The sequence below is a fragment of the Sander vitreus genome, chromosome 9 (genome assembly GCF_031162955.1).
Source record: "Sander vitreus isolate 19-12246 chromosome 9, sanVit1, whole genome shotgun sequence".
NCBI lineage: Eukaryota > Metazoa > Chordata > Actinopteri > Perciformes > Percidae > Sander > Sander vitreus.
In genome coordinates, this window is record NC_135863.1 from 18,473,339 (window position 1) to 18,610,778 (window position 137,440).

Here is a 137,440-nt window from a genome sequence, read left to right on the forward strand (position 1 = left end):
AGCCGAGATGGGCAGGGTGAATGGGAACAACGGCAGCGGTGGTATCTGAGTGAGATGTGGGTATGTCGTTTGAGATTTACATAAACAAATCCCAAATTATCAGCAAAGGCTACCAGGGCCCGGCTTCCCACCTGTTGTCTAATCCTCTCATCTTCTCCAGCACAGGCAATATGTTTAGGAAACGGGCACACACAGTCCCAGAAGAATCGATCATTTTAAATGTCAGCCATGCAAAATTGGGTCTGCCCCAAAACTGGAGCCCATTCTCTGAGCTTATGCAGAGGATTTAAGTCAGTCATGGTGGCTTTGTCTAGGTGGAAACAAAACTAATGTTTTTATTGCCCTGGATTTTAATGTGATGGACACCAGGCTCTGTGATCAATACTTTTATGATTATTTTGTGTTTAGAGTTTCAGTGTGTGACTCGGTGACAGCTGATAGAAATGTCTGACTACATCCTGTTTTTCAATTTAATATTTCAGAAAAAACTGTTTTCTTTTCATAATCATCTGCATTACTTGTCCTGTATTGACACAGTTTGTTATGTGTGAAGTTTTGCATCTTTACACTGCAGTGATCTGAGTCTTTGCCGATAGCACGGCACGTTCTCGCAATAGTGCTGTGTATGTTTAGACATACACGTGGATAGCTCAAAATGCGTACAGATAACACGCCATTTGGCTTTAGGAAAGTGGCATGTATGTTTACACAAAGTCATGATGCCATGTTACGCATACAGACCCCACCTCTAAAGTAATTTTACTGGTTTCGACAAGTTGCTTCATTGGTAAATACAGAAATTGTCCATGTGTAAGATATCATGACATTGTGTCCTCTGCAGGGTGGGTATTCACATGGATAACTGTATTTCATTTTGACAGTATATTCAGTGTCAGAAAGAAAGAAAGTTGTCTTTTGTTTTGTTGATGCGTTTTCATGGGTAATTGACTGCAGTGATGTAAGCTGAAGGTGGACGGGGCTTCAGCAGTCACAAGGTGAGACTGAGACAGAAGGACTGCCGTGGCCCCGTCACTGTCTGGGAGGTTTACACAAACACACACACACACAGATGTACACACAGCTGCAAACATACTGTTTTGACACACACATTCTTGTACGCACAGACACAACCTTACCACACTCACTCCCACATATACACACTCACTCAAACACACACTTGAGAATGTCAAGTTGTGTGGATGACACTAACAGCCACCAGGGTCACAGGATCACACTCCCATGGTGCAGTGGTGTCACAGCCACTAACAGTCACTGTGTGTATGTTCATTTGTGTGTATCTGTCTATCTGTATAATATTTGTTATGTAAATGTGTCATGTGGCGTGTACTTCACAGTCTACTAGGACTAAATTTTGTTTGGAGAAGCAATTTGTCACTCACTAATAAGGAACTACTTTGCCTCTGTCAACAGAATGGAGGAATAAAACAGCTTAAACAACTATCATCTGGCTGTGTAAAGCCTAAACTGTCCTCAACTGTCAAATCTACATTTTTTTAGACTCTGAACATGGTGAAAGTGTTTCTCCTTAATGTGCCACCTGCGTACAGAGGAATCCTTGCAGTCTGCAACCCCAGGAACACACGCATACTAGTTAATAAATAACCCCATGTGTCAATCCAATGCAAATCCTACAGTTTTATTATGCCTCTGTGCCAATGACAGCCGTGGCCAGCATATATTTAGGAGTCTGGACAGACATGGATGTAAATGGAAACTTGACGCATACAACTGTGAGGCGGTAATTCTAGTTCAAACTGCGACTCGCAGCAAGCGTGTGATTGCAGCCTGTGAGACCATATTTATCTTGGTGACAGAGAAAACACATCACACAGACAGGCAAGGAGACTCGGTCCATATCTACCAGGGAAGACAAACAAAAGCAAGCAGAAGGGTGTGTGTTTAAAAGTTTGTTTTTAATATTAACTAGAAAAACAAATATTAGCCTATTTCCTCCACCCGAGTCTACACAAAATAATACACTGTCATCGTATGAGAGGACGTCTCCCAATGCTGAAAAAGTAGTTCACTAGACAATCACAGTTTGTGCTGCTGGTAAACAGTTTGAAAAAACACAGCAGTTAAAACTCAAAAAGTCAAAAATCAAAAGTAGTCAACTTAAAAAGTAGTCATCAGTAAATGTACAGTCAAATTGTGAAAAATACTTTATATACAGTTAACAAAAGAGCAGCCGAAACCACAGAACAGACACATCGTCAGCTAACGTTCGCCTCCCATAGGTCCTTTAATTTAATGAATTCCAATGTCATTTTCCACTCAACACTCAATGACGCACACTGGGGAGCAGAACTAACACCTCTAATCAATATTATAAAATTCCACTCTCCACACTGGTAAGAATAGAGTTTACACTGCCACCTCATATTAATATCCTTTACCCAGTGGATCGGCTGTTGGATTGTTTTTTTCACCATTATTGATTTGAACTCGCCATGTGAATCGAGCTGTTTTCTCAGACAGGTCTCATTTCCTTCACTTGTGACCTTTTAAAACCTGTCAGCCTCCAACTGTGATTAGATTTGTGCTCAAATGTATGGTATTTATTTTAATGTAGTGTATTAATTGCGGTAAACGGTATAGAATCTGCTGCTGGCTTTATTGCTGTGTGTTAAAACTGAATGTTGAAAAGCACATTTTAGAGACTATGACCAATTGCATCTTAAAATATTGATATTTTTTGGGCATTTTGGGCCCATTAAAAAACAATCTCAATAAACATTGACATCTTTTAATTTGATATGCCGAACTTGTTAGCAAACAGTCGCCTATTCACAAATCAAACAGTTACGGAGCAACATTAGCATTCTTTCACTTTCCTTTTAGCTCTGTTTTTGTTCTCCACTAACCCCTGAGGGAAATATCTGGCTCTTTAGCTGCTAAATGCTCCACTATGTTCACCAGCTTGTCGCTAACTCTGTCTTTTTGCTGTTTTATGCTGGGCAGGTGGCAGACAGTAACCTGACTCCGCCAGATGGATTGCTTCGCATTTGCTCGGCATATCCATCTGGGAACTTTCCGTTGGAGAACTTTTGGGAAGGGGCGAAAATACTGGTTAGCTGATTGGATAAACCATCTGTCTATCACCACCTATGTTGGTGATAGACGGGCCAAATCAACCAATCAGATCAACAATATATCAAACTCTTGCCGAAACCAGTCGGGAGAAGAGCAAAAACATCTTTTCCTCCGAGAAAAGCCTCCAGTGCCGTTTTTTTGCTCTTCTTTCAATGAAGGAATACTTTCTAATTCGGATAAAACTTGCACGATAGCTACGCTCATCTCATCTGTGGAAGCCGCCATGTTGTTTAGACTGAACAGTTGCTTCTCATTGCATCACACCTAAACCCGCCTCAAAACCAACGCTGATTGGTCGGTTGTTTGGCGAACGGCTCCAAATTTTCTCTGTCTCAAGGTGCCAGACTGATCTGCGTTTGGAAAACTGGAGCTCGCGAGATCAGGACGGTCTCACGAGACTAGGCATACAGGGGATTCATTAGAACTTTTGTGCTCAAAACAGCTGCCTATTGCATCTGGAAAAAATGCTAGAGAGTGAACGAAAACATTCAATTTGCAGGCTGAAAGCGCTAACGCTCCGTAGAGCCAACAGGAACTGCAGAGTTAGCTGATATTCCTTCATGGGTTCGTCACTACAAGTGACTCCATCTCATACAAGTAGTCAAGTGATCCACTGTAAATAAAAATATTGATTACAGCTTTTAAAGTAGTTTTTTTCTCCAACGTTTTAAAACCATCCAAATCTCTTTCTTCATGAAACATCTTGGAGACTGTTAACGGATCTGATGATCAGGACTTTGCACTTTACTGTGCATCCATCAATGTTTTCTTAGAACCTGTGGTAAAATGTAAAACACAAGTGGAGTGGGTCGGGATTCAGTATCTTCATTAGATAGAGGGGAAAATAAATAGTTTTTAAAATGGAAGAAATTGTGCTTTCTATCATCTAACATTTATCTGCAAAACGCTTGAATAACTGGAGGTGAATGTAAGGATGTCGTCACATACTGCTGTTATAGCAACGTGAGAAGGACTCAAAACAGGGTGGTTACACAATCTTTTTGCACACAATAATTGACGGAGACAGATAGGAATATTGCCAGTGTGAGATACCTGTAATCAATAGGGATGTTGGCTCTCTGACAGGAGTACAGTGTTTGTGAAACAAGCAAAGACTCTGTGGTGATGTTAATCACAGAAAAGAAAATCCCCAGATTCAGGATGTCTGATAATAAAAGATTGTAAATCATGTATTGCCATTATCTTAATAATAGAAACTGTGTGTAAACGGTGTGTTTACAGTTGGTGTTTGAACCTGAATGTACCTGCTGGATTCAAATAAAGTGTTTAAGATGTGAGTGACAGGGTGGTGTACCCTAACCTGACGCGCTAGATGGTTTGTTACACAGAACCATCGGAGAAGCCGTCATTGGAAAATGTTTGGAAAAGGGCAGGCACTTTCAAAAAAATACTTGGCAGACTCTTGCCGAAGCCAGTCGGGACAAGGGGAAAAGACCTTTTCCATCGAGAAAAGCCTTCAGTGCCATTCTTTGCTCATCCTTCAATGAAAAAATACTCTCCAGTCGGCCTATCTGTGACATCACACACACCTAAATAACGGCCGTAGCTGCCAGTAGCTCCTCACAGGACACTGATTGGTCCAAACCGCTGGTGGTTCGGACACAAACGCATTACGTGAAGCCTGAGAGATGGACTGGATTTTTGCGTGACGTTGTGAGAATTCAGCTGCCGTGCACTGGTAAAAGTCATTACTCCGTTAATGGCAGCACAACACTTCATAGCATCAGTTCAGTTATGGTTTAATTTAGTCACTGCATCACCCAGACACTCAAAATTGAGGGGAGGGGTGTGGGGGGTATCAGAAGTCATTTAAGTCTTGTTGTGTCTCCCAATCTCTCTAAAGGTCTTCATGCTTTCTACTTGAGAGAAAGAAGAGGAAGAGAGTGGGGTGGTGAAGGTGAGATAGGAGTACAAACTTGTCCCTTTGTTCTCCACTTTGCTTCTTCATTAAGACCTGATGAGGGAGAAGAGGAGGAGGGGTGGACAGAAGCATGGAGGATGGTCTGATTGTTGTTTAAGAAAGAACGTAGAAAAAGAAGTAACATTTTGGCCTTCATCAGTAGAAGTAAATAGTGCCAAGAGAGTCTAGAACCACTGTTTTCCTCCTGTTTTTTTACCACTGTGTAAATGTTCAGATGACTCCGTAGTCCCTGAGAGACTTGAGCAGCACCGTGTCCTTGACGTCGCTGAAGACCCTGCGTATGTTGCTGGTGTCTGTGGCGCAGGTGAAGTGCGGGTATAGAGTCTTCCACTCGTTCCTGTTGTCGCGGTTGGTGGCCTGCTGCTCGTACAACTTGCGGATGTAGTTCTTGGCGTCCTCGGGGTCACGCCTGTTACCTGGTAACAGAGGTGAGAAGCGGATGAGAGATGGACGAGGGACAACAAAGAGGTAAAAGATGAATTATCGTTGGGACCAGAGCTTGTCATTTTCCAAGAAAAAATACCAAATGATCTCTAGTTCAATTTTTCTCTCTCTCTTATGATGATAAATCAAAAACTTTGATTCTTTTTGGGCTGTTGATAGTCAAAACAAACTGTTTGAAGATGTCAACTTGTGCTTTAGGAGATTGTAAGTGGCAATTTTCTGACTAGTTTGTTGCAGCCTAAACATATTGATTAAGCCTATTAAAAGCACTGATAAAGAGAATGAAGATATAGAAAGGAAGGAACATTTTATTTTTTATTTAACTAGGCATATAGACTAGAATGGATTAGGTTGGATTGCCTACTGTATTTGTAATGCTTTCTGAAGAATGAAAGCACAATTTTATAAAACAAAAATAAATTACAACATTACACATTACGGCACAAATCTTTTTATTTAATTTGCAGCTCCTACTACGTGAGCCCTGTCTCTGTGTGTAACGTAGAGTTTTTCCTGCATGCCTCTACAATGTGTAACGTTAGACAGCCAATCAGCAGCATTATTAGATCTTGGAAGAAGCATGCTGCATGCTGATTGGCTCACTGACGCTGATGAGATTTACTCCTTAGGTATTGAAATTTACAGGCAATTTGGTCGGTGATAACCAAGTTCCTCTTCACTCTGTAAGTTCTCAACAATCTTGTCACCTGAGAAAAAGTTCTATTTTATAATTTCCCAGCTGGCGTAATTTTGTCTGATAAACAACAGTTGCAACTCACAAGTGCAAATTGATTGGAAATATGATTACAGGCAGTTTTCATCACCACAGGAATGGAAATCAATTCTTGGGGCTGATAGTCATTTTATTGAGTATTCTTTCAGAAAATATAACCTAGTCATTACTTGATAACTACCTCTCTCATGTCAACAGGATGTTGTGATGTTGTAAGAGCAAATGCTGACACTATAGCTATTACTACACTATACACTATAGCTATAGCTATAGCTACTAACTACTGACAAATAGCGTGCATGATAAAAACCTGGAGCATCACAACACCATTACACAAAGGCAACGCAAGCCAGAGCATTGGGGGGAGGGGTCCTGTTTGTAGGGCTGCAACTAATAATCATTTTACAATATTGTTTATATCCTTTCATTATTGTTTAAACTATGCAATACAGTGCAAATCAAAAGTTTACAGTGACGTCCTCTAAGTGGCTGTTGTGTTTAACCAGCAGTACACAACTCAAAGATATTTAATGTACCAAACTAGAGTTGCAACCATTAATTGATTAGTCAATCAATAAAACTGGCAACTTCTTTGATAACTGATAATTTAATAATTTGTCTTTTTTATTACAGCTTCTCAAATTTCAGGATTTGATGCCTTTCTTGGTCATATTTGATTAAACCAGACATTTTGGGGGTTTTGACTGGTGGTCGAATAAAACAAGCTATGGAAATAGATTTCCCTGGGCTGTGGGAAATTATAAAGACATTTTACACTATTTTCTGACATTTTATTGACAAAATATATATAATAATAATAATATTTGTTAGTTGCAGCCCTACATTAAACAAAAAAAATATATACTTTTTAAGAACTGGAAGCAGTGACTGTCTGGAATTTTTTGATAAATGATTCAATTAGTTTTGCATCAACAGACTAATAATTTCATTGACTAATCATTTCAGTGCAAGTCCAAGTCACCAAGTTTCTCACTGTGTTATGGTATGGTATTGGACTGCAGGGCTACTAAACAAAAGTAGCCTTCACATGTAGTTACAGCAGCAGCAAGAAGGGCCACAAAGGAACACAGCAGCATTAGAAGTAAATAACAGTAAATAGCAGCCAGAGGTGGGAACTGCTCAGAGTTGTTATTAAGGTTAAATTGACATTAAGGAGCTTGACCCTGTATGAGTTATTGTTTTACCCGGCCAACTCTGATGGTAAAACATCACACACACACACACACACACACACACACACACACACACACACACACACACACACACACTCATGCACACACATGCACACACATGCACACACACGCACAAACACACAAATAATCACCGGCAGCCACTAATTACCACCCTGCACACACACACCTTTCACACATGTACACCCAGGGTTTTGTGGGGGTGCAGGGCTTACGGGAAGCACAGTATCTCTCTGTGGTTGCCATGGGTAACAGAGGGAGGTCGGGGGGAGGTGGGGACTGTTAGGGCAACGCTGTACAGCCTTTCACACCAGCAGAGCTACAGGCTGCAGCCACATCATTAAGCACACCATGTACCTGGAAGTGACTAATTTGCAACTGTGTGTGTGTGTGTGTGTGTGTGTGTGTGTGTGTGTGTGTGTGTGTGTGTGTGTGTGTGTGTGTGTGTGTGTGTGTGTGTGTGTGTGTGTGTGTGTGTGTGTGTGAGAGAGAGAGACGCTAGCTAAAAAAAGATATAATGATTGCTGGCTTTGCTGACACCAGGGCAACAGTGATGGAGGGTTCAGAGTCAGGGACGCACTGTGCCCGAAGTCACTGCAAATTTTTCTTTTAATTTAATTTATTTTAATACATTATTTTCAGCGGGTGCAACAGGATGTGATGAGATAGCTGTGTGCCCGAGGCAAATTGGTCAGAGGAGCAAAACAACATCTCTACCATCTTTGGTCTCGGACATGATTCTGTCCACACTGTGATGAGAATACACACCTGCAGACTTGCTGCAATTGTGGTTGTTGATGGTGAAATATGTGCTGCTGATTCGGCTCTGTCCCCAGGCTTTCCCTCGAATACTTTTGTAATTTGTAGTTTCAACCCCAACTCTGAGCTTCACCAAAGCCTTGGCCAAAGCCACTAAACACGTACAAAGTACAGCTGAGGCTGATGGGAATGTCATTAGTTTTGCAGGTATTTGGTCATAGGACAAAGACAATTTGCCTGCTTTTGGTGCTAGGAGAAAATATAAATGATCACCAAAGTTATTACAACTCATCATGAGGGGGGCATGAATATCTGTACCAAATTTCATGGCAATCCATCCAACAGTTCCAATAGTTACGATATTTCAGTCTAAAAAGTGGTGGTTATTAGTATGTAATATAACCTCACTATAAGTGAGCTTATAGCTTACCTGTGAAGCTGGGGAAGTATTTCTGCAGGTCAGAGGTCAGGACTTTGTCAGCCAGGATGTCAGTCTTGTTGAGGAAGAGGATGATGGAGGTGTTTGAGAACCAAGGAGAATGGATGGTGGTGTAGAACAGAGCCAGACTCTCATGCATACGGTTCTGAAGACAGAGACAGAATCAGATATCATACTGGAGGCTGCAGCACTCTGTCCTTTGGTTTGCTGTAGATAAATAAATTACACCAGTCTCCCAGTTTTTGAGAGATGATTTTGACTTGAAGAGAGAAAAACACGATTTCTCAGGAATAGCAAGACATGTGGCTGTGGATGTGGATGTCTGGGGACGAAGCAGTCCTTTAAAGAGAGGGGGAGGGGGGGTTAATGGGGGGTCTGAGCACACGGGCCACTGTAGAGGTTAATGAATGTGTTGGCAGACTAAAAAGTGGCTAGGTGAGATAAACGGCTTAGTGACAGGATGGGAGGGAAGGACAGACGGAAGGCAACAGAGGGCTGGACAGGCTGAGAAGAGGCTGAGACGAGAGACAGGGGGGTTGGGGGGGGGGGGATTTCTTGTGCAAGAGTGAAGCCTGCTGGTAGACGTATGAAATTACTGCAGTGAGAATACGTTCGGATGAGAGACACAAGAGAAAATGGACGGATGAATCCCACAGTTTCAGTTACTGGTTAATTTAAAGAAGGCTGTTCATATGTTAATGCAGCAGTAACAATAATGCAATAATATACTGCTGCACCTAACGATTATTTTAATAATCGATTATTGCTTAGTCTATACATTATCATAAAATAGTGAAAATATCCTGACAATACTGCACTATAGAGTGTTTTCTTGTATTACTACTTTTTAAGTAAAGGGTATTTGTTCTGACATATGAGGGTGTTTCTATTATTTTCTCCACATTCTGCAGTGCTAGACCGTGTGAGGGACATAGACAAATTTCTCAGTGCTCTTACAATGGTCTCTCTCTCCTCCAGGACCTGGTCGTACTCGCTAAGGGAGGCCAAGAAGATGAGGGAGGTGACGTTTTCAAAACAGTGAATCCACTTCCGACGCTCCGACTTCTGACCGCCCACGTCCACAATCCTGCCAGGGACCGGAGCAGAGGGAGGAAGGAAAGGTTTAATAGGGCACGAAAAAAAGCAGCTTGAATCAAAACTAGCAACCAATCGGTGCTAATGCTGCTCAAATTACATGTCATTTAGCTGACGCTTTTATCCAAAGCGACTTACGACTTATGTCAGAGGCCGCACACCTCTGGAGCAACTATGGGTTAAGTTTCTTGCTGAGGGACACATTGGTTGATGTATCGCAGTGGGAATTGGACCCAGATCTCCCACACCAAAGGAATGTGTCACATCCACTGCGCCATCACCACCCATACATAAGATATGTATACAGAGCAATCACTAAGTATTTAGACTGACACGTTCGGTTGTTTTGGTTCTGTACTCGCATATGAAATTGCTGTGTTTTCTACACCGTTTACCCGATATGAAGGAAAACACACTCAAAATAAAACTGGAAGTCAGAGCTTTAACCTCCCACGTTGCTAAATGTCTCGACAAAACCCTGAGATATTCTGGTGAACAGATAATAAACAATTAGAATGGTTGTTTAATTTTGAAGTGTGAAAGTTAGCTCACTTTGTCTCAAAAGCCGGGGGAAAGAAGTCAAGATGGACTATTTAAAGGGGCTGTGGTCGACATTCAGAACACACATATATATATATATATATATATATATATATATATATATATATACATATACATATATATATATATATATATATATATATATATAATACATAACACATATAATATGTAGCAGCAGACAAATATTTGTTATGAAAAGTTATAGCGGAGTAATGGCGTCCTGAGCAGAGAATGAAGTCACACTCCCTCTGTGTTAGGGCTGAGCGATATGGAGAAAATCAAATATCACAATATTTTGACCAAATACCTCGATATCGATACCGCAACGATATTGTAGTGTTGACTATTGGTGCTTTCACAAAATATTTACACAATGAGATTTTTCTTTTTAATTTTTTATGTGGAAATAATGACTAAGTGGGGTAAAGGCAAATAAAAGAACAGCTAGAACAGTCTGGTAAGTTCATCAAATGACATCACTTGTCACGTCACTGTAATGCAGCCTTTAACACCAGGAGAAGAAAACCCTTATGCCATATTACGATATTATGATATCCAAAATCTAAGACGATATCTAGTCTCATATCACGATATCGATATAATATCGATATATTGCCCAGCTCTACTCTGTGTATGTTGTAATTTAAACTTCTCTGTTCTATGTTTTGATAGCCGGTCCGGCCGCACGTGCATGTGACCGTGAAAAAATGTGGGTATTTCATTTATTGGGGAATGGTCTGTGAGAGCCGTGTGGAGGCAATCCCAGCCCACTGTGTTTTCGGTTAAGGTTAGGGCTGTGCAAATAATTGAAATTTAATCGTGATTATGATTTCGGCTCCCAATAATCGAGAAAAACTATTATTTAGCTCATTATGTTTTGCAAGTAAACTCTTATTTTCACGTGTTCTGAATGAAAAAATTAAGTTTCAATAGGAAAAGTATTAAGGCAAGTTCACAGTTGTATGTGTTTTTTTACTTTTGATTTATTTAACTTTTTCCACTGTTTTTTAAGTTCAATAATTGCAACATCTTTCCAGAAGTCAACAAGTAATCGTGTTAAATTATCGTGATTTCAATATTGACCGAAATAATCGTGATTATATTTTTTCCCATAATTGAGAAGCCCTACTTCAAGTACAGACGTTCCATTAGTATTTACTCTGATTTCTCCGGTATTATATAGTGTATGTTTCTGTCAGTGATTTATTCATCCTGTTGAGGGGTTAGGGTTAGGGTTAGGGGTTATGAAGGTCTAAAAATGTCATTGTGACAATTATTCAAACTAGTTTCCTTTACTTTTGGACTTTTTTTGTATTGAAAATGAACGCTCAATCTGGCTTTGATGAATTTGTGATGTCTTGTACTGTAAGTGTCTGTGCAGGCTGGGCATAGCCGCATCCAATGTACTGGAGTACAGAGCCAAGACAAACCTTTGAGCTACACCTTAATGATTTAAGAGCAGCTGTCATTTAATTTGGGAACACAACGTTCCTCTAAAAGTGAACTTTGAGCTTTGTCTGCTTAGCTGTAGTCAGATCCCCCTCTGGTTTCAGAAAGAAACAATACTAACAAGTTATAAATAAACCCAGAGAGCGACATCTCACTTCCCGGCAGGGGCTTTGTACAGACTCGACAGAAATGTGATCCTGTTGCGGGCAAACAGGCGTGAGCAGACAAAGCCCCTGCATGAGTCAATAGTGTTGTTTTTTTTTTTTTTCACCACGCAGTGAATAGTGTCGGTTTTAGGTTCGTCCCTCTTGACAGGTTGGTAATCTGAAGACTGGCCACCTTAGCGTGATGGTCTTGATGATGAAGGAGTAGTCATGGATGCCCGTGGTGGGGAATCGAACTCGCAGCACGTCCTGTTCTGTGGGGATGTAGTCTGGGGCGGCGATGCGGTCCAGGTTACTCATGTAGCTGAAGGAGAGAAGAAGGAAAGAGAAAGTTTTTACAGCGGTGCTAAAGAGTCTGTGTTTGACACAACGGGAGAACTCCAGTAAAACATTTTGTCTCTGTTTACACGACATCCATCGACCATGTAAAAAAAACTGAAGTGACACGAAATATATGATTAAAAAAAAAAAAAGAAGGGAGTGGAGCGAGTCCATATCACCCTGTTGACAGACGACGGCTTTATGGCTCGTGTTGATACAAGCTGTTATTAGCTTCTGACTGCGTTTTCTCATGCACACACGGTGATGACTGAGGTGCTGGGTAAACACTGGACAGAGCAGCAACAGAAAAGAGAAAACAGGCTGACTCTTTGTTCTGGGATACATCAGATACTTTGAGCGTGAGGCTCATGCCCACTGTATGTTAAGTCGTTTCATGTTGATTTAAAGACACATTACAGAGGAGGTGGTTCTGTGCTGTGACTTTTTCAGATTTTCCTTATCAGTTTAAAAGATAATTCATGCAGCCAGTCTAGCAAGACAGTTGGCTGTTGCTTCCTCAAATACTCTTTGATCAAATGGTGGTTTCAACGTGGCTGAAAAATGGCTGGATACAGTCCAGTAAGCAAAGAACTAGCTCCCTCCAGTGGTTTCAGTATAAAATACAAAGGCCAAAACGTATTCTGAGTGCTACGATAACAGACAAGGATCATGTGGGGCTGGAAAAAATGACAACAAAACATGTAAACACAAAATGAGGCAATGTCAACAACAAAAAGTATCCCTTCTTTTAAAAAAAAAAAACCCTTCTGTTGTCCCTATCTCAATGTTTTAGTCGCTTTTTAAAAAAAGTTTATTTGCTGTTTTGGTGGGGGTTTTTCCGACGTTTTGGTCACTTTTTGCAACATTTTTATCGCTTTTTCTGACGTTTTTTGAGGCTTTTTCCCATCTTTTTTCATTGCTTTTCCCAATGTTTTTTTTACATTTTCGGCACTTATTTCGACGTCCCATACTTTCCGATATAATTATTATTATTTTTTTTAAACAGGGTCAAATTTGACCCGAAGACAACATAAGGGTTAAAAAAAATGACAACAAATAAGTACATACAGCTTCTATGGCCCTCTCCTTACTTTTTCATTTAAAAGACAACATTTTTTTGGGTGTGTGTCTACTTGTGAGTTTTGGTACAAAGGTCAGATGTGGCATAAACAAACAATACAAACAGTATGTCGCCACACGTTCTCTTGTCATACATTAGATGGTACCGATACTGTGATGTTACCGCTGCAGTTGTGTCCTTACTTTACTACAGATAACGTATTTAACTTCCGGACCTGTTTAGCCTTTTTCTTACGTTCTGATTATTTGGTTTATGCCTCTTTGACATTAGAATTATGGCACATCTTGCTGCTTATGTTCAAAGCACTTATTGCTAGTGCTATCTAGCCATGCAGATGAAGACAAATGAACAATTCAGTCATTCAGTCTTTTATATATATATATATATATATATATATATATATTTTGCTGGTTCTGAAAAGTAAGAATTTGCTACTTTTATTTGTCCTATATCATTGTAACCATGTGTTTGAACTTTTGGTCAGATAAAACAACCAATTTGAAGACGTCACCTTGGAATATTTCATAGATTGAGCAATTAATCGCTAATGAAAATGAACGTTAGATGCAGCCCTAGTCATAATAATATATGCTTTGAAACCACTAAGACTCTTTGCACTTAGAAAGTGTTTTAATCTCAGATGTCTCTAACTTTGTCTCTAAAGTGTGCAGTAAATACATATACAGGACAGATTACTTTTGTCATTTATTCCTATTTTTCTATCATGGATTCCTGTGTTGTGATGTCATCTTTGGTTACTTGCTGTGACAGTGTTTGATCATGATTGCCCTCTGATTGCCAGCCCTAACTCAGGGTGTGGTACTACAGTGTAGAGAGCTCTGACTTTAACTGCGACACAGCTACTCACTACTCAGTGGAGTCCAGGAGCTGGTACTCGCAGCGACGGCTGTAACAGACCCGGATGCCCGAATCTGCCCAGAGGCGGCGGATTGCGTCAACGTAGCCGCGCTCCAGTTGGCGGATCTGCACTGTGTTTATGTCCTGCAGCCACTTGGCGTAGATCTGAAAGACAGCGAAAGACTCGGCATATTAGATTTTGTGCCGTACCGTGTTTGTGACGTTTTACAAAACCCTGTATCTGACTGTTGCAGGTTTTCTTTATGTTTATGGGAGTACATTTCTTTTCTTCTCTTCTTTTTTATAGACTACAACATGCTCAGTGTGTGTGTTTCTGTGCAGCCAGTGTTTAATGCCTCTTGTTTAATGTGGGCACAATCGCACGACTCTGGTGAGTGCACTTGCCCTGATGCCCGCACACGTGTGTTGACGTCTATGTTTGTTTGTTTGTAAGTGTGTTTGTAAGTGCGTGCGTGTGCGTGCGTGCGTGTGCGTGCGTGCGTGTTTAGGTCTATGTTATGTGTCTACCTCGTTCTCAGGGTTGAAGTAGGGGATATTGAGTGCGGCCATGGCTCCTATCATGGCCTTCATGGCTGTGAGGATGTTCTGGAAGATGCATTTGGCAAAGGTCCTCCTCTCCTCCTCTGAGAAGCCTCGTCCGTGGATGATCCTCATCTGTCGGATGAAGGTGGTTTTTCCGCTCTCCCCAGTACCTGAGGAAATAATAATGACAAAATGTATTATATACAGTACGACTCTGTCAACAGGGCAGCTCAGAGCCTAGCACCGTCGCCTCACTGTTTGTTGGTGTGGGCCTCTGTTTATTCATGTTCTACTTTATGGGTTTCCTCCATGTTTTCCAGCTTCCTCCCACTGCTCAAAGACTTGCAGGTCAGGTGACCTGTAGGTGTGAATATGTTTGTAATTGGTTTACAAAATGGATAGATGAATGTGATTTAAAAATGGCCACTAAAACGTGCCATACATTTCTCCACAGTGGGATCTATCTGAAATGTGAAAATGTCAGAAGAGCTCTAAATATTTTTACTTCATTTTAGGTTCCAGTTTTTATGGGGTTAATGGTCTGAAATACTAACTAGATTTTGCTCATAGTGATACACCCACAGAAAATGATCCCATCAGGTGGTTGGTTAGCTCAGTGGGTAGAGCAGGCGCACATATGCAGAGGTTAAATCCTCGACGCAGAAGGTCCAGGGTTGGAATCCGACCTGTGACGGTTTTCCTGCATGTCTTCCCCCCTCTCTCTCTCTCCCCTTCATATCTCAGCTTTCCTATCTTATAAAGGCAGAAATGCCCCAAAAAAAAATTATTTATCCCATCAGCTCTACGTAGGGATTTAGCGTCGTTCAGCTCATTGTTTTGTTTTTTTTCAATGTTTTGGTTTGGTTCATTCATAAAAGCTCACACTGTATGCTACCTGCTCAGCATAAAACAGTTAAAGTGAACGACACGCTAGTGAACACAGTGGAGCATTTAGCAGCTGAAGAGCCAGATATTTCCCTCAGGAGTTGGTAGAGACAAAAACAGAGCTAAAAATAGAGTGAATTTACCCTGTCGCCTGAAACACAACTCCAAATAAATGTTATTGTTGCTCTGTGTCTGCTGGATGTGTAAAGGAGCAACTGTATTTTAACTTTATAAGGACAATGTTGTGTTTAAGTGTTGTGTCCCGCTGCACCAAGTGGCCAAAATATATATTAAAAAATGCAGCTTTGAAGTAGCCAGAAGAAAGATTCAACCTTAAATTGTTGTATGAATACAAAATATGAAATAGCTTGATAGACATTTTGAGATGTCATAACAGGAAACGCACAAGTGTTAATTCATTAATAACAATAACAAGCCGTCGTCGTTTCCAGTGTGTTTCCTGCTATGAAGAGTCAAAATGGATGCTGGAAAAACAGGGTTTTTTATTTAAGTGAATAGATGTGTGGGCTGCTATTAAATGATTCATTAAAACTCTTTAGGAAAGAACAGTAGCTGTAAAATACAAGTTGTCAGAAGCAGAATTTCAACAAGACTATACGGTGAGTGACTACAGCGTCGTTTCTCAGCTACTTCTGCAGTGAAGGGATGAAAAGATAACAGCCCTTAAAACGGGTAAACAACAATAAGGACAAGGTGACTGACTGACACTGTTGAACCGGACGTTACTCTAATAAATGCACAGTTTCTCTTCGCTGTTCATTTTCAGCCTCAGAGATTTAAAATCAAATAGTGCCTGAGATTATAAAAGAAATATTGAATTATTTTCATTTATATGTATATTGTGTTGATACTTTACAGCTTCCTTTTTATTTCATCTATATTTCTGTATTTCATAACAAGTTGTCTGTCTGTATAGTGCTCCACACACATGTATGGGGAGGTTGACAGGCTGCAGAGCAACAACACCTCCAGTCGTGATTTAGTTGCTGTTTAGAGTTCTGCCTGGTGCTCTTTAAAAATGTGTATCATTAAATCAGCCATTTCTGCAAGAGGAAACTAAAACTCCTAATATTGCACCAAACACTTGTAATTTTTCAACACTGAATAGCATATAATCCTCCCACCAATCAGATTCAGAGTCTGTTTCCGTACACAAACATTCATTTTCATGTCATTCTACGCCGTGACAAAGGAAATAAGACACAGAAAGAAAATTCAATATTATTGTTTACTGTCTCTCCATATCATTGCAGGGTTTCCCCCAGGGAATTTACCAGAGGTGGTAAGGCAAGTGTACATAAGGCAAAGACAATAGGCTTGTTCAAGATAAGCCAGGTCTGCGCAGACTCAATCACCGGCGATCGCCGCCCAATGCATGCCGGTTAGATTTGTGTCTGACTTGATCCCGACTTGCTCTGACGTCATGCACACGTGGGCAACGATAACCTCACGAGATCAAGGCGGCAGCAGTTCTGAGACCAGGGCTGCGCAGTTGCTTTTCACCGACTGCAAGACCCAGGCGGACCCAGGGCATGTTGGGAACCGCCTGGCTGTCAGCTGATCTAACAGATGATTGGTTCAGAATCGACTCAACATGGTGACGTTTTATAGAAACTTCTTATAGATTTTGAATTGGAGGGATTTTAACTGCTATTTGTCTGATTTAAAGGCTTCTTCTGTACAGAACACATGTAGTTCCGTTTAGAAGTCAGGGAGACTAAATCCATTCAGATTACAGATCATCTACAGTCTGTTGTTTATTAACATCAGCTCCAGATTGCAGGTAGAGCATTTATTTTTAAGATTATTTTTTGGGGCATTTTAGGCCTTTAAATCCCCAGGACAGATGAAGACATGAAAGGGGAATGACATGCAGCAAAGGGCCGCAGGTCGGAGTTGAACCCGCAGCCCCTGCATCAAGGGGTAAACCCTCTATACGTACATGTGCGCCTGCTCTACCAATTGAGCTAATCCTGCCACACTCAGGTAATGCATTTTGACAGCTACTCTGTCTTTATAAACCAGCTGAAGACTGTGTACAAGCTGATAAATGGGTCTTATAACATTTTATTTAAATCGGAATCGGACCTAACAGGATCTGAGTGTTTCTGTGATTTCCTGTTCAGCCTGAAGGCTGCTGGGAACGGCTGAAAACTGTCCGACTTCACAGCTGATTTTTGTCACCGCCCCCGGCTGCTGCCGCCTGCTCTCGTCCACTTTACAGGGTGGCGCAGTTCATCTCGAACAAGCCTAATCAGTTAGCAAACTAGTTGCTGATAAATTTTCTTGATTAATCAACTAATAATTCAGCCTTATGCCCCCTTTAATGCACCCATTAATTATCTGTACCTGTCAGCTGGGTATATCTGACAGCTGAAAGCATCAAAGCACCGCTGCTGCCAATTAGGTCATTAAAAAGTCATCCAACCAGCTATAATGTAGGTTTTACCACTCAAATACCAATCTGGACCATTCTTTACATACTTGCAGGGTGACACATGTATGCTTTACATAGTTTTCTTACTTGGCTGCTGCGAACTACCAAACAAACAGGCCAAGCAGTTATAATTTGCATAAAGGGCGTTCCTTTACAGTGTCCTCTTTTGATTTTATTTTTATTTTTTTAATAAATATATATTGCCATCACTGATTTTGTTGTTGTGGTTACTCTCATAGGCCTCATACTGCCATCATTAATGTAAAAGATGAACAAAGGTGCTCTGTGTGCAGTCACTGACCCAGCAGGAGAATTTTAATTTCCCTTCTCTGCTTCTTCTTCTGCTGCTTGAGGATCCTCTCGATCTCTCTGTCCACAGCGATGGTCGTCTTCTCCTCCTCGGACAGAAAGCACACACACACGCGGTGGCACCACTGCCAGCAGCCCGCCATGGCCAAAACCACTGAAATGAAACTGTTAATGAATAATCAGCTGTATGTAATGAGCCGATAAGGACTGACAATAAAATCGTTGTCAAGTTGCCCTGTGTCCGTTTGATGTCCCTTAAGTCAAATCTGACCCATTTTCAAAAGTTTCTACAATCAGAAATTTGTTTTGTTTTTCATATGAAATTATCAAAAAAAAGTAACATGGATGGTTTCCTACAATACTCTCCGCAAGTACAATTACTGATCATTACTTTCTTTTATTTTGAGTGTTTTATTTAATTTTATAGCATTTGAAAAAAAATGTAAATGGTTTAAACAGTATCCTGACTAAACTTTGACATACTGTACACCAGTCTCTGATTATCCATCAACATACATTCCTCTAATATTAGTCAAAATTATTCCTAATTTCAGCTTTTTTAACTGAAAAATGAGGTATAACTTCATATACACAAGGTTTATTGACCATGAATAAAAAAAAAAAATTAGAAACTATAGTGGTTAGAAGTTGGTGTTAGTGGTAGTGGAAGTGTAAAAATGTGTCCAACGTTGAAATAATCGACAAAAACGTGACAAAAAAAAGGGACAAAAATGTCAGAAAAAGTGTCAAAAAAGTGTTTTTGACCCAAGAGGACATGGTCGGTGGGAAGACCACACAAAGGTTAATTAATTGTTACTTTGTAGGTAACATTAGACCTGTTAGGATTTATTCTAGCACACCCCCCGGAAGTTTTCCTACTACACTGTAGCTGTATTCATATAGCCAAACAGGTCAGATGTTAACTTTAAATGGTGTTTCACACTTTTACAGTGTAGCAGGAGCTCTGCCAGATCAAGCTTTCTTTGAAATATTCACCTGGTTGAGTCATTTTCAAATCAACTTCGGCTGCTGTGACAATTCAAGTTTATTCAAGAGGAGTTTGGAAGTTACAAATAGAAAACAATGAAGCGCCTTACCTCCCAGTCAGTCCGTCACACTCCCTGAAAACGAGCAGGTAACGTTACACACTCCGAATGCTTCTCGCGGTCCATTTCCCACCGTGTCCCGGGTCCACTTCCACCTGCAGTTAACAGCTACTGTCGCTGAAGCGCACGAGCGGCGGCACTACCCTGCTGACACGGAAACTGACATGAAACTTCGGTTTTTCAGCCCACGCCAAACAACCTGCCGCTCGGTGAAGTCCGCCGTCCGCGCCTACAGAGGAATGTGCAGCTTTTGTGGTCCGCTGGAAACTCTGTAACAGGAATGCGCTCTGGCGACTCTGCGACAAGAGAGCGGCAAACAACCGCAGCAGCGCCGGAAGTTAGACGATTGTGCCTATAAAATAAGAGCATGTTGCTATTTTACATAGATAATTGTGCATGAAAGAAACATTTAGATGATGACATGGACTAAATTGCTGGGTTTTGCTAATTATGAAAACAATGGAATATATTTGAAAGCATCACATAGGCCTACAAGTAGTGGTTTAATATAGCTCATTTACACGAGTCTACTTAAATACAATTTTATGACACACAGTAGCTATGAGTTGCCATTTTATGCTACTTTATACTTTTACGTCAAATAAAAAAAGGGAAATAATGTACTTTTTACTCCAGTACAGCTTTAAAATAAAATATAAAAATATGATGCAAGTTTTTGTAATAAACTACCCAAAAGAATATGAAAATAGTTAGCCCCGCCTCAATAGGCTATAACATTAATATACTGCTTACACATTAACACATTGGTAAGAATAATCCACTAGTATAATAGGCCTACATGATAATATAACTCTTTTTTTCTGCATAATGAGTGCAATCTTTTGATACTTAAAAGTACATGTTATGTAAAACACTTACATACTTTTACATAAGTGACATTTTGAATGATTGATTTTTATTTGTGGCAGAGCTTTTTTTTCATGCAGGCAAAACACATGCTATGAAATCACTGAATTGTGACCAAACATGCAACATGCTCAAGAAGTAGAATCCATACAGGGTAGCACAGCAGTATATTTCTGCCCCTTCGTGACTCATTGTTGATACCGTGACCACTCCCCGGGTATATTGTTCCAAAGTAAATAAGCTGGTCACGAGTCTTGCATGACGTCTGCATGAGGTGAACAGATATGACAGAATACACAAAGCCAAAACCGCTGCATGTGTTGACGGCAAATTTGATATATTAGCCTGTGAATATAGCTGAAAGTCACAGGACCTAAGTTCCTAAGTTACTAAGTTGGAGTCTGTTTTGTCTAACAAGTCAAATGGCAAATTGTAACTGTTTGTGTCAATGTTGGTTGTTGTTCATTGTTCTTTTGCATGTGTTATCTGTTATTCTGTTCCTATGTGAATGTCTTTGCACAAGTATAATTAAAAAAAACAAAACAGGCATTTTCTTTTGTTAAAAATAGAGATTATCTCTGTCTAACTTGTTGGGGTTTAATTTATTTACTTTGGTGTTTTGTATGAGGCTCTACCAAAGTGTTGTGTCTGTTGAGACAACAGCATTATTATGAAAAGCTTATACCGGAAGCTCTTATTCTTTCAACTCTGGTTTGACAGCAGCATGAATCAGTGTGCAGCGCTGCGGATAAAGTTTCGGCTGCTTGTTGCTGCAGAGTCTCGCCTGTTTCATGTTTCAGCTGAGCTCGAGTTAAATCACGGACACAAATGTTTTACTGAATTCTAATTAATCAAATAGTGACAGTTTAAACTTTACATTGCCAGCTTTCAGCTCATAACATTTTAATAGGCTATTAGGCTATTTATTATTTTATTATTTTGTACATTTGAAACCTTTAGTTGATCTTATTTCTAAATATTAGTAGTTGATCTTATTTCAAAATATTAGTAGTAGGCCTATAGCCTGGCCTACTACAAACACAAAGTGCCTGTAGGAGTGTTTGTCTTTTGTAGTGCAGCACTTTGTGAATCACCCTGAAAGTGTTTTTGTGGCAGAGATAAAGTGTACAACAGGTATTTTGTCACTCCTCTCGGCTGCTATTTAGGTGTCAATCTTTTGTCTCAGGCAGCAGAACCGGTTGGTCTAAGGCTTCATGGTCTCAGATATTGAGATCACCTGAGCTCTGCATTGCCGTGAGAATAATGTGGTTAAAGACCAAGAGAGGTGTGTATGGAGGGGTCTTCTTAGTGTAATATAAAGCATATGGAATGTAATGGTGTAGTTGTTGTTCCTGTAAACAGGCCCTTTGGGATACTTGTAATGTACTTGTAATGTGTGTGTGTGTGTGTGTGTGTGTGTGTGTGTGTGTGTGTGTGTGTGTGTGTGTGTGTGCGCGCGCGCACACACTAAGGACACATTGGCCTATATAACATATCCCTAGTGTTTTTGTTGAGGATATACGTTTGTATTTGTTAGAAAGTCAGTTTATACAAATAATAAATGTACTATTTATATTAATTAATGTATGTGTGTGTGAGTTGTTTTGCTGTATTCAGAGTTTTATGAAAATAAGTCATACTCAAAAAAAAGATACACAACTGTTTTTGCAGTTTTTTTCATGAGGGAAAATGTATTATTACAATATTATATGTCAAGATGAACCTGATGTTAATAAAAAGAAATTCTGAGAGGATGGGAGAGAGAGAGAAGGAAAGTGACAAAAAGAAAGACAGAAAGTGTGCATAGCAAGTGGGTGTGGACTGACAGTAACAGGAAAGTACCTGCCTCATCCTTCTAGTATAGTTAGATATTTGTGTTTTTCTTTTGATGGCAGAGGTGATTCTGAATCTGCAAGAATGATACAACACATTGTATAATTGGGTCGGCTCTGTAGGTGTCGTATCATCTTGTAGATGAATCCTTCAAGGCAGGAAGCAGCAGGAAGAAGAGTGTGAGGAGACTTTGTTCTCTGTCACTGGCTTCTGTGGGAAACAGACGATGACCGATGATTAATCTGACAATATGACATACTGGAGATGATAGAGCAGCGCAGTCTGTTTCCTTTCATGGCCCTCATTTGGTCATTTAACTTCACTTCTAACACTTTCAAATGTTCTATTTTAATTGGAGTATGCATTGGAGAGAGCCCAGATTAAGCCCCTCTGAGGGTTTTTTTGCATCTCTCCATCACATCTTTTATTGATTATATGTATATTAAAGGTGCAGTAGGTAAGAGTTATAAAATTAACTTTCTGTCATATTTGCTGAAACTGACCCTATGTTCGAGTAGAACTACATGAAGCAGGTAATAAAAAAATAGTAGTGCAATTTGCAAAAACCCACCGCTCCCAGATGTACCAATCATGGCCGGGGGGGGGGGTGTCTAACTGCATGTCAATCACTGCTCAGGCACACGCATTCATTCTCCCTTGTGGGGGGAGGGGCTTAGGAGACTGTTTTGGGCTTTAGCGGAAAGGGTGGAGGGACTGAGAAGTTGTCGATGTTCAAATTTTTTTTGCTAAGTCCTGGATCTTCACAATCCTACCTACAGCACCTTTAAACATGTAGTATTTGTGTATGTGTAAACCAATAAACTAAACTAAACAATGAATTAATTTGTGCAAACTGTTGTTCAGCAAGAATAACCATTCAAACACAATTATTCAAACAGCATTATTGTTTAGGTAAATGCACATTTGCACAACATTAACCCTGCTCATGAGATTCCCTTTAAATGTCAACCACAAAACACAAGTAAACACTTTTACAAATGCTCTTTGATTGTTCACTATACCGGTTACCAACCTTTGACCCCTCAGCTTACATATGTCCAGTGGTGGAAAGTAACTAAGTACATTTACTTAAGGACTATACTACAGTTTTAATGTACCTGTACTTTACTTGAGTATTTCATTTGTTTTGTTTTTGCAACTTTGTCCACTATATTCCTGAGTCAAATATTGTACTTTTGAACTCCACTACGTTCAGATTAATACAAATATTTAGTTAAATACTAAATGTAATCAACAGATACATTACTACGTATGTATTAAATTGGATAAAGATATAATTTCATTGATCCATTGGTGAAATTCACAAGCTACTTGCAGTGTATATAGGTTAAGTCCCACCTTTACCAGCTGCAACATTAAAGTAATGTACATTTTAATGCATCAATAATTATAACTCAATAATTTACATTATTTTGAAATGGGCTGTTCTGCATAATGAGTACTTTACTTTTGGTACTTTATGTATATTTTGATGCTAATACTTATGTTCTTTTACTTAAAGTGGCTATATTTAACTTTCAGTTTGTGTTGATTCTAGCAGCCGCATTGGACAAAAGCGGTAGTGTTTTTACCACACCTGCTGTCGTAAAGGTCTTTTCTTTACGGTGCTTTATTGTCCACTGTAGATTACCAAGTTAGCGTTACTGGGCGGTCATACAGTTGCGATGGATGTTTTGCTCAGACAGAAAATCATTCATTTACAATAAGAGAATAAGATACAGATGCATCATTGCATACGGTAACTTGCCTACTGCATGTATTGTGAGCTAAACTGGGTATCACTGTCACTGTGTCACGAGCCAAAGCATTAAGAGAAATAACTTATATAGCACATTTCATGAAACCCATGGACACTTTACACAGGTACAGGGGGACAAGGGAAAAGAAAATAGGCCAACACAAACACGGCCACTGGCGTTCAACCACATTGCGCATTGTAAAGTTATTTTATAAATGAAATAGACATATTACATACACGAGGGCCAATTCGGGGACGTTTTTTAATCATTTACAATACCGTAATTGTATCCATCTGTCGATAGCCCGACCGAGATTGACTCGGTTTTGCCCGTCGTCTTTCACTTTCCCTTCTAGCTTTTAGTTGTTCTTCGTTTATTTCCTTTTTTTCTGTGATGGTCCTGCCCCAGTATCAGCCATAACTACAGCAGATAACTTCTAAAATAAAATTAAAATACAATTAGGCCTACAAAAAGAAATCTCCTGCTACCTTTTACCTGGCTTGATGCACTAACACAGGCTTTTCCAGGTGATACACCGAAATCTGTGACCCATCAGAATGTGTGCCGTAAATCATTCTGTGACTTTGCGGTAAAGAAAAAACTGACCCGGGCAGAGGCCTTTATAAAAACTATATAAAACCTCCTTCTTTTCATCGTTAGTCTTGTTTGCAGTTACAGGTCATTTATGATCATCAGAAGGAACATTACACGGTGTCAAAAACATGTAAAAGTTACATATAGTCACTTTAAGTAGAATTTTGAATACAGGACTTTTAATTCTAACATAGTATTTCTAGACTGTGGTATTGACACGTTTACTTAAGTATAAGCTCTGAGCACTTCTTCCTCCATTGCATATATCTACATATGATTTGTGAGCAGATACATCAAAGAGCGGCTGTCTCCTCAAGAAAAAATGAATATAAATTTGTGTAAAAATGCCATGTTTTTCTTCTTTTCTGTCCCATTTATTATCTTGCGACCCCTCAGATTTATCCTGCGACCCCTTGGTGGGCTCCCACCCCCCAGGTTGGGCACCACTGCTGTACAACCGTTTTCCTTGAAATTATTCATAGACGCTCAAATGTAGAGTGCATTTTATATAACTTTACATTTCTAAGACTTAAACATAATGTGAGGATATTTTTAATTTTAGAAAATGAAACTTGTGTGAAATGTTGAATGATATGGCAGACAGTTCAAAGTGAATGAATAAAGTCATTTCTGAAAGTATGTGGCTTCACTGAGATGTGGGAAGGTCACGCTATACGTGTTCTCATGAGTCATGACTGAGGATTCTCCTGATCATACCGAGCATACCAAGAACCAGTTTGTTGTTATCTAATGCATTCATTCTTTTAGGTTGCATCATGAATCTTCGGCATTTGAGCTTCAGGAGTTTAAACCTTCAAATTGCTAAATATCTATTTTTGATATACTTGAAATGTTAAAGGTCCCATGGCATGAAAATGTCACTTTATGAGGTTTTTTTTAACATTAATATGAGTTCCCCCAGCCTGCCTATGGTCCCCCAGTGGTTAGAAATGGCGATAGGTGTAAACCGAGCCCTGGGTATCCTGCTCTGCCTTTGAGAAAATGAAAGCTCAGATGGGCCAATCTGGAATCTTCCCCTTATGATGTTATAAGGGGAAAGGTTACCTCCCCTTTCTCTGCTTTGCCCGCCCAGAGAATTTGGCCTGCCCATGAGAAAGAGAGAGAGACATCATGGCTTGCAAACAAGCAAAGCATGGCAGTTGGTCAAGGCCACACCCCAACCCCTCACCTTGCCCCCCCTCTCTCCTCCTAAATAGCATTTAAAGCTACAGACACAGAAATGGCACATGCTAAGGAAAGCTGATTGTGGGACTGGCTCTAGTGGCTGTAATTCTGCACCAAGGCTGAATTTCGGGAAAGAGACTTCAGATATAGTATTAGGGGACCACTAAGGCCTATATAGAAGCATCCAAATAGCAGCATAGGACCTTTAAAGGGTAGTTGATCTGATTTACCTGTAGCCACATCCTATTATAATCTAATGCACTCCATCTTTTTCAATAAATGTCTGTGAATGAAGATTTTAATGTGATGTGAGCCTCGAGGCAATTATTTGGAAGCTTCTTCTCCTAAATTAGTATTCCGGATGTTAAGGTTAGACATCTTTTGCTTGGAACAATAAAAGGAAGAGGTTTTGATACAGGTCAAACATAGAGATCTTATTTTTATGTAAGGATTTTTTACCAGATTCCTAAATTATGTTTTATTGAACATCCATTTTGCAACTACATCACACGTCCACAAGATGTCACTTGGCTCAACAGTATTGTCTACCGGCTCATTCACACTGAAATATTTAGATACAGTGACATTGTGCCTTTGATTCTGTCATAATCTCCATCAAAGACGACTGAAATATCGACAGGATGAATAATAAACCATTAACTGATGTAGAAGAGGAATTTCTCTTTGGGATTGGGTGAATTCATCACTGGAAAGTACAATTGCAAACAAACATTTTCATGTCTACATTCACTTTTTACAAACATTTCAAAGTTAACGAGTCTCTCCTGCAGTGGTGGGAAGTAACTAATAACATTTACTCAAGTATCCTACTTGAGTGCATTTTTTATGTACTTGTGCTTTACTTGATTATTTCCATTTTCTGCTACTTTATACATTTTCTTCACTACATTTGAGAGGGAAATGTACTTTTTACTCCACTATCTTGACTTGACAGCTACAGTTACTGTGAAGACCAAGATTACATACACAAATATGATGCAGTGTTACAGATTAAATTCCCAATAAGGTAGTATATAATATCTTCACTTTCACCAACATTAAAATCCTGCTTCATGTTCATGCATTAATAATGACAATCCAATAATCAGTGACAGCTCCAGGATTTTTTTAATATGGTGGCCACCAGTTTGGGATAGGCACCTGGGGAGGCCAATCAAACGCCAGGTATGGCACTAGCCCCCCTGGCTACCCTTTTGGATCAGCCTATATGCTGTATGATAACCCTGATAGGTACCATGTTTCATAATAAATTGTTTTACTTTTAAAACCTTAGGTACACTTTAATCTATATACTTTGGTACTTTTACTTGTAACAGTATTTTTACATTGTGCACTTTTAAATAAGTAAAGAGTCTGAATACTTCTTTCACCACTGCTCAAACAAATTATTACTCACTGAAGCTGAACCACCTAAACAGGATATTCCACAGCCCAGTATGCAGATCAGTTGTGGAAAGTAACTCAGGACATTTACTCAAGTAATGTAAATACTGAGGAAGTTCTGTATTTACATTTTACTGTATACATCTACTCCATTATATTTCGGAGGAAAATGTTGTACTTATTATAGATTTGTAAAATATGATGCATTGTAATACATATATATTTTTTACATGTTAAGGAATCAATTTATGAAAGGGCCTGAATACTTCATCCACCACTGTGACTTATAAAGTTTCAAACTTATCATATTAATAAATAAGATGAATGTGGCATACAATGATGCACTTAGAATCCTGTTGAAGTGTCCAAGATGGACCAGTGCTAGCCATTTGTTTGTGATGAGTAATGTTCCCACCATCCATGCTGTGCTGAGGAATTTTATGTACAAATTCATGTGCCAATTAACAGAGTCAAAGAATACAATTTTAACTGCCTTAACCAACCCTGCACTTTCTGATACCAGATATACCTCCCAACGCTGGAAACACTGGAACACGCATCTGTTCCTGTTTTAATTATTGTGCATAGCTATTTGTATGTCTGTCTGTATGTATGTACGTATGTATGTATGTATGTATGTTCCCTTTATGTAATATGTGGTAGTCAGTATGTCTGTATGTATTCATGTTTGTGTGTTTGTATGTACTTGTAATATGTTATGTGTATTTTTATTTTTATCTAGACCTTGAGTCCGTAAAATAAAGTTATATATATATTGAGAATTTTTTAAGAGACAAACAAGAGACGTACAAGATTCAGCCTTTTGCAGTTACAACTACCCAGGTGTTAAATAGCTAATGATCTGAAGAAAACAACTGTGAAATTGTTCTGTAATTTTGGAATTACAAAGTAAGTATGACACTTTCTGTTTTGTAATAACTGGAAACCATGAGGCACTTTACTTATCCTGAAAAGCCACTTAAATACATACATACAGACATACAGACATACATACAGTCATGTGAAAAAATTAGGACACCCATGCTAAAGTTGACTAAAAAGAGGAATAAAAAAATCATCTTTTGGAAATTGATCTTAATGCCTTAATTAAAAAAATGAGGAAAAATACAACCTTTAAGAACACCAATTTTCTTTGTGAATGAATAATGTATCGTAAATAAATAAATGTTCTTCCTTAAAATACAGGGGGCATAAGTAAGTACACCCCTATGTTAAATTCCCATAGAGGCAGGCAGATTTTTTATTTTTAAAGGCCAGTTATTTCATGGACCCAGGATACTATGCATCCTGATAAAGTTCCCTTGGCCTTTGGAATTAAAATAGCCCCACATCATCACATACCCTTCACAATACCTAGAGATTGGCATGGGGTACTTTCCATAAAATCATCTCTCAATGCAAATCAAACCAGCTATTAGGCTAACCGACATAAAACCATCCCAAGCTCTAGGTATGGTAAACGGTATGTGATGATGTGAGGCTATTTTAATTCCAAAGGCCAAGGGAACTTTATCAGGATGCATAGTATCCTGGATCCATGAAATAACTGGCCTTTAAAAATAAAAATCTGCCTGCCTCTATGGGAATTTAACATAGGGGTGTTCTTACTTATTACTTATTTTAAGGAAGAACATTTATTTATTTACGATACATTATTCATTCACAAAGAAAATTGGTGTCCTTAAAGATTGGATTTTTCCTCATTTATTTAATTAAGGCATTAAGATCAATTTCCTAAAGATGATGTTTTTATTCCTCTTTTTAGTCAACTTTAGCATGGGTGTCCTAATTTGTTCACATGACTGTACGTATAACTATTAAACATTACACACACATTACATATAACGGAAGGAAAAAAAGAGTCTGAATGGTTAGTGCAGGTACAGCCATCTACCAAAATGTAGAGGGATGTGCAAAAAGTTCAAAAAGGAAAAAGTTCAAAAAGGATATGTAGAATTTGTAGAGGACAAGATGTAGGATTAAGGTTCAATGTCAGTGGGGGTCCAATTGCAGCCAATTACCTTCTCGGCAGAGTGGATGATACGCTGTAGTCTGCCCTTGTCCTTAGCAGTGGCAGCAGCGTACCAGACGGTGATGGAGCGGGTGAGGGTGGACTTGATGATGGCAGTGTAGAAGTGCATCATCATTGTTTTTGGCAGGTTGAACTTCTTCAGGTGCCGCAGGAAGTACATCCTCTGCTGGGCTTTTTGAAAGTCCTTTAAGGACTCGGCAGTGTTGTGACTGTGGAGTCACCCATGGTGATGGGGGTGGGTGGGGCTGCGTCCTTCCTAAAGTCCACAACCACCTCCACTGTCTTCAGAGCGTTTAGCTCCAGGTTGTCCTGACTGCACCAGGTCACCAGGTTGTCAATCTTCCGCCTGTAGGTGTACTCATCCCCACCAGAGATGAGTCCAATGAGGATTGTGTCCAGGGTTCAAAATTAATTTTTTGGTCCACCAGCCGAATGGCTAGTGAATGTTCACATTTGACCAGCCACTCTATAGATTACCATTGCTGTTTTTGGCTGGTGAGTGAAGCAAATCTACCAGCCACTTGCATACTTTACCAGCATTTGGCTGGTAGATGATGGTAATTCTGAACCCTGGTTGTGTCGTCCGCGAACTTCAGGAGCTTGACGGACTGGTGACTGGAGGAGCAGCTGTTGGTGTACAAGGAGAAGAGCAGAGGCGAAAGGACGTGGCCTTGGGGGAACTGGTTCAGATGGTCAGAGAGTCAGCGACGTGTTTCCCCAGCTTCACACTGCTTACTGTCAGACAGGAAGTCTGTGATCCACCTGTAGGTGGAGTCAGGCACATGCAGGGTCAGCTTGTCCTGTAGCAGGGCTGGGAGGATGGTGTTGAAGGCAGAGCTGAAGTCCACAAACAGGATCCTGGCGTAGGTAGGAGTCCAGGTGCCGGAGGATGAAATGAAGAGCCATGTTGACTGCGTTGTCTACAGACCTGTTGGCTCTGTAGGCGAACTGCAGGGGGTCCAGGAGTGGGTTCTGAGGTGAGCCAGAACAAAGCGCTCAAAAGTCTTTATAACCACAGAGGTCAGGGTGACGGGTCTGTAGTCATTTAGTCCTGTGATCCTTGTTTTCTCCGGAACAGGAATGAAGGTGGAGGACTTGAAGCAGGCTGGTATGTGGCATGTTTCCAGTGAGGTGTTAAAGATGTCTGTGAACACTGGAGACAGCTGATCAGGGCAGTGCTTTAAGGTGGACAGCTGCTTTGCAGGTTTTTTTTTTTTTTTATACAGTCTGTTGACTTGTCTTTCCTGAATAGAGAGGGTTGTTGTAGTGGAGGGGGGGACCCTGGGGTGGGTAGTGACCAGTAGTGATGTGGACCCCACACCTACGGGGGTGAAAGAGGTGTGGCTGGAGGGGTGGAGTCACAGGGGATGAGGACAGGGCTGCATGGTCCTTTAAAAAGAGTGAAAGGTGTTCAAATTGTTTGCACCGGTTGTTGATGGAGGGGGGTGGGGCCTTTAATTTGTAGTTGGTTATTTGTCTGAGCCCGCTCCAGACAGAAACCGAGTCATTAGCTGAAAACTGTTGTTGGAGTTTCTCAGTGTACAGTTTTTTAGACTATTTCAACCAGTCCATATCCACTCCTCAACACCTATTTCTTTTCTTTTTTTCTCATTTAAATTTTTTCTTAATTCTTAATAGCAGAGTATATAAGAGTATATAAGTACAGGGTTGGTCTCAACCCCTATTTCTAGAATCACTGTTACATCGTTACACCAGCCACTGTTAATGTAAAAGTAATGGTTTCACAGAAAAATGTAGCATTACACTGTTGTACCGTAGTTTTTTTTAATCTACTTTAGTTAGTCCAGTGGTTTCCAACCTAGGGGTCGGGTCCCCTCCAAAGCACAAGATAAATCTGAGGGGTCATAAGATGATTATTTAGGTAGAAACAAATAAAACATAATTTCTGCAACACAGATTTGTATTCATTTTTAGGACTTTTTCATAATTGTTGATATTTTGTGAAATACTGGATACCTTTAATCTCTTTGGGCTTCAAAAAGGTATAATAAATGAACTGCTGACAACTCAAAGACCTCTAAAACATGGCCCCAATGCGACTCTGCCTTTTTGTAAGGGGTCACAATCCAAAAAGGTTGGAAACCACTGGTTTAATCATCTTTTTTTTTTTATCTGAAAAGTAAATAGTAACTAGAGCTGTCAGGTAAATAGTTGCCTTTGAAGTGCAGTGGAAAAGAAATATAAAGGAGCATAAAATGGAATTAATCAAGTACCTCAAGAATAGTAGGCTACTTAGGTGTAGTACTTGAGTAAATAGGCTACTCTTTCCTGCTTGCAGACAGATGTGTTTTAACTAGATACAAAAATATACAGCCAAAATACATAAAAGCAAAAGAGAAGAAAAACATAAATGAAACAAAATAAAGTAGGCTAATAACACAAACATGCCAGGGTCAGCAAAAAATAAATAGAAAATAAATTAAGTAAAAACATTAAATAGGGAGCTCAATCTTACAGTTTCAATGTTTTTTTTGTTTTGTTGATGTAACAGTCAGGATGAGCACACACACATTAGTGTGTGGATCTGTGGGTCTTTGACAGGAGATGGGCGTTGCCCGTCCAGCCAAATGTCAGTAGCTTTCGCTGACACGCCTCCTAAAGGAAGACTTCCTCTCAAGCAAACTTGGGAATTTAACCATCCAGCAGAGGCCCGCCTTAAACGCCCACAAGTTCTTGTTTCATTCGCTCTGCGTCTGCCAATCAATTATATCCTAAGCAACGTCAGCAGCAGCAGCGCCGCACACACCGGGGCTGAGCGAGTGGGTGACGAAGAGCAATCACCACCACCAGGAAAAAATACCAGGAGCGATAAAATGCACGGACTACCAGGGTGCATTTGACTGTCAAGTTAGACGTTTGAGCATTTTGAGGGTTTGGTCCTGGCAAGGTCTTTTGGAGAACATTAGCTTAATACAATGAAGGTCCTCTTCTGTCAGGCCAAGCTTTCTGGTTTTTAGCCAGTTGGCTGTAATTCCAGGGATGGCTAGCTGAGCTAACTTAGCTAGCTAACAATTAGCCTGCCCATTTAGCTACACTGGTCAGTGGGTGCCTCCGTCTCCAAGAGGATAACTGCCCCGAACGCAATTGTTAAGCGATATTTTGAGTCTGGTTGCTACAAGGGTTATCGTTAGTCGAGTGCTAGAGACAGCGGGCTAGCCTATGTGGTTGTTCAGTAAATGGACAGTGTGACGGGCGCTCATTGTCACTGCGCGGGCGTACAGTGTTGGTTTCGGGGCGGTTAGCCTTGTACTCGGCCACCGGGCCACCAGCAGAGGGATCGTACTAATGTGGCAGCCAGTAGTGTCCCACTGTCTCTGGGACCCAAGTCGGTAGGTGATTTTTTTATGCGTTACCGAAACTAATATCAGCTAAGTGCATCAAATAAAAATGTTTATTTACACCTTAGGTAGTCATCCAAGATGTTTGCGGACATGTTGCATTGCACATTTTCTCTGATCAGCTGTCAGTTCCTGTAGCCCGAGGACTTACAAAAGACTTTGACTGAGCTGTCACACATTTGACACTTGACAGCAGTTCATCAACCATCAACAGGAAAGCCAGATTCTGCAGCAAGCATTTCAAGCTCGATTATTGGCTGGATATAACTTGTTGGAAACGGACTGTTGCTCATTTATTTGATACTTTGTGTGAGGTGTAGCCCGGCGCCCCTTGTCAGACGGGCTTTTCAGCTCATGCGGTGATGACTTTAGATTCCATGATGGCTTGTTGCCTGAGTGAAGAGGCGAAGGAGTCCAAACGAATCAACTCTGAGATCGAGAAACAACTCCGGCGAGACAAGAGGGATGCAAGAAGGGAGCTGAAGCTTCTTCTGCTGGGTAAGCCTGCATGATCACAGACAGTCTCATATTGGCATGGCTGGACACTTACACTTCGTCTCTAACCTCTTGATACTAACAAAACAGATACTAATGGCTACTGATTTTTATTGTACTGTAAAGGTTTGCACAATGCAAAACACTGCACCCACAATTGCACAAGCCATATTACCCTGGTCACCACAGGATTTGTGTGTGATGTGATATGCAAATCAAATTTCAGATGTGGTTCAGTGTGCTTCCAGTCTTACGGGAGCCAGTAGTGGAAACGCTAAGTGCAGCCATTGACCCAGGAAGCTTATTAATAAATGTATATCTTTTTTTTTTTTTTTTTTTTTTTTTACACAAAATGAAATTTACACCAACAAAGCTGCCATCTTGGGTCAGAGAAGTTTACAGGAAATGATGGGAAACAACCGTAGACAGTATATAAGAATGGCCCAACAGATCCCGTTGCTCTGGACGGAGACCAGTGAAAGATATTAGAAGCACTTTTCCGGTGAGCGCTGAGCGTTACTGCGCAGCCTCCAACTGAGAGAGACAACGTGAGCAACCTGTCTGAAAGTTGTAAGTCTTCTGGTAGCTGTGCCAAGAGAAATCTCAATCATTCCCAATCTTGCAGAGACGGAGAGCATAGGTATATGTAAGGAGATAACATGGACACAGGCTAATTATTGCTAACTAAAATGCTAGTTAACATTAGTAATTAAACGTAAACAGCTAATGTAAGTCGAAACTGCCTGTGAGCTTCTCCTGTACTATACGGTAATTCCTCTACTATGCGACAGTAAGTCGCGTGGTTATGACACAATCGTTAGCCTATTTTTACAAAAACGTCTAGTATGGAGCCATAACGTGAGATACAAGGTAATGGAGCCTTTTATACATTGTCGTGTTTCTTTAGAAATAAACAATGGACAAATAAAGTCTTTAAACGCTTCAGATGTAAAGTTATTCGCTGTCAAAGTGACGTCAAAATGAATGGCAGTCAATGGAATGCTAACGTTGAGTGATCGCTTTGTAGCATCAAAATGGCGCCATAGGAGGTTCGAGCTCTGAAGCGAAGCTTACCCCCTTGGAAACAACTCCTCAGCTTTTTGTCCCAGTCCTCTTGCTTCTCTTTTTCCACCAAAGCTAAAGTAAAAGCCACTTGACATTGACTGTCAGGTTGATGACAAACTTATAAACAAGACAAGTTAGATGACCACTCACAAGATAACAGAGGCAGGAGATTGTCTTCACTTGCTGATGACTCTTTACTAATGTGTAGCTGTGTTGGTTTGAGGGTATTTGACCTCATGTCATGTATGTGATGGTTATTCAGGCTTCATTTGTAATGGTTATGGTGTGCCTTTGCTTTGCTACAACTCACAAAACAATTAACCGACACACTACTGCATTAGAAAATAGGTTGTAACATTCTCCTGCTGTAAATCAAGTCATAAATATCTACATGGTTATCCTCTGAATTTAAAGGGGTGCTATGCAGTTTTGGCAATTTCTTTGCTTTTTGCTCGCAGGTTTCTCAATAGAGCTCCCCCTACAGCTTCAGAATAGATATTTGGCAGCTCCTATGTTTACTTGTGTCTGTCTTCAACCCCAAAAAAGTCATATAACCATTCCAATGACTCTGAAGCTGTTCAGTTAAGGTAAATTAAGCTAAACAAACCGCATAGTTCCCCTTTTAAAGGTTGTATGTGTTTGTTAGAAGTCAACTAGTCTCACTTTGCCAGACCTTCCTCCACAGCGCTGCAGAGGAAGGTCTGGCTAGTCCACACAACATTCCGGGATGGGAGAAAAATGTGCTCTGGTTTATTGGCATTTCTTTAAACCAATCACAATCGTCTTGACAATCGCTAAGCACCGGGAAAAGCCGCAGTGCCACTGCAAAATAGCCTCGGGAAGTAACTTGTTTACGTCCAAAAGTTGTTTTAGTCGTGCAACAGAAAACTCAAATTGGACAGATAGTCTAGCTAGCTGTCTGGATTTACCCTGCAGAGATCTGAGAAAAGGTTAACCACAGTCCTCATAAATCGACGGGAGTTTAAAATGCTAACACAAAGGAAGCCCAAGGCAACGGATATCCGGCCTAAATAAGTGAAATCCGGCGGAATTTCCGTCAGCAACGGAGCAATCCCGGAAGTGAAAAGTCAAGGATATAGACTAGAAGGCAACTGACTTATTCTAAATATACATAGATATATACATACATTATCAAGAATGAGTTTGACTAAGTAAAGCTTCTCAAAATCAGCTGTCAACTAGAGCTGCAAAGATTAATCGATTAGTTGTCAACTCTTGAATTAATCGCCAACTATTTTGATAATCGATCAAGACAAAAGTAAAAATTCTTTGATTCCAGCTTCTTAAATGTGAATAATTTCTAGTTTCTTCTCTCCTCTGTGACAGTAAACTGAATATCTTTGAGTTGTGGACAAAACAAGACATTTGAGGAAGGTTGGCAACGAATTTCATTATCGAGTCGTTGTGTCGCGCGACACGCCACTCAGTCGCGGAGATAAAAGCAGTTGAGTTGAGTGCCGTGCGGAGCGGCGCGGAGTGAAAGAAAAGAAAAAAGAGCAGAGCGGGGGTAGAGGAAATACGGAGAGAGACCGGTAATATTGTTCTGAAACACATGGCGGAGGCAGAGAAATCAGTTTGACCTACGTCATCCAAAATGTGGGAGCATTTCACACTACATAAATCGAAAACGTGTTAATTGCAAGATAAGCAAAAGCGACATGGCATGGCACAGGCGCACCACGGTGATGATTTAGCACCTCCTAAAAGGTAAACATGTTGGAGTCCTTGATGCGGAGGAAGGGAGTTCAACAGCAGGGTAAAGTCACTACAGAATCCTACTTTTGTTCCATTTTGAAGTGAGGAACGTAACGTCCCTCTTCTGGTGCTGGTGTGGTATTTACTCGTTATCCTGCTTGACAAGCTAGCGTTAGCTCGTTAATAACAGTAGTAAAGCAGAGGTGGTATAATTTGCAAGACTAAAGACACGTTTTTATTCACTCGCCTTTTTTGGCCCATTCATTTTTCAATCTATTGTCATGTGTATATATTCTGTGCTTTGTCCCATATCAGTTATTGTTGACAAATATGTTTGTGTGTGTTGTACTTTTTAATTTCATTTTAAAGTTCTTTTATAGCACTTGGTCATCTTAAGCTGTGTTTAAATGTGGTGTACAAATGAACTTAACTTGCACTTACTACAATGATGGTAATAATTTAATGAATAAGGTGTGTGTGTGTGTGTGTGTGTGTGTGTGTCTGTTCTTTGGGTTACTTACCTTTACACAACTATTAACTGAAACAACAATGTATTGAGTTGATGTAAATTAATGCTTTTTTTTTTTTTATCCGATTCATCGAGTAATCGAAAAAATAATCGACAGATTAATCGATTATTAAAATAATCGTTAGTTGCAGCCCTGTCAACAGTTCCCTTTTATTTCTGTAGTCGTCTTCCACATTACTGCAGTTTTATCTGCCTGTAAAACATGGCTTAAAAAAAGAACAGGTGTTGGGTTTTTAATTAAGTCTGTTACAAGGGAGACTGCATTCGCTTGGTGTCTGGTCTAGTAAAGGCCTTTTACTGAGGTGGCCCACTCTGGGAAATAACTGTTCTCCAGAGAATAGACTGTGCCATCCACAGACTAAATTTCATGAATAAAGAAGAGTAGCAGAGCCATTGTGTGGTGCTACGTGGTTGTGAAACAAATGTTTCTGCTCCTGTAGAAGCTAGAAGTCCGTATGAAATCAACCTTGTTTTAAGAAAAACATGTTTTATCTGCGATTTAATGGAGAAAAACTACACTACCCACAATCCTAAGCATAACAGCAACGTCTCTGATTGGTCCAACTCGCTGTTACCATAGAAACGTTTACTGTACCCGCGAAACCGTTGAAGTCTATGATAGTTTCTGTACACGGTCTTGTACCTTTTGCCTTTTTCAAAATGTTTTTTTTGTGCCGAATCAAATGTTTTATGCTCACTATTCATCTCGTAGCTGGTTGGCTTGGTTCAAGACTTAAAAGTCTATATATAAGCTATTTTCGAAACGTCAATGAAACAATTGAATGGGGAAAAACACTTCCGGAGACAGAGCCGAAAAAAAGTGGGCAGTCACTGTTGAGCTCTATTGTTGTTGTTATAGCTTTGTTAACATAAGGAGATGTTCAAATTGTATTATCAAGTAGAGTAGTGGATGCCTATTAAGCTTAGAATATGACCACAATAGCTTTTCAGAAAGATCCATTAAGAAACCCTCTATCCACAGCAACATTGTTAAATGGTTGTCAGTGGAACAACAGCTAGCCTGGAGGTGGGACAAGATCTGATCTCCATAACTGGCCTTTACACTTAGCCACTTTAAGTGTCTTGGGCTGACTGGAGGACTTGGGTAGTGGTTTGAGCAATCTAGCCAGATGTTTAAAAGGTGTAAATCCGTCCATCTCTCCAGGATGCATCCATAATGTTTACTCTTTTCACCTTTTTAAAGGGGTGATAGAATGATTTTATGGGGTATTTCACACTGTTCCTTAAGGTCTGTAGACTAGACAGCAGGTCTCATATTTCAGACAATGGAAAGTTATACCTTGTCTACTATTTTGTTATTAAATTCACTTATGAGATTTTTTTATGCAAGAAATCAACTCAGCTCAAATATGGGCCGTTTTACGAAAATTGATGGCTAATCGCAAATTTGGTAAGACGTGTCGGACTTCAGGAGCTCCACAGTCTGACAAGAAAGGGGCAAACTCCATACCCAGTAAAAGTCACTATTTCCCGGGTTACTGGATGACCGGGGCTCGGGGCTCCGCGGACCTCCGGAGCTGGCTGGCTGCCATAACTTTCGTATATTTACAGTTTGAATTTCGTCACATCACTTATAAAACAGCTACCCCAAGGTCTTATAAAGCTAACAATGGTGTCCGATTTCAATTTAATGCGTTTTTGTGAACATTTAGGAGTTTCGCTAGCTAGCTAGCTAGCTGCTACTGTCCCTTCAGACCTAGCTATGTGTACAGATCGCGGCTAGTTAGTTTCAATTTCGGCATAACTAGTATATTTACAGTTTGAATATCGTCACGCCACTTATAGAACACCTACCCCAAGGTCTTATAAAGCTAACGATGGTGTCCGATTTCAATTTAATGCATTTTTGTGAACATTAGGGCTTTCGTTTCAGAGGTCTAAGAGGAGGCTAGCTAGCTCTCATTGATAGAGCTCCATCCAGCCGCAGGCTTTATCAATGAGACTCGCGGACAAGAGGCGTTTATTTCCCCGATTGTTTGTTTGTTTAAATAACTCAACACACATATACATTATAAGATTAACTGGAACCTGTGGTAAGAGATTGCTGGCGTAACAAGCTTGCTGACCGCGCTCTCACTCACACACACCGGCCATTTAGCAGGAAGAGAGGAGCTGCAGGCCCTGGAGCTGTGTCAGGGCAGCGCCGTTTGGTAGTCATTAACCCAAAAAACGGTGACTTTGCACGGGTATGGAGTACCATGGGCTGCTAGCCTTGACGGAGCTCCATCTACCTCCCAGCAGGCCGGGGTCTGTGAAGGAAGGCGGGCCGGACGGCGAGGCAGCAACACAGGCAGCACTGGCCTCTGAACTCCCGACACACAGTCGGACAAAATTAACAATTAGCCATCAATTTTTGTAAAACGGCCCATATTTGACCTCTACATAGTTGATTTCTCGCATAAAAAAAATCTCAGAAGTGAATTTAGTAATTAAATAGCGTACCTCTGGAGATCTGCATGACCTAGCTAGATTCAGAAGACTAAGCTGACCTCAGGTCAGTGGTGTAGCCAATGCAAATGTTGGAGCGTGACAAAGACTAGGAGTTGGGATGCTGACTTCAACTTCCAGCTTTGTTGAGATTCGCCCGTTTTCAGCGGCAGTTGCAAAATATGAGTTTCATAGTAAAGGGATATCAATGGGATTTTGAGCTTCTATGTATGTCCTATTTACCCACGAACTGTCGTTCGTCAACTATGACAAGGTAAAATCGGTTTTGCATTCTATCACCCCTTTAACTACATCAGTAAGTGGTATGTGGAAGCTGAAATGAAACCGAAAACAACTGAAATTAGCTGTCATTCTCCCTCTCACGTTAAAGCGGCTCAGCGATTTCCAAACATATGGTCATTGAGCTGTTGTAGTGTAATGTTGTATGTAATGTATGGGCGAGAGCATGAGCTGTATATGTGAGGAAGTGGTGTGAGTAAGAAACTTTTGTCTCATTTGTACTTTATAAGTGCATTTCATCTGTATGTTTTTTCAGACTGATTAGTTGCTAGCAAAACTAGTAAAAGTGAGAATGTGAGCCCTTTTTTTTATACGTCTTATATTTTTGTGATGTGTATTTCCTAGATTTTATGTAGAAGTCTGTTCTGTGTTTAACTTGCGAGACAAATTTCCCCTTGGGTACAATACAATTAATGTTGAAAGTGCACGTTATTTTTTCTTTTGGAGGTTTTGGCCATTACCATGCAGCCTCAGGTGCATCAAACCACCGTCTGGACTGAAGTAGGAGCAAACGTGATTTGCACGTAGCCTGGGTTGGGCTCTAGATACCACTAATCATATTGGGCTGCTGAATAAGTCTGAGTGGCTTATGAATGTTGCTAACCACCAGTTACTATGTCACCAAGACCTAATTAAGCTATGTAGCTAATATAAAATAAGAGATATCAAACTGCTGGAATCTGTTGATATTTTGGTGTGATATGACCTCTCCGCTTAACTGAATGCTGCGGGATATCGAAGCACTGCTTCTCTACTTGTAAAATGGCTAAAATAATTCATTGTTGGCAACACACAAAAGCATCTGTTGATTCAGTTGGCCAACATATTGGCAAACATTGATAAGAAATATAAGTGTTGTTGGTGGAAAAAAAACAGTTATTGTCCTTCTTTTCCTGTGCACAGATGAGATGCAGTGATGGTGACTCATTGAAAGAGGTTGATTTGGATGACATCCTTTTTCCATCCGTGCAACCTATTTTTTTTTATTTATTTATTTTTAAGTACAAATTGCAGGAGTCATTTTTGTTTCAGCTTGTGGTGGGAGTCTGCTGTCACATTATTTAAGCTTGTGTGAAAAGGATCTAAGAACTATGTAGCTACAGTGTGAGTTATAGTGCACTCTGGTTGTCTCCCCTTATTTGCAACCTATTATGGACCTCTTTTGATTTTTTTTTTTTTTATAGACGTTCATGCATAGTGTAGCTTTTTATTATGTTTTTGGCTGCATATCTCGTTGAATCTTTTCTCTACAGTGGCTTGTGACTTCCTAAATCCACTGTTTTATGTCATATTTTTGTCACTAATTGAGAAAAGAAACTTTAAAGCCCATGTTGCAGGTTAACCACCACTGTTGATTAATGGGTACATAAAGCACTCAACATATGTATATCATTGTTAAAAATGTCTCCAAATAGTGTTAAAGGACAATTTACGTCGTTTAGTGGGTTTTTTAACGCAATTCGGTGATGACGTCACGTTGGGGAGACGTGCCTCAGCCTAGTACTAGAAATATGGTGACTGACTGGGATGAGGAAGAGGTGTTTTTACTGTCAGTGAATAGCACCGAGTGAAAGTCAAGGTTTTCTTTATATCTAGTGACAGTGATCATGTCGTTAGTTCAAATAAGTACCGGTAAACTTATCTAGCTAGATCTAGAAATAGAAGGCATCATGCTAGCTATGGGCTAACTTGCCAGTCCCACCTGTGAAATCCCCTGACGTTGTAAACACATTTTCGATTAGATATCTCACGTTTTGATGGTAGCCTACTAGCTCCAGTAACAACATATTTGCCTAGTGTTTATTTATTACTTGGACGGGGATGCTGTTCGGCTTTTCACAAGTTTATAGACAGCTAGCTAACGCTACGTCAACGTTTTGCTAACGTTAGCGCAACAGCATTAGCCTAGACAGCTAGCCTTCGGCGTTTATATCTGCGTCCACGTTGTCAACATAAGACATGTGGCGTTAGTGCTCCTTTTGTACCATAATTGTATTGAATGAAATGTTAAGCTTCGCTCCTACGAGATGGGTGGGTTTCACACAAATCTAACTGGCTATAGTTAGCCTGTACGTAGGCTGGCGGAATTAGCCAATGTTGCGTAGCCAGCCAGCAACTTGCTAACACATCCACGTGTGTCTCCATTTCAAACATCACTGCAGGTTGACTGCTTTTAGCAGCAGAGGTTGATTGTGGGCGACAATACTGTCGTGGTTAGCTCGCCGAAACTACTGCCGATTGCCGAAGATGCTGGCTGCCTACGCAACGTTAGCTAATTCCACTAGCATATATACAGCCAGTTAGCTTTGTGTGTAACGTAACAAAAACCCACCCATCTCGTAGGAGTGAAGCTTAACATTTTATTCAATAAAATTATCGTAAAAAAGGAGCACTAATGCCACGTCTTATGTTGACAACGTGGATGAAGATATAGGAAACTCTGAAGGCAGTCGTAATATTTACCTAGCCGTCTAGCCTAACGCTGTTGCGCTAACGTTAGCAAACGTCGGCGTAGCTAGCTATCTAAACTTGTGAAAAGCCGAACAGCATCCCCGTCCAAGCTGTGTTTCACTTTCCCTCCAATATTATTATACACATAATAAAGACACATAGACTCGGTCGAGACCAAAAGCCATATTTTGCAACACCAGTGGTACAGACTGAGACCATAGACAGTGAACCGAGACGGGGCTTTCGTCTTGTCGTCTCCCCAACGTGACGTAATGCAATGCATTGTGGGGGAAAGGAGAATCATTTCAAACCGCTGTAAAATAGTACTACTTTTTTGTATTTTATTCTGTTTTGTGATATCCATTGTATTGGATGTTGTTGGGTAACAGTTTAAATGTTTATTACCAACAAGCAAATTGCGCAAATTCGTTAGAAAATAAACCCTGCAAGATGGGCTTTAAAGTGCCCATATTATGAAAACTTTTTCTGGGATTTGGGGTGTTATTTTGTGTCTCTGGTGCTTCCACATGCATACAAACTTTTGAAAAAAAAAATCCATGCTGTTTTGAGTGAGATACGGGTTTCTGAATGTGTCCTGCCTTCAGTCTCCGGGTGAGTTGTTCAAAAGCTTCACTAGCCGAGACGAGGGGGCTAACCGCTAGCATGCTAGCTCGTTCTCAATGGCAAAACACTGCTACAACACACGCAAATTCACCCTAATCTACAAAATAAATTGTATAGAACTACTTACATGTCTCTGTTCTGCAGGTATTGCACGCAAAGTTGGAAGTACGCCCTCATTTAGAAGAAGTCTCCCGGCTAATCCTGCCTTGTACAGGCCGAAGTTGCAGAAACGGATAGCTAACTCATGTAATCCTTACCTAGCTACTGCGCATGTGCGACTGCCAACAAAGATCTTACAGAAGTTGCGAGGTCTCACTCTGTAGCTAAAACAGAGACCTGACACAGGGTGAAAAGAGGATCTGCAGCAATGTGCAGTGCAACAAAAATATGGTGTTTTTTGAAAATTAAACCATGTAAACCTATTCTGATACAATCTCAAATTACAATTATGAACCTGAAAATGAGCCTAATATGGCCACTTTAACAAAGAAAGTTTTGGGATGTGCTCAATAATTTGTTGCTGGTAGAGCAGAAACATTGCAGGTGAAACCAAATATTTCAGTTTTCAGCTGGAAATATTCAACCTTGCTATTGCTTACATTTGTTGATTACGATGTTCTAAATTGCATAGGAAGCTAGCTTTATGTAAAGGGTTACAGTTGGGTTTGATGCACTGTGAAATACTTATCTGCGACCTATAAGGAGCATTGCTGGTTTTGTATGATGTTGTAAGCGGAGGCAATTATTCCAGCTGTTTATCAGCGACAGGCTGGCTTTACTCAGTGGTGCGGTTAGCTAGCGGATGGTAGACATGCTGGCTGAGGAACAGCCAGGGTCAGAGGATTGCTCTGTAGCTAATGGAAGTCACAAGTAATTAAATGTACAGCCAGAGCCCAGGGAGCTTCATTAACAACACCAGTTTGTGAGCGGTCTTCAGGAAATTGGACCTTTTTTTTTCAAAATGTGGAAATGGCTGTTTTTGTTAGTGTCATACTGCTAATGTTGATTTTCACATTAGTATCTTCACTAACTGAAATTGGCAGATGACCCTTAAGTGTACAGGGGATTTGATGCCAAGTTAGGTTCCTGTGCAATGGCGTGTCTGTTTCGTTTCCCCCTGATCTTGAATTTGATCTTTTGTCTTTATGACAATATATTTTCATGTTCTTTTGATATAGTTTTCGCAGCATTGTCATTCCAAGTTATTCTATTACAAAAAAAAACAACGTAATTACGTCCCAAAGAGGATTGCTGTTTTAAAGACTTGAGGATGTTGTAATAACATGGAAACATATGTCATAAACATCAAAAATCTTGTCATGATGACAAATAAGATAGTGTTAGAAGAAGAAAAGTTCATGTAGTGCATTGTGGCAGTGTGCAAACAATGACTCGAGGCAGTGACTTTAACTTTTAAATGTGGATCCACTGTTGACTGAAGGTTAAGTCATTCATATGGCTGAAAAACGTGTACTAATGCAGTACTGCACAAATACTACTTATTTGTTCTTCTGTGGAAGTGTGTTCATATTGTACATAAGGAACATGTGACTTGCATCAGTTGTGGTTCCTACATGTAATAACAGAAAGTCACACTTTTATTTGAATTTTTCTTTTTTTGAGTAATGCATTTTCGTCTAAAATGGTCAAGTCAGCATTGTGTCGTTTGAGGACCAGTCTCTGACAAATTGATTGTTGTTTCTCATCATTTTATAACCATACCAGTCAAAAAATGTGTCTCTTGATCACAGTAATCTAGAGCTTTTAGGAAACACTTACTATAGGCCACCAGACAAATGGAGTTTCCAGCGTACCATGGCAGAGGTTGTTGCCTGTGATTAACCACCCATGCTTATTAGAATGCGGATCGGGCTGCATTTTTCTGTCCGTGCCCGGCCCGCGTCCGACAGAGCAGTAACCGAACCCGGCCCGAGCCCGACAGGCATTAAGATATTTATGTCCGAGCCCAAACTGAGCCCAACACAGTCAAAATCTTGTTTTTTTTCCTCATACTAATGACCTGTACGTTTGTTTGTGAGGAAAGCCCACTTTTATTAAGCAACTGTAGGAAGGCATTCGGAAATGTCAACAGATGAGCGCATCAGCGCACACGGGGCAACAAGTGCACGTTAACACAGGCGCGCACCTACATAATAAGCTTTTTATTAAAATATTAAATGTTCAATGCCTTATCGCGCTGATGTGACCGAGCCTGACCCGAACATCATTTCTAAATACCATCGGGTTCCGACGGGCTCGGTTCGGGTATCCATCCTCTAATGCTAATGTCCAAAATATAACAAGAGCAAAAGTATCTAAGCATTTAATGCCTAGACCATGGATTTTTAAAGTCACTGTGAGTTCCCTCAGACAAAATTGAGACACCTGCACCCCCCAACAACCCCCCAAAACATAGACGTAGTCCTGCTTTATACTCTGCTTCTTCTTTTTTAGTGTTTATTGGCGGTTGGCAAACCAGCTTAGAGGTGCATTATCGCCACCAGGTGGACACTCTTATTCATGGGCTCTCAGTTTCATAATGTTTAGTCTATATACGCAACGTTCCACTTCCGGGTTGCTCCAGTGCCAACGGAAATTCCGCCGGATGTCCCCCATTCAGACAGATGTCCCCCATTCAGACAGATGTCCGTTACCTTTGGCTTTCTTTGCGTTAGCATTTTAAACTCCGGTCAATTTCTGAGGACTATGGTTAACTGCTCTTCAGATCTCTGCAGGGTAAATCGAGACAGCTAGCTAGACTATCTGTCCAATCTGAGTTTTCTGTTGCACGACTAAAACAACCTTTGAACGTACACATGTTCCACCCAAATTAGTTCCTTCCCGAGGCTATTTTGAGGAGATACCGTTGCTCTGTGCGGCGCTTAGCGCCACCCAAGACATTTGTGATTGGTTTAAAGAAATGCCAATATACCAGAGCATGTTTTTCTCCCATCATGGAACTCTGTGTGGACTACCCAGACCCTCCTCCGCAGCGCTGTGGAAGAAGGTCTGGCAATGCGGGACTACATTATGTTCAACTCTCCTCCACTTAGCGACTGCTGAGTCAAGTGTAACACCTACTAATGAAATTGGTTATACCAGTCCGGTGTTTGGCTCAAAACCAAACCGGTTTCAAAATCTTTACACCGCCACCTACATAACAACAATACAAATATGTTTTAATTATTATAAACATAAAGATTGACATTCTGCTCATTTGTGGTGCCTGGTTGGTTGACCGCTATAGGTGATTCCTCAGATGTTGGTGGGGTTTTATAAGGCAGGCGCTTAAAGGCTCTGACACACCAACCCGACGGTCGACCGTCGGCAGAAAGGGCAGTCGGACTGATCATTCGGCTCCTGTCGGTCCAAAAAGTGCCTCAGAACACACCGAAGCGACGCAGACTTGAGCGTACGTTCTGTGCGTGCGCGCGACGTAATATGTCTCCATAACAGCAGGCGGCGCTAATCTGTATTTTCGGCCAATGATGAAAGCGTCACGTGGGTCTGGCTTCTCCTGAATTTCAAAGCCGACAATAATGGCGGCTCTTTGGGAATACGATCTCGTATTTTTCAAAACTAGTTCACCGATACATGTTTCTGAAAACATTTTAAGCGAGAAATAGGCCATACAGTTGCTGAATCTGTCTGTTTTTTTTGTTCGTCAAAGGTCAGTTTGAAAGATTTTCGTCAGATTTTGAGAGGCGTTCGTCACGCTCATCGCTCTCGTCAATTTCCACTAAGTGTTTTAACATAAGTGCACTGAGTCGCTAGTCAAGGGCTAGCACTCCACCAATCAGATTGGTCATTGAGTCCGACTGCCCACTGGCCGATTCAACAAGTAAAATCGGCCCAAATTAAAGCCGACGGCTCTTCCGACTGACTACAGCACAGAACGCACGGAACAGACTCGAGTCACCGGCCAATAATCAGGTTGGTGTGTCAGCGCCTTAACAGTCATTAAACAGACGTACTTTTATTCGTAATGTTTCTACAAAATACAACTATACAATACAGAATATTCCTTAGTATAAAAAAAATTTCAGTGCAGTTAAATGCAGTATTGTAAAAGTTGAAATGGTTACCAGAGATACAAAATATTTTACTATTGAATTCCAGAATGTATGAAACACAACTGTGACATATCACCTTTAAAAAGTTTATATGACCAACTTGGTAGCAACTGTTGCCTATTTACACATCCAGCAGATACATATGGGCAGAAATATGTGTCACTAGAAACTGAATTTGAAGCATTTACATTTAAATTTGAATTGCTTAATGTAAATAATTGCATTAAAAACTGATTTTGAATCCCATAATTTGAATTTGTATGGTTTACCTTGAATAATTGCATTGAAAAACTGAATCTGAATAGCATGATTTGAAATGGAATTTATTAGTCTTGCATTGTCAGCCCTATCTCCACAGTAGCTCTTACCAGTGTACCTCGTCCATAGCAATCCCACCAATCGTTCCCAAAACATCCCAGTTAGATAGTAAATGCCGTAAACATATTCTTTGTAAATGTTAACCATCAATCACCAAAAGAACCAAGTGGGCCTGCCTTATTGCACGATCCAAATTTTCTTCAAAACTTGCCATTTTTCAGTTAGTGACTCTTGACTGGATGTCAGGCTTTATCCTGGAAATGTACTTCTGTTGATCCAGACTAAATTCCAATAAACTTGAAACTGTATGTTATATAATAAAATTGAATTCAGTTGCTCTAAAACTGTATTTGATCCTCACTGAAAATTCAACTCTATAACTTCCACATTCAGTTCTCACAATTCAAATTCAGTTTACTGAGACACACATCCGGTCGTTGAGAAATGGCAATCGAGTGCAGATTCACAGAACCACGGCCCTTGTACGTTTATCAGACCACAAATGAGACAAGAATTAGCTAGCTAGCGCACTCTGCTGTCCCTCTGCCTCACTCCCCACCGCAAAGAGACTATTTCACCAGGAGTTAAGCGGGTGGCAGCTCCGGAGACTGACCTTCAGTTAGCAGCTGTAGCAACTCAAATTCAGATCTAGTTTTGTCATTCACCTTTTCAAACACGTTACCTAGTTTCTTCTCATGCCTGCCTGGGTATTAAACACATCGCTTGTGAATGTGAAAGGTCCCTAATGAAGGACGGCAGAGAGAGGGCACACTATCAGCAGTTATGAGTTGGATTCAAATCCCCAACATCAGGAGCACATTCTGTATACCTGAACGAGCTAAGGCCCCAGGCCGCACAATATATTTACCTGAACTCATAATTGAAATGCGAGTCTGGATGCTGTGTATGTATGTATGTATGTATATATATATACACACACACACACACACACACACACACACACACACACACACACACACTGAGCACACACTTCATCTGTCAATGTGCACACCGCTCAAACAGGGTTAATGAGTGTTTGTTTTTTGGCAACACCCAAGGATGTATCGTGCATGGAGCCTACCTACGCCTATTATGGTTTCTCTTAGTACGTCTTTCAGTAAGCCAAGCAGATAAGCCCTGTGTTGGCCATATTTATTTGGATCCCTGTTAGCTGCTGCCAAGGTAACTGCCGGCATGGCAGAGTTTTGTAAAAAATAACAAATTTGCAGACAGTACAGATGAACAACCCACACACAGAAAGGATAGAATGACCTAAAAGAGATGTGTGAGAGTGTGTGTATGTACAGTGGCATCGTGGGCCATCATAGGGCTGCCCTGTGATACCCCAGCTATCCTCATAGGCATAATAGCACTGCTGAAGGCATAGTTGGCAGATGCCTTCCTGTATCCATACTCCCACAACAGTATGTCTATTACAGCACTGACTGACTCTCAGGCAAGGTTGATAATCAGTCCCTCCAGGATTTTGCGATGTCGCGATCGCGCCGAATTCAACCAATCACCGCGAATTTGGTGCGACTCGCAATTTTGACCAATCACCGCAACTTTTCCGCAAATTTGACCAATAACCTGAAGTTTCCCGCGACTTCAACCAATCACAGCAGTCCTACGTGCACTCTGAGAGTTTCCATCCTGGCTGTCGGCTCTCTGCAGCGGGTGGGGCTACTGCTCCGTGCCCCCCGCGACTGACGCTTGCACACACAAACACACACACACAAACAACACACACATGGTGGATGCAGGAGAAAAAGGAGATGAGACGACACAATGACCTAAATTGAGGACAGCTACTCTCGTTATTGTAAGTGCAATGATAAGTTAAAGTCAGTATTATCAAACCGTATGAATGTGTGTCCCAGGCCAGCATAGGAAAATAACTAACAATGTAAAGATCAACAAGCCATTGACACATATGTTCAAATTTGATTGATTCAATACATTATTATTATTTTTTGTCTTAAATCCACCACCAATTTTCATATTATACCAACATTTGCAGCATCCTGAGCCTTTTTGGTTACTAGGAAAACTCAGCCCAGAGTAGTTTTATTCTCCCCAAAACAAGTTTCCTTTTTATTTTGAAAGAACTATACAAAAAAAAAAATCGCAACTTTTTTGCAACTTTCACTGTCTCCCGCAACTTCATTGCAACAAACATACAAAAGACATCGCAACTTTTATCGCAATTTTTTACAAAAGCTCCTGCGAAATCAGGCATTTTGGGCCACAACAATCTCAAAAAGGCCGCGAAATCCTGGAGGGACTGGATAATGTTAATCATCACCCACGTGAGCCTATTTCCCAGAAATCTCAAATTGCTAGACTCATGCAGCCTGATCTGGCATTCTGGTATTACTGTGACAACTAACTGCCAGTTCGTTTAGCCAAATGCATATTGGTTTATGTTGAAATATTTTTTTTTGTTTTTTTATCTACCATGAAAGTCACGTGCGTTTTCAGTTCCACTTAGCAATAAATTGTGTCTAAACGGATCAAACCCTTTCAACCTGGCTGTACGTCACATCTATCATCGGGATACTGAATACGTTTTCCTTACGCTGCTCAATAAATTACAGCCAGGACATCTCTATATTTCTTGACCCAATATGACTTGTGTGGCACCTTTTTCCTGTCAACATGAAGCATTGCCCGAAATTGGTGGTCTAACATATTTAGGCAGTGGGCATTAGGTCACTATAGTTGCTTGTAGGCTTTGCTGCTTTTGTCATATTTAATTTAATGTAAATACATTGTGAAAAAAAGCCATTTACAATTCCTCCATAGCCCACTGTGAAGTCTTTTAATTTGCATGTTTTGTTCAACCAGTATACTGTATGATATATTGTAGGGGTGCACGATTCAGAAAATGTCACGATTCAATATCGATTTTAGGCTCAAGATTCGATTCAAAATCGATTCTCGATTAAAAAAAAATAAAAATAAAATAAAAAAATAAAAATAAAAAAATAAAAAAAAATAAATCGATTCACAGTATGTAAATGTGGTTACTTTCCCCATGTGATTGCAGTAGACATACAATTTAAAAAAAAGAATCGATTTTTGGAATTCTATGAGTCAATTTTGAATCGGTAGAGCTTGCATTTTTTTGCACACCCCTAATATATTGTCATAGATGACTAAATCAAATAAGCAAATCCTCACATTTTAGAAGCTGAAACCAGAGAAGATTTGTCATTTTTGCTTGAGAAATGACTGAAACAATTAATAGATTATCTTAATAGTTGCTGATTAATTTTCACAACACACATACAGTATACCACGGCTTTTACAAGAGCACAAGACAGTAGTTTATGGTAATGATGTATCCCTCTTTCACATAGGGAATCCAGCATATTGCCGGGTTTAGTTATCTGGGTATGGTAGTAGATTTCTCATGTATCCTTCATGTGTTGAGTTTGTTCCAATGTGACATTATGGCTCTTTATACATACGGCAATGCTTGTGCGAGATTGGCATCTAGCTGGCAAGACAAGTCAATGCAGTGTGTGGCTACACTAGCTCCGTAGTTACTCCAGTTTTCAGCTGTTTTTCATAATGCTATTGCTTCAATGACAAAGCAACTGCTACTATGCCATGAGCTATGAATAAGTCAAAAATGTGATGACGAACATTCTCTGCATCGCCTGTTTGGTGTAAAACTTTCATACATAAGAATGCTGAAATGTTTTGCATAGTTTATCTGGAACTTTATTTGTTCCCATAAGACCATATGTAAAGTGCACTGTGGTCAGTCTATTGGGTACACTTATGGCGTTTTTTTCATTACACGGTACCTGCTCGACTCTACTCAGCTCGACTCGGCCGCGGTGTCCCGTCCTCCATTTTCCATTGCAGATTTAGTACCGCCTCATGCCTGAGGCGAGCGTGGCTGGTCGTCATAGCGCCGCCGCAGGATACTGCCGTGACCTAACGTGACCCACACACAGAACGTCGAAGGTGTGTTGTTTTTGACTCTCGGCATGTGCACTGTTGCCACAGCCAGAAGACAAATTTTGTTTCAAAAGAAGCTGGAGGCAGCAAAAAAAACACTGCTGGCTAAACTATTTAAAAATGGCGGTTCTGTTCAGGACACCCCCGTCTGTCGCTAGCAATGATGACGCAGTGATTAGTGACTATTCTCTCTGACCAATCAGTAGTCTGCAGGTTTTCACGTCACCATTGGTATTGGCTCAGCTCGCTTGAAACCTGGACGGAGGTGGTACTAAAAAAAGTACCTGTTAGCCGGTACCAGGGACTTTTTTTCTCGTCTCGAGTCGAGCAGGTACCATGTAATGGAAAAACGCCACTAGATAAAACTAATGCAGTCTTAAGGTTTAAGCTGTTTTACAACTATTATGGTCATTTTGGGGGCTATAATGCGTGTTGCTGTTGTATTGCATTGCATTGCATTTTACCGAAAAGTGTTTTAAAAAATTGCAACCCCCATTTATATCAATTTGTGTACCATGCTGTGAAAAATGCTCCAGATGAACATTATAGGTTTATAGAACTTAAAATCCTCTTAAACAAATGTTTATGCTCCATTGGTTTTAGTTGCTCTGATGTATAGAAGGACTTGTGGTTTAAACCTGTACTGTAGCAGCCATCCCAACCATTTCTTTCCCCAAAGCTAGTCTACTGTATATGTATGCAGCCTTGAGCTTCTGTTCCTGGTAGATGAAAAATGGAGTTTCACAGTGTGGTACGAAGGCAAGACAGGTAGGTGTTTGTAGTTCTGCACTGTTTGTCAGGCGGCTCTGTTGGTTGAGCAAACTGATGTTGACACACCCAGAGTTTCAGCAGCTATGTGGCAGTCAGACCTGTGAGAGACTACCCAGTGCTTCTCATGTCACCGCCTGTCTGGCTCTTTATTACAGACGCATATGGTCCTGTTAAATCCTTCTCATATGTCTTAAGATTAAGTCTCAGGTCTACGGCAGAGGGTTGATAGATGTGACACAAAGACAAATGTTTATTATTAAAAAACAAAACAAACTGTGGCTTGTTTTTTTTGGATTGACTCTGAGACATCCTAATGACCTGATCTTAATAAGCATAGCATATGAATAGCATAGAGTTGTAGCACGTGTTTTATCAATTGAGTGCCTGTACGTGTGTGCATATGGAAATCTAACGGGTCTGGATACCTAAAAAGCTTCAAAGTTCTTCTGTATGTTTCCACAGCTACACATCAGCGGTGGGCAAGTTCCCAAGTCTTGGACTGGGAAGAAGGAAGTGAAGTTGAAGACAGATCACAATTAGTTGAAGGGTTGCAAACTACAGCAAAACCTCTGTCCAGTGGGAAATACAGCTGTTCCAGTACAACTAGGTCTTTTTGAGTAAATGGGAACCAAGATAGGCAAAAGGCAAAATCCTTTAGAAGGTAAAGTATGCCAGGGATTTTTTTTTTCTAAACTGGAATAGAGATCCTGTGCTTGCTGCCCCGCTCCGTCTCTTTCTCATTCTTTCTCTCAGCATAGATCTAGATGTGCTCTTATAGTGCACTTGCTCAACACAGACACATTATAAACATTCAAATGCAGCACAGGAAAGGCTCTGGTCCTCATTCTTCCGACCACCGTCATTAAGACAGTCTTTGAAGTAAGTAGATGAAGATATAGCTGTAAATGAGGTGACATGGACGGTTAATTGGGAGGTATCTAGTCAGTGCCTGGTGCCCACTAGTCCGTCTGCTTCATTTTAAACTAGGAGATTGTTGTGTTTTTAATTTTAAGGTCCATTCAAGTTTTGTAAAGATGATGATGTGGGCCAAAGATATGTATCAGAAGCAGGATATTTTACCGTTTTAGAACAAATTTATAATTGTTAACAGACTCGCACCAGCATTTGTTCAGGTGTGTTATTTTTGCTCCGGCAAATTATTGTAAATAAACAACCCTATTAGCTGGAGAAATGGACAGAAAATGAAAACCCTGCAACACAATACAAGAGCTGTGCAATAAATGTGGCATGTGATGTGTAGAGCTGGGTACCGAACTTCTATACTTTTAGGCAGCGACTGAATTGCCTCCATAGTATCGAGTATTGAAGAATACCAAAGGTAAATCTCATCAGCGTCAGTGAGCCAAATAAGCATGCAGCATGGTTCTACCAAGATCTAATAATGCTTGTGATTGGCTGTCTAACGTTACACGTCGTAGAGGCATGCAGGAAAAAAACGACAGCACACAGACAAGGCTCACTTGTGTGTGTGCGGGCGAAAATAGCCACTAGACAGTCATTCAGTTCCTGTACAGTCAGACAGGCCTTCAGCACACCTTTCCCAACACTGAGCTGAAGTGGACATAGCTTCCTGTTTGATGTGCTTGGGGAAGTTTTAAGGAATCATTTACTTAGATCTCCCTTCTCCACTCTGTCACACTTTGCACCTCCTTCCTTTCCCTCTGTCTCCTCAACTCTCTTTTGTTCTTTCCCCTTCAACGTGGATGCCAAACTCTGCTTCAAGTTATTAATCTTCATGTAAACCCCAGCTGAAATGTCTGCCGTGGCCTCCAGCTGGCCCGACCCAATGAAATGGATCTGTTTCAACAAATTTTTTTTTCCTGTTCTTGTGAGTTAATGGTTATTTAGCAGAATGACTAATACCCCATTCAGTGCATGATGCGGGCAGAGTGACACAGTTCTCCCTCGGTTAATGGTCACGGCTGTGTGATTATCGGGCTTCTCCTCATCCTGCTTTCTCCGGCTCTTCGGTGTTGGGGATTTCAAAATTGTTCAAGGTCTCTGGTAAGCCTGTATGGGTCTCGGCACCCTAATGTTGTGAAGCTTCTAATTTATCAGCTTTTTATATGAACGCACAAATTCATGTGGATTTTGTCTTACTTGACTTTTGGCTGTGACATGATCTACAATATTGTCAAATGGTTAATTCATTTCAAAATGACATTATAATCCATTTTTAGTGTGAGTTTCCAAACATGTGCATCAGTGTTAGACCTCAGAGAGTAGTTTTAGTTTTGATGATGAGCTGCTTCTTCGTCTTCTGGGATTATCTGAAGTTGGAGACTACGAAGACTGTTTGTAGTTTGGTCATAAACAACAGCGTGTCATGCCGTTCCTTGAATTTGTCCGGCAATTTTGGCGTCGGTCCTTACCGACAGATGTTCTGAATCGTCTTCTCTCCAGTTAGTCATGTGATTAGTCGATCACAACGTCATCAACACATCCACTCGTTTGCTGTGAATTATCTGGACTACTGGCTGCATTAACTAATGCCCATTAAAACATTTGAATCTTATAAGCAACTGAATACCTAACTGTGGAATTTAAATACTTTCATCGCACCGACATTTTATTTGAAAAGTATCTCTATGAATTCATATGGTTGAAAATCCCCCTCTTTTTAAAATGTCAATAGTTGTGCAATTTCAAAAATATGGGGTTCACAAATTCAGATAGAAAGTTCAAATATGCAATACTCGGAGGAGAATAACATGCTTATAAGATTCAAATTGTTTTGTCCATTATTTGCTTTCATAACTTTAATTCCCATAGGCTGAGAGTAGAGGACTGGCTGAGGACGTTGTGGAGATTAAGAAATGCATGCTAAAGTTGCACGTTTGACTGGGCTCTGTGGAGACGTACTGAAGCCTATCAGCTGGTGCTTTCTGCCATGTATTTGAGTCCAGTACAGTAGTTGCCATGGGAACTAGCATTACCCCTCAGGAGTAGCTTCAGTGAATGTACAGTAGCTTGTCCGTGAGAAATGCTTCTGCTGGGTTTTCCAGTTAGTCACGAGAACAATGGGATCTGTTGAATTAAGCTGATCATGCCTGCAAGACATGCCCCCTCTTCTCTGGTTGTGTGTTTGTAAAATTCACGCGCACACACACGCACACAATTAAACAACACAGCTGATGTATCTATCCCATGTTAACCCTCATCATTTCTCTGCTTGGAAATTATGTAAGCAGAGAAAATGTACCCTTAGTATTTTTCTTTTCTTACTCCCTCACATCTCAGTAACACCACTCCCTTCTTTTCAGCTCTTTAGTCAATGAGAAAGTGAACTCTCCTGTGTCTTAACAATTGCTATTTATGTCCCTCTCTCAAAGACATACTCTGTCTGATGGGAAAACTCCAATGTTGACCTGCTTTCCACAGTGAACGATCCTGCCTGGTTAGAGGGCAGGGGGGGGGGCTCAGGGCACTCCTTCACTCAACTGTGCTCCTCTGTCAGCGACGCTCAAACTTGACTCTCGTCATCCTTGGAAGACATTTCAGTTACTTTGCCCTGGGAATACCAGCTGTACTTTATCACACTAAGCACATTCCATTATCTAATCGGCCGCTGCAATTCTGACAACACAATATGGCTGTAAAAATGATCAGTGTCACTAGTGTTTTTTGTTTGTTTGCTTTGCACGTTTCTCTCTTTTTTTTCTTTCTTTTTTTTTTAAGAATTTTTTTTTTTTGGGCCTTTTCCACCTTTTAATTTTTTACAGCTAGATGAGAGAGAGGGGGAAGACATGCAGGAATTTGTCACAGGTCGGATTTGAGCCCTGGACCTCTGCGTCGAGGCATAAACCTCTCAGTATATGTGCGCCTGCTCTACCACTGAGCCCTCCCAGCCACAGCACGTTTCCTTTTTTTTTTCTTCCCAATTTGGTATTGCCAGTTGTGGGCAACTTTCCTTTCACTATTAAGTCACTATCGGATGCAGTGGAGGCTATAGGCTACCATGTGTCCCCTTCAGTGTCATCTGTCTTTGGATCTACTGATGGTTATGTTGGTCTCTCCACTGTTTCAGTCCACCACTTTGGTCCAGACTGAAATATCTCAACACTTCCCAAGACGTTTTGTTCATATTCATTGTCCCCAGAGGATGAATCCTACTGACTTTTCCTTCGAGCGACACCGTGAGAGGTGTCTCGACAACTGTTCAATGGATTGCCAACATTTAAATATGTCCAACATTTTGGTTTATGACTAAAAATTAGAGGTGGATCCTACAATATTAAAACATGACGATATTTCTTGTCAAGGTAAAAAATCTCTGTTAAAGTCTCCAGTATCAGTACAAGTGCAGAATTACGTCGGTACTACCGAGGACTGATTCACATTAAATCAAGCGGTGCCAATTTTCAGTACCTGAGAGTGCGTAAGCTTTTCTGTCCTCTCTGCATGTTTCACAGAGAGGCGGGCTCGGCTCTGAAACGCAAACACAGAGGCGCGGTGCAGATGTCGCCTCGCTACTTGTTTAAGTCACAGTGAGTCACAGCAATGCCGGTAAAGCTGTCCCAAATGTGGTTAAATTTTTTTAAAACTTCACGCAGCAATATAATATAATAGTAAGATTGCGTCGCACTTAACTTTACACTTCCGAGACAGACAGGCACAACAGTGTTCACTATGCCCTCCTGACAGGCTGAGGTTGTAGGGCAAGGCAACTTTATTTCTATAGCACATTTCAGCCACAAGGCAATTCAACGTGCTTTACATAAAACATTAAAGAGCAGTTAAAAACGGTCATGGAAATAAAAAATAGAATAAGATACAAACACAAGAATAAAAGTTAGGCTAGTGCAGTGTAAAACATTAATAATTATTGGATTTAACAGGTTGTAGGGAGGGGAGAGGGAGGTGTTTTATTTTGTGTGGTGTGTAACATGTTCTAAATAAATAACAATGTTTTAGGTAAATAGGTTTGGAATTATTTTTATAACTGAAATACATTTTTTGTTATTACAGAGGGAAAGTACCGGGAAAAAGGTACCGTTGGATACCGGCACCGAATTTCAGGTACCGGTAAAAATGTGAACGGTGCTCAACCCTACCCGCCACTTTTAAATCATTTGTGTGGCAGCGTTTTGGATTCCCGGTGGAAACGCCACAGTTATTAGGTCTGAAGAGGTTAGCTGTACAGGAGAAAAGACATTTGAGTTCGTGGCAAAACCTTTCGTAGTGCTCGTTTTAGAAAAGACTATTTTTCCAGTCATATTTCGTCATTGAAGTTTTCTTTAAAATAGTGTTAAAATCTCGTTGTGTATCGTCTGGTCTCGCGTCACACCCCTACTAAAAATACTTGTTAAATGAACGACCTTCTCATGAGCCTCAGCTGTACTTATTGTGTTTATTGTTAATTATCAAATGTTAGCACGCTAACACAATAAACTAAGATAGTAAACATGGTAAACATTAGACCTGCTTAGCGTCATTGTGAGGATGTTAGCATTGTGATGTTAGCATTTAGCACAAAAAAATGCTCATAGAGCCTCTAGCATAGCTGTAGGCTCCTAGTGTTGTTTCACCTGCCAGCGAGGAGCTTCAGTCGTGGGATGATCCTGTGCTTAAACAGAGCCTACTGTTCATTGCTCTTAAGGACTTGATATATACAGCAAAATAGACATGCACGCAGTTCTGTTTATGCTACATTGGGTGGAAGTGTTTACACACTTTTTTCAGCCTATATGGAAAATGTAAATCAAATAGGTTTTGTAAATGTTCAAATAACATACTCTCAGCAATTTGAGGGGCATCACCATGCTGTCTTTTATCTTGTGATGGGCACTTTATACATTTCTAGTTGAGATCAGTAGAACAAAGACAAGAGTGAAAGGTAGAAAACATGAGAATATGTGTAGCTAAAGCTGCAGTGACTCAGACTTGAATGTTGGGAGAAGTGAGATGGAGAGATGAGTGGTGGAGAGCTGGAGCAGGGTTATTGAGGAAGAAAATGGTGGTGGAATGGGGGTGGAAAATAGGAGGCTTGCTCTGGAGAGAGAGCTGCATAGTGAAACTAGAGATTGAGTTTGGGTTTAGACCGCTACCTTCCCTTGTTTTTGATTGTTCCTCTTTAGTTGATGACCACAGTGTACAAAACTCTGATGCTTTCATCCTGACTCTGGCATCCCCTAAGCCTGGAGTGGTAGTTTGAATATGTCCATATAAAGATACAGAATCTGCTGTGGAAGCTTTCTTGAAAAAGGTAGAGTGTAGAGGGAGTGTAGGGTAGAGGGTTCTGTGTATTTCTTTCTCTGCACGTTCAAGCAAGTTTTTGTTCTCTATGACTAGGTATTTCTGTGTGTTTATGCCTGTGTGCATATGCATGGTCACTATGATACAAAATTGGACAAGTGAACTCAGTTTACCCGGCTCTTTGTTGAGCTGAGGTGAGCCGTGCAGCCCTCATGTGGTTACTCTGGGCTGCTCCACTTACCCAGACTGTCAGTCGGGCCTCTGTGGTAACCACAGCCAAAACAATGATTACATTACATTATTACGTTGCACATCTCGGGACACTATAACCAAGATGACAACAGACAATGGATAGACCACAATTTGAAGAAACATTTGTCCATATATGTTTTAGTCTTTTGCTTTACATTCTATGATCTAGAATCCTTTTACACAGGGTTATGTAACTCACATTTCTTGATCACCGAAACTGCATACGAACAATTGCAAGTTACACTTAAGGATACTTTGAGGTTTTTTTCTTTTTTTAACATACGTACAGAATATTTTACTTTTTTAATGGAATAAAAAGGTAATTTAACGATAAGTGAACCAGAACCTGACACCATGTAGGTACCATGACGAATGACCAGTTCAGCTAAGCAGCCTGTACTGGTAAAACACAGACCCTGTGTTCCAATACCCATACTACTATACCATGTAGTATGCCAGAAAAAGATTTCAGTATGTCCAGTACGTTATGCCAAAAATACCAGGATGTCCTACTGCATCTGATTTTGCAGTATGCAGGCTAGCGTGCTTCTCTGACTATTCTGACCCACAATCCTTTGCGCAGCATATACGAGCGTGAAAGTTCAAGCCGCAATGTTAGGAAGAAGTACTATGTCCCCATTGTATGCATACTGCATGCAACAGTTTGTACTTTGTAAGGGCAGCTGCAGTACATACTAAAAGTAAAAAGAAAAAGTATGCGATTCAGAACTCAGCTAGAGGCTGAGTTGACATTGAGGTCTGGCGTGCTGCCTAGGGGCATGATGGTGTGGATTCCTTCACAGCCTTGTGTATCAGCAGCAGGTTGGAGGTGGATCGACAAGGCCAGCTTTTTGCAAAGACTGGCCAGTTTATTACCACAGAAATATGAGTTACATAAAAAGGCTACAATTTGACCAAATTAGTTTTGTTGACTTTGTTGAGAACAACTTACTTACTGCTTGTTTGCTCATAAAAACACATTTGCTGACTACATTTATGTGAAAGAGCTCTTACATGATACCATCTTTTGTGTTTGTTGGACAAGGGTGGATGGATTACAGCTAATCTTTGGGTACTACTTTTGGGTGGTATTGGCCCATTTTTTTTAAACGAATGTCTGAGTTGATTTCTCTTACACATGCACTACTGTTAATTTCTATCTTTATTTAGCAGGTTTCACATCAGACTCTAATTTTCCCAATTTATCTGCACACAAGAATTATCACCACGTCTCCATTTCAGTTTTTTCTTTTCTTTCCAGTTGTAGGTCAGTACTGTAGCATACTAAAACGTTCTGTCTTGTTCCCAGGTCATATCAAGGGTGGGAAGACAACCGTCGTACCTTTTCACACAGTCCGCAATTTCCTGCGTCGATTTTATGACCCATTTTCAGTTGTCGCCTAACCCCCTGTATCTTCTTATCTTTTTTTGCAGGTACTGGAGAGAGTGGCAAGAGCACCTTCATCAAGCAGATGAGAATAATCCATGGTTCAGGCTACACAGATGAGGATAAGAAGGGCTTCACCAAATTGGTCTACCAGAACATCTTCACCTCAATGCAGGCCATGATCCGTGCAACCGAGACCCTCAAGATCCCGTACAAGTACGAACAGAACAAGGTGTGTACTGTGTGTGTACTAAGAGTTAGGGTGAAAATATTGTGTATTGTGTGTAATCTCGCTTTGCCAGACCTTCCTACACAGCATTCCGGGAGAAAAACATTCTCTGATTTATTGGCATTTTTTTAAACCAATCACAATCGTCTTGCCCGGCGCTAAGCACCGGACAGAGCCAGAGAAGGAACTTGTTTTGGTGGAACGTGTACGTTCAAAAGTTGTTTTAGTCGTGCAAAAGAAAACCCAGATTGGAGCAGTTAACCATAGTCCTCATAAATCGACCAGAGTTTAAAATTCCAACACAAAGAAAGTGGAAGATAACGGACATCGGCTGAAAAGAGTGAAATCCGGCAGAATTTCCGTCTGCAACGGAGCAATCCCGGTGTGTGCAACATGTGATGTGTTATTGAAATGCACATCCCCATTTGTGGTTAAAGACCCTGAAACTTACTATGAGTAATACCATCCTACAGGAACACACTATTTTCTGCAGAAGTTGTGCAAACAGTTGGTTATTTCACATTTTAGATTTCTAAATGTCTTTATTTTCTCGCTGGTTTAATGGACGGGGCTCATTTAGAACAAGGTGATGTCCTGTACTTCAGGATTTAGAAATGTTGGATTTATATAAACATTCATACTCATAACGACTACGTACATGCATGCACATGGACACACCCATACGCTTTATTGCTATGCATGAGGGAACATACACAAGTGCACACATACACATATGCAACACATGTTAAATGATGTGATAAATATTTTAAGTTTATATAATCAGACACATTTCTCTAAGGGGACAATAAAGTATATAAATATGTATGAGAATGCAGCTATGTATTATGTGCTCAAATAACTAAGGCACTTTTGGTAATATGTCCTTTTTTGATTTTACCTTTTTATATATTTTTTTTTGTAAATTTTATTTATGCTGATTTTTATATGTACAGGCGCACATAATACAAACAAAAAAGACAGTAAACCAGACAATTAAGACACAACAAAGCAAAAAAATAAATACATCCAGCACTTACTCATTAGATTTTACCTTTTTTAAAGCAGAAAAGCCTTACTGGGGACAGGGCTCACAAGTTAGCTTTGTTGCATTGTGGGAAATGTAGGGTCTAGTTTTGCAGCATCAGTTTGATTTTTTGTTTTTTTTGTAACATTACACTTTTAATGAATTTCCTGGAGATGAAATGATCTCACCTTAACTGAGCTAGAGTCGTCCAATGAAACATTATAAAAGTTAATAGTTAAACTGTGTTTCATTTACATTTCAGACATTTAGCTGACTCTTGAATAGTAATTAGTGCAGGTACAGGTTCAGTGTCTTCTTCATGGACACAAATGACTTCATCCAAACAGAGGCCACTCTGTCTTCGTGTGAATTCTCATTCAATCTCGTGAAATGTCTGGCCACTGTTGTCAGCTAGCCAGTAACCAGTGTGCAAACCACTGCGACAATAACCACATTCAAATAAATCCTAAATAAATAAACTGCTGTTAATAGGCCTGTCGCGATAGTCAATAAATCAATTAATCGCACGCTAAAAAAAAATGAGCTCGATAATTTTTCCGGCCGCGATAATTTCCATTTGCATGCTTTTTTGTTTTCTCTCTCTCTCTCTCTCTACCAAAGAGACTGGATGACCACTCTCGGTTCCTTAGCGTAACGAGGAGTGAACCCTCTTGTCAGTCGCATGGTCTTTGTCAAGGGAGACGGGACTCCTGGCGGTGAGAGAGAGGGAGAAAGAGAACGCTAGTTGGGTTGAGAATTGGAGCAGGGTTTCCCGCCGCACTTTGCAGTTAAGGAGCTGTCAAAAAAAGAAGTATATAAGCGATATCCGCCGTGTTACTCGGTGTCCTGTTTTCTCCCCTTCATTCCAAACCACACATTTGACAACCTGCAGGTGGAGGCAGTGGAGACAGGCTTGGATAAACGCCACGGGCTGCTGTGGACTTGTCAGTCTCGCAAGCGGTTTCAGGAAAGGGAAAGTGGCTGCATGTGTCAGACAATGCACAGAGCATTAACCGGTACAAGCCTACAGCTGTCAGTGTGTCAGAGAGGCTCCCGGACGGTGAATTAGGACACGCCATTAGCTAATGAATTAGCCTGAGGTAAACGCTAGCTATCAGTAAACGGAAGTGACGTGGTGGCTGGCGTGTGGGTGTGGGTGTGGGAGTGGGCCCGCCCCTGCGAAGCTCCGACCTGCAGACAGCAGAGAAGCAAAAGAGACTGGAAAAACAGAACTATTTTGGTACAAACATTTACTCGTCATGTGGCAGATAGGCACATAGAAATAGATAGATATCATTTATTAATTATATATTATTTAAATTTAATATTTAGTGTTTAATAAATAATTGTTAGACGACATACTAAAGGAGATCAAAGACCTATTGTGGATATATAAAATGTCTTCCAGTTCCAGTGTTAAATATTCTTTAGAAATACAAGTTTATTGATCTTTGAAAAGGTGTACCTGCATTATTATGCCATTGTCATTATATTAGATGAAAATGGTCTCAGAATGTCAATATTAATAATTGACTAAGAAAGCACCTGACACCTTGACCACTTTGAGATTTGGAGGCCACCACTTACAATCCTCAGTTACTAAATTGACATGTGCTTTTTTGTGTTACTTATTCTCCTAGAATAATGCCCAGGTTGTACGGGAGGTGGACGTGGAGAAGATTTCATCATTTGAGCAGCCGTACACGAGTGCGATAAAGATGCTGTGGGCTGACCCTGGCATCCAGGAGGCCTATGATCGCAGGAGAGAGTACCAGCTCTCCGACTCAACCAAATAGTATGTCTATGATATATTAATCTACTAGAATAATGATGATTTACTTTCTGTAGAAGCAGGATCACTGTGCAACTGTGACCTCTAAGATATATAATGCAAAGTGATGAAATGGGTAAACAACAGTTTCTATAGTATAGACATGAGGAATGAAATCATAGATGCATTAAAAAGTTGTCAGACTTTTTTCATCAGTTTTCTACCTGCGACAATATGCACTCGACCTGAGGAAGGGAAGAGAGTTCAGTCAGATGTAGAGAGTCGGGGAAAAGGAGGATGTCTGTTGGCAGGTTTATAAACGACTGCTAATAATATCACTAGCTGTTAGCGAGCTAATTCCAACCTGCATTAATCCATTTCAGACTAATATGGCTCCTTAAAAGTTGAGTATTTTGGAGGGGGAATTAAAGCATGTTATATGCAAGTAAATGTATAAGATACTGCTGGCTTTATGCATATTTGTTTAAGTGTTTTGTAATTGTGTTGTGTTTTTGACAGAAAGCAGTTGTTTGTGTCTGTTCATTGCACATGGTCTCGTACTGTTGAGACTGGTAGTTTGCCCATCTTTGTCATATGTTCCCTTCCCCTTCCACAGTTACCTTAACGATTTAGAACGAATAGCATCAGCTGGGTACGTGCCCACTCAGCAGGATGTGCTGCGGGTTCGAGTGCCTACCACTGGCATCATTGAGTACCCATTTGACCTGGAGAATATTATCTTCAGGTACTGGTGTCAAGTGCTTCCGATAACGTCACTGGTTGGCTAGCTGCTCGACAGTTGGTCAGCCAGCTGGAAACCGCCGATGCCGCTATCTCCATCTACCCTGTGCTGCACAGCAGGGCTCAGCACTTTTACACATCCCTGATGGTACACTCTCAAAGACTGGCCTGTAGGCCCCAACCCTCCTGTCAAGTCTCACTAGAAAGGCAGTAATTTTTATTTTCACCCAGGCAGTGAAGGTTGGCCTCTTGAGTGCCAAATCATCTTCAAATTAAAAGTTCCTGCTTCCCTAAACCTTCACAGTGGGGAGGAGTGAGGGGGTGCCGAGGATAAGATTGAGGAATGTTTTGTCTTTGGGAGCTGGGCTGCCATCAAGGATGCAGCTAAATTTCTAAGAAAAAATTTGGGGGTAGAGGTACAAATTGTCACCTAATACCCTCATAACTCTTGGGAATGGTTTTCTGTGGTTACATCTGGACTGATCCACTTGCTTTTGGAGGGGGTGTGCTGTATCTGCTGTTATGCTTCACTTTCTCCTTCCTCCCTCCTGCCTTGTCTTTTGTTGTCCTTCCTGTCTCTAGCTATCTAAGTGATCTGGATCGTATTGCTGAACCGTCCTATCTACCAACCCAACAGGACGTGCTTAGGGTTCGAATCCCAACCACTGGGATCATAGAATACCCTTTCGACTTGCAAAGCATCATTTTCAGGTAGAAGAAGAACTAAAGTACTTTGACTAACCCCACTTCTGTTTTCATTTTAAAATCAAAAAGGCCATCTTAAGTCTGAATCAACATGTTTATATGTCACCTACAACAATGTTTTATTTCCCCATTTTGTCTGAATATGATCCCAATCCATTCGGTTATTTGCAGTATGTGTAATGTGCAATGTTACAGTAGAATCTACCAGAGCTGAATTAAAGTCGTTGATCATAAAGGCCGTTTTTTTACTTAATAGTTTTTCTTTGTAGTACAGACACACAGCCTCCAGGACTTGGCACAGAGACAGTCTTAGGACCCGCCACCAATACGTAGAGCAGCTTCCCTTCCTCCTTCTCTTGCAAAAAAGAGAGAAGATGAGGAGATAGAGTTGGACCCAGGGAACAAGAGCGATTACAGAAGAGTGCGAATCGATAGGAAGCCATCATGTCAGCCCCCTCCTACGCTTGGCAAGGCTAGAAATAACTCTGCTTGCAATGAGGTTGTGCTGAAGAGGTTCCCAGCAGCCCTGCTGCAGCTAGCCGATAGGCTCTACTCTGCATAGCTGTGCTGCTGATGGTGAATCACTGCTCTCAATGACATCAATTTTGTGTTAAGAGCCCGAAAATACAAATATGAAGTGGGAATGAATGTAAGGTGTCAGGTTTTATTGGAAAAAGAGCATGATTATTGAGGTTTCTTAGTTTAGTGATTTATGAGAATGAGATGTCATACTTGATGCAGGATGAGATGTTCCTCAGGCTCAATAGTAACAAGCACATGTGGCATTATACCACCTCTGCTAGCGGTTGACAGGGACGTGGCTGCAACAAGGAAGCCTTTCATGGACGCACATCTCCATTAGGCTTGCTTCCTTCTCTTTTAATTGGCTTTTGAAGTCACAGAAAATTTAATTTCACTTGGCTTATCCACCATAGGAGAGCTTATCGTACTAAGTAGGTCACTCATCCTTGCTAGAGGAAAAAAAGGAGGTTGTCTGATTATTTTAGGCTGGCACTTTGGAGGACTCCATTTATCAATGCCGTCCCTCCTCCTGGCAGACTCACTGACTGAGTTCACCTTTGTGATGTGGGATCAAAGTTTCACTTTCTAGCTTTTGAATGATATTTAATAGAGACTTGAACTAACTCAACTGATGAGTACACTCAGTTCATGTATTTTCGGTTGCAATTTAGTTAGTATATGGACAAATCCAACAATGTGACTCTTTCCCTTTCCGCTCTTTTAGATTCTTATGTAGCAGCATTAGTTATTCAGTCTAATTTAATTGTTTTCCCTTTTCTTAGTTTTAACAATAATTTGAGGAGAAAACTCATCCAAACAAAAACGTAAACATTAAAACCAGTTCATCCAAAGGGCGATCCACCTCTGAATTAAAACCCATATATCAAGCCTTACAAGCTCATGTTTCAATTTCTTGCATTCTTTGTTTGTTCCTTGATTTCCATATTCTGTAATATTCCGTTTTTTCCCCACCCCTTTACTTTGAACCACTCCCCTTGTGGGGACCTCCTATCTGTTGCTCCTCTTATGTCCCTCAAATTTAGCACCAGGCACTTCTAAACAAGACATTTTTTTTAAACTACTTTATCTCCTGCATGGACTCTCCTGCATCTACTTTGCAGAAAAATTAGAAAAGGATGTTTGTAGAAGCAATGTTTGTAGACACATGTCCTTGTAGTTATTTTAGTTCACCGTAGAGAAGGTTTGCTCTGTCCTCTCCGTGATTCACGCTGCAGATTCTGTGCTGTGGTTTCTTCTGTTTATATTCTCGGTGCAAAAGGGGTGTTTGGCTTGAACTACCGTAGACTCATTAGATGTTACATTAAAGTAGTAGCCAAGCTGTAACAATTCTAAATGTTGCTGTACAATGAATTGTCTCAGAAATAATTGCGATTCAAAATATAATTGGCTCTTTCAGTCAAATTTATAAAAAAAAATAAAATAAAAAAAAGTTTTGGCCAAAGAGGCGTTTTTTGAACGTTAGTAAAAGTCTCAACAGTCCGACCAATAATCATTTATATAATTATAACTTGGCATATTAAAACAAGATCAACAATTACCATCAACAGTCATACGCCTTAGGACCTTAGTTAATATTAGCAATTAATTGCGGTTAATCAAAGAAACCGCGATTATGTAAAGAAAAATTGCCATTGATTAGACAGTTATGTAATAATTGTTACAGGCCTAAGTAGTAGCAATAGTGAGACCACACTAGCCTTGAAATATATTGATTGGCCACCATTGGACACAAAGCTTAGTGAAAATGGAAAACTTAGGTGACATTTTACAAGATGAATGCCTCTTTGCACCGATATATTTTCTACTTCAATCATATTCCTGTCTTCCTAAATCTTTGAGATGTTTGAAATGCATGCTTACATTATGTGCCACTGATTCTGAGGTTAAAGAAGACAAGACTCTGAGTGAAAGATTTAGAGCCAATTGTCATTTCTTCTCTTTTATGTGATTCTTTCTGCCCTCTTGTTTGCTGGCGCTCCATCTCAACTCATCATGTTCTAATCAGGATGGTGGATGTGGGGGGTCAGAGGTCCGAGAGGAGGAAGTGGATCCACTGCTTTGAGAACGTCACCTCCATCATGTTTCTGGTGGCGCTCAGCGAGTACGACCAGGTCCTGGTGGAATCGGACAACGAGGTGAGACGTCGACACAGAAATAGTTATGATTTCTGAATAGTTGACTGCATACACAACATTTTATCACACTATGTTCATAATGAGGCTTCAAGTCTTGTCATATGTTAACATGCCATGCATCACAAGACGTTTGCAGGTTTTCACTCTTCACGCTTCTTAAACAAGCTATTGAATATCTAACAGCTGGAATGGGATATTTCAATTTAAATTGCATTCACATTCCCATTATTGGACAATGAAATGTAGTTCATCTGGACACATTCACAGTTAGAGTTGCACTACTTCATATTTTTCTATTGACCATGATGACCTGTAATGTGAAAGGTGCCTCTTGTAGTGAAGAACCTTGAGAAAATGATCAGCAGACTCTACAGTTCCCCTCAGGTCTATGAAGTGTTTTAGCAAGTTTTCAGTAGCTTTAATGTTTTGGTTCATTCTCACGGCTCTCATCAACCTCATTTCCAGCAGCAGCGAGCAGATGTTTTGAGTGAATACTCGGATGTACTGTACATTAAAGCTACCTGCTCTGCAAACAGCTGACAGATAAAGTTGGTGACTAGCTGGTGAACATGGTGGAGCATTTTATCAGCTAATGAGCCAGATGTTTATCTCAGGAGTTGGTGAAGACCAAAAGAGATAAAAGGAGAGTGACTTACATTGGTCAGATGGCCAGAAACACGACTTCAAATGAATGCTAATGTTGGTTTGTCTGCTGGATGTTTAAATGTGAAACTATTTGCTAAAACGTTCACCTTATCAACTTTCTAATTTCAATGTTGTGTTCACAGCTTGTTAGTCTCTCACAACAAACAAAAAAATAGGTCTTCTATCTCTTTGCTTCACAGTTGTCCATGTCATCGGCTCTGACTGTTCAGATAGAATTATCGCTAATAAAGCTAATGTGATCAGCCATGCCTCTGCTCCTCTCCTGACAATAAACCCTTTTTTTCGGACCTGGTCATATGACAACTGGGTTTCATAATCCAGACCCAGCTGCCAGCTTGAGTCACTATATCTGCTGTACATCACTGCAGCTTCATGGTCAACACTATCAATGTTTGTCTACTCTGGCAACGGTTTGTTAATCCACACGTACTGTACTCTTCACTGGGCCTGCTCAGGTGTCTGGCCTTATTGCACACACATGAACAGGAATATGTTTTCATTTTTGCAGGCTGCTGTTTATTTGCTTTTCCTGCTTGTAATGTGTCACCGGTGGTAGGCCCCACTGGACAATTTTAATTCTGTTGCTGAGCTCGGTTTCTGTGTTGAGGCTGGGCACCATTTAGGCATCCCAGTCTGCAGATATTATCCTGTCGTGTTGACAGGCTTGAGACGGAGACTTTGAGCCTTCAGACCAATCAGAGTCTGACGAGACTGTTTTCAAACATCTTTGATTTCATCGGGGCAAGTCTGGCCAGGATCATATTATGACTCACCAAGACTAAACTGTGGGAGTGATGCTGGCAAGGAGTTTAGATCAGAAAGAGGAAGAATAGTCATGTTTGACAGGAGCTTTCAACATTTAGTAGTTTACATGAGTGGGTTTCCAACTCCACTTGCTCCACTTTTTATGTTTGCAACCATATAGTCTATATCTACATTTCATTTGCAGGATAGTTCCTGTGCCGTCGGCTGTTCTGTTGGTCACTTTCTTTGTGTTAGCATTTTAAACTCCGGGTCGATTCGGGAAACATCCTCCGAGCTAGAACTGACAATCCAATTATATTTATCTTTTTTTTTTGAGTAAAATCCTCATCACACACTCTACAGCCATTTTAATTCCAGAGCTAGCCTCCCTTCTTGCACACGTTCCACCAAAACAAGTTCCTTCCCGAGGTTATGTTGCCGAGGCACCGTTGCTGCGTCCGGCGCCCAAGATGATTGTGATTGGTTAAAAGAAATGCCAATAAACAGAACGTTTTTCTCCCATCCCGGAATGTTGTGTGGACTAGCCAGACCTTCCTCTGCAGCGCTGGGGAGGAAGGTCTGGCAATTTGATACTAGCAACCATATAATCAGTGAAGTAACCTATGATTGCGTGTTTAAGTAAATAAACACTTAGTAACTGCCCTTTTGTTTCTTTGTGTATTTGTCTTTGAGACGTCCTGTTATGCCACAAGTGCAGAGACCCCTTTGTCCTTCCACCAAAAACAGAAGGCGACAAAGTTTATTGCACTGGATATCACTCGGTTCTGTTGGTCATTGCCATTAGCTTAAAGTTTCATCAAATACAGATATAGGTAAATAGCCCCCCAGGAGGTACTGTAGCAGCTAAAAACCAAAAAATAAGGGTTGTACTTTTCACATCCACAGACTCTCCACCAGTAATGTAAGTGGCAGGTGCCTTTCGGCACTGCTTTGGCAGCATTTCAGAAACGCACAAAGGTCTGTTCAGTGGTGGGGCTGCCAATTGAAAGTTAACCCCAAAACATTTAGAGATAATCCTGAAAATCAAATGTGTACCTTGTAATATGGATTAACTGTAGCATCTGTCCATAGGCCAGAAATGATAAAACCTGCGTTTATTTATTGTGTTCACAGGGAACAATTTAAGTCTTGTATTCTGAATGCATGTTAACCTTTTGTTTTTTTTCCCCATTTTCTTTCTTTCTTTCTTGTTTTCTTTAGAATCGTATGGAGGAGAGTAAAGCTCTTTTCAGGACCATCATCACATATCCATGGTTCCAAAACTCCTCCGTCATCCTATTCCTCAACAAGAAGGACCTGCTGGAGGAGAAGATCATGTATTCTCACCTGGTTGACTACTTTCCAGAGTTTGATGGTAATTTGAGTTTTTCTGCCCTTCTACTTCGAAAGACATCTTAAAGACAACATACATTGTATATAGTCTGCCTATCCCTGGATGGTTGTGTAGTGTAGAACCATGCTGTTAGCTGAGCTTCAGCATTGAATTCAATTCCAGGATTCATTTAAAGGTGCCCTGCCATACAAAACCGTTTTTACTTGCATTTTTTGAAATATGTTAGGTCTATATGTGTTTGTGTTATGCGGTGAATGTGAACATGAACTGCTACCTCCTCTGTCAGCTCTAGCCACTGAAAAGAAATAAGCAGAGAAATCAGGCCAATTATAAAAGCTGGTCAGTCTGACATCATATTGCCTGAGCTCATTACTATTCATGAGCTCATTACTATCCATGAGCTCGCCCAGTTGGGCTGGGTAAAGGATTCTGACAGCCAGGCTCTCATTGGCTAGCTGTTAGCCAATCAGATTCAAACAGCTGAGCTTGTTGAATATTAATGAGAACTGGCAGAAATCGAGCTGAGTCTTCCTGTAGGCTTTCTATACCACGCTAGAATGGCTTGAAACAAGGTAACCAAGGCATTTTTTCCACAAAAATCCAAGTCCATGGTAGAACTTCAGACATTACCACAAAGTAATGAAATATGTGTGGCAGGGCACCTTTAATCAATTATCAATGTAGGTGAGAAGTTGAGCCATCGGTCAAGCTCTGTCAATAATGCTGTGGCTGTTTTTTCCAGTGTACTTTTTTTGTTTGTTTTTAAAGGTCCTTTTACTGTTGTACATCAAACTGGCTGCTGGCTATCCCAATATTATTATTTGCACACACAGGCAGTAACGTTTCACCAAAGCCCGTCTACGGAAAGCCGTTCCACTCCCTATTCAGCCCCATTGTACCGAATTTGGTTGCAGTTCCACCAGAGTTCCACTGGGGGTGATCGCGGTCCAGTGCTAAATGAATGGGACTCTATGGAGCTAGACGGCTAAATTTATTTCTTTCGCCTGATTGCCGTTGAGAAATCTCAGATTTGATTGTAGTTTTTGCAAGTTCAACATGGATTATAGGTCAAAAGTTGAATGAACGAGTACTTGTGTCCTTTCAATTTCTTACAGGTTCAGTCGTCGTTGCCCATAACACGCTAGCATTCTGCTAATGAATGCTGATTGGTCAGTGAAGGACCGATTACGATCGGAGATCCCGCTTGACGGCATCCAAAGCAGAACTAGAATGTCAGAGTGAATATTTCTGCGTGGTCTTTAAAACATTAGCAAACCTCTCTCTAGCACGTGTATTGACAGGGAGAGGCTAACCTGTCAGCTGTGTTGTCGATGCTTCGAGAGAACAACAGAAGCGACTCAGAGCTTGCCGTAAAGCAATATCTCTGGCCGTATATGTGTATGACGTCATTGACATTTTAAAAAGGCTTTTTAGAACAAAAAAGCCACTTTCAAAAAATCTAACACCCAGCAGTGTGTATTTTCTTAGCCTCCCCTTTCGAATGCAACATTCAAATTACTAGACAAAAAATGATATCCTGAGAAAAGTGGATTTTGAGGGATATAGCTCCAAAGAGTCCCATTCATTATGCACTGGCCTGTGAGCACCCCCTATATGGAACTCTGGTGGAACTGCAACCAGTTCAGAAGCCGGAAGTAACGAGAGAGTGGAACTTCTTCCCTTATTAGAAATTCTTTGGTTTCACTTATATTCTTGATTGTACAGTGACACCCTGTGGTTATAAAGCTGTACTACAAGGCAAACTGATACCTGACTGAACATGGCAGTTGAAAGTTGTTTTTTTCTTAAAAGATGCTCAGATTTGTTAACCCATACTGAGAAATGCTGAAATGAAATACTGATAAAATGACACAAAAGAACATTAAAGGTTAAATTATGCTAAGGTGATGCTCAACAGCAGCTAAAACTATTGGTCTTTTCTTCTCCCAGGCCCCCAGCGGGATGCCCAAGCAGGTCGGGAGTTCATCTTGAAGATGTTTGTGGACTTGAACCCAGACAGTGACAAGATCATCTACTCCCATTTCACATGCGCCACCGACACAGAGAACATCCGCTTCGTCTTTGCCGCCGTCAAAGACACCATCCTGCAGCTCAACCTCAAAGAATATAACCTGGTGTAAAAAAAGAAATGAGAGAGAGTGAGAGAGCAAGAGTCCTGCAGACACACACACACACACATGCACACACACATGCGCACACACGAACACACTTAATGTAGAGTCCACTTTTAGAAACACACATAATGCAGAGTCCACTTTTAGAAACACACACATCTGCAAGAAACACACTGCTGCTCAAAGAGTTTAGCATTTCTTCATACTTTACCAGACCAACACTATCGATGCTCTGTCCCTACAGTTCACTTAGCACCTTGGTTTGCCCTTATTTTAAAAGAAAGGTTATCTGTTTTGTGGCTCTAAAAGTTGCTCCTCTTGTGCAAACATAGATATAACACTCGCTCCATTCGTTCCCCTCTCTTGAGGTTTTTGGTCTGCTCCGGGGCTCCTCTTGGTCCTCGTTCGAGCTTGGGCGTTGCTAACATTTTTTCTCTTCTTTACACTACAGTATCACCAGTGCTTGTGTGTTCAAGGTGGGTAGAGGGCCTTCTCTGGATAAACTAAGCTTTTTTTTATTTAACCTGTGCATGCTATACACAACAGCACAAGGGCATGAGGCCAGGCTGCAGACCCTGGACTCTGCTTCTCTGCGAAGGGTAACTAGTTATGATTATAGGAATATATTATCAGGCAGTGCTGGGGTGCAGTAAGGTACTTGGTTCCCCTGGGTCTTGAATTGTGATTTGATTTTTGTTAACCCTGCCCCAAATCAGAGTACAGAAGCTCTGTTGAATGTAAATCAAGTTTTCATGGGCTAGACAGAGATGACTACACGTTCTCTGCAGACCTTAAATATTTTTAGCTATGTTAACTTCTTGGTTATATTATTACTGCTATTGTTCTCCAATTTAAAATTGAATTGAAGAGGACTACTCAAAGGAATGCAATGCTCCTCTTACACTTCCCCTCATTTTAAAGTGTCAACATACATCACGAAACAGAATTAAGAGACAACACTACCGGTATTTACACACTCCCCTGTCATTTTGTATCACATTGCCAAATTAAAAGCACCTAACGTTTGTTTCTGTAAATATAATTACTTTGCCAGTATCCTGTTCATCCCTTACCTGATTCAGATACTAACAAAGCCTATTAGAAAACTGGTATTGCCAAAATGAAGTGCTTAAATAATTAAGTGGATCATTCAGATGTTGGTGGCATAACAACTCACTTTGTGTGAATGTCAACTGTTGAATGTCTGAATCAAACATGTATTAGTACAGTGATTTATTTTCTTTGTTCCCTTAGATGGTGCCAATAATCTTCCTGTGCACAATGTGTGAATGATAATACCAGATTAGTATAGTGCAATAGTCAGTTGTAGATGAAATAAAGTCTTTGTGCTGCCAGTTAGCTTAAGTCACAAGTTGGTCTAAATCATCCATATGGCTTCTCACCGTAATCAACTGTATTTTGCCATATTGTTCGGCTAACCTTTGATAAACTGTAATGAATTAGCAAGAGAGTAAATGGTTCTTTTTTGTATGTCTAATTTATCAGTCAGATCTACGTATGGTTGATACAGTAAATGAGACTTCCTCCCTAGTTTCAGCTCAAAGTTTTTCCAACCGAGGAGACAGGAGGAGATTTTATACTGCTGTAAAATATCAAAACTATTTTATGGACACGTGTTCTATCTTTCTAATGATACTTCATATATTTAGTTGTTGCAGTTCTGTTTTGAGATGCTTGGCAATGGGGGGGGGGGAAACACTATTTCCATGTCGGGTTTGTGCTTTATGCAAATAGGAAAATGAAAACAGACAAAAAACGTAGTGGTTTAATATTTACTGTTCAAGGATGCTTGCATTTTTTTTTGTAATTTTTAAGGATATGTGTTGGCTATTGGTACCAATCCCATATTGTGTCTCTTGCCTGGTGGTAGTTTAAATATTCCATTAAGATGAACGTTGATAGATGGCTATTATTGTCTTCACAATGTAATTCAGGTAAGTTTTCATAACCTTTTCATCACAAGGGCTACTACTAGCAGCTTTGGTAGAAATGAAAGGACTCTATGGACAGCATAGAGCAAAAGGTGCAATTAATTAACGAGGAGGGGGGGGCTATGACTCAAGAGTGTGTTGACATCCTGTTGCGGGTGATGGCCGCAGGTTCAGTAAGGGAGGAATGCAGCAGTCCAGAGGCTTCATGACATTCCCAAGGGAGGTCTGGTGGTTGTTTGGCTCTTTGTTCACTATCTTGTTGCCTTTAGAGGAGGAGAAAGGCTAAAGTCAAAAGAAGTGGGGTTTCCCAAGGTGCAATAGCACATTTTTAGTGTCCTGGCTATCGCTAATCTAACCATCCTTTAACGCTTATATAAATGATGTGCTGATCTTCTTGGCTTTATAATATTTTCCACTATGTGGCTATGCATATTTGGTTTATCTTCTCATTGGTAGTGTTTCCATGTTTGGCATTGGCTGTGTTGGAGTCAGAAAAAGGGGAGTGCTTGGGACATTTTGACCTTTTTTTGTGCACGTTGAAAGAGCTGGAAGGGTCGGATTAAACATCAAAGAAATTATTACAGATCCTGCTGTACTCCCTCAGTGTCTCAAACTGTTTGCCAAAAGGTTTACAATTAAAAAGAAATCTTATTTTCTACGGAAAAGCTGTATGATCTGCTGAGTTTTAGGGGAATTCACACTCCTTGTGTATTACTTGGCCTTGATTTTAGTCACATGCACCCAGTAAGAGTAATCTTCACATCTCTGGGGCAAGTGTGTACATTGTGTTGATAAAGCCATTATCTTGTGTGTTTTGTGCATCCTAAAACACTTAATGAAGGGACATGTATATGTATGCTAAGTGCCATGATTTTATACGAGTTGAAACAATATTGGAGATGTTGCAATGCTCTGACTGACAATTCAAGTTATTTGGGCTGAGATCTTGTTTTTCATGTATTGGTAGTGGGTTGGTCTTTGGTGCTTCAGCCAACATTTAAAGGCCTTTGCTTAACCAGTTTGTCCCGTGTATAGGGTGATGATTTTCACACTCACAAACACAAGTGAATTTTTTCGCTGTCACAATACAGTACACTTTTTAGTTTGAAATGATAAGAACTTATGTATTATAATATGTGGATGAATAAACTAGCTGACAGACTTTACCCGAAGCTTGGAAAGGAGTATTGTGTTCTGCTTCACTGCTGGGATAACATGGTCATGTCTATTTGTATTTAAAATCCTCCAATTCTATCCATTTCCCTGAACTGTGGCTTCCAACCTTAAGGGCAGGTGTGTGCGGGGTCTTTTACCTTCCATTTCTTATAGATGAGATGTTTTGCAGGAAATGGACTTGAATGGACTGATATGAGGATGATAAACTAAATGAAGGTGACCACTGCAGGGACCAGTGTTGGCATGAAGTTGTACTCTTTAATAACTTTATTGCATAGGTGTTTACATGCTGACTATATGTGCACTGCATGCCTTGTCTGGTTAGCCCCTCACAGCCGCATCACCAACACACAAAAAGTTACATGGTTACACTACCAGTGATTGGAGCCAACAGCAGAGCTGGGTCATTTATTTCAAAATCCTTCCCACTGATGTGTTCTGTATTTGCTTTATTCAGCGTAGAATGCATTGTGGAGTAGATTTGTATGACAATCCAGTACAAAACACTGTGCCAAACAAAATCAATCAGCCACAGAAAAGATTAAGATTAAGAAAAATTCACAATTTGTCGTAACCTGTCCCAGAGATCTGTGGTAAGATCATTATGGTGTATTTTTTTTTTTCTCCAAATGAAGCTTGTGTGTAAAGCCTCAGCATTAATGTATTTATTGAAAGACTTGCCAAGTGAAGGTACTGAAATGGCCATTATAATATTTTGCTGGTTCTAATCGCGAGTGAGTGAGTGAGTGAATGAATATGCTGTGTGTTTACGTGTCTGCCATTCTCCGCTCTTCTTTTTTCCCTTACTTGATTGGACTGTGTATTCTTTCCCGGGGTCGAAGGCACTGAAACTGCACCACTGCAATGGGCCTGCATTCATGCAACTTAGATGTCCGTTCAGCCGTGCTCGTTGGTACTCTGAGGGGTGTGTGTGTGCGTGCGTGTGTATGTATGTGTACACTTTTGATGGCTATTGTTTATGCTTGAGATCCATTCTGATTAGAAGGATGGACTTACGGTAATATTAAAAGCTATGTTTGCATCTTTCATTTTTTTTTCTTTTGTAAGGTTGACACACCTTAACACGTATTAAGGACCACTTAAGATGACACTTATTTTTAAAGAGTTCAAATAAATTTTGTGTAGTGGTGTACAAATTGAAAGTAATGTATTTTTGTTTGATTTTTTTTCTTCTTTTTTTAAGTATACCAAATGTAAATTATGTACAATAAGTGTGCCAATCCCCTTTCTTTGTAAAGCCCGACTCTTAACAAGTGCCAATGTTGTGAAAAATGAAGGGGCCTGTGAATTTCATGGTCCAGTTTTTAAAACAAATAAACACTTAAGTATGTGATTAATTAACTAAAAAAGGACAATTTTATTCTATATTTAAGATTAACGATAAACTGCTGTTTTTAAGATAAATGTAATTTTAATTGCATGTGTTTGTCAGGTTAGGGAGGGGGTGGGTGGGTGAGATACTGTATTCACGCAACGCCCTGGTGAAAAGGGTCCTAATGGTTATTGATTTACAGTATTTTAGCCATATTTCTCTTTTGTATGTTTCATTTCAACCACTGTTGCCTGAACCTCATTCAAACATGAAAATGATTTTCATAGCCTTCTCCTTTTAAATGTTTTAAATTGGAATAAAATATGTTCCTATACTCTCTTATTGCATCCTTGTACATTTCCTTTTGCAGTGAGAATTTGTTTTCTTACAGATTGTGATTAAAGGATCATGTCACTTTTTATGTCCACTACTACAAGTTGTGAATACTTTGAGCAACTGCCGCAAATTTCCAGACCATGCTTTAGATTACATTTCCCTACCTTCCAGTTAGCTGTTGGTTTCCATTAATTTCAGTAAAATGTTAAGATCAAGACCGTTATCATGTGACATATACAGGTGTAATTTGTATTAAATGGACTAAAACATGCACAATAGTGGTTTGGTTTCCTGGTCAACAGTTAATGCTGCGGCTGTCTACAGTCCTACCAGCTTGTAAATGAATGTGAACATCAATTAAATTGTCATCACTGACAAAAAACAATACTCAAGTAACAGGAGTAGACAGAATAAGGTAAAACTTTATTTGAAAAGTTTGTGAAGCAACAAAGTTAAATTATTTTAATAAAGATAAAAAAAATTTTTAAGGCGATCTGGCATTCATTGTTTTGATATGAATTTTCAAAGCAACACAGGCAATAACCAGGATAATCATACATACATTTATTTCAGGTGAGAGAGGTTCTCAGTATTTCTAAAATTCTGGTAAAGGGAAAAACTGAATAGCATGTTTTGTCAGAATCATTTTACTTTTTATTTTTTCAGAGGTTACCTGAAGCATTATTACAGGCTTGAACAGCTATAAACTGTGAAATGGTATTTGTATTTGTACGCATATTTACCTTCGTATGTAGGCATGTATAATATTAATTATTGTTAATGTTATTACTGTAGTGGCTTGAGCCCGTGCGTATTGTCCAGTGCACTGATAGAACCATATCATCCCTCCAGTGACTGTGAGACTGTGGTGAGCTGTCCACACGAGGCGCTAGTTGCCCAGACATCAGCCGGCTGATAAGGTAGATCTGCGGCGTGTAGATCTGCGCGGCACCACGGCGGTCACCGCTCATCTAGCCGCTTTGTTTCTGTGTGGGGCGTTCAGCAGCACAGCAGCGTCGCGTCTACCCACAGCTCCAGGAATGGACTGACTTTCTAGCTTCACCACCGCTGACAAATCCACTCTGTTTCTTCACGACTCCTCGGATAAACGTTCAGAGTTTAACTCAAGCCTGGGATCATTTTAATTTGATGTTGATTAGCCGTCTGAGCGACAACACAGATTGTCTTTTCACTCGCGCGACTTATTTGTAGCCGCTGGACGAAACTGGATTGAACTTAAACGAACCCGCAGACATTTTGTTATTTCTGAGAATTAGAGCGTTTTTTTTTGTTTTTTTTTCTTTCTTACTTTTTCATCAGTCGCAGCTGGCTGAAGCGAGCGAACTGAAAGCTTTAAAGGACCACCACAAGGCGAAGGAAGAAACCATTACCCTCTCTGCTCGCCAACTAAATCCAAACACCACTGCGTTCATATCGTTTTTAATTTACACGCGTTGAGCTCGCATCGCTGCCGCTTGTGCGTTAAAGGCGGAAGGCTTGCAACTGCGATGGATCATTTTGACTGACAGCTTTTGAAGAATTAGCTAGCTTAGCCAGTGAGGAACCAGCACTGGTGGTGGTTTCCTGTTTACAGACGCAGTAAATACGGGATCGGGACAGGTAACGTTGCAGCTGAATGGTCTTGCATCACCCAGACAAGACACCGACTCTTTTACCTCGCGAACGACGGCAAAGTGCATCACTTATATTCGGCTTAATTTTTCAGTGGGGGGTTGCTGGCTACCGTTAGCTAGCTAGTCATCCTGCTACCGCTGGACAGCTCCTGTGTAAGGCAGGGCTAACGTTAGCTTTGGACAAAGGATCAACGCAAGGAAAAATATAAACACAGGGCACTCAGTCGATCGTGTTTGGGAAGGAAAGCAACAAACAAGGAATTGACATGATGTTTCCACAATCAAGACACTCAGTAAGTGGTTTTTAATTTGACATTTGTTCAGAATTTAGGTACTTGCTCTACAGTGAGCACCAACTGGTTTACCCAAGCAGGTTGGTCAGGTAGGGAAATTATGCTTGCAACTTGGTTTTTTTTGGCACCATATTGTAATTTAAATAGATGTATCATAAGAAACAGGTTTCGTTTTGGCAGTAATAACGTTGGTGGTTTATAACTGCAGTGTTTAGTTATGGCAAGTTCTGCAGAATGTGTATTTTATTTTATTTATTTATTTATTTATTTTTTTAATAGAGACCCCATGGGAGAGAAAACGTTTTGTATTTTGAATTTAAACTGTTGAACTTTTTCCAAATGATGGCATCCTCCAAATCAAACAACTCTAATGAATGCTGTCATATTTCACAACCATATGATTTTTTTTACAACCTTGTGTCAGTGTATTTTCAGTTGGCTGCATTTTCCAAAATGCCAAAACCAGATATTTATTTTTCATGGTTTTGGCTGTAGTCAAAATAAAAGTGGTGTCGTCACTCTCATGTTTCATGTATGGTTGGTGAACCACTCAAAACTCACTGTACACTATTATGTGCAGGTGGCTGTTTTGTGACTGCAAAAGCGCACATCTCTGTTCCCCCAAATCTCAAGTTTCCATGGTAACAGAAACTAAGTCCAGGGCATGTATTCATCAGTGATGAGGGCTCTGAGCCCATTGGTCAAACATTTCTGTTAAGTGACTGGCAGAATTGTGTTACTTGTCACTGTTGAAATATCCAGTTGTGTCAGTACTGCTTTGGAGCAGTGATACTTTTAGCCAAGGGTAAAAAAAAAAAATGGTGTTTCTGGATGGGACCCAGACTCAAATTGAAAATAGAAGCCAACTCTATTGGTTTCTTATGGTGCCACAAGAAACCCGCTAGAAACTTTAAATATGGTGGCTTACTTGTATTTTCACCTCCTAGTTTTGGCTGCCATTTCATCTTTCCCTTGGAAGGGCAAATCTAACATAAGGCATTTGTGTCAGTCCAGAACAGGTAAACACAACTGCAAGAAGACTGTTGTGTTGCCAGGGACTGTGCCCCTCTGCTTCTCCCTGGCAACGTCTTGTTGCCACAGCTAGTTCTTTTACTGCTCAAAGCAGAAGAGTTGTTTGCTGAAGCTAGAACCTGAACGTCTTTTGTGACATGAATGGGTTTGCCCTTTGGCAGTCAGTCGGCGGCAGCCTGATTGTGGTGAGCCAACTGATGTGTGTTCTCAGACTAGGGAGCAGAATGTGAGGATTTGGGAACCTCTGGCCTGGGTTGTCAGATGAGTGAAATCCTGTATAAGCTGTGTGTCCTTACCGAGTTTAACTTAAGTGTCTTGAAACTGATGATCTAAAAGGACGTTTTTTTGTTTGTTTTTTCCAACTGCAAATCGAAAAACCTACTACATTTTGGGCTGATTTCTCTGTAACTTATCCTCAATCAAATATCTGTCACTATATTAAATGCAGTCTTATCACGGCTCCTTTATAGATGAAAAGGGAAAACGCACAGTTGGGATACAAAAGACTTGAGGTGCTTTTCGTACTTCAATTCAACAGTGGCAATGCCATATTAGCAGTAAGAGTAGACTGTTTTTATTTTGGTCCCTGTCAGTAGTCGCAATGTTTTGATTGTGAAGTATTTACCCACTGAATGAAGTGCGATGCAAAGTCAGGTTCTTTTCATTTTCTATTTTAAGTTATTGCGTCTCAAGGCATAGCGGGTGAAAAAATATGGCACAAAGCTGGCCCACTTTTAGGCGACGTCCACAATTACTAGGTTTTTATTTTAAAACAAAGATGATCTCTGACCTCACAGGTATTTTAGCACTGTTTAGCACATCACAGACCACTCACGTACACTGGGCATGCATGTGCTGGTGTAAACATGGTGTAAGGCTGATAACATCGCTGGGCACAGGAATTGGTGCAAATCGCTCAAATAATAGCTTGCCTCTTGGGCGTGCAGGCAGTAGTAGCATTATAAAATACAGAATTTAACTGCACACCAGCTGCTAGCATCGAAAACAAGGTCAGAAATGTCTGTTATTCGTTATCCATGTTGAATTAACCACAAGTAGTCAAGGCTAATGTTTGTTTTCTTCCGGGAAAGGGTCACATGATAGGGGCGTGACAAATCAGGGAAGTAAACATCGGGACTGAGCGAACAACATTTGTGTCTAAGTCGTCGTTTACAAAGGTCTCCGTTTCTGCCCATCTAGACTAAAACACAACAGAGTTTTCAAACTAAAACGGGGTCAGCAACGTTTCCAAACGTCTCCATTTAAAGGTGCAGTAGGTAAGCCTTATAAAACTAACTTTCTGTCGTATTTGCTGAAACTGACCCTATGTTCGAGTAGAACTACATGAAGCAGGTCATTTAAAAAACAATCCGGCTCCTCTAGCACCACCTACAGCCTGTAGTGCGATTTGCAAAAGTCCACCGCTCCCTGTTCAGATGCTCCAATCAGGGCCGGGGGGGGTGTCTAACTGCATGTCAATCACTGCTCAGGCACACGCATTCATTCTCCCTTGTGGAGGGAGGGGCTTAGGAGGCTGTTTTGGGCTTAAGCGGAAAGGGGGGAGGGACTGAGAAGTTGTCGATGTTCAAATTTTTTGGCTAAGTCCTGGATCTTCGCAATCCTACCTACAGCACCTTTTAAGGAAACCTTTTAGGCTACGTCCACAATTACTAGGTTTTAATTTTTTTATTTATTTGCACTAATTTTATTACATTGTTGACACTGGAAAGGAGTTGCTTTTAATCTCGTTGTACATGTGTATAATGACAATAAATGGCATTCTATTCTATTTGGAAATGCCGGAGTAGTGTTGACGCGAGGCGTAAACGTAGCAAGAAATATGCCTTTTAAAACGAAGACGTAGCGGTGTGGATGTAGCCTCAGTCCTTGCTTCTGTTCTCCTGAGCCGTGCCCTCGATCATCAAACATGCAAAGGAGAGGACGGAGATGCTAGCGCGCTCATAAATGACAGCAAAACATTGTAGGGAACTCTCAGCATATATATTTTTTTCATTCAGCTAAGGCGCTTTGAAATAAGATGCTGGTGGGCAAAAACCCTGGACAGTAGAACCTTTGGCAAGTAGATCTCCCTCGTCTGTGTGCTAAAACCAAAATGTGTGTGTTCATCACAGTAATGACGGTATTGCAAAATCCATGTCGTGACAGAAAGTGACAAAACCGGTATACCGCCCACCACTACTTTAGAGGCCCGTTTCACCCCCCCCCCCCTTCCTCTGGGTGAAGTGGCGAAGCGGTGGTCTCTTGATAGGGTGAGAACTTCATCACCTTCTCCAAGGTGAGAGCAGCTGGGCCAGTCCACTCCTGCCTGCCTGCCTGATAGGAGGCTATTTTTCTAATCCAACTGAGTGCCCTTATGCTGCTTGATTGGAGTATTAAGACCCAACACGCAGGATTAAAAATGGACTTTGGGAATGTAGGATGTCTCTTCACTCGTTCTGCAGCTGCTTTAGCTGTAACCTGCTACAACAAGCCATTTCCAACCCTGCGCAAATACACCTGTGTACTGGAACCACACACACACACACACACACGCGCACACACCCTTAACTGTGGCTTTAAACTTAAATATACAGTGAACACACACACACACACACACACACATGTCTTCCCTCTTCAAATCCCCTTCCTCCTCAGCTGCTGCTGTCACAGGGGCCCGAGGATGGGGAGAATGTGTGACACTCATATAGATATGAGTGTCAAAGATAAGGAGTTGGAGGAACAGCACTGCCTCATAATGACAGATCTTTCAAACTGACTCACTCAGCACCAAATCTGCTTTCCTTCCATTTTCCTTTGTTCTCTCTGTAGCAACATTAGTGTTAGAGTTCCATAGGATGTGAACAAAAGCGGTACATACACACATTTCCACTCTGGATATGCACAATCAAGGATCCTCTCATGTGTGATGCGTTCAATTTAAAGCAGAAGAGGACTTGCAGCGCAAGCTGTACTGGTGGTGATGTGTGGTCACACTGCATTAAAATAATGTTAAGGCGTTTCCTGTGTGAATCATAGAAGATGTTGCCTTTGCCTGGACACTTTAGCCAATTTATTTTGGTAAAGTAAAGTTTATGTGAAAGGACCTTGTGGCTTTTAGCTGAACACTGGGTCAGGCAATTTTTTTCCCCCATTTGGATGGTGCTGCTTTTTTTTTTTTCCACAAGAGATGCTCGTTACGGGTTTACCGCCATCTTTCACAGTTTGACATTTTGTTTTTGTTATATGGGTGCATATTGTTATAGGCATGCTGAGTGGAAGTGCTTACCTTTTTATAGGTTTGCCAGGATTTCTTTTTACAAACTGTAAATATAGCAAAATTGCAATATTGTTAAATTATCTTGGAAACAAAATTAATAAACGATTTCGTTTTTTTCCAGATAGATGTCCCATTTAGACACAAAGAAGACCAAGGTTTAAAAAGAATGTATGTGTCTTTTTAGTCAATGGTTGCATTTTAATCCACTGTCACAGGTTACTGGCACAGTTCATTGGTTTAATAGGAAAAAGCCTCATTTGATAGCGACACAGTGCCTGACCCACTTGATAGCATTTGCCATATTGTTTGGGTGTTGATTAATCCTAATGCAGCTTCAACAAAGCTGGCCGTGGCGTGAAAGTGGAGCAACAGAAGGGCTTGGTGCCAAAGCCGGAGAGTAGCGCAAGTAATATGGAGGCGAAATCACTCCAGTCCCCTGAGCCCATGTTCCACTGTAGAGATGGCCACAGGTTGTGTGTGTATATATATATATATATATATATATATATATATACTACACACACACACACACACACACACACACACACACACACACACACACACACACACACTTGCTCTCTCTCCCTCCTCCTCCTGCTTGTCTCCCTTTATCATGCGTTTCCTCCCAGATCTGATGTAGTGGTGGGAGGGTCAGGGGCAGAGGGTGCACAGGCATTATTAAGCCCACTTGAATTAACAGGACAGCCCCCAGCCTTTCCTCTAAAGCCTCCAGCTGGGGGGAGCTTAATCCCCATGGTCCCCTGTCTCGCCCATTAAACAAACTCCCCCCACCCCTTCGCCGTGTGTGTGTGTGTGTGTGTGTGTGTGTGTGTGCGTGCGTGCGCGCGCGCGACAATCCTGGCTGTATGTGTTTGTTGATGGGGGGTACTAGACATTGAAGCGTGCGCACACACACACACACACACACAAGCAAACATGGCATCGAACACACAAACATACACTTTAGCTCTCTTCTCTGCTGGTAATTATTGCTCTATACATGCATAGAAATAAAAGGATTTTTCCCTTTCACCAATCAACAGTAAGAACACACACACACACACACACACACACACACAAACATTCTTACCAGCCTCAAGAGTCTTATCTGCTTTTTGTATCTGGGGAACAAATTGAATGTGGGGCTTGACACACGCAGGCCAGCAGATGTCTGGGTCGTTAAGGTTAGGCCAGCTGATTAGCATGACAAACAGAGCCCCGCAGAGCTCCCAAACACCCCCACCCTGCAGGAGGCCCTGCTATTGAGTGACCGAGTTGAAGCCATGGGTCACAGGTGATGTTGATTTTTGTGAAGGGCCACAGTGGATGATTGTCAAAATGCTTTGGGGTTGGTTGAAAGGGAGGTCTGTAGACTGGTGCAGCCCTTCTCTTCTTGAGCACACACACTGACTTGGACTCAAGTAGGCAGAGTAGATTTGAATACACGTTCAAACACTCTGACTTATACCCCCCTATATACAGCAGACCCGTGCACCCTAGTATGCATGCACACTTTCTTTTAAATTGTTCTTTAGGCTTTTTATGCCTTTTGATAGTGCCATTAGAGAGATGACCGGAAACATGGGGTGGGGGGGGAGATACAACAAAGGTTTCCCAGCTGGACTCTAACCGGGATCGGCATCTTAACACCTAAAACATAGGGTGCCCCAGGTAAATGCACTTTCAACCTGTTTGACTGTCACAGGTCATCACTAAGCTTCCATCTAGAGTTGGGTCGGTTTCCTGTTTGGTCTGGTTTACAAGGCTAAACCGTTAACCGGTCATGTCATGTCATCTTCTGGCAAAGTTAAAAAGTAGCCTACATTAGCAACCTGTGCAGATGGCCTCATGCCACTAAATCCAACTTGTATTTGCAAGCAGTGTTGGGCAGTAACGTTACTAGTTTAACTACTTCTTAATAGCGTAGCTGTTTTCTGAATAAAATAGCTTGGCTCTTTTTGATCAAGTAACATTAGCACGGTAGTGTCCACGCATGCTAACATACATTTCCCCTGAGCATTCTGAAGCTCAAACTCTCAAGTGCTTTCTCATCAGTCTGACTCGGGTGCGGCTGAGTGGTAAAATTTGGTATACCGGTTCGGTCCAGTATTTGGCTTGATGTCAAACAGGTTTGAAAATGTTTACACCGGCCTAAGCCTATTTCCATCCAAATTTTGCATAAATTGAAACCGACTTTCCAGAGAATCTGCAAAAGAGAATGCAAATTAATGTGCATTTCCAATCACTACCGTTATGCCGATATAAGGAGTTGGGTGGATCAAGATCAACAATGGGTTGTAGTCTTCTCTCTTGTCTTGTCCTCACAGATCTTTATGTCTGCCGCAATTTTTCTTTAGTGGCGCTGAAGCTTAAGTGAACGTTTAAGTCACATGCTTCATCCACGTTATGATTTATTTGATAAGTCTGTTTCCATAGCACTTCGTCGCATTTTGCTTTTATCGATACACCAACTCAGGTTTTTTTATACCCTACTGTTGAAGTACTCCACCTATTGTTCAAGTGTCAGATATAGTCCAAACAGGATGCAGACAGCTAATACAAATTCTGGTTATTCAATTGTGCATTTTGTTGCTCATGCTTAGGCCACATGAGCCAGCAGCATTTTAAAATTTCTGTAAAGTGTCTACCATTTCCAAAATGTAATTAGTGGTTTACAAAGCAAGCATGATGAGGGGAGTTTGTCGGCCAGTGAGGATTCTTAGATTTAGATCATACTGACTCTGAGATGCTTCATATGACATCAGCATTATCAAATACATTCTTTAGAGAGCCTTTTTGAAAAGGTGTGTGTTTGGTGCCACATATTACAGAATTATACAGCTTCATGCGTGTTCATTAGTGTGAATACAGCTAAAGCAGCACACACTCACACCCTTTCTGCACCATCCCTTTGGAGTTTATAGCATACACTAGAGGAGCATCTGGCTTGATGGAAATGCTGAATCAAGGTGACAGAAAACATGTCACCACTCTATGAATGATGCAGTCCCTGATGTGCCAATCAGTTACACAACTTTCACCTTGTGGTAATTTATTGTGTTGGACAGAAGTAACTGAAGCATCTGTAAGGACTCTATAAAAATCTACTCAGTAAATTTAATTTACAGAATAAAAGACCACATAAACAAGCAGTGGCATATTACAGTACAGGCAACGCCTGCCATCATGAGCTTAAACATTCAGGGCTTCCCCCTAAACATTGATGAAAACAAGGTTTTTAAGCTGTATCTGTACCTCTTTGTCTGCTTGGGCTGCTTTGCCTTACGTAAAGTACCGCAGCAAATTCACCAGAAAGAACGTGACTATAAATAAAAAACAGATGTCAACTGAGTTGTACCATGTTTTGGGTTTAGCTCAAGTCCGTGGGAGCTACTGATGTAAATATCTGTCTGTTTCTGGGGCATTTATGGACGTCTGAGTGTGTGCAGATTTGTGTGTTTGTGCGTCTGTGCATGACTGAAGGCTGTTGTGCGTGAAGAGAAAAAAGTAGAATGGTTATGAGTTTGTGGTTGTGTTTACGTGCACGTTCACACACACACAGTCGAGAGCTCATCGGGTGGTGTGTGTTTTTTTTTTGTGTGGGAGTGAAGATGGTGTGGGGGGGATGGGGGGTGGAGTGTAGCGGCTGCATCAGTATTCAGCAGTGGCTCCCTACGAGGAGTGTGTGGGAGGTGGGAAGGGGGGAGGGAGGGAGGTGGTTGTGGGTGGGGCAGCACTTCCTTGGAGCAGAACGGTGCAATGGGCTGGAACAAAGCGGCTCGACGGGGGGCTGCCGGATTGGCCCTCCCTGGCCAGGGTCCCTAGACCTGCCAAAATGCAAGGCACTGCACCAGTTTAGACAAGGGAATTAGCTGCTCTGTTTGTGTGCCTAAAGGCTCTGCAACATCAACCCGACGGCCAACCATCGGCAAAAAAGGCAGTCGGACTGATCAGTCGGCTCCCGTCTCTCAAAAAAGTGCCTCAGAACACACCGAAACGGTGACGGAACATCTCTCTAGACCTAGTCAAAGAATTTCTAATAAGGGAAGAAGTTCCACTCTCTCGTTACTTCCAGCTTCTGAACTGGTTGCAGTTCCACCAGAGTTCCATATAGGGGGTGCTCACAGGCCAGTGCAGAATGAATGGGACTCTATGGAGCTATACCCCTCAAAATTCACTTTTCTTAGGATATAATTTTTTGTCTAGTAATTTGAATGTTGCATTCGAAAGGGGAGGCTAAGAAAGTACACACTGCTGGGTGTTAGATTTTTTGAAAGTGGCTTTTGTTCTTTACGGCAAGCTCTGAGTCGCTTCCTTTGTTCTCTCGAAGCATCGACAACACAGCTGACAGGTTAGCCTCTCCCTGTCAATACACGTGGTAGAAAGAGGTTTGCTAATGTTTTAAAGACCACGCCGAAATATTCACTCTGACATTCTGGTTCTGCTTTGGATGCCGTCAAGCGGGATCTCCGATCGTAATCAGTCCTTGACCAATCAGCAGTCATTAGCAGAATGCTAGCGTGTTATGGGCAACGACCCAACCTGTAAGAAATCACACACAAGTACTCGTTCATTCAACTTTTGACCTATAATCCATGTTGAACTTGCAAAAACTACAATAAAATCTGAGATTTCTCAACGACAATCCGGCGAAAGAGACAAATTTAGCCGTCTAGCTCCATAGAGTCCCATTCATTTAGCACTGGACCGCGATCACCCCCAGTGGAACTCTGGTGGAACTGCAACCAAATTCGGTACAATGGGGCTGAATGAGGAGTGGAACGGCTTTCCGTAGACGGGCTTTGACCTAGTCAACACAGAGCACGCTGTCGTCAGTCATTGTTTTCATCAGAGAGTGTTGATAGTAGTCAAGAAGGGTCGTTGTTGTCATTACTCGCTGAACGGAAGAAAATACGATGGCTAGTAATAAGAAGATACTGGCGTTGTCAGCTCCGGTTTTCTCGTGCACTGATTCGCTAGTCAAGGGCTAGCACTCCACCAATCAGATTGGTTGTTGAGTCCGACTGCCCACTGGCCGATTCAACAAGTCAAATCGGCCCAAAATGGATGCCGGCGGCTCCTCTAACTGACGACGGCACAGAACACGCCGAACAGACTTGAGTCACCGACCTCGCCAGACTGTCCGACGCCCGATAATCGGGTTGGTGTGTCAACGCTTTAAGAGCAGTAAGGGCCAGACTGGAACATTATGCCACCTCATCTCCACCAAAATCCTTCAGGCACCATGAGGATTCACAGCAAGGCAATAAAACCTCCCTCGTTCAGGAGGGGGGGAGATGGTGAGGACAGACGTCCACTATGAGACAGGACTGGTTTCTATCGTGTTGTATTCAGAATACATGTTGGCAGGTGTTGTCACCACCCTGCTGTGAGGGGAGGTCAGTGTCCCGCTAGTCCTGAGTGCAACCAGTCCCATCCTTTTTAAACATGCTTGACGGGACACTCTGTCAACTGTGCCACTCAGACTAACGAAATGTTCTTATCGTAGTAAGCGGGTATACAGCCTGAAAATAGTTTAAAAAAACACTCAGGGCTGCAGTGGTGTGGGTGTGTTGCTACAGGTAGCCCATCAGTGAGAACACAAAAATTATCCAGGAAATCCATATTTAGTAATATATTGATTAGTTTGAAGAATCATCAGACACTCAAACAATGCACAGCGCTATACGGTATTACAAGACATTTTACAACAAGTGAAAAGCCTGCTGTCATAGAGAGGTGCGAGACGTGATAATCGTTCCAATATGGGGATAACTGCACACTCTTTGGGACTTTCTGTTCTTAAAGGCATTCATAGTGTTGCACCCGTTTGTACATACAAAAAGTGACAGAAGTAGTTGTGTAAAGAATTTCAAAAAAAGAATACAATAGCAAAGTTCAAATACTCTCTCACCTCTGCATTCCTGGTCATTTGCTGCGTGAAGCGGACTTGCTTGTTGGGTTGTCGTTTTTCGGGAAAGTTACAAAAAAAGTTGGACGCATTCGCCCAACTTTCAATGTATGAAAGGTGTAGGGGGAGGGGGCTTCAGGCGCTGTTCAACCATCTGACAAGCACTTTTGAAGCACACTAAAGCCTTAACACACAGTGAGCACACGGTCAATGCACTGGTGTCATTGAAATGAATGAGCAGCTTGTCTTTTTTTTTGACACTGTACTGTTCTCTGTGTGTGAACGTGTGAAACCTGCTGAAATGTCATAATGTAGCATAATATAAAGATAAGATTGGGACTCCTACTCAAAATGAAACGGCTTGGATTGGAGTCGAGGGAAAAAATAGCTCTACCTTTTTTAAAACTTTTAACATGTGCACACACCAGAACTTTAATGCCGGCGCCTCAGTTGAGCAGATGAAACAGAAGTTCTCTGTTGTCAGCCACGTGCCAGCACTCCAGCTTTCTACTTTCATTGTCCACTTAATTGATGCAAACTTTGGGACTAATCTTCCTTTCCTCCCTCCATGTCTTCCCTCCTTCGCTGGCTGTTGTAAGTAATAACCTTGGTTTTTACAAGCAGGCATCAATCATCTGCACAACCGTATTGGGTGTAATCTTAAAACCCCCATTCTGTGAGGCTGGCTTTAATCTCAGACATGGTCTCCAAACCCACAGCCCTGTCGGCCTCACCACTTTCCCCACTCTTGACAAATTGCCCATTTCCTTTGGCTTTGCAATCTCTGCACTATTTTTCCGTGTGTGTCCGTGTGGTGCCTGCCCCCACCTTGTTTCTGCTATGTTTGTGTGCGTGTGTTTGTGGGTAAAGTCAAACACATTTTTATGCATCTGTTTCCAGGGCAGTGTGCCTTAAGTGTCATGTTTGTGTGTGTGTTTGTACTGCGCGCTTGGCTGGCCTTGCACAGGGGGTCAAGACAGTTCTGCGGTGTGAGGAGGGAGGCCGAGCCATGCCAAGCCTATGTTTGCAAGGGCACTTCACTCGAAGTGATAAAAGTAGAATAATCCCCTATAAAGCAAGTTAACGAGGGCAAATCTGTTGGGCTGCAAGGGGGGAGGGGGGTGTGTGTGTGTGTGTGTGTGTGTGTGGGATAAGACTGCAGAAATGGGGGTAAGCCTTGGCTTGGTTCGTGAGAGATAATAATCAAAATCAAATTCCTGACCCAAACAGGATTAGGCTCTCCCCGCAGGCTAAAGCTCCTGTCCAGAGCAGCTGAAGACACAATCCTATTCCTCAGCCTCCTCACTAAACACACGCACACACTGAGCAGCTAACATAGCAAGGCGCACTTGGCCCAGACGGAGTTGGCCAGGGAGAGCTTGGATGTGGGCCAGTTAGCCCTGTCCCTCTCTCAGATCACTGGGCACATATGCTTTATTTCAAACACTAATCTGGGATATTTAGATGGAATTGTTTGGTTGGAGCTATTCTTAGATGGAGGATGTGATCTTGTTTGGTGCTGGTGTATTAGCAAAAGGCTTAAGCCCTAAACGTTTGGCTTGGTGAATCATGTCATGATGGATTTTTGCTGAGAGGCTTGCCCACATGTTAAACACATACCCCACATGTTGTATTCACCAATACACAGAGCCAGCCATAATTATCCCCTTCAGTAGGGTACAGAAAATGGGAATATCTTTGGTTAGATTGCAATAATGCATTACATCTAAACACCACTTTTTACAAAGGCATTTTTTCTAAACCAAACAAATACTGCACTCACATCTAGGCTTTAATTTACCATCATTTCTAATCTCGCCACCAAACTCAAAAAAGCTAATGATTCTTTTGCTTTCAACAGAAAGGCTTTCCCATCTTCTCAGTCATTGCATTATCTTTTGAATAATAATGTGTCTGAGATGGACAGAGGAGGTGGATGGCTCAAATGGCATCCATTGGACTGTTGCTATGGAGCAAACAGACAGCCTGTCGTTGTGAAATAGGCCAACTGCTCGTCAGTGTGGATCTTCTGCATTCATTTAAAAGTGGGAGTGAGATAACATCCAGTCATTAGTGAGTGATTACAATGCCAAGGCCTCATCCCTGCCCCCATCTCACACACACACACACACACACACACACACACACACACACACACACACACACACAAATACACTCCAACTGATATGTAACCAGTCAGGCAGTGCTCCAGGAAATACAATCCCCACTCTGCTGCTACCCTCAGGCAGGATTGAGGACTGAGGAGGATGTTTTGCAATGCATCCTGCTGTTATTGTCTGTGTGTATTGTAATTGTGTATATGTGCTTGTGTGTCCAAATACTCTCCTTTTACACTGTATTCATGGTTTGTTGGTGTGTCTAATCACTGCCCCCACCACCCCCGTAATCTCCATCCCTTCTCATCGCCTTTGTCGACTGATCTATGGAGCAGAAACAGTTTTAGCCTGATTCTTATTTAAAATAGACATTATGTTTCACAGTAGATTTCACATGGATTGGACCAGATGATGAGGCCAGGAAGGGTGGCGGGTGTGGGGGGGGGTGACGATGAGTGGGCTTTGGGTTGGTGGGTGGGGGGTGGGGGGTGGGGGTGGGGCAGCAATTTCCTGAAACGATGAATCCCATTTATTCGCTGAAGACTGTCTCAATTGCCTCACCAGCGCACAAAGCTTTTTAATGCTTTAATTACGTCTCAAAGGAGCAGGGCAGAATCAAATTAGAGATTGTCCTACATTTAGGTGGTGTGTGTGTGTGATGCAAATTTGGATGTGAGGGAGAGTGCGTGTGGGCTGTTGTATCCTTGTGTATGATTCATGGCAGTGAATATTTGTTCCTCTGACAGACGAGCATCATACATAGAGGCTTATCACACCCCACACACAGATGCACACAAACGCACACCTATTCAATGTTAAGGCTCTCTGTTTTGCTCTAACACACACATATGTTTCTCTGTCACATTCACACTGTCTAGGCTATTCCTCTGTAACAAACAAAAGAGTACACATATACACACACACACACACACACTCACTCGTTAGCCTAGCCTCTTTCTTGCACAAACACATTTTCACTCACACAGCGTGTAGGCACCTTTTTTGTCACAGCAGATGGCATGTGTCACAATATTACGGCAGTATTTCATTAACATTATGGGCATCCATCTGTTGTGGGCTCTCAGGCCCCCATAGAGCACCTTGTTTTGGTCACTGACAGAGAGAGGGATAATAAACATTGTTAGCTGTGTATATTGCATGGAGCCAGGACCAACCTGCAAAGTCTGGTTGTGAAGTGGTAAAAGTATCACGGCGGAACTGTGAGAATTGTCCTTCAAACTTGTGCACATTGCAAGACGATTTATCCACGATTTAGGCTGCTTTGTGATGACCTTGATTTAGAATGGTAGAGTGTACTTAGTAACATATTTATATCATTAACTGTTACTCATAACTGTTGTAATACTTGTTCCAGCAGTTGTGTGTTTTCTCCTAGGTGTAGCAGTTCTGTGTTTTGATTTTGAGTATTTTAATAACAAAACTATTGCCTTAAATCGCCCGGGTCCCTTCCCGTCCAATTAGGAGGTTCGTGAGCTACCATGTTCATTAACATCCCCTCCAGCCATGCTTTCAAATTATTGCCGGCTAGGCTTGGGCCGGTGTAAAAAATTTCAAACTGGTTTGATATTGGCCAAAAGCCAAATACTGGGCCAAACCGGTATACCGAATTTAACCACTAGGTGTCACACTTGCCCTCAGCCGCTCCCGAGTGAGACAGGTGAGAGAGCCCATAAAAAAAGTGTAGACTCCAGACGACATGGTGGCGGTAATGCTCCTCTAAGACATGACTTTTTACCTGCAGTAAGGTTGTAACGGAGACGGTTTAGTATCTTTGGTTATAATAACTTTTTGGTTAGTCGGCGTTTACACTTTGCTTTGTCTTTTTCAGCTCACTTCATTCGTCGGCTTGAAATCCGAAAATGTCCATCTCGACTGTGCAGTTTTAGTTTTCTTTCAGACTAACTGTCTTATATCATCTCGTCACTCAATAAAAACCATGAACGTTCTAGTAACGTTAAACGCTGTGCACCGTTCCCCCTCTCACTCATACTCCCAACCGCTACTGAAATGTAATTTCCTTCACAGCGCCGCTCGGCTTGCTGTCAGACACTAGCGGCTCCATTAGCTCGTTTAGATAGAAAGATTATGTTAATCACGTTGTCATGTTGCCTATTACCAGTGTTCGGCACCCTATCGTAAAGTTTAGTTACCAGTTATTTATTATTACGCAATAACATGCCTCTGCAAAATAGCCTGGCGAGGGAACTTGTTTTGGTGGAACATGTGTACGTTCAAACGTTGTTTTAGTCGTAAAACTCAGAAATAACAACAGAAAACTCAGATTGGACAGATAGTCTAGCTAGCTGTCTGGATTTACCCTGCAGAGATCTGAGGAGCAGTTAACCATAGTACCTCATAAATCCACCGGAATTGCCAACACAAAGAAAACGGAAGGTGAAAAACATCTGGCCGAAAATGAGGGACATCCTGTGGATCTTCCAGCATCACCGGGGCAATCCCCTAAATTAATTGTCGTCGATATAGACTGCCAGTTATTCAACAGCTTCAACAACTCTATTGCCAGGCATCAGCCTAATATGGCCACATTTTAGCTGGGTTCAGTAAGTACATCCTTTTCGCTGTAGAGTTCTGAACTATGTTAGAAATGTCAGAAACATTTCAAGTAGAAGGTGAAGTGTGACAGTTATCTTGTTGCCCCAAGCAACCAGATTGCCAACTACTTTCTGTAGTCTGGTTGTAACCATTACACCCACATTAAAACATGCCCTGTTACATTTCATTATATAACATGTTTGACCATATACACACAGGTCTGTCATCACTCCACTTTACATAATTAAAAACAAAAGCTGGTTGCCCGGGAGCCAGTTGTAAAAGTTATCTTTGGGCCCTGCTTAATGTTATGGTTTCTAGAACTCCTCCCCAGGATATAAAGGTCTATAAATATACTATAATGATGATGCCTATACAGACCATAACAAACTATGACAAAGAGTTGTTGTTGTTCAGGAGTTCACACTGTCATGACCTCAGTGATAAGATCCCCAGAAAACGAAGCCATCACGGCAGTAAGTTTACAAATTCTTCCGACTGAAATTTGATCAAAAATTAAAGAATCTTGCTCTACTTTTCTTGCTTTTTTCTGTCCGTCTTTTCTGTCTCCCCTTGTATTCCCTGTGGAACAGGATGCCCTACCTGGGGCTGTTGACTAAGACAAACTTTGGTATTTTAAATGCTTGCATAATGCGCTACACAGGGAGGAAATTGGATCTAGGGCAACAACTCTAGCCTCAGGCACAGGGGGTAACCTGTAGGCAGACACACACACACACACACACACACACACACACACACAGTGTTAACCATTGCAGTGTGAGTTACATGGTTGCCTGTAGCTAAGTGCCTTGTTGACACAGGCTCTGTGTGGCTCAGACCCATATAGCCAAGCTGTTGTTTGCTGAGTTTGGTCCATGCCATACTGGCCAGAGAGATAATGGAAAAGGTTATTCTGCTTTACAGTTGAAGCCTCTGTCTCTGAGCAGCGGCTTGGTTTGTGTGGATTGGGAGTTTCTGTGTGTGGCGGCAGCATGATAATGTCAGCACTTCTCATGACATTTGAAAGTGTAATGGCTGAGGTCACTGTGCTCGTCCCTGTTTTGCCGGACTGTTTTTTTTTTTTGAATGACCTATCTGTCTTGTCTGTCTCTTCCAACCTAAATGCTTCTTTTAACATAATCTTAAATATTTAATTTAATGTCCCAACCAATATAATACCATGAGTATATATGTTTATACCGGGAGGCTTTAGTAAGAATGCATCCCCCACTGCCTACTGAGCCACAAAGCAAAGAATAATTCAGCCTTTGAAGCAAGCAGGTTCATTCCTACAACCTGAAGCAATCCTGTTGCTTAGCATATTCTCTGGCCGTGGTTCTGTGAATGCGAAGCAGCCCATTTGTAGTTAAAAATGAAGCAGAGCGACATGCCGTTGGGAGCAGGGTACAAAGCATCGGGTCATTCCTAACAGCGGTGGGCTAGCTTCCCGTAAGTGCTGCAATCAGATTTCTGATGGTTTTTTATGCCGCCTCAATCGTAGTGGGAAAATGTCGATTTTTTTTTTTCTTTCCCCATCTGACCCATTATACAGCCTGCTGAGAAATAATGAGATTCTGTCCCTATTTGGGTTTGATGCTTGCTGTGCTCTAACACACAACCAGGCCATCCACCGCTGCCTGGGGAATCTAGTGTGGATAGAATACAATAAGGGCTAATAGCATCCAGGCTAGGTGAAAGCACGATGATGTAGCTTCCTGTGTGAGGCAAACAAACGTTTTGACATGACATGGATGTCATTTGGTGCACAGTTTTATCCAATATGCTTTTCAGTGAACATTCATAGTATGGCAGGCCACATTATGAAATGAACCACTAACCATCTAGGTTAGTACTAGGTCACCAGGACCACATTGGACATCATGGCAATCATTACCAAAATAATCTGGTAATGATTATTTTCATTATTAATGAATGTCCAATCTGTTTTCTTGATTAATCAACAGTCGATACAATATCAGGAAATTCTGAAAAGTTCTCGCCATAATTTTCCAGAGACCAAGGTAACGTCTTCAGATGTGTTGTTTTGTCCAGGTAACAGTCCAAAACACAAAGACAGTCAGTCAGTTTACTACAAAATAAAACCAATAACAACAGCAAATTGCAAGAGGCTGGAACCAGCAAATCTTAACCATTTTTGCTTGGAAATTGGAAAACAATATAAACATTCTAGCCTTCTTCCTTTTTTCCATTGGCTAATGGATGACCCGACTAATCGTTTAAGCTCTATATCAACACACTTTGTATTTTTTTCTTGTCTTGCTTTTGTCTTGCAATTTTATTTTTATCCTGCTCAGTTTGGCTTGGTTGTGTGAGGTATCCCCATTTCGGCAAAACACTGCAGCTGCTTTTGTTGTAGTCGTCCTTGTTGTGATGTTATGACACATCTGCTTGTCACCCCTTAACTTGTCAACTTGTCAGGTATTTGATTCACTGTATTAGCCACAAACAAACATTCTCATTCAGTTTTTTTAACTGTAAAATGTTTCAATTGACTTTCAGTATAGTATACTATATATATCGCTACCACCATTGAAATGTATATGTATAGTGGTAGAAGATTTTACCCATCACCTACTCCTACTCCTCTAATGCTTTACAACAGTACACGCGCGTCTATGGGTGAACAATTGAGTGTGATGACGCAATGTAGGAATTTAGGAGACTATATATTTAAAGCCTTATCTTTTCAACACCTCAAAGGACTCGCCACGGTGTCGCCCAAGTTCCCTATAATAATATTTATAAATGTGTGTTGCCATCATTATTTATACTAGCAAGATTTACTTTAGCATGAACAAGTAGGTTTATATATTGTCACCCAAATTGAATGTTGGGATAATAACACACATTGGATTATAACTTTGATTCACTCATGTGTCATCAATCGATAGGTGGTTATGGCTCTCAATATATGCTTTTGTTTGAAATGGCCGTGGGTAATAACTCTTAGGGCCCTATCTTGCACCCAGCGCAGCGCAAAGTCCGATGCAAGTGTTTTTGCGAGTTTAAGACCGACGCAGTTGTCAATTTCCCGTCCAGCGCCCATGTCGTTTAAATAGCAAATGCACCTGCGCTCATCTGTGCGCCCATGGGCGTTCTGGCATTAAGGGAGGTGTGTTCAGGTGAATTCTTGGCGTATTGCTATCTCGAGGCAGCGGAAAGTGATTGCGCCATTGACCAACAGAAACCTGGTCTAAAGTCAATAACGCAGCATTTCATTGTTATTTTAACGGCACATTAGTAACAGCGCACTCACACTATGCTTGTTACACACACAGGGACGCGCAGCAGCACACAAAAGATTAAAAATAAAAATATTACAATGTGAAATAGTATTATGATATGATCTGCTCGGGCGCTTTCACTTCACTTCACGCACGAGCAGATCAGTTTCTTCTCCTGAAAACCTCTCCTTTCTGCTTAGCAAATCCGCCATCATAATAGCAACGCGCCAAGGTACAAACGCACCTGGCTTTTAAAGGGAATGGGAGATGACACTCTGATTGGTTTATTGCATGTTACGCCCAAAACACACCTATGAATAATGAAGACACTAAGTACAACCCTTTTGAACCATGCGCCTGGTGCACGGACCCTTTTTTTCCGAGTTTAAACTTGCAAAAGTAGATTTGTACAAGCCCTAAACACACCTGCGCCATGCGCTTAGATCGTTAGAATATGGCCCTTAAGGTTGCTTCTGCACTGTACTGTAAAGACACTGCCAGAGCCAGACCAAGGACAGAAAAAGTCTGGATTATGTCTATAGAAATTTTGAATAGGGGTGAGTCGACATCCATTTATGGCTAATTGTTAGGGGTGCACGATTCAGAAAATGTTACGATTCAAAATCGATTCTCGATTAAAAAAACGATTCACAGTATGTAAATGTAGTTACTTTTCCCATGTGATAGCAGTAGAAATACAATTAAATTTTTTTTTATTTTTTTTTAAATAAAAATAAATATGAATCGATTTTGTAGAGCTTGAATCGTGATTTGAATATTTAAATTTTTTTGCACACTCCTATTAATTGTGTCTGTGTGTGGGTTAGGCTCGTGTGCAGGTGCATATTTCACAGAGATTAAGATATGTAACAGAACAGTGCATACACAGCATGAATGTTCCTGCCAGATTTTCGGGTTTTATGCTTTTGGCCCCCTTGTGTGTGGAAACATACTTGGCAACCAATTTCTTAGTAATGTCGTACCCGTTGGACTGCGTCAAATTGAAAACCGCTTGATTTCATGTTCATGTTTTTAATTATTTCTCTCTTCACTCTTTTAAAAAAAACTACTTTTTCTTGTGTTTTTGTTTTTGGCAGGCTTCATCGCAGCAGCTGAAATTCACAACCTCGGACTCGTGTGACAGGATCAAGGATGAGTTCCAGTTCCTCCAAGCACAATACCACAGGTGCAAACAGAAACACTTGCATGCACACAGACACGCAACACACACACACACACAAATACAAAGGAGCACCAGTTACATACCACATCCTGATGAGTGCAGCTCTTTGGAAAAAAAAAAAAAAAAAAGCATATCTCCAGGCTATACATGTTTCACTTAGTGTTTTTCTTTATTGAACACATTTTTGTAACAGCAGCCACAATGTTAAACTGCAGATTTGAGCTACAATATTGCTGCTATAACTTGACCATAAATGGGTTTTAATGTGAATGTATGGCCTTTTTACAACACATAATTTCACATAATGTTGTCACATACGCTTGGAAATTATCCCACTTTTTACTTTCCAGGTCTTTCCTCGGAAGTTCCCTGGAGAGAAATCTATAATTTGACACTAATTATAGATAAAATAGAGACAGTGTTCAGTTGGTACACTTCCAATTAATAAATTCCTATTGGATGCTAAGCTTCTGTAACTTATAGTCAGTGCACAGCAGATCAGACATTTAGTCTACAGGCAGGCACAAAATTCAAGTATGAGGAATAAATGAATATCTACTTTGGTTTAAATCAAGCAGTTATTTCAAGAAAATTTCTCTGGACATCAACAGAAAACTAAAATAACAGTCTGAGAACTCTCTCAGTCTCTATTTCCCCAATCTGTATCCCAAATTGTGTTTGTTTTCCCCCAGAAACTTTAAAGAAATGATTTTGATTTTGACATTTGGAAATAACAGTCGATGATGATAAAATGAAGACTGCCTTTGTTTCGCTATTCCAACTACAACTCTACTACCACACTGCACACTGAGGCAACATCCTTTATTGACTCATACCTAAATCAATCTCGTTCACCCTCGGCCATTGATCTCCCTTTACTGCTTAAATACCGCTACAGTGCCAGAAGTCTGAGGCACTTCAAAAGTGCCTAGTGCGACCTCAGCTGATCTGTTTGATAGAAGTTATAAAGAGGGGGGACGCCACAGGGTCTGCATCTCAGTGAGAGATCCTTTCTTTGTGAAAGTGGAGTGTTTGAAGCCCGCCTTCCTTCCTGAGGAGGTTGGTTTGTTCCTCTGTACCTGTTCTCCCAGAACCTTCCAGAGGCTTGCCTATGCCGGTTACAGAGACAGACAAAGGCAGATGAAAGCCAGGAAAATTGTGTGCAAAATCCCTGCTCGGGTCTGATCGCTGTTGTTTGTGGAGGATTCTGAGGCAGCAATAACACCCGGCGTGTCTTTTTCTTCGCCTTTTGGTTTTTTTAATTCCCACAACTGAGCATCACCGTTTAACCCTCTTCAGAGAGCCAGGGCACAATTGAAAGAATACCTTTTTTGTCTGAGCATACAGAACATGCATACAGTGCCTATTGACTCAGTAGGGGGGCTGGGATGCGGTGGGGGGCTCGGTGAGCCACAGACGAGGCTTTGTAGCGCTTTGCTGCTGCGCCATGCTTGTCTGTTGCTGAAGCCTTTAAAAGGCAAATGTACCGCAGGCGTTCCCCTGGGTATAGTAGCAAGCATTGTAGCTGTCTTCCTCTTCCCACCCCCCTCCTCTTCTCCCACCTCTCCTCCCCTCCCCTCGTTCACATGCATAAATAGATCAGGGAATACATAAATCAAAATAAAGATGACAGCAGGAGCGTTTTAGAGACGGAAGAATCGGCAATAAAACTCCATCAAATTGTCATATGAGAGCAGCGGTGCAGGCCCGGGGGCTGCTGAGCACCAATCAGAGGAGGCACAAAGCCAATCCCAGGTAGGCTGGCAGCGGGGAGGCCTGTCGTCATGACAACCCGCCACACAGCCTACGCATGTACACAGGGATAGCAGCAAGGGTTTTAATGTAGGAGGGAAGGGGAGCATTTTGGATAAGTGGAGGCTGCTCATACACACACACAAGAAAAGGTGGCAGAATAATGGCCTTCGCCCCCAACAAAGAATCACACCCCCATCCCCCCATGACTGTTGATCAGGTTGGATACCTGTGGTGTCCCATGGCTTAAGCAACCGTGATCATCTTGTAAATTGGACTGACTGTGTTCCCATACAGTAGAACGCATTCTCACTTTGATTATGTATAGGGCCTCGTTCAAGCGCCTGTGACCTGCACATCTTCATCTGCTAGTTCTGGCTTGATCGGTTCTCTGTTCCTTCCTCATGTTATTGAAAGCTGATCCACAGCTACATGTAAATGCAGCTTATATATTAAAAAATGAGTTAGCCTTCAGATGCTAGCCATGGTGACTGAGTCAACAATTAGTGTTGTTGCTTTCCAGTAAAACCCTTTCACTGGTTTAGTGTTTCTGTTTCTCTAGATCCTTTTGCAAGTATGCATTAGATGTTTCTTAGGAAACATTCTCATGCCTACAAAGTTATGTCCTGGTTTTTTAGCAGCAACAAGAACAGTTTGATGGAAATCAACAGAGATAAACAGGCAGTTAGCATCAGCTGTGATAGCCTCATTAATACCAGAGTATATATAATTTATAAAGGTGTCACAATACTGTTGGCATCTCTGGTAAATGCAGTGTAGAAACATTGCAGCAGTAATATCTTAAAAACAATTACATCGCTACTTATGTGTATCTGGTGTAATACTGTAAGGCAGAATAATTACAGCATGATTTGAGATTGTTAAAAGCTTTTTTACTTTAATGTGCCGCAGTTGGGTTATTCGATCATTTCAAATAAGGCATATAGCAAATCATTGTCATTCAATTGCAGAAGGCATAAAAACAACTCCTGAGACTTCTGTGAAGGTAATTGATCACAGTGAATGAGTAACTGACAGTCATTTTTGCCAAATTCCAAACACATCAGGATGATGGTATTAGGCTATTAACTTAAGGACTTAGAAAGAGGTTATATTTATTGAGTGTAATAAGTAAAGTTTTGGGAGCACTATGAGCAGGGTGCAAAATTAACTTTTTTGTCCACCAGCCAAAGGCTAGTGAATGTTCAAATTTTACCAGCCACGCAATAGATTACCATTGTTTTGTTAGCTGGCGAGTGAAGCAAATCTACCAGCCACCAGCCATTTTACCAGCATTTGGCTGGTGGATGGTGCTCATTTTGTACCCTGCTCATGAGAGCAGACAGACTGACTGACAGATTCTCAGTCATTACATGATTTCTGTGTGCTCTTTTTCTGAATAAATATTTCAAACAGTAGTTTCTAAACTGGGTGGCATGGTGGGACTGTCAACATGCAGCAAGTTTAAATCCCTTGTGTTTTCTAAATGGAGTTTGGAGGGATTCCTGAGTTCTCTGATAAATTGTCCCGTCAATGTCTGTTGCATTAGCCCACAACATGTCCCCAATACATGCTAAATAGGCTCCAGTCCCTCTGTGAGGGTAGAAAATAGATGGATTAATTACTTCAGTATGCAATGAAGAACAAATTAGACAAAAGAAATACTGATAGATGTATAAAACATTAGGGGTGTAAGAAAAAATCGATACACTTATTACACAATATTTTATTTTGCAATACTGTATTGATTTTCAAAAAGGAAATGATGATTTTTAAAAAAAAATTTTTTTTAAATGTTCAAAAATATTCATGTAAGACAACGGTTCACATTTATGTTGCGTTCAAACCCCCTACCGCTAGATGGCTATGCTGAGACGCACCACTAGTGTCCTTGCCTAGCAGTGCCTGACTTTTTGCTAGAAGCTAACAATGTAGCTATGGCTGAACTTTGGCCTGCTAGAACCTGTAAACAACAATCCCAAACTGGCAGTTTGATTTTCTGTGTACTAAATTGTTTACCTAACGTGAACTTCTTTGACTTCTATGAACATCATGTCTTTTTTTTAAATATTAGTTTTTCTAAAATTATACTTTAAAAAAAATCCCAATATATCGCCTTACGCACAATATAGAAATATATTGAATCGTGACCCATGTTTCGTGATACATATCGTATCGCCAGATTCTTGCCAATACACAGCCCTATAAAACATAAGCACAACCATGAGCTCAACTCCTTTAAATATCAAATAAGATACTTAATAATATGTTTCAGAGTTATAATGACCATCAATAAACAAGGATGAACACCCAACCAAAACTGAAGTTAACAAGCTAACACTGCAGCTGCTGCGATAATTATAGAAGGAGCACAATACTGTGTGTATGCATGAGCTCACATTATTGGCCCCGTGTAACACTGTTCAGTCAGCCAGTTAAGACTAACGGCGATGAAGATTCAGCCAGCACTCGCTGTAATCGAGCTGTCATTCCTGCAGACAGCTAAGAAGAACATCCCAGCATGAATATACACACACCATCAAACAGGTTTCAGATTTATCCTAAATTTGAAACTATCCACCGTGTGCCTGCGCATATCTTTATTTGATCGGAGTCTTATCCTGTCCTCAATCGGATGATGCCTTCTGAGACTGGCACGTCTTAACTGGCTGCTTCAGTCAAAAGGCATCCCCCCCCCCCCCCCCCCCCCTGTCTTTTTCATTTGACGATCGGGGTGACTTGTTGACGCGTCCTCCTTTGTCCTGTCGCCTCGCGTGACATCAGCGCTGACATGATTACAGCTAATGGCTGTCGCAGGGACTGGGTCGAAGGAAACGCTCCCAACACTATATTTAGACTTTTTACTCCACTGCGTCTTCTCTGATTTACAAAGCAGACATTTCGGCTAGACACTATCTCTGGAGTTCAGTTTGACCTCCTCCTGTCACATGGCACCTTGTCAAGCTCGGTGAAAACGCTGCCACTGTGACTAGTAAAGGTGAGGAGGATGACGGCGGTAATGGTGATGATGAAGGCGGTGATGCTGAAAAAAAATGATAATGGTAGCCGAGATGATGACAATGGTGGTGCTGATGATGATGAAGGTGGAAGGCAGTGATGAGGGCTGAAGTGATGATGAAAGTGATGACAGTGCCGTTGGTGATGATGATGAAAGGGGGGGTAGTAGTCACCTGGTGTCAGCACTTTAGAGAGAAGACTGTCGAGCTGACTAACAAGGTCTGACTCTCCTCTCCCTCTCTCCCCAGTTTGAAGCTTGAGTGTGACAAGTTGGCCAGCGAGAAGTCAGAGATGCAGCGCCATTATATCATGGTGAGTGAAGCCGTGTGTGTTGTGTGCCAGAGATGATGGTTTGTGTTATTTTGCAACAGTGTGTTTGACCAATGTAAGTTGCATAGAGATGTTGATGTTTAAATGCAAATAAATGATTTACTGTTGTTCTTATGTTTTCACCCTCTCTGTTAATTAATACTCTTTCTTTCCTTCTACCCTCCCCCTTCCTCCACCACCTTCCCTTTGCAGTGCAATTGCTCTGTTATGTTTCTTTTCTTGCTGGTCATTTTAAAATATCTCTCTTGAAGGTCATTCTTGTTTATTACAACTTGGATGTTATTTTCATAGCTTTGACCTGATCTGACCAATGTACTCACAAGAATTGCACACAATGAGAAAACTGCTGAGATCTTGGAATGAGGCGAAGCTGCTAAACACAAGTCAGACTGAGCGGGTAACGCAAGCTGTCAGACAATCGTACATGTTTTAAACAAATCAAAAGGGTTAACCAATAGGGCTCACAATTGAATTGGGATTCTTGGTGTCACGATTCTCAATTCTGGAAACTGATTATTGATTCATTTAATAGAAAAGAGATCACTCTTGCTTCAGTTCACTGTGTCAAACCATTCAATCGGGTTTTCACTGAATTGCAATATGAAAGAATAACTGGCATCCCAACTACTTGTCCTTGTCTCTGTCTGACTGAACAGACACAGCAGAATAGTGTGTGGGAGTGCGCAGCTTTTTTTATTTAAAACAGTTCATAATAATTTGGAAGTATGTTACAGTCTTCTGCCTTTATGTGAATAATGAAGTCAAAGTATAATTCACTGACAACCACCTCAGCCGCCCGGAATGTTTCGTTTCTTTTGTAGAAACAAGGGTCTACGTGTTATGGAGTAAAGGCCCTGACACGCCAGGTCAACCGGCGGTCCAAGTAGGGCCGACGGTGAGCGACCATCGCCCTAGTTTGAAGTAGAATTAGCTAGCTAACGTTAGCTAACTAGCCAGCGGCCGGCCTTTCGGGTTTGGGTACATTTTGACGAAAGAACGGACAGCCCGGGAGTTGGACAGCCTTCTCCCGGTGTCCGCTGTTTTGCCGGCGGGGGTGAAGCTCAGGGACCGTAAGCTCAGTTCGGTTCTGCCGCTGCTGATTTGAGCAATCGCTGTTTGATGTTGGCATCGTAGCAACGTTTGTGTCCGGTTTCCCTTGCTGAATGACAAATAGATTATCGCCATCTGCTGGTATGTAGAGGTCTTTTTTTTTTCACGCAGTGGCAGAAAAAGCACCGGGGCTTTTCCCGGTGCTTAGCACCGCCCAAGACGATTGTGATTGGTTTAAAGAAATGCCAATAAACCAGAGCACGTTTTTCTCCCATCCCGAAATGCTGTGTGGACTAGCCAGACCCTCCTCCGCAGCGCTTTGGAGGACGGTCTGGCAAAGCGAGACTATTTACGTTAAAACTCCAGCAGTGGAGAACATCTGGTTACACTTTACTTGAAGGTATCTACATAAGAGTGACATGAAACTGTCATGAACGTGTCATAAACATATAAACAAGTCATAAACGTTTATGACATAACGCTTCTGTTAGTGTCATTCGGTTTTTGTTATGAAAAGTTATGGTTAGGGTTATGGTTAGAGTTCATGTGTCATGACTGTGTCATGTCACTCTTATGTAGATACCTTCAAGTAAAGTGTTACCGAACATCTTTTGTGTAACAAGGAAACTCATTGTCATTAATAACACGGGACGGGCGCAGATATTTAAAAATGGTTCAGGCTAGGCAGTTGCCTCAATTAAAGATGAACTCTAGTGTCTGTAAGTCACACTGTGCTCTTGTGATAGTTATGCAGAGACTCTGTCCGCCCAAGACAAAAAAACGACAGCATCTGTTGTTTTTGCACAAATGCCCTAAACTTAGATTTGTTTATGTTCAAGTGACAAGGGCCTTTAGCAACCACAGTAATGATGACTGTTATCCATCAGGAACAAAGAAGGAAGCCAGGTGACGTTAATATAGAGCCACAAAGTCCACAGAGGGATGAGGTTGGGGTGGATCGGTGGGCGAACAAAATGTGGGACTTTGCCACAGGAGTCTGTGCTGGTCGTTTCCCTACCCTTAACCAAGTCGTTTTTGTGCTTAAACTTAACCGAACCTAACCTGAACCTTTAGTGTTGTCTCATAAAACTGAAGTATTTTTCAAACAGTGACATTTTGTCTTTTGATTTAGAGGACTTGTTGGTTAAACCCAGAAAGGAGAAAATATAAAGTAATAAACGTTGTCTAAGAATCAATTTTTAGAACGTGTGAATTCATTTAGAATTGCTGAAGATGAGAACCACAATTTTATTGTGAATCAACACTGAATTCTCAACGGTTAACTGGGTTAGGACAATGATATCATAACCAACGTTAGCCAAAGCTACAAAAGTAAGACCATAGTTGCAATAAATTGGAATTGTCCTTGGTTATTCACTCCCTTTTTGTTTCTGGAGGAACTGTATGTGTGCTTTCTCTCTGCCCAACCCCCTTCATTTCCTCTCGCTCCCCCATCTCTCTCCACACATACACATTCACACGCACACAAACACGCACACATAGATGTGCTCGCCCGCTCTCTGCTCCACCTCAGGGCTAATCTCATTGTTGCCTGGCTATGGTTGTGTTGCCGTCTGATGTTTTGCCTCTAATTGATCCTCTGACTGGCTTTAATCTCATCTAATCTGTGCCGCCGCACTGCTCTCTCCACCATCAGCCAGCCAGCAGGCACACACATATGCACACACTCCCATACACACTTCCGCTCTGTGTGTTTGAGGCAGGTGTGAGTGCATGCAGTCTCACACACACACACACACACACACACACAGACACTCATAGTTGGCCTGTTAGCCACCGTACACACACACAAATGGACACATTCGGACAGACAGGAAAGCGCAATCATTTAAACAGATGTAATGAAAAAATAATTACACCAATTTTTCTGTTTCTAAATGTAACCTGATGTTCACAATTTAGTGTATTTTCTTTTGCATTTAGTATGTTTAATTGCTGTAAATTATCCAGATTAAGGTAAAAGTTGAATTGAGTGTTTACATGGTTTGCAGAAACCCAGCTTCCCCAAGTTTAGATGATTTCTTTGATGGTCCGGTAAATGTCTGGCAGGATGTATGCTACTGATAATATCAGCCTGTAGGCGGCTGAAGGTTGATGGGAAGTCCAGCTTTGTCTTTTCTGTTCTGTGTAGGATTTAACCCATTAAATGTTGTCGCACCACCTCTTTATGCATGCATTATAAGCCCTAGCTTTTTCAACAAAGTTCAATATTCAATCTACTATGATCTGACCAAATTCAAAATCCACTGTATATAAGCGCAGCAGTCCACCCTGCTGTCACTGTAATCTATGGTTTGCCTGTTTGCTTCATCAGTAAACTTGCCAATTGTTCTCTTCATTATTATACAATGGAGGCAACAAGTGAGCATTGCTAAACAAATAATTGCGGTACCAAACCATCTGAGAACTAATGTGTAGTATGGATTCAAAACCACAGGTGTCAAAAATCGTGGATAAAGATGAGGCTGTTTGCTGCCTTTTTAAAAACGAACTGCCTGCAGCATGGTTACCACGACAACAAATCTGTCAACTGTTAGGTTGTCACTCAGTGAGGCAGAGGAGGCAACACGAATAAATGAAACAATCCTGCAACGTATTTTTTACGATTAGGCTATGTTTTTTTCATCCGTATTTGGGAATGTGATAGTTGTGTGACGCAGCAGTATAAACCAGCTTTTACTCTAGTTGTAACCAACACTTGCTTTAGTTTAGGGTCATCAAATCTTTGATTTTTAATGTTATTTATATTGTCCTCTGAAATACAAAGGGATTTTTCTCAGTCGAAACCGTCTTCAGATTCAGCTTAAAATGTTGCGATAGAATTGAACTATGAATGTAATATCCCTTCTCCTTCACTCGCACACTCCCTATGAACATGTACGCACAAACAGACACAACCTGCACATACACGCACACACTTCTCCATCAGTGGCAGGCCCAGCCTTGTATCCCCACAACAACCACCCCTTCCCCCCACTCCTTCTCTAATAGCATATCAGGTTGCCCCACTCCCCCGGCCAGCGGCAGCACCTCCATTTCCCCAGCGCTGTAATTACTTTAGGGAGCTTCCGCGTGGGCGCAAACGGCTACAGAGAAAAATTGTGTGTGTGTGCACGCACATTCACGTACAGGATGGTGTCAGTGTGAGGTTGAACAGAAAACAACAATGCCGTGTGTGTGTGTGTGTGTGTGTGTGTGTGAGAGAGAGAGCGTGTGTGTGAGAGAGCGTGTGTGTGGAAAGATCTGTTGTTTATTTTCCAGTGACAGAGCCAGTCCCCCCTGCAGACAGAGTGGGTGATTAACAGGGTTGACGCCTAGAGGGTGGCCCTCTCATTAACACCGAGCACACACACACACACACACACACACACACACACACACACACACACTCACACACACAACAGAGGCTCGTTCTCTACTCTCGCCTTTTCTCTCTCCGTTCCTTTTTCTATTGATAGCTGTGTGTCTTCTCTTCTCTTTGTATGTGTGCATGCAGGTATGTTTTTGAGTGGGAATTTGTTGTATTAAGATGTCAAAGATGTGTTGGGTTCAGGGTCTACGTTGTGTTGAAGAAAACTTTTGTTTATTTTCAGCCTTGGCTTTTATTACGTAGATTTTAGCTTAATGATTGAAAATCTTCACAATATTTTGAGAATGCTAGCTGAAAAAGAGAATTTTAGTCTTAATTTTAGTGTGCTACCAAACAGTTAATCAAATCAGCTGTACAACACATGATTTGTCACTTACAGTAAATGTTCCATAATGAAGTGTTTGCATGGAGTTCCAGTGTAGAAGATTGGGGGGGGGGGGGGACAGTTATTCATTGTATGTGTTGTCATAACTTTTTCTTTTTGTCCTCCTCTCTCTTCCTTTCTAGTACTATGAGATGTCCTACGGGCTCAATATTGAGATGCACAAACAGGTGAGTCTTCATTTAATCCTTTTTAATAAAAAAAAATCTTCTGTTTCCATCACATAACGTATAAACCTGTTGTATGTCCATGAATAGCAAATTGCTAGCCAGAAAAATTAACATTGCAATCTTCTGGCATCTACATATTAAATGTATTTATGTTGCTGTAGTTGATAAGGGCTGTTGGTCTGTTGTCCCTGTACACTGTGTGTAGACTGTGAAACTTTTCATATACTGTAATGAAATTGTAAAATGTACATTTTCCAGATTGCTCTGCACCATATGCCTGAGACTAATTTCTGTATGCATTTTGTATGCATTCAAGCTTAAAGTCTCTAGTAAGCAAATGATAAAGCTAGTAGTAGCAAAGAAAGCAGAGTAACATGTGATTTATATATGAATGTTTTTTTACAAACGCAGAAGTCTCCTCTGGATCCTTTTAACTACACACTACACTTATGGCCGTTCAGAAATATTTTAATTGAATTAACTTTGTGTCTGAGAAAAACAGTGTTTTTGTCAGTTTGCTGTGGCAAATGGCTGTAAATACTACAGTGACCATGTCGCTGTTGCTAGGGAGAAGCCAAAGAGAACTTAACAAAAGTTGTTGCTGACAGTGAAAGGTAATCGCCACTTTCTTTGGCATAACTTCACTCTCCGACGTACCTGTCTACCAGCTGTGCGTTAGGCAATACTCCCTTTGTCGTGCTGTGGAAAAAACCAGCAAGAGCCGCAAATGAAAGCAATTTCAGAATAATATCTTGTCAAAATCAGGAACAAAGCACCACCCCAAATTTGTTAAAAATATCTAATACCGAAACAAGTTGTTTGTTTTTACTTCTGCTCGCCGTAAACTTTGCGATTGGACAAAGTGTCGAGGACTTCCAGTCCTTTATCGCAATCCATCATTGCAGTTGTTCGTACTAGTGATTCAACCGGGAGAGTTTTGTGGCCATCAAAACCTTGGAGGTGTTCCAGCTACCGTTCACTGAACATCGGGTTAAGTGAACAAAGGGGCGGTTCAGAACTTTGGACATAGGACCTCATTTCCAAGTTAGCCAGTGTGTTATTTATCAGTGGAGACCGTTTTTTTTACACTTTTCATCCAGTCCTTCCAGTTGCAGAGTTCGCTGGTGCTAGGCTAGCGCAAGTCAACAGTATCTGCTAGCCTGCCACTAAAAACAGTCTTACCCACTCCACAGTACACCTGAGGCAAATAAATTATAACGCCAGACTATCGATGTAAATGTCTGTGTTGATAGAATAATGTTAGAAATAAAACTACCCTTGCATCGAATTGCAATAGTTATACTTTCCCTGTAGTTGGTAGCATAGGCTACAGCAGCGGCGGACTGATATTACCTAGGCTACCAAGGAAGCCGGTTTCCATGACAATCACGCAAGTTTATTTACCTGCCGCTGCAATTTGCATGTCCAAAATTGTGAACCACCCCTTTAAACGTCTACAATAACGCCACTCACTTTGTTATTCTGTTAATGCAGACACAGCTGTGCATTCTCAACCCCATTCCCCCACTGTACACCTGCAGTTCACTGATTGGCAGGTGTGAATTACAGAGATAATCTTCCTTTCACGAGACATTTGAATGATGTCACTTGAGGTGGTGTGTAGAAATGCAGGCGCCTAATGGGGTTAGCTTTTGTGCCGTCGCGAAGTCGGTTTCAGTTCACTGTATTCCACAGTAATGGTGAGCATGGAAATGCAAGGAAGTGAATTTTCAAATATGCAAGTCTTGGCAAAGTTTAGTTATGTGGATATTAATGTGGCAACAAAGCCTCAATTATATAGTAATATTTTCCAGCAGAAAACCATTGGAGCAGCCTCCCCAAATCTTCAAATCCAATTAAGACAGTGCAGCCAGAATCAGTTGGCCATTTTGAAAAAGAAAAGAAAAGGCAGGGGAGGGTGAGAAGCCGATATTTATACATCAGTTTGTGTGGCTGAAGCTGGGGGAGTAATTTATGCTCAGCCTGTAGGAGGGAGAGAGCGATGGGCCTCCAAAGGGCCAGCCCTTATCAGTGACCTCATCTGGCGCTGCCTGTCCACACACACACATATACGTACACACACACTGTCTTATGATTGAGGGTACACGCTGACAGCCATATTGGGAGAACCGAGTATGCTTTGACAAATGCACGCACACACACACACACAGTAGCAGCTTCCATTATTTAAAGACCTTCACATATATGCACCCACACAAACTCTGAGGTAGGAAGCACAATATGGCTGTGATGCACGCTGGACACACACACACATACACGTGTGGGTGTGGGTGGGTGCGCATGCGTGCACGCATGTCCCTCCCTATTAGTGCATATACTCGTATATTTCTGTGTGTTAGTGGCACGGGTTCATAAGCAATTATGTGTTTCTGTTGATGTGTGCTCCTGTTATCCTGTGTGTGTGTGTGTGTGTGTGTGTGTGTGTGTGTGTGTGTGTGTGTGTGTGTGTGCGCGCGCTTTCTTTGTGCACAGTATGAGTGGGTGCGGAGAATCTGTAGTTCCATTAGAGAGTTGAAATTGAAGGGGATGTGTGGAAACGAGTGTCGAGGAGCATTCATGTCTAGGCCTATTGTGCACAGCCAGTACCCCCTCCTCCTCCTCCGCTCCGCCTCCCTTTCCACCTCTGTCTCTATTTCCATCTCTTTCTTTCTCTCTCGCACTCTCACCCATTCAATTGCTCCCTCTTGATCACTCTGTCCCACTCAATTCACAAAATGCCTCTTCACTCTGTTCACTCTCTCTGTTCTCTTGTCTCTCGTCTCTCTCTGTTTCTCCGTGTTTTGTCTTGGTGAGGAGAAGCAAGGTTGAGTTGTGGATTGAACTGGAAATATGTTGAATAAAGCCACATTGTAGCTGGGTCTCCCTTTGTCTTTCTATTGTTCTGTTTTCTTACCATGTTTTTTTTTTTTCAGTCTTGAATGCGCATCCTGCCTGACAACATAACTCTTCATCTATGTTTTGGTTACGTACAGTGTAGATGTTTTTCATTGTGTGTCACACTCTGCACAGTGTTCCCAATTCCCAACATATTCATCTCTAATGAGAGGACTTATGAACCTGTTGGTTGAACTGTAGATGGCCTCTGGTGTCAGGTGTGGCGGCGGAAGTATCTAGATCCTTTAAATAAGTAAAAGTGATAGAGCTGAAATAATGTCCATTAATCAAATAGTTGATTGATTCAAAATTAATCTGCAACTAGTTTGATAATTAATTATCTGTTAAAGTCATTCTTTAAAGCAAAAATGGCAAACATTCCCAGTTTTTTCCCCCTAACTTCTCAATTGTGAGGATTTGCTGCTTTTCTTTGTCTTATGTGATTATAAACTAAATATCTTTGGGTTTTGGACTATAGGGAATTTTGATGGCCTTTCTGACATTTTATAGAGCAGTCGGGAAAATAATCGTCAGCTTTATATACTTCATCACAAGTGAAGTCCTGCATTCAGAAATATACTTAAAAAGTAAGTACAGTACAGAGTTAAAGTACAGAAGTATTATAAAAAAAATGTTTACTTCATTATATCAAAAGTACTCATGAGACAGTATGGACCCTGTCGAAGTTTATTATTATCCATTATGTTATTGAATTATATAACTGATGTGTTAACTTGTAAGCAGAATGTTTAATGTTGTAGCTGGTTGAGTTGGAACTTATTTGAATTACTATAAAGTATCTCAGAATTGTACTGAAGAACAGTACTTTCTACCAATGCTTGTCAGATTTTGTGATGGGAAGGGGCTTTTTTAGGTTTTCAATCTTTATTAGGTATTTATAAAAATAATAAAGTGATAATAAATAATAAAGTGATAAAGTATCATGTCCAGGTGTATTCCTGCCAGGAAGCAGTAGCACAAGACACTCGAACAGTGAAGCTCATTCAGGGACAAAAGCAGGACACCCTGAGGAAGTCTGTGAAATGTTAGGTTTGGCTAGGCTGCCTTCCATGCTTCCATGAAACACATTTTTGTATCTGTGTTTGATTTCCCCTTTTGAGTCTACAATTTCAAATTACAAAATATAAAGCTTATTTAAATTGGCAAAAAACTGCGAAGACATCTCCAACAGCAATGTATTTAGTCTGTTGCATTGTATTTGTCTAGTGTCTGAGCCCAGTTTTATTATGTATGTTTTATTTGCACACATACAATGCTCTTGTCAGTGAATGTGTGCTTCAGTAGCACTTGAGGAACGCTAGAAAGAAGCAGAGTAAAACGTAAAGACGGGACAAAAGAGAGGAAGACAGATAAAAGCTAAGGGGGAGAGACAGAGAGGAGGATAATAGAGAGCACAGATAAAAGAAGAAACAGACGCCGGGTTGGGGAAAAAAAGAGCGAGCGAGACGCATAAAGGGCACTGAAAAAGACAAAGAACCATAGTTGGCACGGAGCGAGTCCCGCAGAGACATTTTAGAGAGACATTTTAGATATGTCAGGGAGTGTGTATGTGTTATGATGAGCGGATAGGAGCGCTTGATGGGGAGCTGTGCTCTGCATGCCTAATGATTGTTAGGAGGGCCCCTCTCTCCTCATCGCACCACGAATTAGGCTCTAACACAATTACTGCTGCTTTGCATATCTCAGACGGATTGGATGATTGGATGATTACCAAACCAAATGTGATAATAGACCTGCATGTGAGAAAGATAGGAAATGTGCAAGACAAGATATATATGTGTGTGTGTGTGTGTTTGCGCATAGTAGTTTGAGAAAAAAGTATTAAGTACAAGCAACTTAATTAATGAGGTGAATAAAGAGGTGTGTGTGTGTGTGTGTGTGTGTGTGTGTGTGTGTGTGTGTGTGTGTGTGTGTGTGTGTGTGTGTGTGTGTGTGTGTGTGTGTGTGTGTGTGTGTGTGTGTGTGTGTGTGTGTGTGTGTGTGTGTGTGTGTGTGTGTGTGTGTGTGTGTGTGATGCAAGATATGTGTGCTCCAGTTTGGGAAGGTCGTAGCAGATGTTTCCCATACTGATAAGAGTGTGGTTTGAATCATGAGGGTTTAAAGGATAAGTCTGGTGATAAGCTATATTTTTCAATGAAAACACCAAACCCAACAATGAATTGAATCCTTCATTTTATTACATACACTAGTGTGTTTAATACTGTGACATGTCAAAAATGTCTAATGTGGAAAATGAAGCCGTGAAATGTTGCACTCGGATCGGCATAGTCTGGGTGAGAGCACGGGTGGGGGTGGTTTCCACTCCTTTTTCATTTGGCACACAAAAGGGCACATGCCGCTTATGCTGATTATCATCACTTAGACAAATTCACGTGTACCAGCAGCATCTAAACAATACAGAATAATAAACCCTTTTCACATGACTTGTTGTGGCTGAATGCAAATGGGAAAAATGCACTGTCCTGTCTCTGACAACGCTTAAAAGAGCTGCCGTTTGCACTACATTTTAGGGGTTTTCTACACTCTTGCTGCAACACAGCAATGTCATGCTGGCTAGTGATAATGAGTCAACAAATCCAACGAGAGTGAGGGAGTTGTCGATCAAGCACAGTCTATTCACACCCACAAAGACCTGAGCCAAGGTCTAATCAGGCTAAACACCTGTCTGGATTGACTAATGCCAGGTTCAGACTACACAATAGTTTTGTCTGTTATGATGGTTAATGTGTCAGATTAGACAATTAAGAGTTCGAAAATCTTGCCGTGTCTTGGCCGGAATGCATAACAGACATTCAGTCATTTAGGGTTGGGCATCGTTTAGATTTTAACGATTCTGATTCCGATTCTTCCTTTCGATTCCGATTCTTTGAGGGGTGGAGTTGAAACGGGTCATATGCCTATTTTCACAAATAAGAGGAAAGTTTTACTGCTTTTTCAACGTAGAATAAAGCCACACTAGAGTGCTGCTTACTGTGCTCCAAGGCTGCAACACAAGTGCCTGGCCGCTTCGGAAACCAAAACTTGCGCATGTTAAATTGGGAAGCGATGATCAGATTTGAAACCAAATCCTCTAAACGATTCCAATAAAGAAACGATTCCGAGGGAATCGTAATTTTTGAAACGATTCCAAGTAGGAGTCGGTTCTCGATGCCCAACCCTACTGTCATTAGTCTGGTCAAAGCTCGCTTTCTTTCACCACCCACGTAATGTCATTGGGAAGGAGGTGCTAGGGACCGACTTCTAGGAACAAGAATGTACACAAACAATAGCCGTATGTATGATGCTGGCTGTCTTGTGTTCGGAGAAGCCTAAAAAAAAGAACTGACCTTTCTTCTGTTTCACAGTTCCACCTGCAGGACCAACAACATCTTTAGGTTACACATGATTCCTCTTTCGCTTCGCCATGTTTACAGTTGAAGAGCGCTCTGTGCTTGTGTTGGTCAAAGTCACGGTTGTAAAAGGGAACACGTTGTGGAAGGCAAAACAGTTCTAACATGCTAGTCGTTATGTTGGGGGTGGTGTGGTCTTTTTATGGGATTTTGTTGACAAAACCACTAATTTAGAGTAAAGGCAGTATTACCCTTTGACTAAAAGATCTCTCCTTCTGCAGGCTGAGATAGTAAAAAGATTGAACGGGATCTGCGCACAAGTCCTCCCCTACCTGTCTCAGGAGGTAAGCTCACACACTGACATACACTGACACAAAGACGTCACTAACCCTCTGACCCTCAGCACTATTCCTTACATCCTGGAATGAGATCACCCTCATTCCTGCCTCATTACCTCTCCACCTCCATGACCCCTTGCTCAGCATCCCTCCCTCCCCTCCTCTCCTCTCGTCCCGTCATTCATCATCACTAGCTTCCTGTGTTCCTTTCCAACTCACTTTCACCCCCCCCCCCCACCACCCTATTTGGACTCCTCCTCCATCCACTCTTTTCCTTTTATACGTGTTTGTGTGTGTCAGTGTAATAAATGGTTGTGTGATTCAGATAAGCCACCAGGGCGTTGACCTCCACCCATTACAGCACACCAGCCAACCATCCATTCATCGGCGTCACAGAAGTGCGTGCGTGTGTGCGTGTGTGTTGACTGGATAAATAGCTGACCGGGGGGGTGCATCACCAGAGACAGGGTCTCTGTTGGGACTATTGATATTGATCTAACCTCTCCACCTCTCTCTCTCTTCCCCCCCCCCCCAATCCAAACTCCCCTCTCCTTGTTTCTGTCTGGCTTTTATTGTCGCTCTCACCTTCCTTCCCTCGTCTTCACACCCCACCCCCACCCACCGTCTCCAGCACCAGCAGCAGGTCCTGGCAGCCATAGAGAGAGCCAAGCAGGTCACCCCCCCAGAGATGAACTCCATCATAAGGGTATGATGTTCCTTCCCCGCTTGAGGGTTTTAGGATGACTAGAAAGCCCAACTATTGATCATTATCACTAATTCTATTGTTTTCATTAATGCCCCTTATTTATTGGCTTGTAGTTTTTGAAATATGTCAGGTCTGTATTTTGAAATGAGTTGGAAAATCTTAAATTTTCACTACTTATTAGCTGTAGTCATTAATTTAGTGGGATTTAAATGGGATACTGCCCTACACTACATGGGCACCATTTTAAACTTTAGAATAGCAGGTTTAGCTAGCTAGCTAAAATACTGAATCAATATGGATGGGGCCTGAACTAGCTAGCTGTAATCCTTCATTTCTGTGGCTTTAATGCAAGCCAGCTAGACTTTATCAATATAAGCCTTGTAGTGGCTAGCTAAGCTACTCCATCATTTTACCAAAGGTTTAGTATTAGCTAGCCGAGCCACTTCATCATTTTACTATGGGTCTAGTGTGAACTAGCTTAGCCACTCCATCACTGTGATGCACGATTCAAAGCGGCGCCTTGCCTTTGTCTTTGTGTCTACTGCTTTAGATACAGAGGATACTGGCCTGTTTATAGACTGGTCCTGCTCTTCTCAGCACAGGGAGCCAAACGATGTGGCCCATTTTCTGATATCAATATCTTTCTTTATAATCCCCTTATATCATACTTTTATACATCATACATACCTAAAGGAACATGGAGCATTTCAGCTCTGGGTCTGAATGTAAATCAGAGCTGTTGACTTTGTAGATGTAGCCTGTGCAAACTGGGGCTGTTGGATACAGTTTATGAGAAGTCAGTCAGGATTGTGATTAAAATCAACCCACTGATGTGTCATGTTGTTGAGTGTGTGTACAACAGGGAGTAATGTATAAAAGAACAGGCTTGGCAGGAACAATTTGTCTTTCTATACGTTAAAATGAAACCTTTTGATGTGTATTTTGAGGTGTAATATTGTGGACCATGTGTGGAAAACGGGTTTTCCATTTTTGTACAGTATTCTCCCACCTTACTTGTTTTCTTGGGGCTATATAGATTGAAAATTGCATCTGTTATAAATAAGTTATGTGTGCTGCAGACTTTCCATCTCCTACAGAGCATGTATTTTAGCTATGATATGTGCCTTCCATCTATTCTATTGTGCCTGAGCTATTAGAGCTGTGCCTCAGGGGTTATATATATATATATATATATATATAAACATAATTTGCAATGTATAATACGTCTGTGCCGTGCCGATGTTGCATGTCCCTCAGTGTTTTGCAGTGATTTTTGTGTTTGGTATCCTGCTGTGCCTAAGTTGTGTCTGGTTGTCTTCCATGTAGCAGCAGCTCCAGGCTCACCAGCTGTCTCAGCTCCAGGGCCTGGCCCTGCCCATGACCCCCCTGCCGCTGGGCCTGAGCCAGCCAACCCTCCCCGCCGTCACCACCTCTTCCGGCCTCTTCTCCCTCTCCTCCCTGCTGGCCTCCCAGGCCCAGCTAGCCAAGGAGGAGAAAGCTTCACGTGACGGAGTTGACAGCCACCGCGAGGAGGACGGAGACAAGTCTGATTAGATGGTGTCCCCTTTCAGCTCTGTTTTTGTCCAGAGACCTGAATCCCCAGATCTGAGCCCCCTTGGTCTACAGCCTCTCCCCTGGTCTCCCTCTCTCTGACCTTAGCAACATGGGCTTCAACCCCATCACCACAGCTCCAGCTACAGGCCCCTAGCCAACTCTGGCACCTGCCCCTTATGTCAGACTAGTCCTGATCGCTTCATATTTACCATCCTCGGGTTGTTTCTTTATTCTCCCTTCTCTTATCACCATCAGAGTGTCTCCGGTGTCTTTTCTCCAAATACAGTCTTTTTTTGTATGTGATTAAGCTTCAGTTATTGTGTTTATTTTTGTATTATCAGGACTGCTTTCTATTTCTGTTCCTTCCTGTCGCTGTGTCTCTCAGTTCTTATTCCTGTTGAGTTTTGTTTTTTTTCTTCTCAATGCCTCTCTTCCTCCCACTCTCACCCACCTCTTGTCTCTGTTCTAAGCGTGTCCTTGTTATGCAGGACTGATCCTGAGGCTGAACGCACTGTACTGTAGGTGTTAAAACAAGCTAAATGTTAAACACAGGGATTCTTTGGCAAGCTGTAACACTTGTCAGACACAACACAGGATTCCTGCATACTTCATTTTCCTAAGAAGGAGGTCTGACAGAGATCAGTAGTGGTGATATGTTTGGGCAGTACAGATTGCATGCATTCATTCCAAGCTACAAGTTGGTTTTGAGTTTAAACGGTGGATTGCTACGGATCAGAGAAGTGTTTAAATAGTGCCCCGACTAAAGAGCGAAACATCCCAAACACACATCCTAACCAAAAACCAGCAAGGAAGCAGCAGACATGTTGTATTGAGAAGACAAACTAGAGATTAGTGTATACTCCTACATTTATATTGAGAAAGGAAAAGCACCTTCTTAGAGCAAACTTCATGCTGAGAGCTGTCAGATTAGAGAACAAACCCACCTAACTAAGTAATCTCTCCTGCACCCCTCCCCCCCCATTTTGTAATCCTTGCCTGACCCTGTGAGGTACTTTACATAAATCCACCCAGCACCTTAACTGAAAGGCAACATTTTCTTCAGTCGCTAAATAAACAGAGATGCTGCTTGCCTCCTGCAATCCCCCCACCACCACCACCCCCACCTTTTGCATCTTTAATGTGCACTAATATTAAAGCAGGCACAGAGGGGGGAGAGTGTGCATGTTGTGTGTTTGACAGCAGAGGGCAGTGTGTATCTTCCAGAGTAAACAAGGACAGGACAAGTACAGGCTGTGTCACAAGAGGGAATGGCTTATTTATCCACTCTGTGTGTACACACTTAATATACAGAGACTGATTTAAATACTGTACATTTTGATTCACTGTACATATACAGGTCTGTCACATATCAGACTAACACTACATTACGCAGGCGGTTTAACACCTATGTGCAAAACGTTTAGTGGGAAGGCTCCATGACCTCAACAAAATGATATCTGTGCAGATCACACAGATGAAACACAAGCGTTCTCCACAGCAGCTCCGATGACTAACAATCTCAGTGTCCAAATTTTATAGCTCCCTCAAACATTCCCGGTGGCCCGGTGGTTAACACCCGTATCACATAATCACTACATCCCTGGTTTGATTCTGGAAGTCTGTGCGACACAACAAAAACACAATATAGTGCTCTTTCCATTACATTTGGGTTTAATTACTTAACACTGAACATGAGGCATCCATGTTCACTTCTGTATGTTTAAGAGCCAGAGTCAGATATGTTAAAAACTTTCAGGAAAATTCTCCCCAGTCCTACGTACAACAACACTTAACACTGTTTACAGGTTGTAAACTGTAACCCCACGAAGACGCCATAACCAGAACAGTGAAACCACTAGAAGTTTGAGGGAGATCCTATGTGTAAACCCCTTTTGTGGCTGGACTATGGACATGTAGAGGCTTTAACGGGTCCAAAATGGCCCCATTACATGTCTTATTTATACAAGATGAGATGAAATTGAACATGGACCCCTCTTTAGTGGCAAACCTACATTTCTAGGAGAGGTAGCCTCAGTGGTGATCAGACCCCCCTGACCGTGGTGCTGTCGATCCACAAAGATTATTTGGCGGCGGCCTGTGTTTGTGCGAGTGTTAATTTGAAGACAGCCGGCCCATGACGTTGTTTTATACCAAACCTGCAGAGAGAGACATGCAGAGACACAGAACACACACACACACACACACACACACACACGCCTTTTCTTAGCCTCCCCTCTGATTTAATGGCTACACTGTAAGAATCAATTGATGTGAAGCGTGAAATTAACAATACTTTGATTTGGAAAAACGCCACTCAAAATGACATTTGGCATGATGATAAAGCACATTGTATTGTGGAAGTCATTCAGAAAGCAAAGGTATACAAATTGCACGTTACGGCATTCAGAATAAAACCCTTAATGTCTTTAAAAGTTCAGATGACATACTGTCGGTGACATCGGTGGGTAACTCCGTCAATGATGCCCATAGTTGTGTATGTGTGTGTGAACACAAACAAGGTGTGTATAAACAGTTGTACAGGCTTGACACACAGAGATGAAATGGTCTTACTACAGCTAAAGCTAACATGCTATTCTGCTTGTGAATTAAGCTCGCAGCACATCGTCCTCCCACATGCTGTATGTGTCTGGCTACATACTGTACTCGTCGTAGTGATTGGCAGAGCATGTAGACAAAGCGACACACACACACACACACACACACACACACAAACGCACACATCAATGCATGTTTGCGGGGAAACCGAGATTGATTTCTTTGTAGTGGAGACATTTTTTTCAAAAGAATGTTTGGTCCAAACTTTGTGATCAATGCACTTGTTGGTTTTTACCCTCTTCTCTGTTTTTAAATATTAATCGATATGAACTAGAACGAGAGTTACAAAGCTGACGTTATAAACATACAAATGAAATTCTATGTATTTGTTAAAGTAGTTGGAGGCGCTCGCCTCTGTATACAGTTATACATAGAAAGCTTTATGTGTATATAGCTGCATCTTTTCTTGTCTGTCCTGGATGATTTTTGTGCTATTGTGTTACAAAACTGATGTGACACCAGGGGGGAAACTGCAGTACGTTGACCTATTGCCCCTTAACCCCTCCCTTCTTTTCTTCCCCCCATCCCCTTCACTCCCACACCACATCCCACCTTCCCAACTTTTTGCCCCCATAGCGTGAAGCATTGTAAGCGTTTTGAGCTTTGTAAAGGTCTTTTTTTAAATACTTATTTTGTGCATAATGTAAAACCTAAAAGTGTGTACTTTGGCAAAAAAAAAAAATTTTGTGTCTGAAATCATAGCTTCATTGAAACAAAAAAAAAGGAACTATAAAAAAGTAAAACAAACATTTACTATAAATAATATGAAATGTTCTGCAGTAAGGAAGGACTTCTGGTGCCTTACAAATAAAGTCAATCAAATCATAACAAATGTTCCTGTTCTTCTGTGATTCTTTTTAAATGTCTCCATGTGCTTGGTGAACAGAACGCCTTTACTGTAACTGAATAACTTATCACATTTGACTGCTGTAACTGCTGTTATTTCCCTGTAAAACACCTGTACACTTGTTTTAAGTCACTCTGGTTACTGCAGGCAGTATGTTAAACCCTATTGGGTTGACCGTCCAAGCAGAAGGCCGTTTTTAAAGGTTTAAAGGTGAGCATTGCTGCCTCTGAATGTTTTAATCCGTTAACTTTTTTCCAAAATGTCCAGCGTTCCAGACTGTCCAACATCTCCAGTAATGCTTAAAACAACCAAATATCTATTGTCCCTCTGTCAACATGTATGTTTACTTGTAATATCTCTGATTGTTTTCAGTTTTACAAAATTATGGGTCATCATTGCAAACCTTTTTGGCAGCCAAATCTCCAATTTAGGATGTACAAGAAAGAGAGAGTATTCAAAATGGTCTTTCTCTGCATTTGCATCACCATGCAACTGCATGATAACACATCCGTCCATCCATTCATTAAACCTGCTTATCCTTTGCAGGATCAATAATGACCTCAAAATCTCAGCCAAGTTGCAAGTAACTTTTTGTAGCTAACTGAAAATGACTGGAGACCAAAGGCTGCCTGAAAGGTGGGAAAACGGTTCAATATTTCAAGAATGAAAAACAAACGATATCTACGTAAGAGTGACATGACACTGTCATGAACATGTCATAAACAAGTCATAAACGTGACATAACGCTTCTTTAAGTTAAGTGTCATTCGGTTTTTGTAATGACAAGTTATGGTTAGAGTTAGGGTTAGGGTTCATGTGTTATGACTGTGCTATGACAGTGTCATGTGTTCATGACCGTGTCATGTCACTCTTATGTAGATACCTTCAAGTAAAGTTTTAACCGAACAAACTCATCAGAAGGACCTTTTAGTGGCTGCTCTCTGGAGCTTTTGATCATCGATTTGCACACAATCCTCAGCAGATTGAGTTGCCCAGGTGTGGCTTTGAAGGACTTCTCGTCAATGTTGGTTTAAATTTAAAAGAATTATCTTTAATCTCAAAGTACACTTTGGAAAATGGTCAATAACATTTGTAGTTAATGAGGTAAAACATGAAACCCACTGACATGAATGTTGAAATCCCTCTTCACAGCATGGTACTGTTTTGCCACTTTTCAGAAAGACTGATTAAAAAATGAAACCTGTGAGAAAACCAATTGAGTTCCAAAGGCTACAGGACCAGATCCTAGCCAGTTCTTAGTGAATTTTCCTAAATCTTATTATAGTACTACATGAGTTTGCATGATGTGTGGCTTTTCAAGGCTGAAATTTATGACGAGAGCACAGAAGTGTCTTCAGATCGTACTCGGATTCATGCTGACTTGAGTGTCCCCATCTTGTGTCCCCCACCCCTTCTTTAAGACCCAACGTCAAGGTGTAAATGACCAGTGTTTTCAGATCCATGATTTAACCTATTTTGTTTAAGACAAGAAACATGAATTCAAACAGGATCTGATTCCTTTTGACTGCCTGAGGGGTTCTGTAGTTCACATCAGATCCACCAGGAGGAAGTGTTGCTTTACGCTTACCAGCACCGGCACTCTGAGCAGCTAATTGCTCTGAGGTATTCTCACATGTGCTTCAGTGTTTGTGTGTCACATTCGAGAGGGAGTTTCTCTGTTCTTTTGGCTGCGGTGATGAAGGTTTATCTATTCCGCGCCGCATGTACCCAGAATTGATGTGACATCTCGGAAACAGTGAATCACAGCCTGTTTGGCACCTGCGCGTAATCCTCATTTAGATGCTCTGCCTATTAGTCCTGAGACATAACTTGGTGTGTTAAATTCACAGCTCATTCATTCTCACACACACACACACACACACACACACACTGATGATAGTCAGATTGATGCACATGCAGTGGATGTTTTTTCTGTGTATTTGTGTGTCAATAACAGCACATCATTCCTCCTCTATCTCATCACTTTGTTTTTCTTCCCTTCTCCCTCATCCCCTCCTTCTGTTTGCCTTTCCCCTGTGTGTCCATGCAGGTGTGTGTGTGTGTGTGTGTGTGTGTGTGTGTCTCTGTGTGTGTGCGCGTTTCTGCGTGTGTGCTTGTCTGTGTGTGTGTGTGTGTGTGTGTGTGTGTGTGTCTGCGTGTGTGCTTGTCTGTGTGTGTGTGGGTGTGTGTCTGTGTGTAGAGATAGAAAAGAGAAAGGGAGGCTTGTGAAACCTCAGAGTTCCTGTGGTTACGGCCCTCCTTCCTCTCTTCCTCCCTTCCTCTCTCTTTTGCTCTCCCTATAGACAACTCTGGATCTGACACTTGAATAAATATGAAAGTGCCCTATTTTTTCTCTTTCTGTCTGAGGATTCACAAGCAGCAACGCAGAGGCAGCAAAGGGGAGGTTTTTCTCTCATCCAGTCTTTTTTTTATAGAGCACATTAGAGCCTGTGGAAAAAAAGATAAAGTGCCACAATTGCACTCGAGATGTTTAATTAGTGGCACCTTAAAGGATAACGCTGATGATATTCTGTATTTTTCTTATTGTCAACAAATCCCATGAAAAGACCAAATGATAAATATGAATTTATCTTACTAATAATTATTGCCTGACGTAGCTTATCCTTCTATGCCATAGACATTCCCTGTTGTCGAAAAACTATTTAAAACACACCAGTTATTACAATTAATTACAATAAGCACAGGCACTGTTAATTTAGGTCATACCCACATACACCGTCCTGCTCCTGCAAATGGTCACTAAAGCACCAAATGTGTATAAATCCAGATCTAAAAAATAGTCCTCAATGTAATAACTGTCTGACTAACATTTGCTAAAAAAAAAAAAAATTAAAAAAAAACAGTGCCCAGTTCTTTAAGCAAATAACTTAAAAAAAATAAAGTTAATGTTTGTGACTCAGTTTTAAAGAGTCATGTCTCCTGTAAGAATATATTTGCAGTACTTTTCCCACCATACACCACTCACCTGAAAGCTATGCTGTTGCTTGCTGTCGCCACGACTGCTGTTGTATGTAGCATTTAAAAAGCCCCACCTCCACCCTCACCATCTACCTGTGTGCTCTGAATGGATCCAGTGTGAGTTGGTTGATTGAACTTCGTTTCAAAAGATCACAAGTTTTGGAAAGCACTTGAAAAAGTGTATGTGTATAGTCCTGATAGGAATGCACAGGGGGCTGCACTGGAGTACAGGCTGTGTGTGTGTGTGTGTGTGTGTGTGTGTGTGTGTGTGTGTGTGTGTGTGTGATGATGAGTCTGAGCAAAAAGAAAGAGACAGCGAGGTAGAGAGCGACAGAGAGCGAGAAGCGTCTTGATTAATCATGATTGACTCATTCAGAGCCCACTCGTCTTTTCCACCTCGCTCCCTCGCTCCTGTTCTCCTTTATGGCTTGATTACGGAGACGTATACTCTATCTCTCATTACCTCCCCTCCTCCATCCCTCACTCCTTTTCTCCATCTTTTCTCTTTCTCTATCCGTCTCTGCGCCGGTTTATTCATCCGTCCCCGGGAAAGGAGGCTGTCAATCTCCGTCTGCCGCCTCTCCATCCTCTAACCCGCCTCACGTCCCTTCATCTATCCCCTCCATCCATCCATCTATTTCTCCCATCCATCACTGTCACTCTTTTTCCTCTCTTTCTCTCTCTGTCTCACCCATTCCTGCCACTCTGAGACTCTTTTATATATCCATTTTCTCTCTTTCTCTGTTCAAAGGCATCCTCTATTTATCTCTGTTCCCCCCTTTTTTCTCCTCTGCTCTCAGAGTGATCTGTCATTCCCTGTGTGTCTGTCAGGGACACTTACATAAATGGAAAAAAGCAAACACTGATTTTACTTGCTCTCTCTCTCTCCCTCTGTCTGTCTCTGTGTCTGTCTGTCTGTCTGTTTCTATGTCTGTCTGTCTGTCTCTGTGTCTGTCTGTCTGTCTCTGTGTGTGTGTGTCTGTCTGTCTGTCTGTCTGTCTGTCTCTGTGTGTGCGTGTGTATAATATATGTGTGGATATCGTATGTGAGCGTTTGTGTGTGGGAATGAACATGCCTCTGTGAGCGTGTGTGTGTCCCAAAAAGAGTGATGAGAACTATTCAAACTTTAATGGAGTCATATGAGATACAAACAACCCCTCTCTCCCTTCTTCACTCCCTCGTCTGTCCTCTCCTTTGCTGACCTTCCTTCTCTCTCTCTCTCTCGCTCTCTCTGATATTTTCATCTTTTTTTTAAAAGAAATCGCTCTAACCTTCTGTCTCTCCTCTCTGTTCTCTCTCCTCTTTGCTCATTTGTTATTCTCTTCATTATTTCACCCCATTTCTCCCACTCCACCTTTTAAGTATTTATCTTTCATCTCCCATCCCGTCTTAATGTTTGACTCATAATGGCTCTCGCCTTATCTCCATTACTTACCGTCTATCTCTGTCGCTTGTTTCTGTCTCTGAATCTTTCTTGTTCTGCTGCCTAATGACTTTGCCTTCTTCAACCAATGCCTCATCACTTTCCTTTTCTTTCTTTTTATCTTGGACATTGGCTTAGAACATCTTTTTACCAATCACTGTCAATGAACCATTGAGCATGTACATGTGAAGGAATAGTTTGAGAATGTACAGTTATTGTTGAATTCGTATTATGGCGCTGGAGCCAGGACTGCACGATTAATCGTTATAAAATCGTGATCTCGATTCACCCTGTTCACGATTTAATTTTTAAATAACTTTGATTTTTTTTTTTTTTTTTTTTTTTACCCCATGCCAATCTCTAGGTATGGTGAAGGGTATGTGATGATGTGGGGCTATTTTAATTCCAAAGGCCAAGGGAACTTTATCAGGATGCATAGTATCCTGGATCCATTAAATAACTGGCCTTTAAAAATAAAAATCTGCCTGCCTCTATGGGAATTTAACATAGGGGTGTACTTACTTATGCCCCCTGTATTTTAAGGAAGAACATGTATTTATTTACGATACATTATTCATTCACAAAGAAAATTGGTGTCCTTAAAGGTTGGATTTTTCCTCATTTTTTTAAATTAAGGCATTAAGATCAATTTCCAAAAGATGATTTTTTTATTCCTCTTTTTAGTCAACTTTAGCATGGGTGTATTCACTTATGAAAAAAATATCCCGGATAAGGACGCTGCGATCTTGTAATTTGGAGTCTGCACAGTAGTGATCAGGCGGGGAAGCTGCGGAATCGAAGTCCTGCCCAGACACAGCTGTCAATCATGACATTTCACCCCGTTTTTATAGCATCAAACAACTAACAAAAAACAAACTTATCTAATACAGATGCTTCTAGAGATGCACCATGGGAAACCATCTCTTGGCCTGCTTTTCTAATCTTTTCTCCTCTTTGTGCAGTTCCTCATTACACACACACACACACACACACACACACACACACACACACACACACACACACACACACGCAAGTGCATGTGTATAATATATGTGTGGATATCATATATGAGCGTTTGTGTGTAGGCATCCACATGCCTCTGTGAGCGTGTGTGTTCCCAAAAAGAGGGATGAGAACTATTCAAACTTTAATGTATGATACATATGAGATACAAACAACCCCTCTCTCCCTTCTTCACTCCCGTCTATCCTCTCCTTTGCTGACCTTCCTTGTCTCTCTCTCTCTCTCTCTCTCTCTCTCTCTCTCTCTGATATTTTCATCTTTTTTTTTTTTAAATAAATCGCTAAAATGACAGAAACCATCTTTAGGGAAAAATGTTTTTGACGTGTCCTTGAATTTTTTTGTTTGGCATACAGTATGTCCCATCCACTCACATGGAGGGGGCAGGAGATGTTTTGGCTATGCATCAACCCCCGGGTAAAACAATCAATAGAATAACGGTGCTACTAGTGGTCAAAGACTCCACAGCGTATTTTTAACGGACATGTGACATTGATATCAATCTTCTCGTCTGAAAGCAAATATGTTTATTTACCAAAATGTTTGAACTACTCCTTTAATCCCCAACAGTTCTGTATAAAGAGCATGTAAAGATGCTCCAAAGTTATTCTTCTTGGTTTAACACATTTCTTGTTTACTCCTCTGTCTTTTTTCCCTTCCTATTTGATTTTCTTCTTGATTTTTTTTATCCCTTCTCTCCATTGCTCTCTCTCTCTCTCTCTCTCTCTCTCTCTCTCTCTCTCTCTCTCTCTCTCTAGTCTCTCGACCCCCACTGGTAATGTTTTTCAGTGTAGAGCCCTCCCCTGTGTGGTTAGTGGGCTGTTACCCAGCTGCCCCTGATACTTCCTGCCTGTCACTTCCAATCCTGGTGACAGTGCGCCTAAAAAACACACACACACACACACACACACACACACACAAACCATGTATTTTCCTGACACAACAGCATTTATGAACATTGTTTAGTCACCTGTCTAAAAGAAATGCTAATGTTTTTCACACACACATACTTGCAAAACCATTTGTGTTTTAGGATACACACAAATACACAGACATACAGAGACATTCAGCTGCAGATGCACACATCCAGGGCGGCAAACACACATACTCATAGGCAACACTAACACACGCTGGCAGTCATACATGTGTATGCTATATGTGAGGATATGTGGATGCAGACACACACACACACACACACACACACACACACACACACACACACACACACACACACACACACACACACAGCAGTGGAGTAGACTACCCATCGATGAAAGCAAAATTCATTTAGCAAGTGTCCTCACGCTCTCTATTTCTCTCCTCTCTCTCCTGCTCTATTTGGAGCCTGTCACACAGCTCCTCCTCCTCCTCCTTCTCCTTCTCCTCCTCCTCCTCTGACATCAGGTCTTCTTTTTCTGTTCTATCTGTTCTATCGACTATTTTTGCTCACACACATGCACTGTAAATAAATATGGTTTTATTTCAGTTAGCCTATAGCTGGTTTGATTTGCATTGAGAGATGATCTTATGGAAAGTACCCCATGCCAATCTCTAGGTATGGTGAAGGCTTGTGTGATGATGTGGGGCTATTTTAATTCCAAAGGCCAAGGGAACTTTATCAGGATGCATAGTACCCTGGATCCATGAAATAAATGGCCTTTAAAAATAAAAAATCTGCCTGCCTCTATGGGAATTTAACATAGGGGTTTACTTACTTATGCCCCCTGTATTTTAAGGAAGAACATGTATTTATTTACGATACATTATTCATTCACAAAGAAAATTTGTGTCCTTAAAGGTTAGATCTTTTTTTTTAAGATCAATTTCCAAAAGATGATTTTTTATTCCTCTTTTTAGTAAATTTTAGCATGGGTGTATTCATTAATGCTAAGCATTGTAGATAAACTGAGTGTAAATGTCCACTCTTGACCTCAGAAAGAAAGTACTCCATGTCCGCTCACTGTCAAATTTTGAAGCATTCAGCTAAGTCTCATGATCTTCCTCAACAGATGGAGTTTGCTCACTTGTCATGGAGACTGTATGTCCTTTCACTTACTGTAGAAAGCTCTATGAAAAAGCTAGTAAGTGGACCTTGAGTCAAGATAGCTGATATTTAACCTTACCTTGAACACTGTGATGCACGTTTTCAGTACATTTTGCTATTACAAATAAAACCACAGCTACATATGATGTATTTATTAATGATGTGATTCTTGATGTTTGTTTGCTCATTTTCATTCATATATTTCCAGCTGAGCGTTATTGTACCACCTGTACTTGCCCACTTTTTAAATATTTTTTTGAATGAATTGTGTCTTGCTGCTTTAGTTGTACATGCAACAATTATTCAAAAACATCTCTGGTCCCTTTTTGTTGCTGTAATGGTATTTTTCTTATATATTTCCAGATATCTGACCAAGTGTCAACAACAACACTCCCCCTTTACATATCTCCAGTGTGGCTACAAAGTCTGACAGCTCATTTATTTTCATCTGTAACAGCAAACCTCAGTCTTTGATGGCAGTTGAGCATAATCAATGAGCGAGGTCAAAGCTCATCAGTTGCTGCCAATATTTAACAATCATATAGAGAGAATTCATCATAGAGGAGGTAGATAACTTTTTTCCCACTGACAGTAGCCTCAAAATACCAGAACACAATGTAGCCACACGTACATTTAGAAAAAAGGCCCTCCTGCGATAAATGCATGCCAGAACAAATTGGCAGGAACCTCCTCACATGTTCTCTGGGTGTTATTGGGTGTAAGTTATTCTGTGAAATAATGAAAGTGCTAACTGAGTACACCAAAATAGCATCTGAAAGTCACAAAATTATATTGTTATAATTTTACATATTATTTGATCATAGTTACAGATTATAAAGCATACTTGCATTAACGTTTTATGTAAAATTACAGATATACTACAAATATAAGTGTTTGTAAATGGGTATCTCTTCACTCTTAACACCCCCCCCCCTCCTCTCTCTCTCTCTCTCTCTCTCTCTCTCTGTCTCAACAACCTGTTTGAGGACCCAAAGCTGGATAAATTGGTGTCAAATTTTAAATCACTTCTGAAACTCTCATTTAGGGATTTGATTATACATTAGCATCTTTCATTGATTCTTTTTTTTTTTTTGCTGGCTTTTCTGTATTGCTTCTATATTCTTTTCCTTATTTTCTTCTCTTATCAATTTAGGTTTTAATGTTAAAAAAAGTGCTTTGAATCTACAATGCTACCATACTACAACTAATTGCTGAATGCTTCATTAGGCCGGCTACACACTGGCTGCGTGGCGTGAGCGTGTCAGCTGCGTGGCGTGTCCGTTTTCTTATTTCAGCTCCCATGTTAACAGGCTAGAGCTTGCACACTGCCTGCGTGATACGCACGTCTCAGGCGTGTCTCAGGCGTGTCTCAGGCGCCGAAAACGCGTGCCCCATTCAGCCCCATTGTACCGAATTTGGTTGCAGTTCCACCAGAGTTCCACTGGGGGTGATCGCGGTCCAGTGCTAAATGAATGGGACTCTATGGAGCTAGACGGCTAAATTTGTCTCTTTCGCCTGATTGTCGTTGAGAAATCTCAGATTTGATTGGAGTTTTTGCAAGTTCAACATGGATTATAGGTCAAAAGTTGAATGAACGAGTACTTGTGTCCTTTCGATGTCTTACAGGTTGAGTCGTCGTTGCCCATAACACGCTAGCATTCTGCTAATGAATGCTGATTGGTCAAGGACTGATTACGATCGGAGATCCCGCTTGACGGCATCCAAAGCAGAACCAGAATGTCAGAGTGAATATTTCGGCGTGGTCTTTAAAACATTAGCAAACCTCTTTCTACCACGTGTATTGACAGGGAGAGGCTAACCTGTCAGCTGTGTTGTCGATGCTTCGAGAGAACAAAGGAAGCGACTCAGAGCTTGCCGTAAAGCAGTATCTCTGGCCGTATATGTGTATGACGTCATTGACATTTTAAAAGGCTTTTTAGAACAAAAAAGCCACTTTCAAAAAATCTAACACCCAGCAGTGTGTATTTTCTTAGCCTCCCCTTTCGAATGCAACATTCAAATTACTAGACAAAAAATGATATCCTGAGAAAATATTTTGGATTTTGAGGGGTATAGCTCCATAGAGTCCCATTCATTCTGCACTGGCCTGTGAGCGCCCCCTATATGGAACTCTGGTGGAACTGCAACCAGTTCAGAAGCCGGAAGTAACGAGAGAGTGGAACTTCTTCCCTTATTAGAAATTCTTTGCCGACACTTATTTTGCACGCAAGCGTTTTGGAAGCGTTTCCAGGCAAAATAGAATACGAAAAAAGGTTTATATGTCATTTTGACACTAATACATATTAATAAATGACATTTAGAAAGTCTCTAGGTCTCTTGGTTTTGACATAAATGCATATATAAATGTCATTTTAAAAAATAATAAATAATTTTCAAATATTGCACCTGTCAATACAGAACGAAATATTCTGTAGCCTATTTTGCCGTCAATACCGCCAACGTTGTCTTTGCTGTAATCAAATCAGTATATATTTATGTTTATCATGAAGTATACTACTGCTTGAGTGCAGTTTATCAATGGGAAACATACATGTGTAGAGACAAGGCTAGCAGCAGCAGACACGTTTCTGGTGCGCAAAGCCAGAAAACGCCACGCAGCCACCACGCAGCTGACACGCCACGCAGACAGTGTGTAGCCGACCTTAGAGCTTGGTTCATTTGTTAGCTTGTTTTATCGGCTGCCAATAGCACCAAGCTGCCAATTTCAAGCTGAAAACATTGGGAAAAAAGTCTTAAATTGAGATAAATGACAGTATAAGAAAGCAAAACTTGTGAAAAACTGCAGCTGATATACAGATTGTACATAACATGAGCTAGCATTCACACTGGCAGGTGAAGTGTTGTTGGCATGATATGTGTTGAAAGTTCATGGGTTCATGGCCGGGCCTGTCCTGTATCACTCCAGTCTCACACCCCGGGCATCCCTGGTCGGCCCTATAGTTTCTTGGAAAGCACTTTCATCCTGATCCTCATCACTAATTCATCCGCTTACGACCTCCATCCATCAGCCCTAGCTCAAGTATGAAAACACCTCGGGCTAACTCACTACAATAGTGGCCTGGCTTCCTCCTCACGACATGAAACTGACTCTGTTTCTTTTCTTTTTCTCTGATAACACCGGGAGAAAAATCTTCCTCCCTATCCCACTTTCCTCTTCCTCTTCATCACCTGTCTCTCTGTTTCTGTCTCAGTTTGTTTTTTGTTTCCTGCCTCTTATATTTTCTGTTTGTACTGTTATTTTGCCTGTTTTTTCCTCCCTCTCTCTGCTTTTCTTTTCTAGCTCCATTTAGCTAATCTCTGCTCTAAAAGCAAGCATTACAGTGAGTGCCAATGACAAGATAATGGTCTACTTGTAGTTATTCTCCTGAACACAGTGTGACTGTTGCACAGGGATCAAGGTTACAACCTGCTGCTCATGCATTGGATACTTTAGTTGTGTTTTTTTCACATCTTTTCGATATTTTTGAAAGAGTACTTTTTTTTGCCAGCTATGGTTTGTGGGAACCATCCAAAGTCTTTTGTATGATTTTCTAAATACATGGTTGTCAAGCTGTAAAATGTAAGCTGTGCTCAATTGCTGAAATGCTGATTCTTCTGTGATACAGTGTTTTCAGTTGTCATCTGTTAAATGCTACCCAGTGGTAGCTTGCCAAGCCCACATTCCCACATCCCAACACTACACATCCATTTGAGTCTGTCCACTGGGTTTTATCCACGCTAGCTGCTAGGCTTCAGGGATGTCAACGTCTGTCTGTTGGTCGGTCGGTTGATCCACCACATTGGTCAAGAATGAAATATCTCAACAGCTACCAGATGGATTGCAATGAAACTTTGTACAGACATCCACAGAGGATGAACCCTAATGATCCTGGAGATCCTCTGACGTTTCCTCTAGGGTCACCATGAGGTTGACATTTCTGGTTTTGAGTGAGTCACCCTCAGGTTGAATAGTATAACTTTAGTGATCCCCTGACTTTTCATTGACTGTCATCATCGGACCAATTTTCTTTACTTTTTGGGCGACCCAGTGACAATTGATCCACCTACATGTCAAAAACAGAAATTTTATTTTTAACACATGGAGTAAACTGAACAGCATACCGTTGTGTAAGGTTATGTTCAAAGGCTAGATTTGTAGTCATTTAAGAGAGAGATGCTAGAAGGGTACAAACACATACCTGCAGCTTATATTTTGAAGTCCATGATAAACCAAATCTAATCACTTATTTTGTATTTTTGTCAGCCCTTCATGTTACCTAAGTTGGCCTTTAAAGACCACAGTTTTAATGTGGGACTGAAGCAGGAACCTAAACTGTATGAGTTGGTAGCATTCAGCTAGCTATCTCTGGTTACCTGTGCAATCTATCATCAAGGATTGCATGTAGGTAGCTATTAAAATAAATCGTTTCTCCACAGCAAATCCTATGTCAGATGAATGACTCAGTTGTCAGTAGTAAGTATAGCAGGGTTCAGACATGGGATGAAGATGGAAAGCTACCTGTTTTTGAAAATGCTTAAATTTGGCTCTTGGTCTGTATAAATGTCTACCTCCTTCATCTTTGCGTTTCTGCTCGTCTTTCCTCCTTTTTTCGCCCTTTTCATCACTCTTACCAACCCTCCTACTCCTGTCAGTCCTCTCCCATACCTACCTTGTGTCCTTCACTTTTCACTCTTCCTCCTTTAATGTTTCTCATCGCCATCCCACCAGTCTTCCTTCCCTTCCTTCCTTTCTTTTCTTCCATCTCTTTACTGCTTTCCCTCCTTCCTCTCCCTCCCTGCAGACAGCCATATGCAGCGCTGTAAATGGCAGGGTGCTGGGTGGTTGTGATGTGGTCTGACTGTGGTCTCTTTGCACTGCCACTGCGGTTCATTTTGCTTACCAGCTTGCTACTTCACCCCGTCTGGACCCGGCTGGCTGCCTGGCTGGCCGGTCTGATGGTTGACTGACTAACTGCTGCGTAATTGAGGCGGTAGAGCAAATGCATGCACACACACACTACCACTACCACAAGCCTGTCATAAACTATCCTTGTGTGTCACTGGAGACCCATGCCAGCCATCAGTGTCCCATTGCTGCTCTGTTTCTAGCTTAATGCTCCCTGTTGTCTAAATACTCTGACAATACCACCAAACACCATTTATCATCCGATAATTGCAACCTGCATAAAGCTAGTCAGTGATAGAGCTGAGAATGATTAATGTGATGACTCGTGGTACTTTTATTCTGGCTGATGGGAACTTTGATATATTTGTGAGAGGCAGAAGGTGCGTACTGTGTCAGCAAGTGGCTAAGAGTGTGTGTTCAGCTGCATGTAGCCATTGGACAGGTAGATCTCCATATGGTGGAGCAGATAATGATCGAAAAGGGGCGGAGATGTACAGAAAAAGAGGCAGAAAGAAAGGAAATGAAACTATTATATCCAGAAAGTAAGTAAGTTAGTATAAGGGTTTTTTGGGGGTAAGGTGGGGTGAAAAGTGCAGTAATAAAGTCATGTTTTGAGCTTAAACGTGTGTTTGTGCGTTTCACCGTCTGCAAGGAGGCAAGAGAGAGAAACCGAGTCAGACAGAGAGGGAGAGAGGAAGAGGAAGCAGGAGGAGGGGTGCTGCCAGAGGGTGAATGTAGGAACATAGAGCAAGCTGTGTTGATTTGATTAAATTCAGTTCTGTTCTATTTGCAGGCCTAGTTACTCAGCTATATTTGTACAGTGCTGTCTGCTGAGTTTTAACAACACCGACGCAGATCTCTGGGAGAACGGGAGACCTGGGATTAGGCTCTAAAAAACACATTTTAAAGGGATACACTACGTTTTTTGGGGAGATTAGACCTGTTAGTCAGTTTATCCATTGCCACTGATACTAAATAAATACACGTTTGCTCTTGTGCTCGGTGCTCACACTGAACACACACATTATGTAGTAAGAAAAGATAACTCCTGCATTCATAGACATCACCAAGCAGAGGGTTGATATGTTGTTGCTCACCTGAAATCAGGGAAGACTTGTGAAAGGTAAAGACTTGTTTCCATTACAATAAAAGTCAGTCTCAGCTCTTTGGTTGTGTTTGAGTTCAGTTGAGTTTAGTAAACCTTCTTGCCATTACAGAAATATTGTTAGAAACTTGCCTTGATGAGCGGATTGTGCAGCAGCAGTACCTGGTCTGACTGCCTCTCCACTGCTGACTTTGAACCCTTTAGTCTAAGACTGTTCCGCCTCCTGTTTTCAGGTACCAGTTCTGTGAGTGACTGTGAGGGCCTCAGTATCCTTCAAACAAAGTGCTTGTCGGATTATCTACAATAAAATACTCATCCCACCACATCTTAAAGGCAAAAGTGTGTACTGCTGTGCCTTACTCGAAGGTGGGGTGTAGAACCTGCCGTCATCATGGCCTCCTCCTGGTTGCATCACACTGCATCCCTGATAAGCCTGGTATCACTAAATGGCGTATGAATAACACACCAATTTCTTAGGTAATTTTGTGCGTTATCACAATGCATGTTCAGCTTTTCGTGTGTCATTTCACGCCATTTAGTCCATACTGACTTATAATGTGATGTTGTATTAAGAGCGAGAGAATCCATGGGTTGAGTCAAACAGACTCAGGACTGTTTGTGTCCCATGTGAATGTTGACTGTTTTCAAATTGACTACTTAACTTACATACGTAACATCATTTTCGTAACAAACAACTTATTTTAACCCAAACCAGGATCTTATTCTTTTCATAAACATAACCAAGTGGTTTTGTTTGAATTTACAACATTAGCACGTGTTTAAGACTGATGGGTTGGATGGATGGATGGATGGGTTGGGAATGAGAACTGGGAGTTAAATGACACATGAAAAGCTCAAAATGCGTTGACATGACACCCAAAATGTCCTTAAAAGTGACGTGCTATTTATAAACCTTCCCACAAGATAAAGTTTCTCTCTGTCTTCAGCATGGAATTGGGGGGCCGACAATTTCTCAAAACTTTTCGAAACGCGTTCATTTTTACGCATCAATTGGCCAGGTGTCCAATGAAGAAAGGTGAGAAAATACTGTCCTTGTGCACCCTTATCCTCTTGAACAATGGAAATACCAGAATCGTAGTGTGATGCAGCCATGAGGAGGCTATGACGGCCGGCTTTTCACTCCACCTTTGAGTGTAGCCATCTTTCTTTGTATAACCTGGTTGGATGACACATTGTACGAATTAGTTTATTTCAGGCATCCTGAACCCTTTATCTAAGAAGCACTTTATTTGAAACATACTGAGGCCCTCACAGTCACTCATAGAATTGGTACCCAAAAACAAAAGCAGCTTTACGAGGTGAGAATCTGAGACATATTAGCTGTTAAAGATGAGTGTTCGGAGTTCAGTTAGTAGCCAGTCGATATCTAAGAGTTACACAATATCCCTCGGTGAGTACAACAAGCAATCATTTAGCTGAAGCAAGCAGAGAGAACAGCAATGCAGCAGGGTGGTTGCCTGTGGTTGGAATGCACAATGTGCCAGTGAAATCAATGAAGTCTTAATAGGACAAAATGCTTCCTGGTAGAGAGTTCAATAAGCAAATATTTCCTGAAAACAAATCCAATATCAGGCACAACAAATAAGAGATTTAAAAAAAAATATTGCTTACCAACATAATTCAGTTGAGGGAGCTGAAAAACAATTGAATTTAGTTCAGTGTGGGATTCAAAGTTTCTCTGAATGCGTTTATGAATATGATAGATGGATGGAGCTTGGTGAGTCAGTGTGTCGATGTCGGTGAGTGTATAGCGCTCCGAGTCAATGTCTGGTGACAGCTTGGGAACAGTCAGCCAGCAAGCTTCAGTCCCACGAGATGCTCAGACTAGGTCACACACACACACACACACACACACACACACACACACACACACACACACACGCACACACACACACACACACACACACACACACACACACACACACACACACACACACGCACACATGCACACACTCACTCACACACAGAGCGCAGACTGGCTTGATGCTCGCTCAATGTCACTTTGACATTTACTCTCTCAGGGAATGCTGCTGTCACTGACAACGATGTGTCATAAAATGGAGGCAAATTCTTACAAGGTTACTCTGTAGTGTACACATACACAATAATAAAATCTGATACAAGTAGGCATACTGTATAAGATTTCATCTATGGATTGAAGCTGGTGATTTCCAGTCCAAAGTTTGCACCACTTTTAAGGTCTGTTAATAGTTTCCCTTTACAAAGTGATGGATGTGGAACATATTACACAACTGTTTTTAGTTGGATGTCTCACGTCTGCTGCCAGAAACTCATCAGACCGGACACACAGCATCGCTTTCTGTCAAAGTCAAATGCACACACACACACACGCACGCACGCACGCACGCACGCACGCACGCACGCACGCACGCACACACACACACACACACACACACACACGTTCCCTTCCTGCCAGATGGTGTCATTTGGCCAGCAACCTTTCTCTGCTCCACTTGCCTACAAAAAAAGTCTATCCTAACAATTTATTTAAAGGGTCACTTCACCCAAATTATTAGAACTATTCAGATCTCCCAAATTCCCTGTTTCTCTGGATAAATCCACAAACCTCTCTGTCAACAGTTAACTGACTTACAACTCGACTGATAACCTCTCACTCCTGCACTTCCCTTTACCTCCAACCACCTTGTTCTCCTCTATGTTCATGTTCTTTTCAGTTCATATCTGTTAGCTCCTGATGATGCCGTTTCCTTCTTTTACCCTGTCATGGATACGGTTGCCACGGAGAACAGGAAGGTCTGGAAGGAAACTAGGTTAATGTTTGGGGAGGTAAGTTGTGTTTGAGTTTTATGGCTGGTTTGCATGGCGTGGATCTGTCTTACATGGTTAGGGTTACTAATGTCAGTGTTAAAATTGAGGGTTGTGGTGGAGATTCCAGCTGGAACGTTTTTTGTTTCTGAACTTAATTGGCATCACATGGCCCATGCAGGCAATGTGCCAAGTTTGTGTGTGTGTGTGTTTATGTGTGTAATAATGTGTGTACCTGTTCTGATATGTGTGCTCCTTTGCCTGCAGTGACAAAGATATGTGTGTGTGTGTGTGTGTGTGTGTGTGTGTGTGTGTGTGTGTGTGTGTGTGTGCATGTGCATGTTTGTGCTTGCATTTGAATATATGAAGTGCATTTATTTGTGTGTGTGTGTGTACCGGTGTGCTCATCACACATATGTGCAAGAGTTTGTGTGTATATGTGTAGATCATTTATGTGTGCAGACATGCATGACAGGGTATATCAAGGCGGTAGGCGCCACAAGTAGAAACAACAACATCTGATGTCTTTATCTCTCCCTCCGTTCAGTTCAAAGCCGAACCGTAGCCGGAGAGCATGAGTGTTTCTGCACGAAACACAAATGCAAAAGGAAGCTGATAATATGTATACAGAGCTTCAGAACTGGTTAAAGGCTAAAACCTGCTTCAGATGTTAGCATGGCTGTTTTTCTTTTATACTTGTATGTACAACATGTCTTATGTTTACGTTTTTTTTCTTCTCTGCAACAAACCTACCTTCTGACAGGATTTGCGTCAACCAATCAATATGCTTGATGCGCAGGACTGCACACGTGTTGCTGAGATTTGGAGGCACATCGGCTACTCTGCTAGCCTCTGCAAAGAAGGGTGTTATGAGTAGCCATAGGTCAGCCTTCTTACTTCACAGCATAATCCCAGTTTAGGAGTCAAACTCAACTTTCAAGATGCCAGTGACACACTGAGGCCGAGGGACCACTTTAAGATGAGGATGATCTCTTTTAGAGGGATGAAGGTGTTACATTGTCCTTGTTAGGTGTGAATGAGATGAGGTAGATTTGTTAAAATGCCCTTCTAACCACAAAATTCAATCATTAACACTCAGCTTCATCCACAGCTGCAATGCAGACCACATGAACTGTGATGATTGAGAGCAGAAACTTTAACCTTTGCATGTCCTTTAACCCAGCATAGCTTGGGGTTTCAGTGAGATCACTGTATGCAAGTCAGCTGAAAGGTCATGTGAGATACACTTGATTACTAGAAGACTTTTATTTCAGAGCAGCACCAAAAAAGAGAGCAAGTATCCCAGCCCATTATCATAAAAATGCCTTTGTATAGATCATTACAAAAACAAAAGATCCTACTGAACCACGTTATATATTTTTAAATGTCAGTAGTAAAACAACAGTAACATGTAAGCTCATGTAACCTCCATCATAATCTGGGCACCGAGAACCAAGCTAAAAAAGGAGAGAAGACAGACAAATGAAATAAAAACTGTT

The 137,440-nt window shown here is 41.2% G+C and overlaps 3 protein-coding genes across 7 annotated transcripts; 2 read left to right on the plus strand and 1 right to left on the minus strand.

Annotated features, from left to right (window-relative positions):
• Positions 1–1,915: 1,915 nt before the first annotated feature.
• On the minus strand, positions 1,916–19,736 carry LOC144523482 (guanine nucleotide-binding protein subunit alpha-14-like). Of its 2 annotated transcripts, none has more exons than XM_078259054.1 (8): positions 19,464–19,736; positions 18,359–18,520; positions 14,700–14,884; positions 14,182–14,336; positions 12,087–12,215; positions 9,600–9,729; positions 8,634–8,787; positions 1,916–5,472 (listed from the first exon to the last, which is right to left on the minus strand). In XM_078259054.1, the coding sequence occupies exons 2-8, from the start codon at positions 18,507–18,509 to the stop codon at positions 5,267–5,269; spliced, it is 1,110 nt and encodes a 369-aa protein (XP_078115180.1). In that variant the 5' UTR covers positions 18,510–18,520; positions 19,464–19,736; the 3' UTR covers positions 1,916–5,266. The 2 variants fall into 2 exon arrangements, with proteins under 2 accessions (XP_078115180.1, XP_078115179.1); XM_078259053.1 differs by having other exon boundaries at positions 18,359–18,531.
• Positions 19,737–31,917: 12,181 nt separating this feature from the next.
• LOC144523484 (guanine nucleotide-binding protein G(q) subunit alpha-like) lies at positions 31,918–72,742 on the plus strand. Of its 3 annotated transcripts, none has more exons than XM_078259056.1 (7): positions 31,918–33,025; positions 59,192–59,376; positions 62,038–62,192; positions 62,785–62,913; positions 66,163–66,292; positions 68,924–69,077; positions 71,007–72,742. In XM_078259056.1, the coding sequence occupies exons 1-7, from the start codon at positions 32,890–32,892 to the stop codon at positions 71,195–71,197; spliced, it is 1,080 nt and encodes a 359-aa protein (XP_078115182.1). In that variant the 5' UTR covers positions 31,918–32,889; the 3' UTR covers positions 71,198–72,742. The 3 variants fall into 3 exon arrangements, with proteins under 3 accessions (XP_078115182.1, XP_078115181.1, XP_078115183.1); XM_078259055.1 differs by lacking the exon at positions 62,785–62,913 and adding an exon at positions 63,492–63,620 and having other exon boundaries at positions 31,919–33,025; XM_078259057.1 differs by lacking the exons at positions 31,918–33,025; positions 62,785–62,913 and adding exons at positions 56,311–56,329; positions 63,492–63,620.
• Positions 72,743–76,986: 4,244 nt separating this feature from the next.
• On the plus strand, positions 76,987–117,227 carry tle5 (TLE family member 5, transcriptional modulator). Of its 2 annotated transcripts, none has more exons than XM_078259058.1 (7): positions 76,987–77,915; positions 97,172–97,260; positions 102,276–102,339; positions 107,306–107,350; positions 113,877–113,939; positions 114,565–114,639; positions 115,966–117,227. In XM_078259058.1, the coding sequence occupies exons 1-7, from the start codon at positions 77,889–77,891 to the stop codon at positions 116,191–116,193; spliced, it is 591 nt and encodes a 196-aa protein (XP_078115184.1). In that variant the 5' UTR covers positions 76,987–77,888; the 3' UTR covers positions 116,194–117,227. The 2 variants fall into 2 exon arrangements, with proteins under 2 accessions (XP_078115184.1, XP_078115185.1); XM_078259059.1 differs by having other exon boundaries at positions 115,969–117,227.
• The last annotated feature ends 20,213 nt before the right edge of the window (positions 117,228–137,440 follow it).

Excerpts from the sequence above, each read along its gene's own strand:
- LOC144523482 (XM_078259054.1), bottom strand. The coding sequence starts at position 18,509 with ATGGCGGGCTGCTGGCAGTGGTGCCACCGCGTGTGTGTGTGCTTTCTG. Across the intron at positions 14,885-18,358 it reads AATTAAAATTCTCCTGCTGG|GTACTGGGGAGAGCGGAAAA; the intron begins GTCAGTGACTGC and ends TTATTTCCTCAG. Across the intron at positions 8,788-9,599 it reads TGGAGGAGAGAGAGACCATT|AACCGTATGCATGAGAGTCT; the intron begins GTAAGAGCACTG and ends CTCTGTCTTCAG.
- LOC144523484 (XM_078259056.1), top strand. The coding sequence starts at position 32,890 with ATGACTTTAGATTCCATGATGGCTTGTTGCCTGAGTGAAGAGGCGAAG. Across the intron at positions 66,293-68,923 it reads TGGTGGAATCGGACAACGAG|AATCGTATGGAGGAGAGTAA; the intron begins GTGAGACGTCGA and ends TGTTTTCTTTAG. Across the intron at positions 69,078-71,006 it reads CTACTTTCCAGAGTTTGATG|GCCCCCAGCGGGATGCCCAA; the intron begins GTAATTTGAGTT and ends TTCTTCTCCCAG.
- tle5 (XM_078259058.1), top strand. The coding sequence starts at position 77,889 with ATGATGTTTCCACAATCAAGACACTCA. Across the intron at positions 97,261-102,275 it reads CTCCAAGCACAATACCACAG|TTTGAAGCTTGAGTGTGACA; the intron begins GTGCAAACAGAA and ends CTCTCTCCCCAG. Across the intron at positions 114,640-115,965 it reads AGATGAACTCCATCATAAGG|CAGCAGCTCCAGGCTCACCA; the intron begins GTATGATGTTCC and ends TCTTCCATGTAG.